Consider the following 144,179-nt stretch of genomic DNA (forward strand, 5'->3'; position numbering starts at 1 on the left):
CTTGTCACACTCTGGTTATCATTACCCCTATCGCTAACCTGCACTTTTGCCTTCTCCTGTCTCTTTGACTTTTTAAATTTCCCCCCACCCCCCATTATTTAGTTTAAAACCCTATCTACAGCCCTAGTTATTCGATTCGCCAGGACATTGGTTCCAGCATGGTTCAAGTGAAGTCTGTCCCGATGGAACAGCTCCCTCTTATCCCAGTACTGGTGCCAGTACCCCAAAAATTGAAACCCATTTCTCCCACACCAATCTTTGAGCCACACGTTCATCTCTCTGATCCTATTTACCCGATTCAAGTTTGCTCCAGGCTCAGGTAGTAATCCAGGGATTATTACCTTTGTGGTTCTGTTTATTAATTTAGTCCCTAGCTGCTTATACTCCCTCAGCAGAACCTCTTTCTTTGTCCTACCTTTGTCTTTGGTACCTACGTGGACCACAACAACTGGATCTTCCCCCTAGCCTCCAAGTTCCTCTCCAGCCCAGAGGAGATGTCCTTAACCCTGGCACCGGGAGCCTTCGGGACTCATGCAGAGAACAGTATCTACCCCCGCTAACTACACTGTCCCTTACCACTACCACATTTCTTTTTACTCTCCCAACTTGAATGGCCCCCTGTACCACAGTGCTGTGGTCAGTTTGCTCATCCTCCCTGCAGTCCCTGCTCTCGTCCACACAGGGAATAAGAGCCTCGAACCTGTTGGACTTGAGCAAGGGCTGAGGCTCCTCCATCACTCCATCCTGAGTCCCCATACCTTCCTCAATCGTAGTCACACCTTTCTGTCCCTGACCCAGATCGAATTTGAATTATTTAACTTAAGGGGTGTGACTCTCTGCTGGAACACAACGTCCAGGTAACTCTTCCCCCTCCCTGATGTGTCACAGTGTTTGAAGCTTGGACACGAGCTCATCAACACGGAGCCGAAGTTCCTCGAGCTGCAGACACTTACTGCAGATTTGGTCGTGGTGGACCTCAATGGGGTCCACCAGCTCCCACATGTTGCAGCAGTGGCACATAGCCTGCCCTGCCATCGCGAATATATTTTATTTAATTAATTAAGTTTTGAAGTTACTAATGTTTAATTTTAATCCCGGCTCTTAATTTAAATCAATGCCCAAGAAAAAGAGAGACATACTGACCAACCAGTCACTTCCCTGCTTTCCTGTGACATCACACTTTGATTTCTTTGTACTTCTCTCTCACTCACAGGTTGGTTGGAACTGTTTTGCCTCTGGTCGCTCCTCTCGCTGGGCCCTGCTGCTCTCGCGCTGTCGGCGCTGGCTCCCTTTGTGCCCTAGAAAGACATATATAGACAGTTTCTTAAAGGATAACAGGATAAGAGGTTATGGGGAGCGGGCAGGGAAGTGGAGCTGAGTCCATGATCAGATCAGCCATGATCGTATTAAATGACGGAGCAGGCTCGAGGGGCCGTATGGCCTACTCCTGCTCCTATTTCTTATGTTCCTTATGTTCTTATAGGACAGCATAACAATTTTAATGAGCAAGATCTAGAATAAGGAAGATGTTTCAAAGGTTCCTCTTAAATTTGACTCAGTCTAACCAGGTGATCGTGGATGTCAACCAAGATAAAGGGGTAGAATTGACAGGATTAAAGAAACAAAAGTTTTTCCTTGTGAAGTTTATTCTGAAAGGTGAGAGGTATTACATAAAAACTGATTTACATGAAAGATATAGTTGTGAGTCTTTAATGGACACAACTTCAGAATAACTTCAATTACAAGGAGCACGTTTGAAAAATTGGTCAAGACTATTGATCAATTCCCAAAAGCCCACATGGAAAAGTTTGGATTAAAGCTAAAATAGACAACATGTCCTTCCCTCACTCTGTGTATGTCACAGATACGTATCACAGAGATGAATTCTTGACAGGTAATGATTTGTTACAATGACTCTCCCCAGCAATGGATTGTTTCCATAAAGTCCTGTGGTATCGTGTTATACCATATGGTAAATATCTTCAAGATCATGTCAGAAACTCACGAGAAAAGGGTACAAACCTGTTTTATAGAACGAGAAGTTTCAACGTTGGAAATAAACATTGTTCACGCCATAGCGACTGCTGTTCTAATGCTAGGAGAATCAGAAATGATAGAAACTTGGAGAGATGGAACTAATTTTGTTCCTATATCAAAGGGAAGAGTTGTTAAGAGTGAGCTGGGACCCAAAAGGTTAAAGATTTTCACTTCAGAAGCAAGTGTTTCTAATTGTTTAAAAGGACAGGAATCAATAAACAATGACTGTGAGCTCCTGATTCAAGTAGAATCCTGCCAAAAAGAGGTGGGTCAAAGTCAGTGATTGCTATTGCCTCTGTGCATGGTTTGAGCGCCTAACTGCAAGAAAATGAGAATTTTAAAAGAGATTGTGCAGGAGGACGGAACGTGATCAATGGGCCGATGGGATGGAATTGAGACCTGTGCAAGAGTAGAATATGAAACTTAAGAGTACACAGCTCCAGTTGAAGAGCTGGTATCAGCACAGGTGTGATAGGTTAGAAACATAGAAAATTGGTGCAGGAGTAGGCCATTCGGCCCTTCGAGCCTGCACCACCATTCAATAAGATCATGGCTGATCATTCCCTCAGTACCCCTTTCCTGCTTTCTCTCCATACTCCTTGATCCCCTTAGCCGTAAGGGCCATATCTAACTCCCTCTTGAATATATCCAATGAACTGGCATCAACAACTTTCTGCGGTAGGGAATTCCACAGGTTAACAACTCTCTGAGTGAAGAAGTTTCTCCTCATCTCAGTCCTAAATGGCCTACCCCTTATCCTAAGACTGTGTCTCCTGGTTCTGGACTTCCCCAGCATCGGGAACATTCTACCCGCATCTAACATGTCCCATCCCGTTAGAATCTTATATGTTTCTATGAGAGCCCCTCTCACCCTTCTAAACTCCAATGTATAAAGGCCCAGTTGATCCAGTCTCTCCTCATATGTCAGTCCTGCCATCCCGGGAATCAGTCTGGTGAACCTTGGCTGCATTCCCTCAATAGCAAGAACATCCTTCCTCAAATTAGGAGACCAAAACTAAACACAATATTCCAATATTCCACCAAGACCCTGAACAACTGCAGTAAGACCTCCCTGCTCCTATTCTCAAATCCCCTAGCTATGAAGGCCAACATACCATTTGCCTTCTTCATTGCCTGCTGCACCTGTATGCCAACTTTCAATGACTGATGAACCGTGACACCCAGGTCTCGTTGCACCTCCCCTTTTCCTAATCTGCTGCCATTAGATAATATTCTGTCTTCGCGTTTTTGCCCCCAAAGTGGATCACCTCACATTTATCCACATTATACTGCATCTGCCATACATTTGCCCACTCACCTAACCTGTCCAAGTCACCCTGCAGCCTCCTACCATCCCCCTCACAGCTCACACCGCCACCCAGTTTAGTGTCATCTGCAATCTTGGAGATATTACACTCAATTCCTGTCATGTATCTCACACTACTGTATATCACTGTATCTTACCATGCTCTACATGACTGTAACTAGATATGACCTGCAACCACAAACATACTTTACCACCAGGGGTGCATTTGCAGGAGACACTGCACACTTGTCCCACACAGGTATATAAAGGCAGGTCTCAGGCAAGTGTGGCACTCGAGAGCTGTGAAATAAAGGTGCAGGTCCAGAGTGACCTTGACTTCAGCATGTGGCTCGTGTAAGTCTGTACTGCAGGGTCAGGACTTTACAGTGGCGATGAGTTACGGGATCACATAATCCACAGAATGGCGACCAACAACTCAGATGAGAAATACAATGCTGGAGACAATTGGGAGGACTTTATCGAAAGGCTCTAGCAAAGCTTTGTAACAAAAGACTGGTTGGGCGATGATACGGCAGACAAGAGAAGGGCCCAGCTCTTGACCAGCTGTGGCTCGAAAACATACGCCTTAATGAAGGACGTGCTGGCACCCGAGAAACCAACAAGCAAGTTGTTTGAGGAGTTGAGCACACTAGTGAGAGACCACCTGAAGCCAGCGAGCAGCCTACACATGGCCAGACACTGGTTCTACAACTACTGATGCTGTGGGGCCAGAGCATACCCGACTTTGTGGCGGAACTTCGGAGGCTGGCTGGTTTATGTGAGTTCTCCGATGAACTAAGGAGTGAAGTACTGAGAGACTTTTTTATTGAAGGAATAGGCCACGCAGGCATATTCCGAAAGCTTATAGAGACCAAGACCTTGACCCTAGAGGCAGCAGCACTGGTTGCACAGACATTCTTGGCAGGAGAAGAAGAAACAAGGTTGATCTATAGTGCGGGTACGACAACTAATGAAACATCGGAACAAGGGGTTCACAGTGTGAAACAAGCCGCTGCCCCCACACACAGACAAAGGCAGGAGAGCAGGCCTTCAACAGCAGGCAGTGGCGCCAGACGCCATCAAGGGCCACATGATGGCTAGTTTATGTGAGTTCTCCGATGAACTAACTCCATCAAAGTTCACACCTCATCAACCCACAATGCGAGCAATCAACTACAGACTGAGAGAAGCTCAAGAGAGATCAGCCAGGTGCAGCTCATCCTTCGTAAACAATGGAAGCGGTCTGTGCTGGAGATGTGGGGGAAGGCACTCATCAAGGGGGTGTCAATTTCAGCATGTTGTTTGCAGAAACTGCAACTATACAGGGCATCTGGCTCGCATGTGCAGAAAAACAGCAGCTCGGCTGGTATACGAATCGGAAGGGTCGGAAAGCGGACCAGAAGACGGTGGGGACAGTGCCCGGGACGCCGAGGTACAGCGGGTCAACACGATCAATGTCCACTGTTCTTACAACATGACGCCTCCAATAATGATGAGGGTCCTACACAACGGGATACCCGTCAACATGGAACTGGACACGGGAGCTAGTCAATCTCTCATGAGCGTCCAACAATTTGAACAGCTGTGGCCGCACAAAAGCAACAGACCAAAACTCACAAGGATCGATACCAAACTAAGAACCTATACCAAAGAAATCGTCCCAGTCCTTGGCAGCGCCATGCTCTCAGTCACACACAAAGGGAAGGTGAACCGACTTCCCCTATGGATTGTCCCCGGAGATCTCCCAGCACTGTTGGGGAGAAGCTGGCTGGCAAAACTAAATTGGAAACGGGATGATGTTCACGCCATGTCGTCAGAGGAATGGACCTCCTGCTCAACATTTCGAAGTCGTTTTGAACATCTCTTTCAGCCAGGTGTGGGCACCTTCAAAGGGACTAAAGTTAAAATCTACATCACACAGGATACCATCACAAGGCTAGAGCTGTGCATTATGTGATGAGGGAAAAGATTGAACACGAACTGGACCGACTTCTGCGGGAAGGCTTTATCTCACCCATGGAATTTAGCGACTGGGCAAGTCCCATCGTCCCCGTCATGAAGCCTGATGGATCCGTACGAATCTGTGGGGATTACAAATCTACCATAAACAGAGTCTCCCTACAGGACCAATACCCGCTGCCCAGAGCGGAGGACCTATTTGCCACGTTGGCTGGAGGAAAACCTTTCTCGAAACTAGATCTCACATCTGCGTATATGACGCAAGAACTGACCAAAGAGTCGAAGCTACTCACCACCATCAACACACATTGAAGCCTTTTTATGTACAATCGATGCCCATTCGGCATCAGGTCGGCAGCTGCTATATTCCAGCACAACATGGAGAGTCTGCTCAAGTCCATCCCGGGGACAGTTGTGTTTCAAGATGACATACTCATCACGGGCAGGGACACCGACTCCCATCTCCGCAATTTGGAGGAAGTACTAAGTCGATTGGATCGGGTAGGCCTAAGAGTTAAGAAATCCAAGTGTCTGTTTCTCGTGCCCGAGGTTGAAGTTTTGGGCAGAAGGATTGCCGCTGATGGAATCTGCCCAACAGAATCCAAAACCGAAGCAATTCGTCTGGCACCCAGGCCCTGGAATGTCTCAGAACTGCGCGCCTTTCTCGGGCTACTCAATTACTTTGGGAACATTATGCAGAACTTGAGCACGCTGCTGGAGCCTCTCCACGTGCTAATCAGAAAGGGGTGCGATTGGTTTTGGGGGGACGCCCAAGAACGCGCCTTCAATAAGACACGCAACCTTCTATGTTCCAACAGTGTTTTAGCCTATTTTGACACAGGTAACAAGCTAGTTCTTACATGTGATGCGTCAGCGTATGGGGTCGGGTGCATTTTACAGCATGTCAACGATGTGGGTAAATTACAACCCATTGCTTATGCCTCCAGGTCACTTTCGCGGGCGGAGCGTGGGTACGGTATGGTGGAGAAGGAGGCGCTCGCGTGCACCGATACCTTTTCGGGGCCAAGTTCGCGTTAGAAACCGACCACAAACCCCTCACGTCCCTGCTATCCGAGTGCAAGGCAATAAACGCCAACGCCTCGGCGCGAATTCAGCGGTGGGCACTCATGCAGGCGTCTTACGACTACACAAAGGCACAGACCAGGCACAGACAACTGTGCTGACACGCTTAGCAGGCTACCCCTGGCGACCACGGAAGGGTCCGATGAACAGGACTGTGAGATGGTCATGGCAATCAATGCCTTTGAATCCACAGGTTCGCCCATGACTGCTCGCCAAATCAGAGCCTGGACGACCAGCGACCCCCGTTATCCTCAGTCAAAAGATATGTTTTAACTGGTGACTGGGCAGAGGCTCGTGATGCCTGCCCCAAGGAGATCAAACCTTTCCACAGGCGCATACATGAACTATCACTACAGGCAGACTGCCTGATGTGGGGCAGCCGAGTAGTTATGCCCTTGCGAGGCAGAGAGGCGTTTGTCCGAGAGCTCCACTGCGAGCACCCGGGGATCGTCCTTATGAAGGCCATAGCCAGATCTCACGTCTGGTGGCCTGGCATTGATGCGGACTTGGAGCTCTGCGTCGGCGGTGCACCATTTGTGCCCAATTCAGTAATGCCCCCAGGGAGGCCCACCTAAGTCCCTGGCCCTGGCCCACCAAACCGTGGTCGCGGGTGAATGTAGACTATGCGGGCCCATTCATGGGCAAATTGTTCCTCATAGTCGTCGATGCATTTTCAAAGTGAATCGAGTGCACCATTTTAAACTCGAGCACCACCACCACCACTGTGGAGAGCCTTGGAACTATGTTTGCAATGCACAGAATTCCTGACATATTGGTCAGTGACAATGGTCCGTGTTTCACCAGCGCAGAATTCCAAGATTTTATAGTTGACCATGACATAAATCATGTTAAGACGGCACCGTTCAATCCGGCCTCCAATGGCCAGGCGGAGCGAGCAGTGCAAATCGTTAAACAAGGCATGCTAAAAATCCAAGGTCCCACGCTGCAGAGCAGCCTGTCGCGGCTGCTGCTGGCGTACAGATCTCGTCCGCATTCGTTGACTGGAGTTCCCCCCGCGCAACTATTGATGAAACAGACCTTAAAGACTCAGTTCTCGTTAACCCTCCCAGACATGCATGAAATTGTTGAGGCAAAGCGCCAGAAGCTAACTGAGTACCATGACTGAAATTCGAGGGGGAGGTGGAATGAGATAGGGGACAAAGTGTTTGTGCTAAACTATGGCAGGGATCCCAAATGGCTTGCAGGGACAGTAATAGGCAAGGAAGGAAACAGGCTACTGGTTGTACAAATGGACAATGGCCAAACCTGCCGGAAGCATGTAGACCAAGTAAAAAGTAGATTCACCAACAGCACTGAAGAACCAGAGGCAGACTACAATGTGGAACTCACACCACACCTGGTGGACAGACACAGGGAACAACCTGAGGAAAGGGCAGTCTCAACAGACAGCCCAGGCGAGATACCAGCAATCATACTGAACGAAACAGACAGCCCAGGCGAGATACCAGCAATCACACCGAAAGAAAAACAGGCACTAACGCAAACAACTGAACCACAACTAAGACGCTCCACGCGAGAGCGTAGACCACCTGAGAGAATGAATCTATAAAGACAATACGACCTTGGGGGAGGTTGATGTCATGTATCTCACACTACCGTATATAACTGTATCTTACCATGCTAAACATGACTGTAACTAGATATGACCTGTAACCACAAGCATACTTTATCACCAGGGGTGCACTTGCAGGAGACACTGCATACCTGTCCCACACAGGTATATAAAGGCAGGTCTCAGGCAAGTGAGGCACTCGAGGGCTGTGAAATAACGGTGCAGGTCCAGAATGACCTTGACTTCAGCATGTGCCTCGTGTAAGTCTGTACTGCAGGGTCAGGACTTTACAATTCCTTCATCCAAATCATTGATGTATATAGTAAACAGCTGGGGTCCCAGCACTGAGCCCTGCGGCACTCCACTTGTCACTGCCTGCCATTTTGAAAAGGACCCGTTTATCCCGACTCTCTGCTTCCTGTCTGCCAACCAGTTCTCTATTGATGTCAGTATATTACCCCCAATACCATGTGCTTTGATTTTGCACACCAATCTTTTGTGTGGGACCTTGTCAAAAGCCTTTTGAAAGTCCAAATACACCACATCCACTGGTTCTCCCTTGTTCACTTTACGAGTTACATCCTCAAAAAATTCCAGAAGATTTGTCAAGCATGATTTCCCCTTCATAAATTCATGCTGACTTAGACCGATCCTGTCACAGCTTTCCAAATGCGCTGCTATTTTATCCTTAATAATTGATTCCAACATTTTCCCCACTACTAATGTCAGGCTAACCAATCTATAATTACCCACTTTCTCTCTCCTTTCTTTTTTAAAAAGTGGTGTGACATTAGCCACCCTCCAGTCCATAGGAACTGATCCAGAGTTGCTAATCTGTTGGAAAATGATCACAAATGCATCCATTATTTCTAGGGCCACTTCCTTAAGTACTCTGGAATGCAGACTATCAGGCCCCGGGAATTTCTCAGCCTTCAATCCCATCAATTTCCCTAACACAATTTCCCGCCTAATAAGGATTTGCTTCAGTTCCTCCTCCTCACTAGACCCTCGGTCCCCTGGTATTTCCGGAAGGTTATTTGCGTCTTCCTTCGTGAAGACAGAACCGAAGTATTTGTTCAATTGGTCTGCCATTTCTTTGTTCCCCATTATAAATTTACCTGAATCTGTCTGCAAGGGACCTACATTTGTCTTCACTCATCTTTTTCTCTTCACATATCTATAGAAGCTTTTGCAGTCAGTTTTTATGTTCCCGGCAAGCTTCCTTTCGTACTCTATTTTCCCCCTCTTAATTAAACGCTTAGTCTTCCTTTGCTGAATTCTAAATTTCTCCCAGTCCTCAGGTTTGATGCTTTTTCTGCCCAAATTATATGCCTCTTCCTTGGCTTTAACACTATCCTTAATTTCCCTTGTTAGCCATGGTTGAGCCACCTTCCCCGTTTTATTTTTATTCGAGACAGGGATGTACAATTGCTGAAGTTCATCCATGTGATCTTTAAATATTTGCCATTGCTTATCCACCGTCAACCCTTTAAGTATCCTTTGCCAGTCTATTCTAGTCAATTCACGCCTCATACTGTCGAAGTTACCTTTCCTTAAGTTCAGGACCCTAGTTTCTGAATTAACTGTGTCACTCTCCATCTCAATAAAGAATTCTACCATATTCTGGTCACTCTTCCCCAAGGGGCCTCGCACAACAAGATTGCTAATTAGTCTCTTCTCATTACACATCATCCAGTCTAGGATGGCCAGCTCCCTAGTTGGTTCCTCGACATATTGGTCTCGAAAACCATTTCTAATACACTCCAGGAAATCCTCCTCCACCGCATTGCTACCAGTTTGGTTAGCCCAATCAATATGTAGATTAAAAGTCCCCCATGATAACTGCTGTACCTTTATTGCATGCATCCCTAATTTCTTGTTTGATGCTGTCCCCAACCTTACTACTACTGTTTGGTGGTCTGTACACAACTCCCAGTAGTGTTTTCTGCCCCTTGGTATTCCGTAGCTCCACCCATACCGATTCCACATCATCCAAGCTAATGTCCTTTCTTACTATTGCATTAATTTCCTCTTTAACCAGCAATGCCACCCCGCCTCCTTTTCCTTTCTGTCTATCCTTCCTAAATGTTGAGTACCCCTGGATGTTGAGTTCCCAGCCTTGGTCACCCTGGAGCCATGCCTTCGTGAATGGCTTCCTTCCTTGCTGCAATTTTGATACAAATTTTAACATATCAGAACTCTGCACTGTCTCATCCTCCCTGAATGTCAGCCTAGCTCATTTGTAGTATTCGCACCTCTGAGTCAGAAAGTTGTGGGTTCAATCCCCACTCCAAGACTGAAACACATAATCTGGGCTGATAGTTCAGTGATGCATATGCATATAAAAGCAAAATGCTGCAGATGCTGGAATCTGAAATAAAAACAGAGAATGCTGGAAATCTCAGCGGGTCTGTGGAGAGAAAAACAAAGTATCGTTTCGGGTCGACGACCCTTCATCAGAACTGCGGAACGTTCGAAAAGAGCACATTCTTAAGCATTGAAAGGGGGAGGGGAAGTAAGAACAAAAGGGAAGATCTGTGATAGGGTCGAAGGCAGGAGAGATTAGAGAGACAAAAGGGATGATGGGCCAAATTGAAGTTAGAAAAAGGTTAAACTGGATAGAGTGTGAATGGCAGAGTAATGACCAGCTGCCATTAGAGACAAAGAGAAAACATATAGGTGTTGTTGCTTGGATGAGACCTTAAACTGAGGCCGTGTCTGCCCTCTTATGGGATCGCATGGCACATTATATAGAAAAGCAGGGGTGTTTTCCCGGTGTGCTGGTTGACATTTGCCCTCAATCACTGCCAGTAAAAACAGATTATCTGATCATTTATCTCATTGCGGAACCTTGCTGTGTGCAAATTGGCTGCCACGTTTCCTTCATGAAATTGAAAAGAGTTCCCTTTACAAAATGAAAATGTTGGAAATACTCAACAGGATTATCAGGGAGGGTCATTTTGACCTTGGGCAATGGTGTAAAACAGGTCATCTCGGATATTTACAATGTCATGTGTTTAGTGGAATTCTAACCCCCAAATTACTTCACCTGAATCCACACTTGGATTGTTTGCTGGCTGTTTACAAAAAAAAAAACACAAAAAACCCCCCAAAAAAGGGCAGTTGAAAAGTAGCTGGAGTGTTCCCCAGATTAGGGGGCACTTGATTTAATGTGAATTATGTTTTACTCCAAAAGAGTTGCTGGCTGTTTACAGTTATTTTCTCACTTAAGTTTGCTCTTTTACGTATTCTGAGCTTATTCATCTTCCACCAGGTGGCAGGGCATTTTACCAATAGCTCTTAAGGAGCCAGCCTAGTTCATATGTACAGGCTAAATACTGGACTGCCTCATTGTTCGTTCTTTGAATGTAGTTTGGATAGCTACATTTATTTTAAATTGAGAAGTCTACAGATCTTAAGTCCAACAAGTTGATAACTAATTGCCAGAAGATGCAGAGGGGATAGTTTTACATGTCCAGTTGGTTGCCTGAATTTCTGATTCGCAGTGCTGGCAGTTGCATGAAATTATCCCCATAAACAGCAATGTGCATCTCCTAGACAAATAAAACATCAGCTAGATACAGAATGGAATTCCTTCTGCTCTCTCCCAACAAACTGACTCAACTCCCAACCTCCGAAATGTATTGCTTCATGCACCGGCACTCTGTTTCCCACAGTAGCTGCTTCTGTGACGAGACTGTGTGATTTGCCCTGATTGAGAATCTGTGCTGCAGTCCTGCCAACTGTGAACTAGACTGAAACTGACCAAATGTATTTCGTTTCCCCGATGGGTATTAAGCGCCTTTCAACTAATTTATTTAAGTCCCGAATGGATTGTGGATACTCCCAGCAGATGCTCTTCATTACCAGTCAGGCACTATTTAAATTCTAATCATGTTAATAATTCATAAAGGAATTGCATAATGCTGTTTCCTTTACTTTCATTTTGTATGAATTATTCATTTTTGGTGTGCAGCAATGCATTAAACTGTCCAGCTTATTCTAATATGGGGCCCCTGCTTTTCCCAAGAGCAAGGCAAACCAAAAAGATAAATGTATATATAATGTATATATTAATGACTTGTACTTGGGTATACAGGGCATACTTTCAAAGTTTACAGATGACACGAAACTCAGAAATGTAGTAAACAGTGAGAATAATAGCAACAGACCTCAGGAGGACGTAGACTGGTAAAATGGGCAGGCACACGGCAGATGAAATTTAATGCAGAGAACTGTGAAGTGATGCATTTTGGTGGGAAGAATGAGAAGAGGCAATTTTAACTAAATTCTTCTTCGGCAGTCCCTCAGAGTCGAGGATGACTTAATCAACTAAATGGTACAATTTTAAAGGTGGTGCAGGAACAGAGAGATCTGGGGATTCACATACACAAATCTTTGACTGTGGCAGAACAAGTTGAAAAGACTGTTAATCAAAACCATACGGAATCCTGGGCTTTGTAAACAGAGGCATAGAGTACAAAAACAAAGAAGTTACACTAAACCTTTATAAACATTGGTCCTGTCATACCACCTTTGAAACTGACCACAATTTTGGAATTTGACCCAAAGGAATTAAGTGTAATTGGGGTTTTAACAGCGTATTGACTGCTAAGCATGTGTTAAGGGTCTGGAAAATGAATTGTAATTTTGTGCAGTATGAAATTTGTCCATTTTAATCAAAATTAACATTTTTAAGAACATTTTCAAAAATGTTTTTAAGTTTGTGCATCTTTATTTCCGGTTTACCTTTTCCCCATGTGAGAACCCCAATCTTTCTTTTGCTCTCTTTAACTATTTTTAAAAGTTAGAAATTTAAGGAGTTACCCACTTCCTTGTTCGCTATCTGTGAGAATTCTGCCTTTTGATTGGCTGCTTAGACAGCCTGTTGATATCACAGCACTTCGCACAAGGGGATTCCCATTAACTTCCGTTGATTTGAATTGAAGGTTGGAAAACCCAAAGTACTCGACACAGGGATTACTTGTACGGAGCCTACTTCAGGGCCAGCAGCAAACACCTTCGTTTCACTGCTGACCGCAAATTCCAGACACTGATTATAAGGCCCAGCTGAAGTTTTGTGCCCAATTCGAGCACCACACTTTAGGAAGGATGTCAAGGCCTTTGAGAGGGTGCAGAGGAGATTTACTAGAATGGTACCAGGGACTTTATGTGGGGAGACTGGAGAAGCTAGGATTGTTCTCCTTCGAGCAGAGATGGTTAAAGGGAGATTTAACAGAGGTTTTCAAATTTCTGACGAGTTTTAATAGAGTAAGCAAGGAGAAACAGTTTCCACTGGCAATAAAGTTGGTAACCAGAGGACACAGATTTAAGATAATTGATCAAAAAACCAGAGGGTAGATGAGGAGAATCTTTTTCACGCAGCGAGTTGTTATGATCTGGAATGCACTGCCTGAAAGGGTGGTGGATGCAGATTCAATAGTAACTTTCAAAAAGGAATTCAATATATACTTGAAGGAAACATTTGTAAGGTCCTGGAGAAAACAGCAGGAGAGCGGGACTCACTGGGTAGCACTTTCAGAGAACCAGCACAGACACAATTGGCCAAATGTCCTCCTACTGTGCTGTAGGATTTAAAGAAAGAAAGAATGAGGAAGGAAATAGTAGCAGTGAGAGGGAAGGCATGATAGGAGTGAAGGAGAATGGTAGCAGTCAAAGGGGAGGAGAATGATAGTAGTGAGAAGGAAGGGGGATGATAGGTGTTATGTCTTGGATAAAGAATCAGACTAGATACTGTAAGCTCGAAGTAAGTGTGACCGTAGGTAGTCCTTTATTGCAGATCTCAGAGTGCCTCTCCAGCCTGTGAGGCCTCCTTATATACAGGTGCTCCCAAGGGATGGTGGGATCCCTTGGGACTCCAGGGGATAAGCCCTCTGGTGATTAGACATGGTAATTACAGGTTTACATACATAACAATAGGAGTGGGGGGGCATATAACACTGAGCGGGGAGGGGAATGTAGCAGTGAGGGGAAGGGGGTAAAGAAATTTATGACAATAGTTTGAAGTGGAAAGGAATGGTAATATAGAGGAGAGAGAATGTGAGAAGTGGCGATTTGGTGAAGGGTGGATGTGTGTCAGCATTATCTGAGAGGAAGTGGAGAGGGGTGATTGTCAGTTTGAACTGGGGGAGTGGGGGGAATGTGTCAGCATTATTCAGGAAGCTGAAGGAAGAATGGTGACTTGAATTAAAGGAATGGAAGAAAAGTTGGGCTTGAGGGGTGAAGAGGCCTTGTTGAATTCAGAAAGAGAAAGAGTGCTAGTATGAAGTGGAATTGATGAAGAATATGCTTCAGTGAAAGAGGGGAGTTGGATAGAATGCAGTGGGGCCAAAATTCACCGTCCCCGAAGGGGCGGGCGACCGATAAAATCGCTGGGCCTGATGATTTTCCCTCCCCAAGCCATATTCAGCTCGGGTGGGATTTGAGCGGTGTGCACTTCCGCCGGAAATGGCACGGTGAAGCCACTGTAAAGGAGACATTCCAGCGGAGAGCTCTGCAGCGTGCGGGCCGCTGGAAAACGGCAAGGACCAGGATTTTCAGCTGCAAAAAGGTAAGACTTTTCCCGGCAGTGCCCCCGCGAGGTATTTGAGTTGGTGCTCGAACGGGACATCGCTGGAGTGTTGCCGCGATCGGGGCCCTTTGGGAGGGAAATAGTTTTATTCATTTTAGTATTTTTATTTAAGATTACAGCATCCACTGTATTTATCTTTTAATAGTTGTATTAATTGTTTTGGCTCCATTCAACCTGCTGAGTGCTGCTCAGAGGTTTACACATACTCTTGTACAACTTTCAAGTCTAACTTTTTAGTGGAGTCCTGTGGGCTGCAGAGACCTGTTTGGCAGGGTTCACCGACGATGGGAGGAGTGTTGGGAGGGCGACGCCTGGTATACCTGCTCAGAATAGGGCGGCACACAGGAGAAGGCATCGCCGTCAGCACTGTGCAGACAGGCAGCGGGCAAGGGATACAGCAGCCATGATTCGTACATTCTGTGCCAGACCAGTGTGCCCACCGTCTTCACCGGCCCGAATCAGGATTACGGTTGGCTGCTTGGGGACAAGGGATATCCCCTGTACACTTGGCTGCTCACTCCACTGCGGAACCCCAGGATAGCGCCAGAACATGCATACAATGATGCTCATTGTGCCACCAGGTGCATCATCGAGCAGTGCATAGGCAGAGGTTCCGGTGCCTGGACCGCTCTGGTGGCACCTTGCAGTACTCTCCTCAATGGGTCTCCATCATCATCGTGGTCTGCTACATGCTGCACAACCTGGCTATCAGGAGGGGACAGCGCTGGAGGTCGAGCCAGCAGTACCACCTGAGGAGGAGGAGGAGGAGGAGGAGGTGGCGCAGGAGGAGGAGGAGGATCCCTGTCGCCCCAGAGCTAGGAGGCATCGACCCATCGCCACCCTGGAAGGGCCGGGTGCAGACTGGCCAGCACCCTCCAGGGAGAGTGCGTCCTCACATATATAGAGGTACCTCACACCTCCCCTGCAATCTCCCTCCATGCATTATGTACTGGCGGTCTGCCAGGTCTCCCCACATCGGGAAACAGTATTCTTCTTCTGTCCTCCACACCGTCCATCAGTGTCTCCAGCTCCATATCACTGAACCTGTTGACTCTCCTTGCACCTCTTACACCAGCCATCCTTCCAAACTCCTTCCCCCCTCAGGGCCTTGCTGTAAACCCTGGCCTTTAAAAAGGCCAGGGAGTAGCTGGCTCGTTAGAAACCCTTACCTGCATGCTGCATTTCTCAGTGGTGATAACGCTCAAATTAAGACAGCTACACCACTGAAAAATCCACTTTGGAATGGTTCATTAGCGCTGAACCCATTTGTTCACTTTTGGAGCTAAATATTGGGTGGCCTCGCCACGAAAAAATGTTGGCGCTAATGGCCATAAAAAGGTGGGGGGGAGGGCACCAGCTTTCCAGCAGTACTGAATTTCAGGCCCAGTGTCTCTGTGAACCAAGTCCAGAATGGGTAGAGTATCTTTATGGACTGGGACAGTAGGGGTGTTGGTCGTGGCACAGTGACTATTGACGTAACTTTTGAAAAATTAATAGTCTGGTTAGCCTGTTCCAAATCCAAATGTTATTTTGTTTTTCCTTTTTTTGTAAGATTAAAAATCTATTGATTGTGAAAGAAAGAACTTGCATATATATACAGCACCTTTCACAGCTTCAGGACGCCCTAAAGTGCATCATAACCAATCAATTACTTTTGAAGTGTAGTCACTATTTTGTAACAACCAATTTGCACACAGCAAGGTCCCACAAACAGCAATGAGATAAATGACCAGATAATCTGTTTTAGTGATATTGGTTCAGGGATAAATGTTGGCCAGGATTCCAGGTGAATTTCCCTTCATTTGTGCCATGCATTTTTGTATTTCAACTGGAGAAGGTAGACAGGACCTTAGTTTAACACCTCGACCGAAAGACAGCACCTCTGACAGTGCAGCACTCCTTCAATATGGTACTGGAATGGCAGCCTAGATGATGTGCTCAAGTGATGGTGTGGGACTTGCACTCTCAACCTTCTGGCTCAGAAAGTGAGTTCTACCACTGAGCCAAAACTTTGTGAAGATAGGAACAGGAGTAGGGGTCATTTAACCCCTCAAGCCTGTTCCGTCATTCAATTAGATCATGGTTGATCTGTACCTCAACCCCATTTACGTAATTTTGCTCCATATCCCTTGACAACCTTACCTATCTCAGTCTTGAAAATTTTAATTGGTCCAGCATCCATAGACTTCCAGATTTCCACTACCCTTTGACATTTCAGTCATGAATGACCTAACCAACTTGAAAGCCAGCGACGTTGAAATGGCACCTGATGGAAACGGAGCAACCTCAGGGCAGTAAATGGACTCTGCGTAATCGTAACTCTATCCACGCACCATTATCATTGGGTAATGGGGGTTAAAATAGAGGCCTTAATGTACAAAGCCTGTGTAATTACATGTTTTCACATGTCAGGACCATTCTTGAGTTGTCAGCTTTTGTGAGCTTCAGGAAAATGCATTGAGAATAAGGGCCATGCCCATCCAACCAACTTGCATATAGCAGGTCATGGCAGGCATTCAAGGGAAATGGTGGATTTTGGGGAGGAGAATTCCAGTACAATTTTTAGGGGGTAAATATGAGGCTGTAGGCCTTCCCAACTCAATTAGTACCCTCAACACACCCCAAAATGGGAGTACTTCCAAGCAAATTTCAACCATATAAGTCAATTACACAAGGTTACAAATGGCTTTCTAGACCACTTCAGATGGCTGTCCAGAGCCAAGCATGCTGCAGCTTAATATTCCAAGTTGTAATGTCTTTAAAAATTACTGGGTAGTAGTCAATAAAGGAATAATAAAGGAGGAGGAGGAGTGCAATATTGCGAAAGGGCAATATTACAGCAGTTGAAGGAAAGAATATTGGTAAGGGTGAGCAGGCAGTTGAAATACTCTGGGTAGAATGAAGAAACAACGAAGGACGAAAGACTCTGGTTGGAGTTATCTATGAGAGCAGTGATGTAGTGGCAGAGTGCATAAATATGGAGACTAGAGAAGAATGTAGTAAATACACAGCAGCTATATTGGGAGATCGTGGGGCTAAATTGGATAACCCCTGACAATGGGCATGGGGATCGTGATGTGCAACTAACCCACTCCCATTGATTGCACTACAGCTAGCACACTAACAGCACTAACCTCACTGTTCATCAGCTGCACGCTTCAGCAGGGTGCACAAAGTTGTAACTTGGCAGCATTGCTTAAATCCAGCCTGCACCTCTTAAACAGGAGGTGCATTTTTGCTGGAGCAGATGATGCCAGTCATTCAGGAAGTGAATCTGACCTGGGAAACAGTGAAGAATGGCACGACATGGAAAAGAATGGGCTACAAGCTTTTCGGATGCAGCACTGGAGGTCTTGGTGGAGGAGGGGGAAAGTAGGAGAGACCTGGGATGTGAGAAGGAGGCCAGGAGGCCCAACGAAGACACATGCTCAAAAAGCAGTGGAAGCAGATCTTGGTGGAGGAGGTGGAGAGGAGGAAAGATGTGCTCAATCCACTGGGAGGCAGGAGACAAACTTTGAAAAGGCAGTGCGAGCAGAAGGCAATGGCAGTCAATGGCAGGAGTCAAGCCTCAAGGACTTGGATGCAGTGCCGCAAGAAGTTTAATGAGCTCACATGAATGGTCACGGTCATTGTATGCATCTTCAAATGTCATATCCTACCAACTGCACCACTAGCCCAGCCACTGCTCAATTCACCATACCCCCATCACTGAGCTACCAACAATCTCTAGCAATCAGGACTCATACCTAACATTCATAGCTTCACCTCACCCTCACACACTTAACACTGCTGCAAGCCTCACAGCTTGCTCGCATTACCAGCTATTCAACCATGACAGCCACATCACTAAACAGATTGCACGACACTCACTGACACACTTACCTTTCCCTTGCAGGCATGGTGGCGCACAACTGGAACAGGAGCTAAAAGGAGGGGGACAAAGGCACCTGCATATCCTAACCCCCATGGAGGAGACAGTGCTGGCCCACTCCAGAGACTTGAGCACATAAATCTAGGCTAGCACTCCAGTGCAGTGCTGAGGGAGTGCTACAATGTCGGAGATGCTGTCTTTCAGATGAGACATTAAACTGAGGCCCTATCTGCTCTCTCAGGTGGATGTAAAAGCTCTCATGGCATTATTTCAAAGAAGAGCAGAGGAGTTATCCCCAATGTCCAAGCCAATATTTATCCCTCAATCAAAAGAACAAAACAGATTATCTAGTCATTATCACATTGCCTTTTGTGGGAGCTTGCTGTGCATAAATTGGCAACCGCATTTCCCACATTACAATAGTGACTACACTCCAAAAGTATTTAATTGGCTGTAAAGTGCTTTGAGATGTCTGGTGGTCATGAAGGGCGCTGTACAAATTCAATTCTTTCTTTTCTTTTTATTATTGTAAGAGCCATTGCTGAGACCGTGACCATCGGCTGGGCTGAAACAATTGAAGCTGATGGTATCATCATTGTAATATAGAGCTCCACCTAGTAGACTACTGCTCCATCTAGTGGACTACTGTGGTAATGCAACTGCTGATGGCAATACAATAAAAGTCACATGATGTATTGGAGCCATCTTATAAAGTGTATTTGTTAGTGATCTCGTAAGAATATAACACATTTGACGATGTAGGATGGGAATTCTGGATTCCGTAGCTGAACTCTTTGTTGGTGAATGATCCTGCCACCCAACAGAGTGACTGTGAGAGGTTCTTTGTTTTGCAGCACAGCTAAAAATGCAAGGTAAATTTCAAGCACACTAGGCTGAACTAACAGAGTCCAGATTTCCACACCTATGGGAATAATAAGGTGCTTGGGTGACTTCCAGCATGACTGGGAGTGTATATGGAGCGGCTAGAAATGTTTTTCACTGCAAATAGTATCGACGAAGTCCCCGATGATTAAAACCATAACCGGGTGGTGTTTGAAAGAAAACGGGCTATTTTCTTGACTGAAGCAGGCCCCGAGGTGTATGAAAGCCTGAAAAATGTGCTTGTTCCCATCAAACCAAAGAACACGCCACTGACGGAGCTTCTAACCAAGTTAGAACAGCACTACAGTCCTGAGCCCATAGAAATTGTTGAAAGTTATCATTTCGGAATACGAGATCAATTAACTGACGAGAGTATCAGAGTACATTGCTGCCATTCACTGTCATTTCGGAAACTTTCAGGACCAAACATTGCAGGACCGCTTTGTTTGTGGGATGAAAAATGAAGCAATCAGTTTGTCAGACAGCTATATCAATGGATATTGCTGAGCAATACCCCCGATAATTTTGCGCCATTTCCAGTCATCAGACAACTGAGGTGAATCACCTGCAGGTTAAAAGTAAAAGGCAGTTGGGCCCCAAGGCCTTAATAACTGGCCACGGCAACAATGAATTGAAGTCGTGCTATTGGTACCTGGGACAATACATTGCTCAAAGTTGTCCATATGTGAAGGCTGGGCTGGATTTTCGGGTCATTTGCACTCTGGGTTTCTCCGGGTTCTGACCCTCCGCAGCAAGAAATGGGGCAGTGAGGTCATTTGCATCCGGCCGCGATCCTCCGGTCAGGTTTTGCCGCGGCACTTAGAGGCACCGTCGGGAAGAGCTGTTCCAGGTGTGCAATGCCTCTCGTTGCGACACCGGAAGTAGTTTCGACTCGCACCCGACCTGTACAGCCCAAAGCGCGCCCCGCGATGACCGCCACGGAAAACAGAGCGGTCCAGCCCTGCCGGCGGCCGTGAGGTGGATAAACTGCAAAACAGGCAAGTTCCAGTGTTTATTCTTTTATTTTTTTGTAGCGATTTGTGGGCAATGTTTTTGGAATGTTTTTGTCATTTTTGTTTACCCCTCCCAAGGCCTCTCTTGGAGCGGGTTCCCGGCCCCGCACTTCAATTGGCGAGGTTCCCAGTTTTGTGCCACGAAAGTCGTACAATGCCTCCCTTTGCACTGTACCCCTGGTGCAGGGCCCAGATGGCAAAAATTTCTGCACATGGCGCAGACGTTACCCAGGCAGTAACTTTCCCGCTCCACTTCCGTTTTCGCCCCGAAAATGGCAAAGCCGAAAATCCAGCCCTGTTTCTTCTGCAAGAAAACTGGGCATCTTGCAAAGGCATGCCGACTGAAGAATAAACCGGTGTTCAATGCTAGAAGTATAAATCGCCAGAGACTACATAGCATTGAAGAGAAGCAACAGGATTAGGAGGTTCTAAAGATACACATCATCAGGAGCACAAGTATCGTCATCCAAGTAGACGGTGCATGTACCAGGATACCAATGGAAATCAACACTGGTGTATCCGTGAGCGTCGTATCGGAATCGCTATATCTCGACAAGTTGAGTGATTTTCCACTGAAGTAGTCGAAGATAGAGCTGCGAGGCTACTCAGGTCCTACTACAGGAATTTTCTCTCCTATCACTGCACTGGTGAAATACAAGAATCAGTTTCAGAGCTTGCCTATCTTAGTAGTGTCAGGAGACAAGCCTGCCTTAATATGTAGAAATTGGTTGGGATCACTGAAGGATTGGAATGAGATTTTTCATGTTGAAACAAGATTTGCATCGAACAGTATCTGAAGGTGTTCTGTGAAACAGGCAGTCTGATCCTAGGCTTCAAAGCGAGTGTCAGAGTGTAGAAAGATGCTAGACCAGTTTACTGCAAGCCACATCCCATACCATATGCACTCAAGGAGAAAGTTGAGCAAGAACTCAAAAGACTAGAAACTGAGAATATTATCCCCAAGCTAGATCTAAGTAATGTTGATCACAGTAACAAGGATACTATATCCAGGTTGTCATCCCCATCACATGTTACACCAAATAGGGAAGAAGTGTTCTATTTTTCATACATTGATGAACAGCTGAAGAGATTGGTAGAGCAACCAAATGTGACCCTATTATGTCAAAGATGTATGATTACATAGCAAATGGATGGCCAAACCTGGTATCAGAGAATGATATTCATCCACACTTCGTTCACAGGAATGAATTATCAGTCGATAAAGATTGTATTATGTGGGGTGCAAGAGTAGTTATTCCAAATAAGTTCAGATCCAAATTGTCAGGAGATTTTCATGACCAGCATCTGGGAATGTGCTTGACCAAGAGTTTTGCACACAGTTACTTATGGTAGCCAGGTCTAGATAAAGATATAGAGTACATCGTTAGTCAGTGTACATCATGTCAATCGATAAGCAAGCAACCACCATCAGTACCGTTACAGCCATGGAAATGGCCTCCCAGGTGTGGCAAAGGTTACATGTAGATTTTGCTGAACTCGAAGGACAACAATTGTTCATTGTGATTGATAGCCATTCGAAGTGGATAGAGGTGTTTCCAATGCGGAAAATAACAACAAGTAAAACACTAGACAACTTGCGAAGATTGTTTTCTTCATATGGCCTCCCAGAAGAAATTTTGTTCAGAAGAATTTGCAAAGTTCATAAGCAGAAATGGTGTGAATCATACCAAGGTTCCACCCTACCACTCTGCTTCAAATGGTGCAGCAGAGCGCACAGTACAAATTGTAAAACATGCTCTCATCAAGCAATTGTTAGATCCAAATCCAAAGAAATGACAGTTGTCGTTGGATCACAAATTGGCAAATTTTCTATTTACTTATCGTAATACTCTTCATACAACTATTAGTAGAACACCAGCAGTTGTTTTTCAAATGACAACCATGAACCAGGTTGTTGTTGTTAACACCGAACTTGGCATAGTCAGTAGAAGAGAAACAATTAAGATAGAAAGAGAATCACGATAGAGGTAGAATAAGAGAGAGAAGTCTGAAATTGAATCAGAAGGTTAGAATGAAGAACCATCACCATAAATGGTTAAAGTAATTATCAGGAAGAGTATTGAAGATATGTGGTCCTCGCACATATTTGGTCAAGATGTTTGATCATGGAAAGGTTAGATTTGTTCACTTTGATCATATCTTACCTACAGATGTGAAAGGAGTTGAAAGTTGGAATGATTCAATTATTTTTGATTTAGTCAAGTCGTCTTGTTACAAGTAGAGTACCAGTAGAAAATCCTACATCAGATATACTAGAAACAAGTTCAAGAGAAAGTCAGAAAATAAGTCTGAGTCTGAGTCAGGCAGACAAACAGTCTGGAGTTGTAGAGAGTCCAAATGTAAATCAAGGGTTACCCTTGGAGAAAAACTCTCCTCAGGATCAGCTTAGAATGAGTCTAAGTTCTCAACCAAGTTTGGAAAGTTCCATTCAAGAGCGAATGTATCCTATTCGAAACAGAAAACCAATGGTTAAGTTTGATTTGTAAATATGGCAAAATATGTCTGGCGGCTAGAATTTCCAAACAACCTGCCAGCGTCCGATTGCCGCCCAAAATAACGCTAAGATTCCCAATATTATCGCCAGCGGAAAATTCCCCCCAAAAAAGAAAAAAATCCACCCAGCGAAAAAAATGGGCGTTGAACCCGGATTCTCAGCAAAAAAATGGAATCTTGGGCCGATTAGGCGGTTCTTAAAAAAACATGGGCAATAATTAATAACTTTACTAAAAATTTACACCGAGGCTGCGGGTTGGGCCTAGGAGGAGAAAAACACAAAAAATATTTTTTCAAAAAACATAAAATAGAAAATTTTATAAACATTCTCAGGACCCTTTTCACTTAAATCACTACAAGAGAATTTTAAAATCATCAGTAAAAAAACAATTACCCACCTTTTTCTTGCAGGGCTACTTACCTACCGTCCAGCTCCGCTGATTCTCGTGGCCGATTTTTTTTCAACTTACCTACGGGTCACCGCTGAGCCAAACATCGCTCCAGGGCGGTCTATGGATGGTGCACGCCGGCGGTTCGCTCCCCAGCAGTACTTCGAAACCATGGGTGGAACTCAGCTAGGGAGTTTTTCGCCGACCCGGTTCTCGCCCAAAACAACCAATACCACCAAGAAACCGGGCAGTGAATCACTGGAAATTTTAGCCCCATATCTTTTGTTGTGTATAACCATGCAAATTATGTATGATGATTATTTTGTTATGATTATTTCTTCATTAAGGAGAGAGAAGTGTAATATAGAGCTCCACGTAGTGGACTACTGCTCCAACTAGTGGGCCACTGTGGTAATGCAACTGCTGTCATAAATACAATAAAAGTCACATGATGTATTGGAGCCACCTTATGAAGTATGTTTGTTCGTGATGTCATAAGAATATATCACAATCATACTTCTCACATCCCTCTTCCTCCTCATTCCACAATTTCTTCTGATTTACAAACTGCAGATTGCGTAAGCATGTACCTCATAATTTCCCCCCTTCTCCTCATCACAACCTTACTCTTGTGCCTTTCTCCTTTCAGATACCCAAGAAGTGCAACCTGGCCAGGCAGTGGAGGAACAGCAAGGAGAGAGTGATGATGAAGATACAGTACCGTTTATTGATTTCACACTCGCAGCCATCAGCTCAGGTTCTGACATCGCACGCATCTTAGAGGATAAATTAGAGGCAGGATCTGCACATGGTGAGACACCGTGCATGAGTGGTCTGCAGCCAAGGCAGGGGGAAAGGTGCCAGCTCACCAGAGAGCGAGGTCACATATGGGTTCTGCTGCAGAGAACTCAGATGAAGACTTGGATGGGGCAGGCTACAGAAGAAGGCTGATGGGAATGCACAATGAAATGCTTGATGCATCGGGAAGCCTGACAAAAAGCCCATGTGCAATATCAATGTGCATGGACAAGTCCGGCACCAACTTGGCACAGGGCTTTGAGCAGAGCTGAAAGTGGTAGCACACTTTTGGACCCAGCCATGATGCAGTGTCTGATGGGCGATGTCGCAGCTTTCATTGCAGCACAGGCAGTAGCCATCCAATGCCTGAGTGTTGCAGTGGAAGCTCATACAAGGTCAGCTTGCTGCCATCATGGCTGTGTATTCCAGTGTTCAAAAGGGCTTGCGGGATGTCACAGCAATCCAACAATCTGACCTCCAACAGATGGCTAGGAATGCTGAGGCGCGTCCTGAGGGAGTGGCCGTGGCTCCATGGAGCATGAACCTGCTGTCGTCTCTCAGGATGACAGCATTTGTCCTCCCATCACTGCCACTCCGCCAGTGCCCTACTTGTTGTCTGTCAGCCAACCAGCCCAGACTGCTGCTGCCCATACCAAGATGTCTATAAGTTGACTGCAAAATCTGGGCCGATATATTGTAGAACTGACAAGGGAACTGGATTTTGTAACAAGTAACGAGCCCGATTTATTTAATATTGTTGACAATACGGGAGCACCTTACAATGTTTTAAAATTAAATAAGCCTGACTTTGAAGGAATGAGGCGTAGGTTGAACACGTTAAACTGGCTAAGTTATTCACGGTTAAACCTACAGAAAAACAGTGGGAGGAACTCAAAGACTCATTTAGTAGTATATATACCCCATAAGAGCAAAAGTTCCACTTGTACAGTCAAGCAACCATGTTCAACATATGAGGTAAGACAGAGTATAAAACTAAAGAAAATGGTTTACACAAATGCCAAGACAAGTGGTAATCCAGCAGACTGGGAGAAATATAAAAAAAACAACAAAAGAAAACAAAAAAACTATCAAGAGCTGCAAAAAGAGAATATAAAGATAACTTGCAAGTAATATAAAGGCTAATAGTAAAAGTTGTGATAAATATATTCTGAGTAAGAGGGGCCAAAATCACACCCGGCAGAAATAGGGAGTACTTACCGAGTTTCAGCTGTTTTCACCACCGCAATGGATGCAGTGGCATCTTGCGCGAAATTCAGCTCTTTGTCTTTCTTTTTCCAGAGAGGAGGAAGTCGCTCATAATGGGGGAGCAAGTGGGGACGGGCGCAGTATCCGCTGCTGTTATTTATCATGCTGGTGCGTCACCACGTCTCTCCCCTTCACTTACAGTGGAGGGCCGCTGCGAGTTCTGCGATTAGTTTAATTAGGTCCACTGGGCCACCAGGGAGGGTTTTGTCCAGGCCAGTGCCCTGGCACCCATGAGGGGGTGCCAGGCTGCATGTTGGTGGCCCGGACCAACCCGGGAGCATAATTGTCGGGCCAACTTGACAGTTGGTCGATAAAAATAAAAGATAGCAGCTGCGGCAGTGAGCCCTCCCCTTTAATGGTGGCCGCACCACCATTTTGCAGACATTGCAAGCACAGTGCACCGACAGAAAAAACTGTCAGAGGCACTGAGCAGCGGGCCGAAGACGTTTCCAGGTAAATTTTGCCACGGGGCGGGAGATCGGCGTGCAGTGCCACTTTGATGTCACACTTAGGAGGGTTCGGCAGCAGCGGGGCACAAGAGGGAACGCCAGAAAAACCACTGGGGAGAATTTCGCGAGCGGCGACCATTCGACAAAAAGTCGGCAGCCATGCGACATCACCATGTGTCCGCCGCTTTCCAGCGGTAACAGGCGTTATCGGGAGGCTGAATTTCAACCCCAGAGTGGCTGAGGGAGATGTGGGCCCAGTAAAGACAGACGCAGTGTTGCTGGCATTCATTGCCATCCCGAGGTTGCCCTTGTGAAGGTGGTGGTGAGCCGCATTCTTCATCCGCTGCAGTCCATGTTTCAAGAAGGCAGCTCACCACCACCTGATACTGTAATAGACAGCAAGGTAATGGCAACATCAGTTGACATTGAAATAGACAGCAAGGTAATGGCAGATTTATTAAACAAGTACTATGTTTACATTTTCATATTCAATGAAAAGGATAAAGGAGTTTGTTGCTGAGGCCAACAAAAGGCACAGCAGGGAGTCCGGGTAGCAGCGTTGTTGGAGGCGGAGCGGCAGAGTCGGGAGTTTGTTGCTGAGGCGGAGCTGGTGCAGTTGCAGCAGGGGTAGAAGGCAAAAATTAAGTAGAAAGAAATCGAAAGGTGACGTCACAGCCAAGGGGGTAAGTGATTGGTAAGTAGCTTTTCTTTTTTTTTCTCTATCAGTAAGTAACATTTAGCATTGTTGTTGCCAATTAAAGTGTATCTAAGGGTTAAGTCATGGCAGGAGAGCTCGGTCACGTGTTATGCTCCTCCTGTACTACGTGGGAAGTCAGGACGCTTCCGGTGTCCCTGAAGACTACGTGTGCGGGAAGTGTATCCGCCTCCAGATCCTGACGGACCGCGTTGCGGAACTGCAGCTGCAGGTAGATTCACTCTGGAGCATCCACGATGCTGAGAATGATGTGAATAGCACGTTTAGCGAGTTGGTCTTACCGCAGGTAAAGGGTACACAGCCAGATAGGGAATGGAAGACCAACAGGAAGAGTAGTGCAAGGAAGGTAGTGCAGGGATCCCCTGCGGTCATCCCCCTGCAAAACAGATACTCCACTTTGGGTACTGTTGAGGGGGATGACTCATCAGTGGGGAGCAGCAGCAGCCAAGTTCATGGCACCATGGCTGGCTCTGCTGCACAGGAGGGCAGGAAAACGAGTGGGAGAGCGATAGTGATAGGGGATTCGATTGTAAGGGGAATAGATAGGCATTTCTGCGGCCGCAACCGAGACTCCAGGATGGTATGTTGCCTCCCTGGTGCAAGGGTCAAGGATGTCTCAGAGCGGGTGCAGGACATTCTGAAAAGGGAGGGTGAACAGCCAGTTGTGGTGCATATAGGTACCAACGATATAGGTAAAAAAACGGGATGAGGTCCTACGTGACGAATTTAAGGAGCTAGGAGTTAAATTAAAAAGTAGGACCTCAAAAGTAGTAATCTCAGGATTGCTAACAGTGCCACGTGCTAGTCTGAATAGGAATTGCAGGATAGCTCAGATGAATACGTGGCTTGAGGAGTGGTGCAGCAGGGAGGGATTCAAATTCCTGGGGCATTGGAACCGGTTCTGGGGGAGGTGGGACCAGTACAAACTGGACGGTCTGCACCTGGGCAGGATCGGAACCAATGTCCTCGGGGGAGTGTTTGCTAGTGCTTTTGGGGAGGAGTTGAACTAATGTGGCAGGGGGATGGGAACCTATGCAGGGAGACAGAGGGAAATAAATTGGAGTCAGAAGCAAAAGATAGAAAGGAGAATAGTAAAAGTGGAGGGCAGAGAAACCTAAGGCAAAAAACAAAAAGGGCCACATTACAGCAAAATTCTAAAGCGGCAAAGTGTGTTAAAAAGACAAGCCTGAAGGCTCTGTGCCTCAATGTGAGGCGTATTCGGAATAAGGTGGACGAATTAACTGCGCAGATAGTAGTTAACGGATATGATGTAATTGGCATCACAGAGACATGGCTCCAGGGTGACCAAGGCTGGGAACTCAACATCCAAGGGTATTCAGCATTTAGGAAGGATAGACAGAAAGGAAAAGGAGGCGGGGTGGCGTTGCTGGTTAAAGAGGAAATTAATGCAATAGTAAGGAGGGACATTAGCCTGGATGATGTAGAATCATTATGGGTGGAGCTACGGAATACCAAGGGGCAGAAAACGCCAGTGGGAGATGTGTACAGACCAGCAAACAGTAGTAGTGAGGTTGGGGACAGCATCAAACAAGAAATTAGGGATGTGTGCAATAAAGGTACAGCAGTTATCATGGGCGACTTTAATCTACATATTGATTGGGCTAACCAAACTGAGAGTGACACAGTTAATTCAGAAACTAGGGTCCTGAACTTAAGGAAAGGTAACTTCGACAGTATGAGGCGTGAATTGGCTAGAATAGACTGGCAAAGGAAACTTAAACGGTTGACGGTGGATAAGCAATGGCAAATATTTAAAGATCACATGGATGAACTTCAGCAATTGTACATCCCTATCTGGAGTAAAAATAAAACGGGGAAGGTGGCTCAACCATGGCTAACAAGGGAAATTAAGGATAGTGTTAAAGCAAAGGAAGAGGCATATAATTTGGCTAGAAAAAGCATCAAACCTGAGGACTGGGAGAAATTTAGAATTCAACAGAGGAAGACTAAGCGTTTAATTAAGAGGGGGAAAATAGAGTACGAAAGGAAGCTTGCCGGGAACAAAAAAACTGACTGCAAAAGCTTCTATAAATATGTGAAGAGAAAAAGATTAGTGAAGACAAACGTAGGTCCCTTGCAGGCGGATTCAGGTGAATTTACAATGAGGAACAAAGAAATGGCAGACCAATTGAACAAATACTTCGGTTCTGTCTTCACGAAGGAAGACACAAATAATCTTCCGAATGTACGAGGGGACAGTAGGTCCATTGAGAAGGAGGAACTGAAGGATATCCTTATCAGGCAGGAAATTGTGTCAGGGAAATTGATGGGATTGAAGGTCGATAAATCCACGGGGCCTGATAGTCTGCATCCCAGAGTACTTAAGGAAGTGGCCATGGAAATAGTGGATGCATTGGTGATCATTTTCCAACAGTCTATTGACTCTGGATCAGTTCCAATGGACTGGAGATTAGCTAATGTAACACCACTTTTTAAAAAAGGAGGGAGAGAGAAAACGGGTAATTATAGACCGATTAGCCTGACATCGGTAGTGGGGAAAATGTTGGAATCAATCATTAAGGATGAAATAGCAGCGCATTTGGAAAGCAGTGACAGGATTGGACCAAGTCAGCATGAATTTATGAAAGGGAAATCATGCTTGACGAATCTTCTGGAATTTTTTGAGGATGTAACTAGCAGAGGGGACAAGGGAGAACCAGTGGATGAGGTGTATTTGGACTTTCAAAAGGCTTTTGACAAGATCCCGCACAAGAGATTGGTGTGCAAAACCAAAGCGCATGGTATTGGGGGTAATGTACTGATGTGGATAGAGAACTGGTTGGCAGAGAGGAAGCAGAGAGTCGGAATAAATGGGTCCTTTTCAGAATGGTAGGCAATGACTAGTGGAGTGCTGCAGGGCCCAGTGCTGGGACCCCAGCTCTTTACAATATACATTAACGATTTAGATGAAGGAATGAAGTGTAATATCTCCAAGTTTGCAGATGATACTAAACTGGGTGGCGGTGTGAGCTGTCAGGAGGACGCTAAGAGGCTGCAGGGTGACTTGGACAGGTTAGGTGAGTGGGCAAATGCATGGCAGATGCAGTATAATGTGGATAAATGTGAGGTTATCGATTTTGGGGGCAAAAACACAAAGGCAGAATATTGTCTGAATGGCGGCAGATTAGGAAAAGGGGAGGTGCAACGAGACCTGGGTGTCATGGTACATCAGTCACTGAAAGTGGGCATGCAGGTACAGTAGGCAAATTGTATGTTGGCCTTCATAGCTAGAGGATTTGAGTATCGGAGCAGGGAGGTCTTACTGCAGTTGTACAGGGCCTTAGTGAGGCCTTACCTGGAATATTGTGTTCAGTTTTGGTCTCCTAATCTGAGGAAGGACGTTCTTGCTATTGAGGAGTGCAGTGAAGGTTCTCCAGACTGATTCTAGGGATGGCTGGGCTGTCATATGAGGAGAGACTGGATCAACTGGAGTTTAGAAGGATGAGAGGGGATCTCATAGAAACGTATAAGATTCTGATGGGACTGGGCAGGTTAGATGCGGGAACAATGTTCCCGATGTTGGGGAAGTCCAGAACCTGGGGACATAGTCTTTGGATAAGGGGTAGGCCATTTCCGACTGAGATAAGGAGAAATTTCTTCACTCAGAGAGTTGTTAATCTTTGGAATTCCCTGCCGCAGAAAGTTGTTGAGGCCAGTTCATTGGATATATTCAAGAGGGAGTTAGATATAGTCCTTACGGCTCAGAGGATCAAGAGGTATGGAGAGAAAGCAGGAAAAGGGTACTGAGGTGAATGATCAGCCATGATCTTATTGAATGGTGGTGCAGGCTCGAAGGGCCGAATGGCCTACTCCTGCACCTATTTTCTATGTTTCTATGTTTCTATAACAGTGGTAAAAGAGTACCTAAGATAAGTCAAGGAAAGGAACTTTTTGAATTCAATATAAGTAACAAAATGGTAATGGAGAAAATAATGGGCCAAAATAGATAAAACCCCAGGACCTGATAGCTCCCGCTCCCAGGAATGAAAGTAAATAGGTGGGGGAATTGCAGAACCAGAGGCGACGTGAGGAAAAACGGTTTTACATAACAAGTGGTTAGGATCTGGAATGCACTGCCTGATAGGCTGGTGGATACAGATTCAATAGTAGCTTTCAAAAGGGAATTGAATAAATACTTGAAGGAGAAAAATTACAGGGATGTGGGGAAAGAGAGAGGGAGTGGGACTTACTAACTGGATTATTCTTCGAAAGAACCAGCACAGACTTGATGGGGCCGAATGGCCCCCTTCTGTGCTATGCTATTCTATAATTCTATGATTCAGGAATTGTGCTATTAGATTGGAAATTTGCTAATGTCGCTCCATTATTTAAGAAGGGTGGGAGAGATAAACCAGGTAACTACTAGTCTGTCAGTTTAAAGTCAGTTGTGGAGAAGCTACTAGAATCTGTCTTTAGGAATAGAGTGACTGAGGACTTGAACAAATTTTCAACATTGCTTTGTAAAGGTAAAGTCATGTCTGGCTAATTTAGTTGAATTTATTGAGGAGATCACGAATAAAGTAGATAATAGCATGTCTATGAATGTTATGGACTTCCAGAAGGCATTCAATAAGGTTCCACACAAGAGATTATTCGCACAAATGAGAGTGCATGGAATTGGAGATAATAGGCTGGAAATTAGGTTGATGGTTTTTTTGAGGCGTTAACGTTGGGCGATGGATCAATTTGGCGCCGGAAAATGCATTGCGTCGGCAGCCAAAATATTCATCAGCTGTGCCCTGACAGTGGAGTGGAGCGTGAAGGGAAACGTTCCATACTTAGCTTAGGGTACGAGGCCAGGTGAGCAACTGAATATCCGTTGCTAAAGAGCCGGCTTCGTAGTGCCCTAAGAAAAGCCTCCCTGCAACAACAAAAAAATCAGAACAAAAAATATGCCCTCTATATTACTCACCCCAAATAAACTTAAACCACAAAAAGAAAAAAAACAATCACACTAACCTCATGCAGTCATTCCTTCCCTCACCATCGCCAGGACAGCTCTGCACGCCAGCTTTCTCTGGCGGGGTCACTACGGGGCGCTACGGGTTCAGCGCAAAACAAATGTTGAAAGCGGGTCGATACCGGGGGCGTTGTACACCAGTGCGACACTCCTGGGCGGTACTCCTCGGTGCCGCCGATACCGGCACACTGCAATTGCCAAGTGGCACGAATGCGGGCGCTCGCGGCTGCCAAACCTTTACTGCCCCTATTCCAACCTGCCGCCAATGCACCCACTTCCGGTTTTAACAGAGACGGGATGGGGCGGGACCCGGCGGGCAGCCAAACCACTCACAGGAGACGGGTCTCCCATTTCAATATTATAATGAGTTAACCACCATTTCAAAGTTAACTCTGGCTGGTCGATTTTCAAGGGCCTCGGGGAACACTTTACACTTACCTCCTGGATCCAGCGTCTCTGCCTCACCCAACCCTGATAGAGTATTCAAACAGGCTCATTTAGACAGGCTGTGAAAATTCACAGACAACAAGTCAGAGATGCTACATGCATTTCAGCCACATTGCGTTAAGTCACCAATCAACTTGACATTTTCGGACCTTGGGTAGCGAGCCAATAAAACGTTAAAAGACTTTCAATTGAGCCAGTAAGGTCAAAGAAGGTAAGTTCTTTTCTGTAAATTGATCCAGGCATAAATACAGCCATTTTGACCATGTGGTTTCAGTAAGACAAAGAAACTGGCAATCAGCCAGCAGTTTGTTGCTCTCTGCCGAGATTAAAAAGTTAAAACTACCATCGGAGTTCGTATTTCATTGGAAATGAAGAGATCTAACAATTTTGGTGCTGCGAGCAGGGTCGCTGAGGAAAGAAACTGAATTTTGGACATCGGATCTATATCTTGAGATAAGGAATCCTCTTTTTTAAAAAAAAGTCCTCGGTCAAAAGTCTAAATTCGCCTCTCCTTCTACGCGATTCCGAAAGCCTCCGGTTTGCGAACCCGCCGGTTGGTAGTCGGCTCGAGGTCCCATAGACATCTAAACTTCGGCGGTGTGTTAGTTAATTAATCACCGACCTATTGATCAGCTAGCAGGCCTACGACTCGAGACCTCAGTAAAGAACCCTAGTAAAGAAATGGCAGCAGGAGACAAGAACAAAGAATTGCCTACAACTGTTAAAGGTGGGCAGGCACCACCTGGAGTTTCGGTAGATTTAATTCTCGAACAGTTGAAAGAATACATAGAGCAATAATTCAACTTATCTAAAACCTGTATTAAGATCGAACAAAAGTACGGAACCTCCAAAGGACAATGATCCTTGGATGAGATTAAAAGGGTCTGGGGAAAAACGACCTGTATGAAAAATAAAGAGTGAACTAGATGGTCCCTAGCGGTTATGGGCCAGATCCGAAACTGGAATGAAATTATAATGCGTTCCCAACATGATCGAGAACTGACCAGTACAAAGGATCAATTGCAAGCAGTTTGTGCACAGCTGCGACAGAAAAAGCTTGAACTTGAAAAGCTGGAAGCGGAAGTTAAAGATCTTAAAGGTGAAATTAAAGAATGGAAAAAATCATTAGGTCAAGAGACAGTAATAGGAAAAGGAAAATGTATTGATCAATTCCCAGGGTACCCATGTTTGGATAAATTAAAAGCGCAAACCCGAAGACACGACCGAGGAATAGATACGGTTTCTGAATCCTCCGACAATACAGTGTCGGAGGATGATGAAGAATTAGGGGTGCGCTTTGCCCCGTTTAAAAAAAGACAAGTTGTAGTCAAATCAGAAGAGACTGCGGATGAGGACGGAACCAAAAAAACAAAGAGAAGGGGGAGTAAAAACGTGGGACCAATTGGACCGCTTAAGAAATATATATCAACTTCATTCCTGGGACGGAGTGCAAATTTTGACCATAATGGTGCCAAAAACACAGGGAAGAAAATTGCATGACAAGGTAGATGAAGCTTTGCGGCAGAATGAGCAAGAATTAGACGCAGGATGGGAGACGATTAAACACTGGCTGCAAGCCTTCAGTCCAGCTAAGACAGACTGGGGAAAAATTGCAGCCTGCCAACAGAAAGGAACAGAGGAGGTCCTGGAGTATGACGAGCGGTTTAGATGCACGTGGCTAGAACATTCGGGTATGAATCATACGGATGAGGAAATGGATGAACAAGTGTTTGGACCCCTGAAAGCAGCTTTCGTGGCAGGTCTAAAGCCAGAACTGTCCAAAATGCTTAAGGTAGTGTTACCGGACTGGGAAGGTAGAGGAACTACCTTTGCAGCATTGGTGGATCGATGTAACCAATTAGATCGGGATATGGGAGCTAAAGTCCGAGCTGTACAGGCTATGGGATGGAAATCCCAGGATTCCGATAAACAGTCATTCGGAAAATTACCCGGAAAATGTCATTATTGTGGGAAAGAAGGTCACTGGGCCAAGACGTGCAGGGCAAAACAGAAAGGTCATGGCTGGGGAAGAGGACGCAGCCAGGGATACAATTCAGCCAACAAGCCAGGCTTGTCACAAGATAACGACCTCATAGAAGCATTTAAGCGACTGACAATACAACAACAGAAGGAGTTACTTGGGATAGCAAAAAACGATTAGAGCTCACCCTGGCCCCCCTCCTCGCACTAATACAACAGAGGGGAGATGGGCTATATATAACTGTGAGGGTGGGCGATAAGGATGTGGACTGTCTTTTCGACACAGGGGCAGAATTAACATGCTTACCCCTACAATATGGAGACTTTTTGCCGTTGGATGGTAGGGCACGTACAGCCTATGGAGTTGGGGGCCATAAAATGGAAATTAAAAGGTTAATCCTGCAACTATGCACCCGATGTCAGAATCGAGGGAGCAAGAGGGGGGAGAATGTGAAGAGCATGACTGCGTGGATCGATGTAACCAATTAGATCGGGATATGGGAGCTAAAGTCCGAGCTGTACAGGCTATGGGATGGAAATCCCAGGATTCCGATAAACAGTCATTCGGAAAATTACCCGGAAAATGTCATTATTGTGGGAAAGAAGGTCACTGGGCCAAGACGTGCAGGGCAAAACAGAAAGGTCGTGGCTGGGGAAGAGGACGCAGCCAGGGATACAATTCAGCCAACAAGCCAGGCTTGTCACAAGGTAATGACCTCATAGAAGCATTTAAGCGACTGACAATACAACAACAGAAGGAGTTACTTGAGATAGCAAAAAACGATTAGAGCCCACCCTGGCCCCCCTCCTCACACTAATACAACAGAGAGGAGATGGGATATATATAACTGTGAGGGTGGGTGATAAGGATGTGGACTGTCTTTTAGACACAGGGGCGGAATTAACATGCTTACCCCAACAATATGTAGACGATATCCTGCTAGCTTCAAACACGGAAGAACAGCATGAACAAGATTTACGAGCTTTGCTGGATCACCTTCGTCTGAAAGGACATAAAGCCAGCATCAACAAAGCACAAATACCCCAAGAAGAGGTTGTATACCTGGGACAAAAGATTTCACAAGGAAAGAGAGAACTTACCCAGGATAGAACTGCAGCCATTCGGGCTGCTAAAAAACCCACCACTATTCAGGAACTAAGGTCTTTTTTGGGATTGTGTAACTTTAACAGAAATTGGATTGACTCCTTCACACAGCTTGCTCAGCCACTGAATGATATTTTAAAGGGGAAACGTGCCTCTAAAGAAGCTATCACCCTCACTAAAGAACAGCAAGAGGCCTTCCTGAGTTTGAAAAAGGCTTTGTGTTCGGCACCGGCTCAGGGAATCCCCGACAGTGGTAAGCCATTTACTCTGTTTGTTCATGAGAAAGAAGGATATATGACAGCTATACTGACACAAGAACATGGGGATCGGCAAAGACCTATTGGTTATTATTCGGCAAAACTGGATGCGGTAGCCCTCGGATGGGGAAGTTGCCTAAGGGCCATGGAAGCTATATGTCGAGCGGCAATGATCACTGCGGGTCTAGTCCTCGACCAAAAGCTGATGGTCAAGTGTCCCCACACCGTACACGCTTTGCTGTCTATGAATAGAATGTCTCAGGTGACAGCAGCAAGATGGACCCGCCGAACAGCAGTTTTGGAAGCTCCTAATCTCCATATCGTCCAGGCCAGCCCGGTTAATCCCGCAACTATGCTCCCGATGTTAGAATCGAGGGAGCAAGAAGGGAGAGAATGTGAAGAGCATGACTGCGTGGAGATTTTAAAAGAAACAGAAGAAGCAGCCTTAGCAGCAGAGGAGCCTCTGCACAACCCAGACCTCATCCTGTTTACAGATGGTTCCTCCTTTGTTGACAATGGTACCAGAAAAGCAGGATGGGCAGTTACAACCTTATATGAGGTAGTGGCAAAAGGATGTTTACCCTCAGGAACGTCAGCACAACAGGCCGAGTTACGGGACCTGTCAGAAGCATGTCAAATAGCAGAAGGACAGACAGCTAATGTCTACACAGATTCGCGTTATGCTTTTGGAGTCGCTCACGACTTTGGTATGTTATGGCGGAAAAGAGGATTCCTCACTGCTGCTGGTACACCTATCCGAAATGGAAAAGAAGTCTGAGACTTACTGGAGGCCATACAATTACCTCAGGAAGTGTCCATCCTGAAGTGTAAGGCCCATACCAAGGAAAATACCACAGAAGCATAGGGAAATGCCCTAGCCGACCAGGCAGCTAAAGATGCCGCCTCACAGGGAGTTCCTCCAGAAGAACCAACACAGATGTGCAGATTGAAAGCACTCAGGACTCTGACACGAGACCTTCAAACAATGCAAGGCGAGTGCTCCCGAGAAGAAAAATGGGCATGGATCGAGGCAGGAATAAAGCTATGCGAAGATGGTGTCTGGAGACAAAGAGTTACCGACAAGCCAGTTGCGCCACAAACGCTTATGACTTTTTTAGCCCAACAGATCCACTCGTGGGGACACTTGGCCTCACAACAGATGACGGCACGGTTCCAGAAAAGCTGGTGGGGTCAGGGATTTAAAAAACATGCCCAGCTGGTAACAGACCGCTGTGTGGTCTGCCAGAAAAATAATTCTGGACCCATCACGGTAATGCCCCAACTGAGGCCCCCTGCCCCTGTCGGACCATTCCAGCATCTGCAGGTTGATTATATATCTCTTCCTTCATGCCAAGGATACACTAACATTCTTGTCATGGTTGACAGATTCTCTAGATGGGTAGAAGCTGTCCCAACTAAAAGAGCCACAGCCAATCACACTGCAAAGGTCTTGTGTAAGGATTACATTCCCCGATGGGGAGTCCCGAGTAGCATTGACTCAGATCAGGGAACACACTTCACAGGTGCTGTCTGCCAAGAAGTCTGTAGGTTACTGAACATTACGTGGGATTTACACTGTCCTTATCATCCACAATCATCAGGACAAGTAGAACGAATGAATCGAACTCTGAAACAACGGCTTGCCAAATATCACCAAGAAGGAACACCATGGCCCCAGGCACTACCAATAGTGCTATGTAGCATTAGGGCAACCCCGAACAGAACTACAGGTCTAAGCCCATTTGAAATTATAACAGGAAGACCCATGTCGCTGCCAGGAACTATCGATTTACGGAAAGCTGATGTTCACTTAATGAGTGACACTTTGTTATCATACTGTCAGAATTTAACCAATGCTATTAGTTCTGTTTCCCGACAAGTATCGGCAGCTTGGGGTAATCCACCCGAAGGAGGACACGACATCATCCCGGGAGTCTGGGTGTGTGTGGAAAAAGTTGCATAAAGAACCTTTGGGTGCCAAGTGGGAGGGACCTTATCAAGTGTTATTGACCACCCAGGCAGCTGTTAAAGTCCAAGGAAAGAAAGCCTGGATCCACGCTTCACACGTTAAACGAGCACCCGTAACTGAAGCTGAAATCTAATAAGGACAATTACATTTTGCGAAAATGTTTAAATTTACTGTAGTATTGATTGTAGGTATTCTAGGCATAGGCCTACTTCTCACTAGCCAACCCTCTGCACCAAAGGGAAATAGTAGGGTAGCAAGGGAATTACATGTAAATACCTTTTACTTTTATATTGCTTGTTTATGTTATGCTTAAGGAAAGGTGGTTTACTGGTTGAATTAAGATATTGATTTGGATTAAATTGGAATAAGGTTAATTAACCTACTAAAACCAGACTTCCATTGTGGCCACGATGGAACTCAGGTTGGTGTAAATTTGTGTGGAAGCTACTAGTCTGGACATGTGGCGAAACACATCAACAAATTTTAGAAGGAAACTCTATTAACATGTATGAAATTATTTTGTAGAATGTTTAACCAGTGATACCTGAAGTTTTATGATTCAGCTTGTGAAAGAATCAAAGGGGGGATTGATAGAGTATTCAACCAGGCTCATTTAGACAGGCTGTGAAAATTCACAGACAACAAGTCAGAGATGCTACATGCATTTCAGCCACATTGCGTTAAGTCATCAATCAACTTGACATTTTCGGACCTTGGGTAGCGAGCCAATAAAACGTTAAAAGACTTTCAATTGAGCCAATAAGGTCAAAGAAGGCGAGTTCTTTTCTGTAAATTGATCCAGGCATAAATACAGCCATTTTGACCATGTGGTTTCAGTAAGACAAAGAAACTGGCAATCAGCCAGCAGTTTGTTGCTCTCTGCCGAGATTAAAAAGTTAAAACTACCATCAGAGTTCGTATTTCATTGGAAATTAAGAGATCTAACAAACCCCATGATCATAGACCCACCAAGAGGCCTCCATTCCCTGATTAGATGAGGCTTCCAATCCCACATGAGGCCTACGATCCCGCCGCCCACCCCCACAAAGCCTCCAATCGCTTTCCCGGACTCCCCTGTCCAGCCTCAATGCTCTTCCGGCCCCGATCCTTCCCCCTGGTCCGATGCTTGAGCCCCGATCTTTCACTCCCCACCCCCCAGTCTCCTTGCATGCTCTGAAATATTTGCACAGCCCTCTTGATCACCTATCCATCCCATCTCATGGTGAAAGACAGCATCAATGCAGCTCTCCTTCTGTAATGCACTGAAGCATCAGCCTAGATTTTGTGCTCAAATCTCTGGAGCGGTTGGTGCATTAACAACTTGTTGACTCAGAAGCAAGAGTGCTACCAACTGATCCAAAGCTGACACCTACGAACCACTGACTTGAGGTCTACTTCCTCTTTATAATCATGTGCAGGAGCTTCACAGGCAGGCTATATTTTTCCAGGAGGGATGCAGGCTGTGCAGAGTGCTTAAGATGGCTGACCTCTCGGTAACAACAGACTAAATAGATTCATCGAATGATACAACACCAGAAAGGGTCTATTATGCCCATCTTGCCTGTGCCGGCTCTGTGAAGAGCTATCCCACTCCACTGCTTTTTTCCCATAGTCCTGAAAATGTTTCTACTTCAAGTATTTTCCAATTCCCTTTTGAAAGTTATTATTGAATCTGCTTCCAACACCCTTTCAGGCAGTGCATCAAAACTCACTGCCAAAAAGTTTTCCTGATATCCCCTTTGTTTCTTTTTCCAATTACCTTAAATCTCTCTCACCCACACACACCCCCTTCCCCATTCAAGGCATTGGCATCCCTCCTGCATACTGGATGCAATGGCGGGATTTTTAACCTTGAGGAGTATTGTGTTCCTAACACAGATGATACTGCACACAGGGAGGTTAAGGTAACAGTGACCTCAGTCTTTATTAAGACACTCCAGAGTGAGGAACAGGCTTTAGGGGACAGCTTATATACAGTGCTCCCAAGGAATGCTGGGATCCCTTGGGACTTCAGGGGATGCGCTCCCTGGTGGCGGAACATGGGAGTGCATGCTTTACAGATACACAACATCACTCCCCCCGAAAATCAAAGTGAAAACTATTTACAAGGTGAGGCGGTCGGGAGCCTTTCTTTCCCTGGAGGACCTCCTCAGTACAAATGTCTGTTCTGGTATGTTGGCTGTGCCCTCGCTGGGCTGGTGTGTTGTTGGCGCTGCAGAACTGCTGGGTGAGCCTGGCCTTGCTGGGCTGTTGGGCGTGATGGGTTCGATTTCCTGGTCCGGGGTGATGTCGTTGATCCTTTGGGTGTGTGTTGTGGACTCGAAAAAGGTGGTGTCTGCTGTGGGTTGTTCAGGGCAGTCTGTGAACCGCAGCCTCATTTGGTCCAGGTGCTTTCTGCAAATTTATCCATTGTTTAGTTTGATTACAAACATCCTACTCCCTTCTTTAGCTATCACCATGCCCGCGATCCACTTGGGACCATGTCCATAGTTTAGCACATACACATGGTCATTCAGATCAATTTCCCGTGACACAGTGGCGACACCATCGTTTACATTTTGTTGCTGACGCCTGCTCTCTACCTGATCATGCAGGTTGGGGTGAACAAGCGAGAGTTTGGTTTTAAGTGTCCTTTTCATGAGTAGCTCAGCCAGGGGCATCCCTGTGAGTGAGTGGGGTCTTGTGTGGTAGCTGAGCAGTACTTGGGACAGGCGGGTTTGGAGTGAGCCTCCTGTGACTCGTTTAAGGCTCTGTTTGATGGTTTGTACTGTCCGCTCTGCCTGCCCATTGGAGGCCGGTTTAAACGAGGCCGAGGTGACATGTTTGATCCCATTGCGGGTCATGAATTCTTTAAATTCGGCACTGGTGAAACATGGCCCGTTGTCACTGACCAGTATGTCAGGCAGGCCGTGGGCGGCAAACATGGCCCTCAGGCTTTCAATGGTGGCGGTGGCAATGCTTCCCGACATTATTTCACATTCGATCCATTTTGAAAAAGCATCCACCACCACCAGGAACATCTTACCGAGAAAAGGGACCGCATAGTCAACATGGATCCTCGACCATGGTCTGGAGGGCCAGGACCACGCCTCTCTGGACGCGTTGCTCAACTGAGCACACATGCTGCATTGCCGTACACAGGACTCTAAACCAGAGTCGATACCGGGCCACCACACGTGGGATCTGGCTAACGCTTTCATCATTACTATACCTGGGTGTGTGCTGTGGAGATCCGAGACGAACATCTCCCTGCCCTTTTTGGGTAACACTACGCGGTTACCCCACAACAGGCAGTCTGCCTGAATGGACAGCTCGTGCTTTCACCACTGGAACGGCTTGATTAGCTCTTGCATTTTAACAGGGATGCTGGCCCAGCTCCCATGCAGTGCACAGTTTTGTACTAGGGACAGCAGAGGATCTTGGCTGGTCCAAGTCCTAATCTGGCGGGCCGTGACAGGTGATTTATCATTTTCAAACACTTCCATGACCATCAACAAGTCTGCGGGCTGCGCCACCATCAACAAGTTTGCAGGCTACGCCATTTCCACCTCCGTGGTGGGCAATGGTAGCTGACTGAGGGCATCTGCACAGTTCTCGGTGCCTGGCCTGTGGTGGATGGTATAGTTATACGCTGATAGCGCGAGTGCCCACCTTTGTATGCGGGCTGAGGCATTAGTATTTATCCCCTTGTTTTCAGTGAACAGGGATATGAGGGGCTTGTGATCGGTATCCAGCTCAAATTTGAGGCCAAACAGGTACTGATGCATTTTCTTTACCCCGAACACACACGCTAATGCCTTTTTCTCAATCATTCTGTCGGCGCTCTCGGCCTTGGACAAGCTCCTGGAGGCATAGGCGACAGGTTGCAACTTCCCCACAAAGTTAGCTTGTTGTAATACACACCTGACTCCGTACGATGACGCGTCACATGCTAGCACAAGTCTTTTACACGGGTTATACAATACAAGCAGCTTGTTGGAGCATAAAATGTTTCTGGCTTTCTCAAAAGCAATTACTTGGTTTTTTTCCCCATACCCAGTTTTCACCTTTACGCAATAACACATGTAGGGGCTCTAAAAGGGTGCTTAACCCCGGTAGGAAGTTACCAAAATAGTTGAAGAGTCCCAGGAACGACCGCAGCTCCGTGACGTTCTGTGGCCTGGGCGCGTTCCTGATAGCCTCTGCCTTGGCGTCTGTGGGCCGAATGCCTTCCGCCGTGATCTTTCTACCCAAAAACTCCGCTTCTGTTGCCATGAAGACGCTTTTGAACCTCTTCAGCCGCAGCCCTACGCGATCCAGTTGCTGGAGGATCTTCTCCAGGTTTTGTAGGTGCTCGACAGTGTCCTGACTCATGACCAATATGTCGTCCTGAAAAACCACCGTGCGTGGTACTGACTTGAGTTGGCTCTCCATGTTTCGCTGGAAGATCGCTGCAGCCGACCGAATTCCAAACTGGCATCTGTTGTAGATGAACAGTCCCTTGTGCGTTTTGATTTAGGTGAGGCCCTTCGAAGACTCCTCCAGCTCCTGCGTCATGTAGGCCGAAGTTAGGTTGAGCTTGCTGAACGTCTTGCCTCCTGCCAGCGTCGCAAATAGGTCGTCTGCCTTAGGTAGCGGGTATTGGTCTTGTAGCGAGAAACGATTAATAGTTACTTTATAGCCACAAATCCTGACCGTGCCATCACTTTTGAGTACTGGAACAATCGGGCTGGCCCACTCGCTGAATTCCACTGGGGAGATGATGCCCTCGCGTTGCAGCCTGTCCAGCTCTATTTCCACTCTCTCCCTCATCATATGAGGCACCGCTCGCGCCTTGTGGTGAATGGGTCATGCCTCTGGGACCAAGTGGATCCGCACCTTCGCATTAAAAAAGTTTCCAATGCCTGGCTCAAAAAGAGAAGGAAATTTGTTTAGAATCTGGGTACATGAGGTCTCATCAACATGTGATAGCGCTCGGATGTTATCCCAGTTCCAGCGGGTCTTGCCCAGCCAGCTCCTTCCAGCAGTGTGGGCCCATCGCCCGGGACAATCCAGAGTGGCAGTTCATGCACCGTGCCCTCATAGGTGACCTTGATCATGGCGCTGCCCAGGATAGTGATGAGCTCTTTCAGTTTCGTTCTCAGTTTCGTGTGGATGGGGCTCAGTGCTGGTCTAATTGCCCTGTTGCACCACAGTCTCTCAAACATCTTTTTACTTATGATGGATTGGCTAGCACCAGTATCCAGTTCCATGGCTATGGGTAAACTATTCAATTTTACATTTAGCATTATAGGTGGACATTTCATTGAAAATGTGTGCACCCCGTGTACTTCAGCATCTGCCTCCTCTCTCTGAGGCTCGAAATTCTTTGATCCACCATGGAACAATCTTCCTCTGCCACGTGGTGGTTAGCAGGTTTTGCAGAGCTTGCAGTTCGTCTGCAAGCTCGTTGGAGGTGCCCCATTGTTCCACAGCTCTTGCAAACATACCCTTTGAAGCGGCATGAATAGAAGCCTCCACAATGCCAACAAGGTGTGAATTGCCTTGCATTTATCCTTTGTTGCGGACTCTGAGTCATCTGGGTCACCTGAGGCCTGCTGGCAGTTGCAGACTCATGGTTTCTGCCCTATACATTTGTGCTCACAAACACAGTTCCAGTTAATTTATGAACATTGTTTGCACTTGAGTGCTGAGAGATTTGTTTGGTGTTATCACTGGTGGACATAAACGCCTGTGCTATCGCAATGGCCTTACTGAGGGTCAGTGTCTCTACAGTCAAAAGTTTTCTTAGGATGGTCTCGTGGCCAATGCCGAGTATAAAAAAGTCTCTGAGCATCTGCTCCAGGTAGCCATCAAACTCACATTGTCCTGCAAGTTGCCTTTGCTCGGCGACGTAACTCGCCACTTCCTGACCTTCAGATCGCTGGCACGTGTAGAACCGAGACCTCGCCATCAGCACGCTCTCCTTCGGGTTAAGATGCTCCCGAACCAGTGTACACAGCTCCTCATATGACTTATCTGTGGGTTTCACCGAAGCCAGAAGATTCTTCATGAGGCTGTAGGTCGGTGCCCCGCAGACCATGAGGACGACCGCTCTCCTTTTTGCAGTGCTTCCTTCTCCGTCCAGCTCGTTGGCTACAAAGTACTGGTCTAGCCGTTCGACATAGGCTTTCCAGTCCTCACCCTCCGAGAACTTCTCCAGGATGCCCACAGTTTGCTGCATCTTTGCGTTGGATTCGTATACTCGTCACCAGTTATTTTGTTCCTAACACAGATGAGACTGCACACAGGGAGGTTAAAGTATCTGTGACCTCAGTCTTTATTAAGACACTCCAGAGTGAGGAACAGGCCTTAGGGGCCGGCTTATATACAGTGCTCCCAAGGGATGCTGAGATCCCTTGGGACTTCAGGGGATGCGCTCCCTGGTGGCGGAACATGGGAGTGCATACTTTACAGATACACAACAGGAGCATGTGGGTTTAGGTGCAGGTGTAAAATTGGAGAGAAAAGACATGAATTAGTATTGGCAAGGTAAGGTTGTGCAACTTAGCATTATGAAGTTGATCATATTTCGCTCGCTGTTGAAATCAAGTCAACATCATGTCGCCTCTGGTTCTTTTGCCAACATCTTAAACCTGTGCCATCTGGTTACCAAACACTTCTGTCACTGCAAATGGTTTCCTCTTATTTACTTCATCAAAACCCTTCATGTTGTTTGAACACCTCTATCAGTTCTCCCTTTAACCTTCTCTGCTCTAAGGAGAACGACCCCAGTTTGTAGAATCTCTCCATGTAACTGAAGTCTTTCAACCCTGGTGCCATTCTAGTAAATCTCTTCTACATCCTCTCTAAGCCTTGGCATCCTTCCTCGAGTGTGGTACCCAGAATTGGCCACAGTACTGTAGCTGTGGCCTAACCAGTGTTCTGTAAAGGTTTAACATAATCTCGTTGTTTTTGTACTCTATGGGTTGCATTTTCGGTACTCTGCTGCCCCTGTTAGCGCTGCAGAGGGACGGCAATGGTGGCGGTAGGCACTTCCGGACGGGCGACCAGCTTCCAGCACCCCGCTGGGACATTCGGTGCCGGTTTTGAGGGGGCATGGAGCACTACCGCCCGGAAGTAGCGAACTGGTGTGCAATGCCCCTGGTTGCAACACAGACTCGATATTTGGCTGCCGTCCAATTCTTCACGCTCCATAGGGCGCCCTGCTGGGAACGCCTGTAAAAGTTGGCGTTCCAAGCTGTACCGGCCGCAGTGAGGTAAATAATATCGACCTCAGGTAAGTCTGATTGGTTTTAGTTTTGCAATTTATGTTGTGGTGGCGTGAGTAATGTATTGGAAATGTTTTTGGTGGTTTTTTTTTCAGGTTTTGTTTTCCTCCGAGTTCTCACTTATGGCTTTCCGAGGCCGGCTGTTTAGCTCAGGATGTTTGCTTGCTCAGCCGGCCTAGCACCCTAAAAGAGGTGTGCAACGACTCCCTTAGCATTCCACTCCAAACTTGAGATCCAGCTGATTAATTTTTGCGGCGACAGACGCAATCCATTTGCCAACGCAAAATTTACCTCTCCGCCCGGAACAATGCCACAACAGAGACGCAACCGATACCTCTATTTACAAAGCCAAGGTTCCCATCTGCATTTTAAAAGCCTTCGCAACATCTTCAAAGATTTATGTACAAACACTCCTGGGCCTCTCTGTTCCAGATCCCCCTTGAAAGTTGCACCATTTAGTTTATATTGTCTCCCCTCATTCTTCCTACCAAAATGTATCACTTCACACTTCTCTGCATTAAATTTCGTCTGCCACGTGTCTGCCCATTCCATCAGCCTGTCGATGTCCTCCTGAGTCGATTACTAACCTCTTCATTGTTTACTACATTTCAGAGTTTTGTGTCAACTGCAAACCTTGAAATGATGTCCTGAATATCCAAATCCAGGTCATTAATATATATCAAAAAGAGCAGTGGTTCCAACACTGACCCCTGGGAAACAGCATTTTATACATCTCTCCAGTCTGAAAAACTACCGTTCACCGTTACTCTCTGCTTTCTGTCCCTCAGCCAATTTCGTATGCACACTGCCACTGCCCCTTTAATCCCATAGCTTTCAATTTTGCTTCCAAGTCTATTATATGGTACTTTATCAACACCTTTTGAAAGTTTATGTACACAACATCAACCATTACCCTCACCCACTCTCTCCGTTACTTTAGCAAAGGACTCAATCAAGTTTGTCAAACATGATTTGCCTTTAAAAAATCCATGCTGACTTTCATTTATTAACCCATTTTTTCCAGGTGTCAATTTAATTTTGTCCCAGATTAATGGGCTAGAATTTTCTACCAGATTGCTCCGGCCCAAATCTTAGCGGTATTCCGGCGGTTGCATCTTTCGAACCGCCAGAAAACCACTAAGGCGCGCGCGCCTGCGATTTTTATGTGATGATTGTTGGCAGTGGCGGTACTCAGCAGTAGTGGACCGGAGCGGGCGGTGGCAAAGTCCCTCAGGGTTGGCAATCTGCAGACCCCTAGCAACGACCATTTTTTTTCTTTCTGCGCATGCGCGGGCATTCTCCTGCGATTTTGGGGTCAGAGTTGACCCTGCGTATGCGCAGAAAAGAGAGAGAGGGGATTGTTGAGTGGTGAGGTGGAGATTGTTGTCTGCAGAGCGAGAGAGAGAGCAGTTTTTTGAAAGTATTTTGAAAGGATTGGAAGCATTATTATAATTCATAATACATAATATTATAATACATAATAATACTACAAGATTAATAATAATAATAAGAAGAAATAATAATTAATTAATAAATATAAATATAAATAATAAATAATTAATATGCAAAGACAAGATTTGGAAGTGGAGAGGAAGGTCGGTGGGTGGTGGGCCATGTGATTTGTGAAAAAGCCCAGGAATCGTTAGTGCACAAAATGGCGGCTCATTGGGAGCAATTGACACGGGGTGGGTGAGAAAACATAGAACATAAGAATTAGGAACAGGAGTAGGCCATCTAGCCCCTCGAGCGTGCTCCGCCATTCAACAAGATCATGGCTGATCTGGCCGTGGACTCAGCTCCACTTACCCGCCCTTTCCCCATAACCCTTAATTCCCTTATTGGTTAAAAATCTATCTATCTGTGATTTGAATACATTCAATGAGCTAGCCTCAACTGCTTCCTTAGGCAGAGAATTCCACAGATTCACAACCCTCTGGGAGAAGAAATTCATTCTCAACTCGGTTTTAAATTGGCTCCCCTGTATTTTGAGGCTGTGCCCCCTAGTTCTAGTCTCCCCAACCAGTGGAAACAACTTCCCTGCCTCTATCTTGTCTATCCCTTTCATTATTTTAAAAGTTTCTATAAGATCACCCCCTCATCCTTCTAAACTCCAAGGAGTAAAGACCCAGTCTACTCAATCTATCATCATAAGGTAACCCCCTCATCTCCGGAATCAGCCAAGTGAATCGTCTCTGTACCCCCTCCAAAGCTAGTATATCCTTCCGTAAGTAAGGTGACCAAAACTGCATGCAGTACTCCAGGTGCGGCCTCACCAATACCCTATACAGTTGCAGCAGGACCTCCCTGCTTTTGTACTCCATCCCTCTTGCAATGAAGGCCAACATTCCATTCGCCTTCCTGATTACCTGCTGCACCTGCAAACTAACTTTTTGGGATTCATGCACAAGGACCCCCAGGTCCCTCTGCACTGCAGCATGTTGTAATTTCTCCTCATTCAAATAATATTCCCTTTTACTGTTTTTTTTTCCAAGGTGGATGACCTCACATTTTCCGACATTGTATTCCATCTGCCAAACCTTAGCCCATTCACTTAACCTATCTAAATCTCTTTGCAGCCTCTCTGTGTCCTGTACACAACCCGCTTTCCCACTAATCTTTGTGTCATCTGCAAATTTTGTTACACTACACTCTGTCCCCTCTTCCAGGTCATCTATGTATATTGTAAACAGTTGTGGTCCCAGCACCGATCCCTCTGGCATACCGCTAACCACCGATTTCCAACCCGAAAAGGACCCATTTATCCCGACTCTCTGCTTTCTGTTCGCCAGCCAATTCTCTATCCATGCTAATACATTTCCTCTGACTCCGCGTACCTTTATCTTCTGCAGTAACCTTTTCTGTGGCACCTTATCGAATGCCTTTTGGAAATCTAAATACACCACATCCATCGGTACACCTCTATCTTGTACCATATGTGTACCAGAGGCTATGGCGAGAGATCGCTGAAGCGGTGTCGTCCATCGCGCCTAAGATGCGGGGGCCGAACCAGTGCCGCAAACGGTGAAATGACATCATTGGGTCGACGAGAGTAAGTAATAACTTTTATCATGCATTGACTAATTACTCTTAAGTCGTGCCACATTTTATTATGTTGTAAAGCTTGGTGTCATTTTTTATTTCCCATCATCGATCTCATTGTGTTAGTCCTCTGTATTTTCATGTGTTCATCATGCAGCATTTGCGTCCTAATGGAACTTAAATGGTGCACTTGTTGATGAAAGGATTGGGAATGTTTACCTATATATGTATATGCGTGTTCCATAATGGTAGCTGTGAAATTAGTTTACACATATTTTTTTGTCACCTTTGCACAATAGGATGGTGCTCCGTAAAACAGGCAGAGATCTGCCGAAGAGGATTGAATTGATGGACCTCGAAGAACGCTCTGCAGCCCGACAGGAGCGTATGATCACACTGCTATGTGTGTTGATGCTGAACCGGTTCTCACGGAGGGTATGTCTGCATAATCCCTGGGTTGTACTACAGTCATGTAATTCAATGTTATGTCAATATAAAGGTAATATAACGCTGGGAGCATAAAGGGCTAGATTTTCCATTATTTTTGCATGCACAATGCCCACTTAATGTCCATTTTAACGCTGAAATGAGATGTAATGCCCAGATATTGCCCATTTAGCCAAAAAATGTAAACTGACGCCCATTTCTCGAACACTTATCGCCGAGCATTACTTTCGGCACGTAATTAACGACGAGATTCAATAATACCAACCACCCACTTCTTTTTGTCGTAAAGATCACATTTGCCGATACTAGCCCCCAGTATATCGCCCAGCATCACTTTCAGCACCTTGCACCCATCTCGCCCACAATATCGCTCGCCAAAAACACCGCTCTGAAAAAGTTGAACTGTTCTGAACTAATCCCAGCGGTGTGGACACTATTTTATAAATCGCAGATTGCTTCATTGAACAGGCTGGTTCAACTTCAGGGGAGTTTGGATTTACTCTGGAGTTCTTCTCAGGTGATGTGACCATCTGAACAGACATCTTTTCATACTGTGGATGATTGGGTTTTACTATAGGTGTGCTAGAGGGGAAATTTATTGCTCGTGAACAATCGGCATTACACTTTTATTGGAATGGGGCCAGCTATTTCTCAGCCTGCATCGATTATAACACAGATGCTGCAGAGTGCAAATGGCACAACGTCTAATCCACAGCATTATGTGTCCAATCTGACTGATGAGGAGGTCCAGACCATACACCCCCCGCACTTACAGGGAGAAGCGGTCTTACCTTGACTTATCCGAGAATATCTGCCTTCGGAGACTGCAATTCCACAAAGTGATTATCAGTGAGATATGCCAGCTCATCAGGCAGATCTGAAGCCTGCCAGAACCTTCAGAACCATCGAGGTCAAAGTCACCGCGGCACTGTCGTTCTATGTGTCCGGTTCATTTCAGGCCTCCGCGGTCCACATTTCCCCTATGTCTCAGATATTGCAACATTAGACAGGTCAGCTTCCCTATGACCATGGAGGCTCAGACTGACAGGGCTCGAGCATTCTAACAAATTCCTAAGTTCCCCAAGGTGCGGGGAGCAATACAGTATACGCACATCGCCATGCAGGCACCTTCTCAGGACCCAGAGGTTTTTTTGCAACAGAAAAGGATTTCATCCCCTGAAGGTCCAACTATTTGTCGACCACATAATTCTGGTAGTGAATGCCAAATATCCGGGCAGTTTCAATGAGGCTTACATCCTGCGTGAGAGCGCTGTACTGTATCTGACATGTTTACTAGTCAACCACAAGGACAATGCTAGATGCTTGGTGGCAAACGATATGGCCTAGCCACCTGGCTGATGACCCCCCTGCGTGACACCCACACCGAGGCCGAGACGCGATACAATGAGAGCGACAGAGCCACACGCAATGTGGTCCAGAAAACAACAACTGTGCTTAAGCAACGCTTTAGATGCCTGGAGCACTCAGGAAGGGAGCAACAATACAACCCTGATCAGGCAGCTCAATTCGTGGTCGTGTGCTCCATGCGGAACAACCTGACTATCAGGGGACAAGAATTGCTAGAAGGGACTGATGGTACAGCTCAGGAGAGAGAGGAAGAGGAGGATGAGGGGCTGGACCATGACCTCGGGCCAGACAATCAGGCTGACTATGCAACCATGACCACGCCCCCCTCCAGACCACAGGAAAGGGCCCGTGGTGACTACATAGCTGCAAGACTCTTACGTCAGCAGCTCAGAAATGAGCGATTGCCTGAAACATAGTAACAGAAACATAGAAAATAGGTGCAGGAGTAGGCTATTCGGCCGTTCGAGCCTGCACCATCATTCAATATGATCATGGCTGACCATTCACCTCAGTATCCCTTTCCTGCTTTCTCTCCATACCCCTTGATCCCTTTAGCCATAAGGGCCATATCTAACTCCCTCTTGAATATATCTAACGAACTGGCACCAACTGAACACAGTTGCGGTAGAGAATTCCACAGGTTAACAACTCTCTGAGTGAAGAAGTTTCTCCTCCTCTCAGTCCTAAATGGCTCATCCCTTATCCTTCGACTGTGTCCCCTAGTTCTGGACTTCCCCAACATCGGGAAAATTCTTCCTGCCTCAAACCTGTCCAGTCCCGTCAGAAATGTATATGTTTCTATGAGAGCCCCTCGCATCCTTCTAAACTCCAGTGAATAAAGGCCCAGTCAATCCATTCTCTCCTCATAAGTTAGTCCAGCCATCCCGGGAATCAGTCTGGTGAACCTTCGCTGCACTCCCTCAATAGCAAGAACGTCCTTCCTCAGATTAGGAGACCAAAACTGAACACAATATTCCAGGTGAGGCCTCACCAAGGCCCTGTACAACTGCAGCAAGACCTCCCTGCTCCAATACTCAAAACCCCTTGCTATGAAGGCCAACATATAATTTGCCTTCTTCACCGCCTGCTGTACCTGCATGCCAACTTTCAATGACTGATGCACCATGACACCCTGATCTCGTTGCACCTCCCCTTTTCCTAATCTGCCACCATTCAGATAATATTCTGCCTTCGTGTTTTTGCCCCCAAAGTGGATAACCTCACATTTATCCACATTATACTGCATCTGCCATGCATTTGCCCACTCACCTAACCTGTCCAAGTCACATGCAACCTCTTAGCATCCTCCTCACAGCTCACACCGCCACCCAGTTTAGTGTTATCTGAAAACTTGGAGATATTACACTCAATTCCTTCATCTAAATCATTAAGGTACATTGTAAATAGCTGGGGTCCCAGCACTGAGCCCTGCGGCACCCCACTAGTCACTGCCTGCTATAATGAAAAGGACCCGTTTATCCCGACTCTCTGCTTCCTGTCTGCCAACCAGTTCTCTATCCACGTCAGTATATTATCCCCAATACCATGTGCTTTAATTTTGCACACCAATCTCTTGTGTGGGACCTTGTCAAAAGCCTTTTGAAAGTCCAAATACACTACATTCACTGGTTCTCCCTTGTCCACTCTACTAGTTACATCCTCAAAAAATTCCAGAAGATGTGTCAAGCATGATTTCCCTTTCATAAATCCATGTTGACTTGGACCGATCCTGTCACTGCTTACCAAATGCACTGTTATTTAGAAACATAGAAATATAGAAACATAGAAAATAGGTGCAGGAGTAGGCCATTCGGCCCTTCAAGCCTGCACCACCATTCAAGAAGATCATGGCTGATCATTCCCTCAGTACCCCTTTCCTGCTTTCTCTCCATACCCCTTGATCCCCTTAGCCATAAGGGCCATATCTAACTCCCTCTTGAATATATCCAGTGAACTGGCATCAACAACTCTCTGCGGCAGGAAATTCCACAGGTTAACAACTCTCTAAGTGAAGAAGTTTCTTCTCATCTCAGTCCTAAATGGTCTACCCCTTATCCTAAGACTGTGTCCCCTGGTTCTGGACTTACCCAACAACAGGAACATTCTACCCACATCTAACCTGTCTCATCCCGTCAGAATTTTATATGTTTCTATGAAATACTCTCTCATCCTCCTAAACTCCAATGTATAAAGGCCCAGTTGATCCAGTCTCTCCTCATATGTCAGTCCAGCCATCCCGGGAATCAGTCTGGTGAACTTTCACGGCACTCCCTTAATAGCAAGAACGTCCTTCCTCAGATTAGGAGACCAAAACTGAACACAATATTCCAGGTGTGGCCTCACCAAGGCCCTGTACAACTGAAGTAAGACCCCCAGTTTAATAATTGATTAATCTTTAATAATCTTTAATAATTGATTAATCTTTAATAATTGATTCCAACATTTTCCCCACTACTGATGTCAGGCTAACCGGTCTATAATTACCTGTTTTCTCTCTCCTTCCTTTTTTAAAAAGTGATGTTACATTAGCTACCCTCCAGTGGGAGAGCTATAGTGATAGGGGACTCTATTGTAAGGGGAATAGATAGGAGTTTCTGCGGCCGCAACCGATACTCCAGGATGGTATGTTGCCTCCCTGATGCAAGGGTCAAGGATGTCTCAGAGCGGCTGCAGAGCATTCTGGAGAGGGAGGGTGAACAGCCAGTTGTCGTGGTACATGTAGGTACCAACGATATAGGTAAGAAGCGGGACGAGGTCCTACAAGCTGAATTTAGGGAGCTAGGAGTTAAATTAAAAAGTAGGACCTCAAAGGTAGTAATCTCTGGATTGCTACCAGTGCCATGTGCTAATCAGAGTAGAGGGAGCAGGATAGTTAGAATAAATACGTGGCTTGAGCAGTGGTGCAAGAGGGAGGGATTCAAATTCCTGGGACATTGGAACCAGTTCTGGGGAAGTGGGACCTGTACAAAAGGGACGGTCTGCACTTGGGCAGGACTGGAACTAATGTCCGAGGGGTAACATTTGCTAATGCAGTTCAGGAGTGTTTAAACTAATATGGCAGGAGGATGGGAACCTATGCAGCGAGATAGGGCGAAGTAATATGGAGTCAGAAACAGATGGTAGAAAGGTAAAAAACAATAGTGGAAGGCTGGAAGGCCGAGTAAACAAAGGCAAGAAACAAAAAGGGCCACACTACATCATAATTCTAAAAGGACAAAGGGTGTTAAAAAAAACAAGCCTGAAGGCTTTGTGCCTTAATGCAAGGAGTATCCGTAATAAGGTGGATGCATTAACTGTGTAAATAGATGTTAACAGATATGATGTGATTGGGATTACAGAGACGTGGCTCGAGGATGATCAGGGCTGGAAACTCAACATCCATGGGTATTCAACATTCAGGAAGGATAGAATAAAAGGAAAAGGAGGTGGGGTAGCATTGCTGGTTAAAGAGGAGATTAATGCAATAGTTAGGAAAGACATTAGCTTGGAATCTATATGGGTAGAATGCAGAGCACCAAAGGGCAAAAAACGTTAGTGGGAGTTGTGTACAGACCTCCAAACAGTAGTAGTGATGTTGGGGAGGGCATCAAACAGGAAATTAGGGGTGCAGGCAATAAAGGTGCAGCAGTTATCATGGGTGCTTTAATATGCATATAGATTGGGCTAACCAAACTGGAAGCAATACGGAGGAGGAGGATTTCCTGGAGTGCATAGGGATGGTTTTCTAGACCAATATGTTGAGGAACCAACTAGGGGGGAGGCCATCTTAGACTGGGTGTTGTGTAATGAGAGAGGATTAATTAGCAATCTCGTTGTGCGAGGCCCCTTGGGAAAGAGTGACCATAATATGGTGGAATTCTACATTAGGATGGAGAATGAAACAGTTAATTCAGAGACCATGGTCCAGCTCTTAAAGAAGGGTAACTTTGAAGATATGAGGCGTGAATTGGCTAGGATAGATTGGCGAATGATACTTAAGGGGTTGACTGTGGATAGGCAATGGCAGACATTTAGAGACCACATGGATGAACTACAACAACTGTACATCCCTGTCTGGCGTAAAAATAAAAAAGGGAAGGTGGCTCAACCGTGGCTATCAAGGGAAATCAGGGATAGTATTAAAGCCAAGGAAGTGGCATACAAATTGGCCAGAAATAGCAGTGAACCCGGGGACTGGGAGAAATTTAGAACTCAGCAGAGGACGACAAAGGTTTTCATTAGGGCAGGGAAAATAGAGTACGAGAGGAAGCTTGCAGGGAACATTAAGACGGACTGCAAAAGTTTCTATAGATATGTAAAGAGAAAAAGATTAGTAAAGACAAACATAGGTCCCCTGCAGTCAGAATCAGGGGAAGTCATAACGGGGAACAAAGAAATGGCAGACCAATTGAACAAGTACTTTGGTTCGGTATTCACTAAGGAGGACACAAACAACCTTCCGGATATAAAAGAGGTCAGAGGGTCTAGTAAGAAGGAGGAACTGAGGGAAATCCTTATTAGTCGGGAAATTGTGTTGGGGAAATTGATGGGATTGAAGGCCGATAAATCCCCAGGGCCTGATGGACTGCATCCCAGAGGATTTAAGGAGGTGGCCTTGGAAATAGTGGATGCATTGACAGTCATTTTCCAACATTCCATTGACTCTGGATCAGTTCCTATGGAGTGGAGGGTAGCCAATGTAACCCCAATTTAAAAAAAAGGAGGGAGAGAGAAAACAGGGAATTATAGACCGGTCAGCCTGACATCGGTAGTGGGTAAAATGATGGAATCAATTATTAAGGATGTCATAGCAGCGCATTTGGAAAGAGGTGACATGATAGGTCCAAGTCAGCATGGATTTGTGAAAGGGAAATCATGCTTGACAAATCTTCTGGAATTTTTTGAGGATGTTTCCAGTCGAGTGGACAAGGGAGAACCAGTTGATGTGATGTATTTGGACTTTCAGAAGGCTTTCGACAAGGTCCCACACAAGAGATTAATGTGCAAAGTTAAAGCACATGGGATTGGGGGTAGTGTGCTGATGTGGATTGAGAACTGGTTAGCAGACAGGAAGCAAAGAGTAGGAGTAAATGGGTACTTTTCAGAATGGCAGGCAGTGACTAGTGGGGTACCGCAAGGTTCTGTGCTGGGACCCCAGCTGTTTACATTGTACATTAATGATTTAGACGAGGGGATTAAATGTAGTATCTCCAAAATTGCAGATGACACTAAATTGGGTGGCAGTGTGAGCTGCGAGGAGGATGCTATGAGGCTGCAGAGTGACTTGGATAGGTTAGGTGAGTAGGCAAATGCATGGCAGATAAAGTATAATGTGGATAAATGTGAGGTTATTCACTTTGGTGGAAAAAACAGAGAGACAGACTATTATCTGAATGGTGACAGATTAGGAAAAGGGGAGGTGCAACAAGACCTGGGTGTCATGGTACATCAGTCATTGAAGGTTGGCATGCAGGTACAGCAGGCGGTTAAGAAAGCAAATGGCATGTTGGCCTTCATAGTGAGGGGATTTGAGTACAGGGGCAGCGAGGTGTTGCTACAATTGTACAGGGCCTTGGTGAGGCCACACCTGGAGTATTGTGTACAGTTTTGGTCTCTTAACTTGAGAAAGGACATTCTTGCTATTGAGGGAGTGCAGCGAAGGTTCACCAGACTGATTCCCGGGATGGCGGGACTGACATATCAAGAAAGACTGGATCAACTGGGCTTGTATTCAGTGGAGTTCAGAAGAATGAGAGGGGATCTCATAGAAACGTTTAAAATTCTGACGGGTTTCGACAGGTTAAATGCAGAAAGAATGTTCCCAATGTTGGGGAAGTCCAGAACCAGGGGTCACAGTCTGAGGATAAGGGGTAAGCCATTTAAGACCAAGATGAGGAGAAACTTCTTCACCCAGTGAGTGGTGAACCTGTGGAATTCTCTACCACAGAAAGTTGTTGAGGCCAATTCACTAAATATATTCAAAAAGGAGTTAGATGTAGTCCTTACTACTAGGGGGATCAAGGGGTATGGCGAGAAAGCAGGAATGGGGTACTGAAGTTGCATATTCAGCCATGAACTCATTGAATGGCGGTGCAGGCTCGAAGGGCCGAATGGCCTACTCCTGCACCTATTATCTATATTTCTATGTTTCTATGTCCATAGGAACTGATCCAGAGTTGAAAGAACATTGCTGTTATTGACAAAGCTGACACACTGCTGTGTGTGCAGCTCAGACATCAATGGCGGGCATCATGTTGGTGCCAGTTAAAGTTTAATTTGATTCAAGTTAAGTGTAATTATACCCTTTCATGTTAAGGAATGTGTAATGGTCCAGCTATCTGAGACAATGTGCAACAAGGTTATGTTGAATAAAAAACATTTAATACGACCATTGGTCTGAAATCACAAGTATCACGGGAAAAAGCACCCCACCCCCACCCCACTTTTTAGAATATTGACATCAATCAAATGGTCAGCATGTCCAGCAACACAGAATACAAATGCAAAGAATGAGGCTGGCCCCCTTCCCCCATATCTTACAACAAATTGCATACACCGAGATGGAGATATAACAAAGCCATCACCTGCAGACATGCACCTCACTTTCCTTCCCCCCAACCCTTCTTCTCTCCATCTCTACTCCTTCCACTCCTCACTCCACGCTGCCTGGCCGAGGAGCTCCTCAGGTGGTGCCTCATTGGGGGGGATGAAGGCAGAGCCGGTGGTCGCACAGATCCGGGAGCGGGGGGTACCGAGGTGGCAACGTTAGCGGATGCAGAAGCAGGATCCTGCTCCTCCCTCTCATGTGTCGTTGGCATTGGGGGTGTGGAGCCTAGGGGTGCAGTGCCTTTGCTCCAGGACCACAGGGAGGCCTGTGCCATCATCTCCAGGGCCTCCACCATCGGCGATACATATTCTGTCATGGTGCCAGATGTTGTGTATGGAGAAAGAGTCAGACTGAACACTGAGAGCTCAAAGTAAAGTGTGACCATCGTCTTTTATTGCAGGTCTCCAGAGTGCCTCTCCAACCTGTGAAGCCTCCTTAAATACCTGTGCTCCCGAGGGATTATGGGATCCCTTGGGACTCCAGGGAATGAGCCCTCTGGTGGCTGTACCAAGTAAATACAAGTATACATATATAACAACACTCCCCCGCCAAAGTCAATAGTGTAACTATTTACAATGTGAGTCGATCTGGGGCCCTTCTTGCTTTGGTTGATCGTCTCAGTGTGAAAGCTTCATGGTCAACCGTGGTGCCGGTTGCCACTGATGTGTATGTTGGGGGATCAAAAAAGGTAGGGTCCAAGGTGGGTTGCTCAGAATAGTCCGTGAATCTGAGTTTGATTTTGTCCAAGTGTTTCCGGTGAATGAGTCCATTTGAAAGTTTGACCCGAAACACCCTGCTCCCCTCTTTGGCCACGACAGTGCCGGGAAGCCACTTGGGACCTTGTCCATAATTTAATACAAATACAGGATTATTGACTTCAATCTCTTGTGATACATTTGCGCTATCATGGTATGCACTTTGTTGAAACTGCCTGCTCTCTAGCTGTTCATGTAGATCAGGGTGAACTATCGAGAGCCTTGTCTTAAGTGCTCTTTTCATGAGCAGTTCACAGGTGGGGTCCCAGTGAGTGAGAGGGGTCTCATGCGGTAGGTAAGCAAGACTCGGGATAGGTGAGTCTGCAGTGAGCCTTCAGTTACCCTCTTCAAGCCTTGCTTGATGGTTTGCACTGCTCTCTCTGCCTGACCATTGGACGCTGGTTTAAACGGGGCAGATGTGACATGTTTGATCCCGTTACGGGTCATGAATTCTTTGAACTCAGCACTGGTAAAACATGGGCTGTTGTCGCTCACCAGGACACCGGATAGGCCGTGTGTGACAAACATGGCCCGCAGGCTTTCAGTGGTGGCAGCGGATGTGCTCGCCAACATTATCTCATGTTCAATCCATTTGGAGTACGTGTCTACAACCACAAGGAACATTTTACCCAAGAATGGGCCTGCATAGTCGCCGTGTACCCTAGACCAGGGTTTGGAGGGCCAAGACCATAAACTTAGCGGCGCCTCCCTGGGTACATTGCTTAACTGCGAGCATGTATTACATCTGTGAACGCAGGACTCTAAGTCCGCATCGATACCGGGCCACCACACGTGGGATCTGGCTATTGCTTTCATCATTACGACGCCTGGGTGGGTACTGTGGACGTCATTGATGAAGGTGTCTCTGCCCTTCTTGGGGACCACTACTCAATTGCCCCACAGAAGACAGTCTGCCTGTATAGGCATTTCATCTTTGCACCGCTGGAACGGCTTTATCTCTTCCTGCATTTCCACTGGGACACTGGACCAGCTCCCATGAAGCATACAGCTTTTGACTAGAGATAATAAGGGGTCCTGGCTTGTCCAGGTTTTGATTTGCCAGGCAGTGACTGGTGATTGCTCACTCTCAAATGCTTCCAGAACCATGGCTAGATCTGTTGGCTCCGCCATTTCCAGCCCTGTGATGGGCAATGGCAGCCTACTGAGAGCATCGGCGCAGTTTTCTGTGCCTGGTCTGTGGCGGATGGCACAGTTGTATGCGGACAACGTGAGCGCCTATCTTTGGATGTGGGTCGATGCATTGGTATTTATCCCTTTACTGTCGGAGAACAGGGATATAAGTGGCTTATGGTCAGTTTCCAATTCGAATTTTAGCCCAAACAGGTACTGATGCATTTTCTTTACCCCATAGACACACGCTAACACTTCTTTCTCAATCATGCTGTAGGCTCTCTCAGCCTTCGACAGACTCCTGGATGCATAAGCAACCGGTTGCAGTTTCCCGAAATCATTAGCTTGCTGCAATACACACCCGATGCCATATTTCGATGCATCACATGCTAGTACCAAATGCTTACTTGGATCATACAACACAGGCAATTTGTTTGAGCATAACAATTTTCTCGCTTTTACAAAGGCATTTTCTTGGCTTTTGCCCCAAACCCATTCGCCCCCTTTTTGTAGTAAGACATGTAGTGGTTCTAGCAGGGTGCTGAGACCCGGTAAGAAGTTACCAAAGTAGTTCAGGAGTCCCAGAAACGACCGTAGCTCCGTCACGTTCTGTGGCCTCGGTGCATTCTCGATTGCCTCCGTCTTCGCGTTGGTGGGCCTGATGCCGTCCGCCGCAATCCTCCTTCCCAGGAACTCCATTTCAGGCGCCAGGAAAACGCACTTCAAGCATTTTAACCTGAGCCCCATGCAGTTGAGTCGACTAAGAACCTCCTCCAGGTTCTGCAGATGCTCGATTGTGCTCCGACCTGTGACCAAGATGTCGTCCTGCAAGACCACGGTGTGCGGGACCGACTTCAGTAAGCTTTCTTTGTTTCTCTGGAATATCACCGCCGCCAATCGGATTCCAAACGGGCATCTGTTATAACCAAAAAGACCTTTGTGCGTGTTGATGCAGGTGAGGGCCTTCGATGATTCCTCCAGTTCCTGCGTCATGTAGGCTGAGGTCAGATCCAGCTTCGTGAACGTCTTTCCTCCCGCCAGCATTGCAAAGAGGTCGCCGGCCTTTGGTCGTGGGTATTGGTCCTGCAGGGAGAAACGATTGATAGTTACTTTGTAATTGCCACAGATTCTGACGGTGCCATCTCCCTTGAGGATTGGGACGATAGGACTGGCCCACCCGTTGAACTCGATCGGGGAAATTATGCCCTCTCTTTGCAGCCAGTCTAGCTCGATCTCTACCCTTTCTCTCATCATGGACAGTACTGCTCTCGCCTTGTGATGGATGGGTCACGCCCCCGGAATTAGTGGATCTGCACTTTTGCTACTTGGAATTTCCCGATGCCTGGTTCAAACAGCGAAGGAAATTTGTTTAAGACCTGGGCACACGATGTGTCGTCAGCGGGCGATTGCGTTCGGATGTCGTCCCAGTTCCAGCGTATCTTTCCCAGCCAGCTCCTGCTGAGCAGCGTGGAACCATTGTCCGGTACCACCCAGAGTGGTAGCTTGAGCACCGTTTCATTGTAAGAGACCTTTACGGTAGCACTGCCGATTACAGGAATCAGTTCTTTCATGCAAGTTCTTAGTTTCGTGCGAACTGGAGTTAAGACTGGCCTTGAGGCCTTGGTGCACCACAAACTTTCGAAAGTCTTTTTGCCCATGATGGACTGGCTCGCACCCGTGTCCAACTCCATTGACACTGGGAGTCCATTTAGTCCAACATCCAGCATTATCGGGGACAATTCGTGGTGAATGTATGCACCCCATGTACCTCTGCCTCCTCGATCTGAGGCTCTGGTTTGTCGTGATCCTCCGTGGATCTGCCCTTCTCTGCAACATGCTGGTTTGCAGGTTTAACAGGCTTTGCAGCTCGCCTGCTCACTCTTTGGAGGTGTCCCATTGTTCCACAGCCCTTGCAAACATACTCTTTGAATCGGCATGAAAGGAAATGATGATCACCCCCGCAGCGCCAGCAAAGTGTTAATGGCCTTGCATTCATCACCCTTGATGGTGGACTCTGAGACATCTGCGGGCATGTAGCTGCAGGTATGTGTGACCTGCCCGGTACGCTACGATTCGAAAACAACATCACTTTGTTCACAGTACTTGTAGCACCACTTGTGTGCTGAGAGATTTGCTTAGTATTGTCACTGGTGGCAATGAACGCCTGGGCTATCGCTATGGCCATACTCAAGGTTGGGGTCTCTGCAGTCAAAAGTTTGCGAAAGTATGGTTTTGTGGTCAATGCCAAGTACGAAAAAGTCTCTAAGCATGTGCTCCAAATGTCCTTCAAATTCGCAATGTCCTGCAAGGCGTCTTAGCTCGGCGACATAACTCGCCAATTCCTGGCCTTCAGACCTTTTGTCGGTGTAGAACCGGTACCTCGCCATCAGAACGCTTTCCTTCGGGTTCAAATGCTCTCGGACCAGTGTGCACAAATCATCATACGATTTCTCCGTGGGTTTCGTTGGAGTGAACAGATTCTTCATGAGGCTATACGTTGGTGCCCCACAGGCGGTGAGGAGGATCGCCCTTTGTTTGTCAGCACTCTCTTCCCCATCTAGCTCGTTGGCCACAAAGTATTGGTCGAGTCGCTTCACAAAAGTTTCCCAATCATCTCCCTCCGAAAATTTCTCCAGGAAGCCCACTGTTCTCTGCATCTTTGGTTTCGTTATCTGTATCTCGTCGCCAGTTGTTGTGTATGGAGAAAGATTCAGATTGAACACTGTGAGCTCAAAGTAAAGTGTGAACCTAGTCTTTTATTGCAGGTCTCCAGAGTACCTCTCCAACCTGTGAAGCCTCCTCAAATACCTGTGCTCCCAAGGGATTATGGGATCCCTTGGGACTCCAGTGGATGAGCCCTCTGGTGGCTGTATAGAGTAAATACAAGTATACATATATAACACCGGAGATGGTGGCCAGCTGTCGGGATATGTCCCTCAGTGCCTCTATGATCCGGTCACCTATGTCAACAGTCCTTGTGTACAACTGTACCATCTCTCCGCTCTCATCTTCCACTCGTGAAGCAGACCTACCGCGTCCACGAAACCTCCGCGGGGTCGGCGCCATCCTGGGGACACCTGGGGTTGCTCTGTGGCAAGGTGCTTGGGCTCGGTACCTCCAGAGTGGAGGTGGGAATGGCCGGAGGAGGACTAGATGGCCTTGGGGTGGAATGCCTTCTGGCGCCTGGCGATGCAGGCTCCTCAAAGTCGGCGCTCCCATCCATGGAGAACAGACCCAGCTGATTGATGGGCGAGAATCGCAGCTCCCCAGCAGCAGATGTAGGATCGTCCGGTGAGTCCGGCCCTGCACCCCCACCTTCTGGCCTTTGTGGTCTTGCCTTGGGACACGCTGCTGGCTGAGCTGCAAAACACAAATGAGGTTATTAGAGGAGAAGTGGGTGCTGGGGTGACAAGGTGAGTCCAGCGCTACACACTTCATATGCACAACAAAAGCACCACCGCTATCAAAATCATCCCAGACATCACATTTCATGACCATCAACACATTCTGCATTGCAATGATTCCCATGAGGCCAGCATTATTTATAGGACACTTTTAGAAATCATCTATCATATATAATTGTTCGGATATGAGTGGGTGTGGTATCACGCAATGGTGTATACTTTACTCACGTGGCATCACTTCAGGGTCTGAAGCTGCCTGCGTGGCTGTCCGGCAGTTGCTCCCCATTACAGACAGCACCCGCTCCTCAATGTCAGTGATGTCGCTGATGACTGGTGGCCCCCCCACCCGTTCGTCTCTGCTCGGACCTATTCCTCGATAGTTTCTTCTGTAAAAAGTAACAGGACGACATAGCATGAGATAATTGCATGATATCATTGCTAGGTACTGTCACAGAGACTGATACAACACATAACCGACAGATGTAATTATTACTATGATAATGATCATTCTTTACCTAAAGACGTGCACCATGTCCGCAGGCTTTGAGTACAACATTCCTGGTGAAAGTGAAAGACCTCACATCTGATGATAGTCACTAATGACTCTTACAAATCAAATTATATAATACATAAGTACATGTAAATAAATGTAATACTTACTCTTGCGGATCCAACAAGGTCGTTCCATCGCTTACGGCATTGGTTGCCCTCACGCACCTTGTTGGTCGTCGACGAGACCACCTCTGCTATCTCAGCCCATATCCTCTGGTAGGCCTTTAGAGTGGGCTTCCCACGCCCTCCCTGTGTCAAATCACCCTAGTGTGACTCGACCTCCTGCATGAGGGAGGCATTCGCCTCGTCCGAGAACCTCCTGGCTCTTTTGCGCCCTCCAAATGCTCCTCTCCCACCTCACTGCTCTCGCCAGCATCAGGTGTCAGTCTCCACAGCGTGCTGTGTCGCCTCCTCAACTCCCTCCATTATAGGCACCAAATTTGGGAAAATATCTGACTGAGAACAGCTAAGTTTTTTGGCACAATTTGCTATAAAACTCGAAACTCTCCCTCCTTCCTCCCAAAGCAGCGACACCACACCCACACACGCCTTCACTCCCTCTCAGCTCCCTCTCTCTCTGTCTCCTCTTAGGCGCATGTAATGATGATCCTTGACCTCCTGAATCGCAGGAATCGAGCGTTGCCATGCCGTTGCTAAGGACGGTGACACTTTATGGCAGAAGGTCAGAGAGATTTAACTCTAATGCCCATTTCAGATTGCTCGCGGTAATGCCCATTTTGTAAAATGGAAAGTAGGAGGTTTGAAAGTTGGCGACAAGCCAGCGATCGGAAAACCCATGTTTACATCCCACGCCGGAAATAACGCCCATTATTGGGCGATCTGCACAAAAGTGTATAATTTAGCCCAAAATGTTGTTAGTTCTGACATGAATTTTTGGTTGATCACACTCTGCCACTTGGAAAGCAACACAATGTTTGGGACTCAAGTTTTGGTATGTCATGTAGTTTCTGTCTACTCTGCTTATGATAGTTTCATGTAATGATTCTCGGTAAATTCCAGCCTGCTTAGGCTGGCTTTAATTGCTTCTGGCCTCTCACAATTTTGCACTCCCTGCTCAAACATGCAGCTATTCAAATGCACGCTTAGTGCTGCACGAAGTTGGTGTGCTGCCTGCATTGGAAGCAACGGGCGCAGATTAATGCTGCATTGCATTTCCTGCACCTGTTTTTGGGCCCTGTTCAATTTAGTCCACAGTGATCAAGCAAGTTCTCTTGTACACATTTCAGAAATTCCTTCTCCTCTTTACCCTTTACACCGTTAGTTTCCATCTATAGTAGAATAATTGAAGTCCCCAGTATCATTACTCTAAAGGTCTTGGATCTTTCTGCAATTTTCATGCAAGTTTGCTCCTCTGTCTCCTTCCACTATTTAGTGGCCAATAGTACACATCCAGCAGCACATAGCTCCTCAATTGTTCTTTAATTCTAACCAAATAGATTCTGTTTTTGAACCCTCAAGTACATCATCCCTTTCTAGTGCTGCAACAGTATCTTTGCCACCTCACCCTCTCCTTCTCCCTTCCTATCTTTCTTCATTACACTGTAGCCAAGAATATTGAGTGCCCATTTCTCCCTTTGTTTGAATCAGATCCAAAGCCGATAGTAGTGGTGGACAGTTTGCAATTGCCATTTTATCATAATTTCATGTGGTTACTTGTGTCTGCAGTCCACCAACCTTATTTAACACGCTCCATGCCTTTTCACACATGCATTCCAAACCATCATAGTCTGTCTTGCAATTCCCCCCTGTCTGATCCCTCCTATTTCTGAACTATTGTTTATTCAAAAGCTATTTGTCTCTCATAGTCCGCTGTGCACCTAATGCTTCATTCTGGTGCCCCTCCTCCTGCCAAATTAGTTTAAACCCTCCCTCACAGCACTAGTTTACCCACGAGGTCATTTGTTCCAGTCCTGCTGTGGTGCAGTCTGTCCATTTGTACAGCTCCCCCCTTCCTGAGAACTGGTCCCAAAGTCCTAGCTTTCTGAACCCCACTCTCCTGCACCATTTTTCCAGCCACACATTACTTTGCCTTATCTTACTGCTCCAATACTCATTAGCATGTGGCTCTTGAAGTGATCCAGAGATTACTACCTTAAGCTCCTGTTCTTTAACTTCCTCCCTAGATCCAAAAACTCCTTATGTAGGACCTCAAACTTTTTCCTACCTATGCCATTGCTTCTATCATGGACCACAACTTCTGGCTGATCCTCTTTGCCCCGCAAAATGTCCTTTACCCTGGTATCAGGGAGGCAACACACATGTCGTCTCGCGTTTATCGAATCCCTTATGACCACTGCATTTCCACACTTTGCTATGCCCCCCTGTGCAATCATTTGCCCCATGGTTGCCATGGATGGTAACTTCGATGGTATGAGACATGAATTGGCTAGGATAGACTGGCGAATGATACTTAGCGGGTTCATGATGGATAGTCAATGGCAGACATTTACAGATCACATGGATGAACTTCAACAATTGTACATCCCTGTCTGGAGTAAAAATAAAACAGGGAAGGTGGCTCAACCGTGGCTAACAAGGGAAATTAGGGATAGTGTTAAATCCAAGGAAGAGGCATATAAATTGGCCAGAAAAAGCAGCAAACCTGAGGACTGGGAGAAATTTAGAAATCAGCAGAGGAGGACAAAGGGTTTAATTAGGAGGGAGAAAATAGAGTGTGAGAGTAAGCTTGCAGGGAACATAAAAACTGACTGCTAAAGATTCTATAGATATGTGAAGAGTAAAAGATTAGTGAAGACAAATGTAGGTCCCTTGCAGTCAGAATCAGGTGAATTTATAATGCGGAACAAAGAAATGGCAGACCAATTGAACAAATACTTTGGTTCTGTCTTCACTAAGGAAGATATAAATAACTTTCCGGAAATACTAGGGGACCGAGGGTCTAGCGAGAAGGAGGAACTGAAGGAAATCCTTAATAGTCAGGAAATTGTGTTAGGGAAATTGATGGGATTGAAGACCGCTAAATCCCCGTGGCCTGATAGTCTGCATCCCAGAGTACTTAAGGAAATGGCCCTAGAAATAGTGGATGCATTGGTGGTCATTTTCCAACATTCTATAGACTCTGGATAGTTCCTATGAATTGGAGGGTAGCTAATGTAACCCCACTTTTTAAAAAAGGAGGGAGAGAGAAAACAGGGAATTAAAGACCGGTTAGCCTGACATCAGTAGTGGTAAAATGTTGGAATCAATTTATTAAAGATGTAATAGCAGTGCATTTGGAAAACAGTGACAAGATTGGTCCAAGTCAGCATGGATTTATGAAAGGGAAATCATGCATGACAAATCTACTAGAATTTTTTGAGGATGTAACTAGTAGAGTGGACAAGTGAGAACCAGTGGATGTGGTGTATTTGTACTTTCAAAAGGCTTTTGACAAGGTCCCACACAAGAGATTTGTGTGCAAAATTAAAGCACATGGTATTGGGGGTAATGTATTGATGTGGATAAGGAACTGGTTCGCAGACAGAAAGCAAAGAGTAGGAATAAATGGATCCTTTTCAGAATGGCAGGCAGTGACTAGTGGGGTACCGTAAGGTTCCGTGCTGGGACCCCAGCTATATACAATATACATTAATGATTTAGACAAAGGAATTGAATGTAATATCTCCAAGTTTGCAGATGACACTAAGCTGGGTGGCAGTGTGAGCTGTGAGGAGGATGCTAAAAGGCTGCAGGGTCACTTGGACAGGTTAGGTGAGTGGGCAAATGCATGGAAGATGCAGTATAATGTAGATAAATGTGAGGTTATCCACTTTGGTGGCAAAAACAGAAAGGCAGAACATTATCTGAATGGTGACAGATTAGGAAAATGGGAGGTGCAACAAGACCTGAGTGTCGTGATACATCAGTCATTGAAAGTTGGTATGCAGGTACAGCAGGCAGTGAAGACGACAAATGGCATGTTAGCCTTTATAGCGAGAGGATTTGAGTATAGGAGCAGGAGGTCTTACTGCAGTTGTACCTTGAATATTGTGTACAGTTCTGGTCTCCTAATCTAAGGAAGGACATTCTTGCCATTGAGGGAGTGCAGTGAAAGTTCACCAGACTGATTTCCGGGATGGCAGGACTGACATATAAAGAAAGATTGGATTGACTAGGCTTATATTCACTGGAATTTAGAAGAATGAGAGGGGATCTCATAGAAACATATAAAATTTTGACGGGATTGGACAGGTTAGATGCAGGAAGAATGTTCCCGATGTTGGGGAAGTCCAGAACCAGGGGTCACAGTCTAAGGATAAGGGATAAGCTATTTAGGACCGAGATGAGGAGAAACTTCTTCAGAGAATTGTGATCCTGTGGCATTCTCTACCACAGAGAGTTGTTGATGCCAGTTCATTGGATATATTCAAGAGGGAGTTAGATATGGCCCTTACGGCTAAAGAGATCAAGTGGTATGGCGAGAAAGCAGGAATGGGGTACTGAAGTTGAATGATCAGCCATGATCATATTGAATGGTGGTGGAGGCTCGAAGGGCCGAATGGCCTACTGCACCTATTTTCTAACTGTCTATGTTTCTATGGGCTCTAGACTGCACTCCCCTGAGGTGTCGTCACCCTCACTGGTATTCAACACTGAAAACCTAGTAGTTAATGTAGCAGGGACTTCCACTCTCCCTTGATTTGTGAGCTCATTTCTTCCACGTAGGTAGTTTAGTTTTTATCCAGGCACCTCTTGAGATTTATGTGGCTGTTTTGTGACTTACATGGACTTTGTTGATTCTAATGGACTGTCAGTGATGGTGTAACTGCTTGGCATTCACCACAACAACCAGATGGAAAATTTGGCTTCAACCCTACCTTTTTAAACTTGATTAAGTGCAGTTTCTTTTCTTACAATATTAATAAAAATTGGCCATAGAACAAGGCAACAGATCTAATAAAAGTAGACATTCTTACACAAATAAAATTCAGCCTGCTTGTACTTATTTCCAAGCTGTTACATAATAGTATTTTAATGGGAATTTAAGTATAATGGGTATGAGTTTTCACTGTGGCTGCAATTGGCTATACGGGCGCAAATAGCGCACAAAATTACGCAGGTTTTGAAAAACTCTGCTGAGGTTGGGTCCTCAACTATTTATAATCTATATTAATGACTGGGATGAAAGGACCGAGAGAAATGGACCCAAGTTTGCTGATGATGCAAAGATGGGTAGGAAAGCAAACTCATTGGAATTTTCGGCAAATGCAAAATCAGCCAGGAACCAGTGCAATCGGGCTGTGTATTAAAACATCATTTTGAAAACTTAATTTTGCTTTAAATATTACTCCTTGATATATTTAAGATTGGCATCAAAGTACAGTTTTACTAGAACAACTGAAAATGGATTTATCACAAAAAATAAGTATTTTAAATTCGCAAGCTGTGTGTAACCCAATTTTAAATCACAGAAAATAACTTAAAAAAAATATACAAAACTAGTTTCTAGGGGTGGGGGGTAATATATTACCATGGATAGAGGATTGGCTAACTAACAGAAAACAGAGAGTCGGGATAAATGGGTCATTTTCCAGTTGGCAAACAGTAACTAGTGGGGTGCCACAGAGATTGTGCTGGGACCTCAACTATTTACAATCTATACTAATGACTTGGATGAAGGGACCGAGTGTAATGTAGCCAAGTTTGCTGATGATACAAAGATGGGTGGGAAAGCAAATTGTGAGGAGGACACAACAAATCTGCAAAGGGATATAGATAATCTAAATGAGTGGGCAAAAATTTGGCAGATGGAAAAGGTTGATTCCAGAGATGAGGGGGTTGAATTATGAATGTAGGTTGAGTAGTTTGGGCTTATACTCATTGGAGTTTAGAAGAATGAGAGCTGATCTTATTGAAACATATAAGATAATGAGGGGGCTCGACAGGATGGATGCAGAGAGGATATTTCCACTCATAGGGCAAACTAAAACTAGGGGACATAGTCTCAGAATAAGGGGCCGCCCATTTAAAACTGAGCTGAGGAAGAATTTCTTTTCTCAGAGGGTTGTAAATCTATGGAATTCTCTGCCCCAGAGCAGAGGGGTCATTGAATATATTTAAGGTGGAGATAGACAGATTTTTGAGCGATAAGGGGACAAAGGCTTACGGGAAGTGGGCAGGGAAGTGGAGTTGAGTCCATGATCAGATCAGCCACGATCTTATTAAATGGCAGAGCAGGCCTACTCCTGCTCTTATTTCTTATGTTCTTATGTTCTTATATTGGGGTACAGTAGTCAGTTACTCAACGATTTTTTTAAGATTACATTTAAATGCTATTAAAACATGTCTATTAATGCCTTTGCACTCAAAAGAATCAGCTTAAATTTTGATGCCTCCTCGAAGGCCTACAAACGAGTGTAATTAGCGGAAACTCCCAATGGTGACTAATTCATTCTGGGCCGTGGCCAGTTTTATGGGCGGGGCGTAAAATTCCATGATCTTTTGCACTTGTTATGTTGATTTGAGGTAGAATTGTGCTGAACAGACCAGCAGAACTGAATGTTTGCCATAGAATTACCTGTACATAGAAAATACAACATGGAAACAGGCTGTTCAACCCAACAAATCCATATTGGTGTTTATCCCCCACACAAGCAATAGTCCTTATCCTGTATGTCCACCGTGTTCCCATGTCTCTCTATCTCTAGTGCCTTCACCCGCCTATCTAACAACAGCAACAACTTGTATTTCTATAGCGTCTTTAATGTAGTAAAACATCCCAAGGTGCTTCACAGCAGCGTTATCAAACAAAATGTAAAAGTTAGCCACATAAGGAGATATTATGATAGATGAACAAAAGTTTGGTCAAAGGGAAAGGTTCTAAGGAGCGTCTTAAAGGAGGTGAGAGAGAGGCAGAGAGACAAAGAGATTTAGGGCGGGAATGCCAAAGCCCAGTTCCTTGGCAGATAAGGCCTGGCCACCAATGCTGCGCGATTAAAATCAAAGATGTGCAAGAGGCCAGAATTGGAGGAGTGCACAGATCTCGGAAGGTTGTTGCGGAGTTGGAGCTGAGGGTGGATTCACTCTGGAGCATCCACGATGCTGAGAATGACGTGAGTATCACGTGTAGCGAGTTGGTCTTACCGCAGGAGAAGGGTCCATAGCCAGCGAGGGAATGAAAGACCAGCAGGAAGAGTAGTGCAAGGAAGGTAGTGCAGGGGTCCCCTGTGGTCATCCCACTGCAAAACAGATACACTGCTTTGAGTGCTGTTGAGGGGGATGACTCATCAGGAGAGGGCAGCAGCAGCCAAGTTCATGGCACCGTGGCTGGCTCTGTTGCACAGGAGGGCAGGAAAAAGAGTGGGCGAGCAATAGTGATAGGGGATTCAATTGTAAGGGGAATAGATAGGCGTTTCTGCGGCCGCAACCGAGACTCCAGGATGGTATGTTGCCTCCCTGGTGCAAGGATCAAGGATGTCTCGGAGCGGGTGCAGGACATTCTAAAAAGGGAGGGAGAACAGCCAGTTGTCGTGGTGCACGTTGGTACCAATGACATAGGTAAAAAAAGGGATGAGGTCCTACGAAATGAATTTAAGGAGCTAGGAGCTAAATTAAAAAGTAGGACCTCAAAAGTAGTAATCTCGGGATTGCTACCAGTGCCACGTGCTAGTCAGAGTAGGAATCACAGGATAGCTCAGATGAATACGTGGCTTGAGCAATGGTGCAGCAGGGAGGGATTCAAATTCCTGGGGCATTGGAACCGGTTCTGGGGGAGGTGGGACCAGTACAATCCAGACGGTCTGCACCTGGGCAGAATCGGAACCAATGTCCTCGGGGGAGTGTTTGCTAGTGCTGTTGGGGAGGAGTTAAACTAATATGGCAGGGGGATGGGAACCAATGCAGGGAGATAGAGAGAAACAAAAAGGAGGCAAAAACAAAAGACAGAAAGGAGATGAGGAAAAGTGGAGGGCAGAGAAACCCAAGGCAAAGAACAAAAAGGGCCATTGTACAGCAAAATTCTAAAAGGACAGAGGGTGTTAAAAAAACAAGCCTGAAGGCTTTGTGTCTTAATGCAAGGAGTATCCGCAATAAGGTGGATGAATTAACTGTGCAAATAGATGTTAACAAATATGATGTGATTGGGATTACGGAGACGTGGCTCCAGGATGATCAGGGCTGGGAACTCAACATCCAGGGGTATTCAACATTCAGGAAGGATAGAATAAAAGGAAAAGGAGGTGGGGTAGCATTGCTGGTTAAGGAGGAGATTAAGGCAATAGTTAGGAAGGACATTAGCTTGGATGATGTGGAATCTATATGGGTAGAGCTGCAGAACACCAAAGGGCAAAAAACGTTAGTGGGAGTTGTGTACAGACCTCCAAACAGTAGTAGTGATGTTGGGGAGGGCATCAAACATGAAATTAGGGGTGCGTGCAATAAAGGTGCAGCAGTTATAATGGGTGACTTTAATATGCACTTAGATTGGGCTAACCAAACTGGAAGCAATATGGTGGAGGAGGATTTCCTGGAGTGCATAAGGGATGGTTTTTTAGACCAATATGTCGAGGAACCAACTAGGGGGGAGGCCATCTTAGACTGGGTGTTGTGTAATGAGAGAGGATTAATTAGCAATCTCGTTGTGCGAGGCCCCTTGGGGAAGAGTGACCATAATATGGTGGAATTCTGCATTGGGATGGAGAATGAAACAGTTAATTCAGAGACCATGGTCCAGAACTTAAAGAAGGCTAACTTTGAAGGTATGAGGCGTGAATTGGCTGGGATGGATTGGCGAATGATACTTAAGGGGTTGACTGTGGATGGGCAATGGCAGACATTTAGAGACCGCATGGATGAACTACAACAATTGTACATTCCTGTCTGGCATAAAAATAAAAAAGGGAAGGTGGCTCAACCGTGGCTATCAAGGGAAATCAGGGATAGTATTAAAGCCAAGGAAGTGGCATACAAATTGGCCAGAAATAGCAGCGAACCTGGGGACTGGGAGAAATTTAGAACTCAGCAGAGGAGGACAAAGGGTTTGATTAGGGCAGGGAAAATGGAGTATGAGAAGAATCTTGCAGGGAACATTAAGACGGATTGCAAAAGTTTCTATAGGTATGTAAAGAGAAAAAGGTTAGTAAAGACAAACGTAGGTCCCCTGCAGTCAGAATCAGGGGAAGTCATAACGGGGAACAAAGAAATGGCGGACCAATTGAACAAGTACTTTGGTTCGGTATTCACGAAGGAGGACACGAACAACCTTCCGGTTATAAAAGGGGTCGGGGGGTCTAGTAAGGAGGAGGAACTGAGGGAAATCCTTATTAGCCGGGAAATTGTGTTGCGGAAATTGATGGGATTGAAGGCCGATAAATCCCCAGGGCCTGATGGACTGCATCCCAGAGTACTTAAGGAGGTGGCCTTGGAAATAGTGGATGCGTTGACAGTCATTTTCCAACATTCCATTGACTCTGGATCAGTTCCTATGGAGTGGAGGGCAGCCAATGTAACCCCACTTTTTAAAAAAGGAGCGAGAGAGAAAACAGGGAATTATAGACCGGTCAGCCTGACATCGGTGGTGGGTAAAATGATGGAATCAATTATTAAGGATGTCATAGCAGTGCATTTGGAAAGAGGTGACATGATAGGTCCAAGTCAGCATGGATTTGTGAAAGGGAAATCATGCTTGACGAATCTTCTGGAATTTTTTGAGGATGTTTCCAGTAGAGTGGATAAGGGAGAACCAGTTGATGTGGTATATTTGGACTTTCAGAAGGCGTTCGACAAGGTCCCACACAAGAGATTGATGTGCAAAGTTAAAGCACATGGGATTGGGGGTAGTGTACTGACATGGATTGAGAACTGGTTGTCAGACAGGAAGCAAAGAGTAGGAGTAAATGGGTACTTTTCAGAATGGCAGGCAGTGACTAGTGGGGTACCGCAAGGTTCTGTGCTGGGGCCCCAGCTGTTTACACTGTACATTAATGATTTAGATGAGGGGATTAAATGTAGTATCTCCAAATTTGCGGATGACACTAAGTTGGGTGGCAGTGTGAGCTGCGAGGAGGATGCTGTGAGGCTGCAGAGCGACTTGGATAGGTTAGGTGAGTGGGCAAATGCATGGCAGATGAAGTATAATGTGGATAATTGTGAGGTTATCCACTTTGGTGGTAAAAACAGAGAGACAGACTATTATCTGAATGGTGACAGATTAGGAAAAGGGGAGGTGCAAAGAGACCTAGGTGTCATGGTACATCAGTCATTGAAGGTTGGCATGCAGGTGCAGCAGGCGGTTAAGAAAGCAAATGGCATGTTGGCCTTCATAGCAAGGGGATTTGAGTACAGGGGCAGGGAGGTGTTGCTACAGTTGTACAGGGCATTGGTGAGGCCACACCTGGAGTATTGTGTACAGTTTTGGTCTCCTAACCTGAGGAAGGACATTCTTGCTATTGAGGGAGTGCAGCGAAGGTTCACCAGACTGATTCCCGGGATGGCGGGACTGACCTATCAAGAAAGACTGGATCAACTGGGCTTGTATTCACTGGAGTTCAGAAGAATGAGAGGGGACCTCATAGAAACATTTAAAATTCTGACGGGGTTAGACAGGTTAGATGCAGGAAGAATGTTCCCAATGTTGGGGAAGTCCAGAACCAGAGGTCACAGTCTAAGGATAAGGGGTAAGCCATTTAGGACCGAGATGCGGAGGAACTTCTTCACCCAGAGAGTGGTGAACCTGTGGAATTCTCTACCACAGAAAGTTGTTGAGGCCAATTCACTAAATATATTCAAAAAGGAGTTAGATGAGGTCCTTACTACTAGGGGGATCAAGGGGTATGGCGAGAAAGCAGGAATGGGGTACTGAAGTTGAATGTTCAGCCATGAACTCATTGAATGGCGGTGCAGGCTAGAAGGGCCGAATGGCCTACTCCTGCACCTATTTTCTATGTTTCTATGTTTCTATGTTTAGAGAGGAAAGAGAAGTTGGAGATTGGATGGCAGTGTGCAAGGACAGAGGGGTCAATGGTTGGCTATTTTGAGGAGAGGAGTGAAGATGTCAGATTTGAAGGGGATGAAGACAATAGCTATGGAGAGTGAACCATTAACAATATCAGTTAACTAATTCTTAAATGATGACATGGTCTCTGCTTCAATTACTAACTCTTTGTAGTGCATTCCACTTAATGCCAATAAATAATAAAAAATATGGGGGCCGAAATTGCCCTGTTCTGTGCCTCCCATTAACGCTTTCGGGGGGCGCTAACGTGGCGCAAAACTGTTTATGCCCAGGGGAGTGGGGGTGCTATCAGCTCCCGCGAAATTGCATGGGAGTTAGCGGAGGTGCTGACACAGTAGCGCTGCGCCCCACCGGTAGCACCCCAGTCCGCCGTGCAACTGGAAATGATGTCATCGCCGTGTGTAGCGACCCCTTTCCACCCCATGGCGGTACTTGGCCAGCACCCTGCAACGCTGCCGCAAGCAGTGTCAGCACCAACCTGGTGGGTCGTAAATGAGGTCGACATCCACTTGCAGAGTGGAAGTTAAAGGGGAGGTGCGCTACGCCGCGCGCCGCCATTTTACTTTTTGGCCGACTCACCCATCGTCCCATCTTGAGTGTCCGTGGCGTGGTCCGGGCCGCCATCGTGCAGCTTGGCACTCCGTTTGGATGCTGGTCTGCGACCTCAGCACCACACCATCCTGGTGGCCCGCTGGAGGCTATCAGTGGCCATGCAGATTGCACAGCGGACCTCCCCTTTAACGGAAAGCGAGGGGCATTGAAACGCATCAACGCTACGCGAACAGCTGTGTAGCGCTGCCGAACCCACCCCAGCAGGAAGTACAGCGCATGACATTGCGCTCCACTTCCTGTGAGGGGCGATAACTGCAAATTCGCAGCCGTGGTGGGAATGCCATGCGGGATGCAGGAAGTCCAGCCCTGACTCGGTTACCGCCCCCAAACGGGGCGTTGGGGAGTTTCACCGCCATATTTTTTTTAATAAAAAGATATTTAAAGAAAGCAGCTATCAGGAGATTTGGCACTCAGCTGTCACCTTGAGCATGGCTTGTCTTATTGCAGAGATACTCGTGATCAGGTTCAGCAGATTCCACCGTGTCCTATTTGTGCAGAGTTAGAGGCAGACAATGCTACACATTTACTATATTCTCTTTGTACATGTTCATATATATATCCAAGATGGATTTTCGCTCTTTATTCTCCACTTGCACCCCACCCAATGTTCCCCCCTCCTACCCTGGAGTCATTCTGGTTACGCAGACACTGTTGCCATCACCTAATTGGCCGTACCAGCCATCTTGGTAGTGGAGCCAATGCATGGCCTTGTTTCAGTTGTGGGGAGGCGGGGTCATGTGCGGGCGCCAGCACCTGCCCTGAGATGCCCAAGTCCCTTCTCAGTGTTGAAAAGCAAAGGAATCTTCCACAGAAGGATGATCGGTCCCTTACTGAATTGATTTGCTTCCTCTTCAGAAAGTTTGAGGTGATTCAAAATGTCTCATTGGGACTTGCACCAACTTTCAGCTAACAAGAGTTTTGCTCAGGCTTTATAAGAAGGTACTGGGTGTAATTCTCCGTATAGTCATCAGACACTGCCCTGACCTGGGGAGGGAGGGTCGAACAGAAGATTTGACAATGGCTTCTCTGCCAGTAAATTAATCTTGGAAAAGAAATAGGATAGAATACCTGCGGAATAGAGATCTACCCCAAATTACGACCATTGGCACTGATGCGCCTGCTCGCGACCCTTGATGCAGGAGTGCCTAATCTAACCATTCTTTGCCCTGATCCAAGACGGAAATTCAGCCCCATCAGACAGAGTAAAATAGCATTTGAAATATTTAAGGGTCAATTCCGTACTTCCAACTCGTATGACCGAACAACTTTCCTGGGCCAAATCACCAAGAGGTACATTAGCGGCTGCACAAAGGTAACTCAGGATGTTGTGCTCTTCCAGTGATTATCTAAGCCTCAGTTCAGTAGCACAGATGTAGTTGTTAATTCCTTGTGGGAGAGTAATGAGCACAAATCACCATGCTCGCACATTGTGACAGTGTCAAACAAGGATTGATTACTTTGGTGTCCTCTGAGTAATAATAATATGAGCTGGGACTTAAATAACTCAGAACGCTTGTGATTTACTCTCCCAATTTGACTTGTGCTGCCATCTCATTGCGCATTTTTCTATAATTAAATCAGATAGCTTACTTGGTAATACTGTCTCAGTTGAAATTAGAAAATAATTACTTTGTCTAAAATATTTCCCTTACCGCCTTTTTAAAACTGCACTAATGTGTTATCATTTTTATCAACTCTCCCGCACAAAAATCCAACTGAGAGAGATGTGGAAATTGGGCTGAGGTAATAGTACCTGGGAGGGTGAAAAAGATGACAGTATGTTTGAATCATGTCTGGGTTTCCTTGCTATACATTACAATGCTAGCAGTGGAAAACCCAGAAGGTTTTAGAATTACCTTATGAATATATTACGAAAACATATTGTCCAAGAAGCAATTCCAGCAAGTTATGTTTAAGTTGCAAAGGCAAATCTTTCTGAAGTGGAGCAGAGAATGTTAAAGGGGAGACCTAACTGAGAGCCTGTAAATTCTGAAGGGTTTTGTGGTGTAAATAGTGATGGATCGTTTCCACTGGTGAGCGAGATGGTGATGAGGCATTCATTTAAGATAATCACAAAAAGAATAAAGGTGAGGTTAGGAAAAATGCCTTTACATAAAAGGGGGTTAGAATATGGAATTTTCAGCCACAAAACAATTGTTGAAGCAGAGTCCATCAATTCTTTTAAAACAGAATTTGATAATTGCTCAAAAAAACAGAATATTAAAGGTATGTGGCGAGAACAAGAGAGTTGGATTAGATTTGTTGGGATATTAAAGGGTATAAGGAGTGAATAACAGAGTGAGATTAGTTGAGATATTAAAGGGCATGGGGAGTGAGTAGGAAAGTGGTAAGGCTTGACAAATCTTCTAGAATTTTTTGAGGATGTAATTAGTAGAGCGGACAAGGGCGAACCAGTGGATGTGGTGTATTTGGAATTTCAAAAGGCTTTTGACAAGGTCCCACACAAGAGATTGGTGTGCAAAATTAAAGCACATGGTATTGGGGGTAATGTATTGACGTGGATAAGGAACCGGTTGGCAGACAGGAAGCAAAGAGTAGGAATAAACCGGTCCTTTTCAGAATGGAAGGCAGTGACCAATGGGGTGCCGCAGGGTTCAGTGCTGGGACCCCAGCTATTTACAATATACATAATGATTTAGATGAAGGAATTGAATGTAATATCTCCAAGTTTGCAGCTGACACTAAGCTGGGTGGCGGTGTGAGCTGTGAGGAGGATGCTAAGACACTGCAAGGTGACTTGGACAGGTTAGGTGAGTGGGCAAATGTATGGCAGATGCAGTATAATGTGGATAAATGTGAGATTATCCACTTTGGTGGCAAAAACAGGAAGACAGAATATTATCTGAATGGTGACAGATTAGGAAAAGGGGAGGTGCAACGCGTCCTGGGTGTCATGGTACATCAGTCATTGAAGTTTGGCATGCAGGTACAGCAGGTGGTGAAGAAGGCAAATGGCATGTTGGCCTTCATAGCTAGCGGATTTGAGTATAGGAGCAGGGAGGTCTTACTGCAGTTGTACAAAGCCTTGGTGAGGCCAACCTGGAATATTGTGCTCAGTTTTGGTCTCCTAATCTGAGGAAGGACGTTCTTGCTATTGAGGGAGTACAGCGAAGGTTCACCAGATTGATTCCCGGGATGACAGGACTGACATATGAGGAGAGACTGGATCAACTGTATCCACTGGAGTTTAGAAGAATGAGAGGGAATCTCATAGAAACATATAAAATTCTGACGGGATTGGACAGGTTAGAGGCAGGAAGAATGTTCTCGATACTGGGGAGTTCCAGAACCAGGGGTCACAGTCTAAGAATAAGGGATAAGCCATTTAGGACCGAGATGAGGAGAAACTTCTTCACTCAGAAAGTGGTTTAACCTGTGGAATTCTCTACCGCAGAAAGTTGTTGAGGCCAGTTCGTTAGATATATTCAAGAGGGAGTTAGATATGGCCCTTACGGCTAAAGGGATCAAGGGGTATGGAGAGAAAGCAGGAAAGGGGTACTGAGGTTGAATGATCAGCCATGATCTTATTGAATGGCGGTGCAGGCTCGGAGTGCTGAATGGCCTGCTCCTGCACCTATTTTCTATGTTTCTATGTAATAGACTGGGTGGGATATTAAAGGGCATGGGGAGTGAGTAGGAATAGAATAAGTGGAATATTAAAGGATCTGGTGAGTGAGTAGGAGAATAGGATTAGACTGGGTAAAATATTAAAATATATGGGTCGTGAGCAGGAGAGTAGTATTCAATTTGGCTCATTTGGCTAAAATCAATCAGTACAGAGCTGATGGCACTAAACATTCTATGATTCTTTTCCTCTTGGTTGATGCAAGTTATTCTCTAATCACAGCGTGTTATACATCCAGAGTCTGTGTGTGATGTATGCATGTTACTGCTCATTCTAATGTGTGTCAGGCAATATTCTTCATGGTTTGGAGTAAAAGAGCAGAGAAGTCAAAAACATCTGTGGCGAAACAGTACAAGCCTTGTTTTCACTCTGCACTGCATGATGTCTTTGCTGAAGATGACATAAATATGAAAGGTGGAATTAGGAAACAAATATTTGTTCTGCATATATTTTCCTCAATTTGTGGTTCCCTAAATTTCTGAATTACTGATATAAACTGTCAAATGTCTTTGCTTTCTTTGTCTTGACTATCATTGATCATTATGCAATGTCTCCTATTCCGAAGGTAGGGCACTCACACTGGGGTACAACTCCATGAGCACTTTGTCTAACCCTCCATTTTTCATACAAGAGCAATTGTCAGTGGGTTGTTCAGCAGTAAAAGATGCCACAAAGGAGTCTGCTGTCAGTGCGTGTGTACTTTCCAATAAAAGTCAGTTATTAACAATCTGAAGAAGGAAGCAGGTCTTGATTTTAACCGTTTCCGAGCTCAGGAAGACCAAGGCTAACTGTAGGGTCCATCACCCCAACACACTGCTGCCCTGGTTTAGATTAGCACAGACCAGGCCTAAACCTGGGGCCTTCCTGATCAGTATCACTGAGTATCACACCACACGGTGCATTTACCACTGAGTCATTTGGAGCAGTTCTTTGCATTATTTTAAATAGTCTTACATCCTTAGTTCTTTCCTAGAATTATAGAATCAAAGAGTGACACAGCACAAAAGGAGCTCACTTGGCCCATTGTGCTTGTGCTGGTTCTTTTGTAGAGCTATCCAAATAGTCCCCAGCTCTTTCCCCATAGTCCTGCATTTTTTCCCCTTCAAGTATTTAGCCAATTCACTTTTGAAAGTTACAATTGAATCTGCATCCACCAGTCCTTCAGGCAGTGCATTCCCGATCACAAAGACTCACTGTGTAAAAAACATTCGTTCTATGTCCTCTGGTTACTGACCCTTCTGCCACTGGAAACAGTTTCTCATTATTTACTCCATCAACGTCATTCATGGCTTTGAACACCTCTGTCAAATCTCCGCTTAACCTTCTCTGCTCTAAGAAGAACAACTCCAGCTTCTCCAGTCTCTTCATAGAAAGTCTGTAACCCCTGGTACCATTCTAGTAACTCTCTTCTGCATCTTCCCTGAGGTGTTGACATCCTTCCTAACGTTTGGTGTCCAGAATTGAACTCAAGACTCCAGTTTAGGCCTAACAAGTGCTTTATATAGGTTTCGCAAACTTGCTTGCTTTTGTACCCTAAGGGCTAAAAATTCAGGAGCTTTACGCCACCCGTTACCGGCAGCTCCTCTTTCGCTAGCTGGTGGTGGGTCCTGCGGCATCCTCCATTTTCCCAGGCTTGGCAGCACTGCCGTTAAGAAATATCGTCCTGCAGATTTAAATGAGGGGGCGATGATATCAGCCGGCACGCAACATCGATTTAACGTCACCTGAGCAAACTTCGACCCTAGTGCTGAGTTCACCACTGGGTCCTAAGCTCGCCATGAAAACCCAGCGTTCAGTAGATTCACAGACACGCTGTCAGCACCACTGAAAGGAACACACACATCTTTCAGGTAAGTTTGCATTTAAGCTTTTGGACTGCGATTTTTTGATTTTATTGAAGTAGTGGCTTGCTGCAACAGATGTTAAAAATTTTTAAAGTGTGTAGGTAGTGCTGCTGGCCTTGGATGGTAAAGGAAGGCCTCTGAGAAGACAGAAATGCTGCAAATACTCAGCAGGTCAGGCAACATCAGTGGAGAGAGTATTTGCAGCATTTTATGCTGTCATTTCAGATTTACAGCATCCGCTCGCAGAGCGAAGGGGAAGACGTAAAAGAGGAAGAAACAGAAGAGGAAGAAGCCGAAGAGAAGAAAACAGAAGAGGAGTAAGACAAAGAGGAGGAAACAGAAGAGGAAGACACAGAAGAAGAGAAAGCAGAAGGAAGGATGCTACTCAGACAGCCCCATTCTGGCCAGGATATCCCGGATGGAATCATCCGCCTGCGATCCCAGTGACCGCAACCCCAATTTCTCTTTCAACAATTTTCACCCACCTTACCTTCCCTCTGTTACTGACTATCACAACATCGTCTTGGCTTTGATGTTGAAATAAAACTTTCCAATCCAACTTTATACACCTAACCATCCAATAAGGTCAGAAAGGGAGTAGATCAGAAACTTGTTGTGGGGGGTCAGGAACTCAGGGGGTAGGTCAGGAACTTGGAGGGGGGAGAAGGTTGGAACTTATTGGGGAGATTAGAAACATGTTGGGGCAGAGGGGGGCAGAGAAAGTCCTAACCCACGAGGGTGAGCCCTGTCTGTTCTCTGAAAGAAATACTGTGGGCCCTGTCTGGAGCCTGGTGGTCAGAATGAATAGAGCAAGTTACACATTACAACTCTTTTAAAGGAGACAAAATAAAACATTTAAATCAAGTGCTCTCCAATCTGGGGGCCACTTCAAACATTTTCAAAGGCCCTTTTTCGTTTTTTGGGGGTTTTGTTTTGTATTTTTGTAGTTTTTTTTTGTGTTTTCTTTTGGGCACTAAAACCATAATTTACAAGTGCCCCCTATAAAAGGGGAGGGGGACACTAAAACCGGCAATTAAAACAAATTAAACTTTAAAACATATAAAATCAAATTAAAATTTGGTTGCCGGGGGTAATAATGCACTCCAGTCCCTCCGGTGCCGACCTCTAGTTACACATTACAAAAATGCTTCACCACTCAGGCAGGCAGATTTTAATTACACATTCCAGACAAACTGCTGGGTGTGTCTTGTCATCCAAGGGAACCAATCAGAACTTTGGAGTTGCAAATACTAACTGTCATTTAGACATGTTAACCATAAGTTCCTTGCTTTTTACTCTGTTGGGTTGAACTTTAGTACCGCTCTGTTTGGAGACGGCAACAGCCATGAGGCAGGAGTTCCTGCAGCAGATGCACGAGCTATATTGGGCTTACAGCCCCTAAGAGGAACTACAGCGCAAAATCTCGCTCTGCAGTTCCTGTCGAGGGCGGGACGGGGGTGCAAAGGGATATGAAGTTGCCAGCACTAAGCGGTGGGACGTGTAGCGCTAGCAGGTAAATAGATCCCTCCCCGCCCATTAAAGGGGAGGGCCAAGCTGCCGACTCTGCGGGCGGACAACGGGGCCATCGTTGGACCACCAGGGAACGGGGTGCTGTGGCAGCAGCCCGGCACATAAGCAGAGTGCCAAGCTGTAAGATCGTGGCACAGGCCCCCGATCTACAATCAAGAAGGCTATGTTTTTATTACTGCCTCACCTCCCCTTTAATTTTCGCCCCGCGAGCGGCCTACAATCCGGTACATGCCCCGCAAAGCTGTCCTGGGCATCGCCACGGCAGCTTCTCGGAGCGCTAACCAATTTTCGCTCTGGGGCGAAAGCGGGTCATTGCGCATGGTGATGACATCGTCATTGCCAGCGCAGCAGCCCGGGCGCTACCAGTTACCACCGCCGCTAAACTCATGCGGAATTTCGTGGGAGTCAGTAGTGGCGCCACGCCCATGCGGAAAGTTCTTTACGGCCTGTTAGCTGGGGGCGCTAATGGGAGGCGCAAACAACACGCATTTTTCCCCTAAGGCTCTATTTATAAAGACAACGATCCTGTATGTTTTTTCAGCAGCCTTACCAACTTGTCCTGTCACCTTCAAAGATTTGTGTCTGTTAACTCCCACCCCTTCCTGCACCCCTTCAAAATTGTACCATTTAATTTATATTGCCTCTCCTCATTTTTCCTTCCATAATGCATCACTTCACACTTCTCTGCATTGTAATAGTTTTTATTGCTCAATTTAAAGCTGAATTTTTTGTATATATAGTTTAACACTAAGTGATACAACTTTAGCCAGGTGCGAAAGTTTCCTCCCTCTCACAAAATTCGCTTTAGCGGTCCCGGAAGGAAGTGGAGCACTTAATCAAGCCTTCCACTTCCTTCTTGGAGCGCTAACAGGGTGCACACTTCAGCAGCGCTACATACTGGGCCGTGCAGCCCTGCCACATGCTAAGGGCCCTTTGCTCCTTTAAAGGGAAGGGCCATCGCTGCAGGCTCTACAATTAAAAAAGCACCTACCCAACCACCAAGGGAGCAGGGGAGCCTCTGGGGGTGCTAATGGGAGGCGCAAATGCAGCGAATTTCTCGGCCAAGGATCTGTCTCATTACAATAGGAACACTCAGCCTGTGCTTCCAACAAGGAGAAATAATTAGACAGAACGTCAACATAGAAACAGGCTGCAGCCCAACTACTCTGTGTTGGTGTTTATCCTCCACACGAGCAGTCACCTAATCTCATGTTCACCCTGTTCCCAGATGCCTCTATTCTCCTTTCCTTCAACCATCTATCCAACCAATTCTATGTGTTGATATGATCTGCACTTGTTTAACTAAGGGAAACCCCAGAAAACTCAGAAGAGCCCAGGGGCAGGACAACAATACCTGACAAAAAGGATTTTTGCTGCCACTCCCTCTTCACTGAGCTTGCAGAATTTTGACTCCCCAAGCGCAGTGAACACTGATATCTATCCTCAACCAAAAGCAAAATACTGCAGACGCTGGAAATTTGAAATAAAAACCATAAATGCTGGAAATACTCAGCAGGTCAGGCATCATCTGTGGAGAGAGAGACAGACTTAACGTTTCAGGTCGATGACATTTCATCAGAACTGGAAGATGTTAAGAGATTTAACAGTTTATAAGCAAGAATGGAGCCATGGAAAAATGGAATGACAAAACGCAGATTTGCTGAACACCTCGGTTCAGTCCACAAGCGTGACGTGACCCCGAGCTTCCGGTCACTTGCCATTTTAATTCTCCATCCCGCTCCCTCTCTCACCTCTCCATCCTCCACCTCCTACACTGTTCCAATGAAGCTCAACAGACGTTTGAGGAACAGCACCTCAACTTTTGATTAGACACTTTACAGCCTTCAGGACAAAAATTTCAGATCATAACTGTTATGTATGCAACCTTATGTAACCAGCATTCTACCGCCATCAGAGGGCGTATCTGTTGGAGTCCCAAGGGATCTCACCATCCCTTGAGAGCACTGTATATAAGCAGGCCACCCGTGCTGTACCAACACTCTGGAGTTAGAATAAAGAGACTAAGGTTACACTTACTCACATCTACAGTACTCAATCACATTACTTTATTCTGGACTAAACAACTGGCGACGAGATAACGAACAATCGCACAAAAATGCAGAGAACTGTTGGTATCCTGGAGAAATTATCAGAAGGGGATGATTGAGAGGCCTTCGTGGAGCGACTCGATCAATACTTCGTGGCCAATGAGCTGGAAGGGAATGAGAATGCTGCCAAACGAAGGGCGGTCCTCCTCACTGTCTGCGGGTCAACAACCTATGGCCTCATGAAGAATCTTCTTGCTCCGGTGAAACCAATAACCAAATCGTATGAACAACTGTGTACGCTGGTCCGGGAGCAGCTAAATCCGAAGGAGAGCGTTCTGATGGCAAGGTATCGATTTTATACATGTCAACGGTCTGAAGGCCAGGAAGTGGCGAGCTACGTCACCGAACTAAGGCGCCTTGCAGGATATTGCGAATTTGATGGATTTCTGGAGCAAATGCTAAGAGACTTTTTTGTGCTTGACATTGGCCATGAGGTTATCCTTCGCAAACTATTCACTGTTGAAACACCGAACCTGAGCAAAGCCATAACGATAGCCCAGGCATTTATGCCCACCAGCGATAAAACCAAACAAATTTCGCAGCATAAAGATGTTTCGGCAAGTACTATACACAAAGTGACGTTGTTTTCAGGCAGGAATGCATATGGTAGAATGTACGCGCCTACAGCTGCACGACTTCAGATGACCCAGAGTCCGCCATCAAGCGTGAATGCGAGGCAGTTAACACCTTGTTGCGGAGGTGATCATCGAGCCCACCAATGCCACTTCAAACACAATGTGTGCAAAGGCTGTGGAACAATGGGACACCTCCAGCGAATGTGCAGACGAGCTGTAAACCCTGCAAACCACCACGTTGCAGAGGGAGACCGATCCATGGTGGATCAAACTGAACTAGAGACTCGAACCAACGAGGCAGAAGTGTACGGGGTACACACCTTCACCACAAAATGTCCACCGATCATGTTAAACGTTGAACTGAACGGAATTCCAGTATCCATGGAATTGGACACGGGTGCGAGTCAGTCTATCATGAGCAAAAAGGCCTTCGAGAGACTGTGGTGCAACAAGGCACAAAGACCCAAGCTGAGCCCTATTCATACCAAGCTGAGAACTTACACAAAAGAGCTGGTCCCTGTAATTGGCAGTGCAGCAGTAAAGGTCCCCTATGATGGAGCGGTGCATGAACTCCCACTATGGATTGTACTGGGAGATGGCCGAACACTGTTCAGCAGAAGCTGGCTGGGAAAAATCTGCTGGAACTGGGACAACATCCGAGCACTTTCGTCCGTCGACGACGTCTCATGTGCCCAGGTTTTGAGCAAGTTCCTGTCGTTGTTTGAGCGAGGCATCAGAAATTTCTCGGGTAGAAGGTGCAGATCCACTTGATTCCCGGTACACGACCCATCCACCACAAGGCACGGGCGGTGCCATATATGATGCGAGAGAAAGTGGAGATCAAGCTAGACAGGCTGCAACGAGAGAGCATCATCGAGCCAGTGGAGTTCAACGAGTGGGCCAGTCTGATTGTTCCGGTTCTCAAGGACGTTGGCATGGTCAGAATTTGCGGGGACGATAAAGTAATGATTAACCGTTTTTCGCTGCAGGACCAGGACCCGCTACCCAAGGAAGACGAGCTATTTGCGACGTTGGCACGAGGGAAGACGTTCACCAAGTTGGACCTGACCTCGGCCTACATGACGCAGGAGCTGGCGGAATCTTCGAAAGGCCTCACCTGCATCAACACGTACAAAGGTCTGTTCATCTACAATAGATGCCCGTTTGGGATTCGATCGGCCACGGCCATTTTTCAAAGGAATATGGAGAGTCTGCTAAAGTCGGTTCTGCGCACAGTGGTTTTCCAGGACGACATATTGATCACAGGTCGGGACACCATTGAACACTTGCAGAACCTGGAAGAGGTTCTAAGTCGGCTTGATTGTGTGGGACTCAGGTTGAAATGCTCGAAGTGTGTTTTTCTGGTACCAGAGGTCGAGTTCTTAGGGAGAAGAATCGCGGCAGACGGCATTAGACCCACTGACGCCAAGACGGAGGCCAACAAGAACGCGCTGACACCACAGAACGTGACTGCGTTCATTGCTGGGACTCCTCAATTATTTTGGTAATATCCTACCCGGGTTACGCACCTTGCTGGACCCCTACACGTGCTGCTACGCAAAGGAGATGTCTGAGTAAGGGGGAAATCACAGGATACAGCTTTTGAGAAAGCCAGAAATCTGTTATGTTCCAACAAACTGCTTGTCCTGTATAATCTTTGTAAACGTTTAGTGCTAGCTTGCGACGCGTCTTCGTACGGGGTCGGGTGTGTGTTACAACAAGCAAACAAATCAGAGACATTGCAACTGGTCGCTTATGCATCCAGGAGTTTGTTCAAGGCCAAAAAGGCCTACAAGATAATTGAAAAGAAGCTCTGGCATGCATTTATGGGCTAAAAAAATGCATCACTATCTGTTTGGGCTCAAGTTCGAGTTAGAAACTGACCATAAGCTGCTCATATCGCTATTCTCAGAGAGCAAAGTATCAATACCAATGCCTCAGCTCACGCTGTCTGCATATAACTATGTAATTCGCCACAGGCCAGGCACAGAGAACTGCGCTGATGCTCTCAGTCGGCTACCATTGCCCACCACTGGGCTGGAAATGGCACAGCCTGCAGACTGGCTCTTGGTGATGGATGCATTTGAAAATGAAAAGTTACCTGTTACGGCGTGCCAGATCAGGACCTGGACCAGCCAGGACCCTTTACTGTCCCTTGTAAATAACTGTGTCCTCCATGGGAGCTGGTCCAGCGTCCCAGCGGAGATGTGTGAAGAGATCAAGCCGTTCTAGCGGCGCAAAGACGAAATGTCCATACAGGCGGACTGTCTTTTGCGGGGTAATCGCGTGGTTTTGCCCAAGAAAGGCAAGGAAACGCTTCTACGCGACCTACACAGTACCCACCCAGGCTTAGTAATGATGAAAGCTATAGCCAGATCCCATGTGTGGTGGCCCGGCATCGACTCAGATTTGGAGTCTTGCGTGTGCCATTGCAACACTTGCTCTCAACTGAGCAATGCACCCAGGGAGGCACCACTAAGTTTGTGGTCATGGCCCTCCAAACCGTGGTCTAGGATCCATGTTGACTTCACTGGCCTGTTTCTAGGCGAAATGTTCTTGATTGTTGTGGATGCTTATTCAAAATGGATTGAGTGTGTAATAATGTCTGTAAGCACGTTCACTGCCACCATCGAAAACCATGTTTGCCACGCACGGCCTGCCTGATGACCTTGTCAACGACAACGGGCCATGCTTCACCAGCGCTGAATTCAAAGAATTCATGACCCGCAATGGGATCAAGCATGTCACATCTGCCCCGTTCAAGCCCGCATCCAACGGCCAGGCAGAACGGGCAGTCCCAACCATCAAACAAAGCTTGAAACGTGTGTCGGAAGGCTCTCTGCAGACCCGCCTGTCCCGAGTCCTGCTCAACTACCGCACCAGACCCCACTCGCTCACCGGGGTTTCCCCTGCCGAGCTGCTCATGAAAAAGACGCTCAAAATAAGGCTCTCTCTCGTCCACTCTGATCGTCATGATCACGTCAAGGGCAGGCGGCATCAACAAAGCATGTACCACGATCGTGCAAATTTGTCACATGATATTGAAGTCAATGACCCTGTATTTGTACTCAACTATGGACATGATCCCAAAAGGCTTGCTGGCACTGTCATAGCCAAACAAGGGAGTAGGGTGTTTCAGGTCAAACTCGCAAATGGACTAACTTGCAGAAAGCATTTGGACCAAACCAAACTGTGACTCACAGACAGCCACGAGCAACCTGAAGAGGACACCACCAACTTCGACCCTCCGACACACACACAAGTGGCAACCGACATCATGGTTGACCACGAAGCTGAACTCATCATCCCCAGCAGCCCAGCAAGGCCAGCTACGCAGCAGCTCAGTGAAGAACCAACCAACTCACCTGCACTTGCATTTGTACCGAGACGATCGACCAGGGAGCGAAAAGCCCCAGATCGTCTCACCCTGTAAATAAGTGTACTATTGACTTTGGGAGGGAGTGATGTTATGTATGCAACCCTATGTAACCAGCATTCTACTGCCACCAGAGGGCGTATCTGTTGGAGTCCCAAGGGATCCCAGCATCCCTTGAGAGCACTGTATATAAGCAGGCCTTCCATGCTGTACCAACACTCTGGAGTTAGAAAAAAGAAACTAAGGTCACACTTACTCACGTCTACAGTACTCAATCACATTAGTTTATTCTGGACATAATGATAACCACCTCTCCTGTTTATTCGGACAGCAAATGCTGGTAATGGTTTTGCTGTGGTCAATTACAGCTCCATCTTTTGTTTCTTTACTTGTCCTATTCCCACCCTCTTTGACCTTGCACCATCATCCCTTTTGTCATTTAATTACTCCTGCCCTCCACCCTATTACAGACCTTCCCTATTGTTCTTTTCGCACCGATCCCTTTTTTTCCCTGACTCTGTTCTTGCTTATAAACTGTTAAACCTCTAACTTCTCCCAGTTCCGACAGAAGGTCATCGATCTGAAATATTAACTCTGTTTCTCTCTCCACAGATGCTGCCCGATCTGTTGAGTAATTCCAGCACTTTCTGTTGTTATTACTGATATTTACTCAACAGCCTCAGAATTTGTACTTACTATAACTGTTATTGTACCTAGGTGGCTTTCTGAAGGTGCTTATGTTTCTTATACCCCTCATCATGTGTGTAGGCAGGGATAGGAGATGCAGCATTCATCCCGTCTGCAATATCTTAATGTTGGTCAAAAATGACTAGCACCATAACAACCAATGGTGAAAGGGTCCTGTCAGTAAAACAAGCTGTGTGTGTGGAATTCTAATCACCACTGTGCCATTTACCTAAACAGCTGCTACTTAGTGCAGCGGAATGGCTGGTAAACCACTCAGTGTGAAACCCACATAATCACAGGCAACTCGTGATTGGCCAGATTTCATTAGAACTCTTGATGAGAAACTTGGGAGATTTCACGTCAAAGAATTTTAGCAATATTAAAACTGAAAAAACTAAACAAAAACAGAAAACATTTCTGAAGGTGTAATTATTCAAAATAGCTGATGGGCTGTGAGCATCACCTGTAAGACCAGCATTAATTGCCCATCCCTTATTGCTATTCAGAGGGTGCCTTCTTGAACCACTGCAGTCCTTAAGTGAACTTACTCCCACAGCACTGACTTTGTCAACAGCTGTTTGACACGACTGAGCAGCTTGCTACACCATTTCAGAGGGCAGTGGATCTGGAGTCACATATAGGCCAGAACCAGGTAAGGACAGCAGGTTTCACCTTCCCTTAAGGACATTAGTGAACCAGTTGGGGTTTTACAACAATCCAGTAGTTCTATGGTCACCATTACTGATACTAGCTTTTTATTACAGATTTATTTTTAATGGAATTTAAATTCCCCAGCTGCCATGGTGGGATTTGAACTCACATCTCTGGATTTTTAGTCTAGGCCTTTGGATTAACTCATCCAGTGACATACCATTATGCTACCTTACCCATACTGCTGCAACTTAAAGTAACGTTGTATTAGCAGGGAAGTGATCTTGTTTTCGATGTTTTCAAAGCCTGAATTTCAAAACCCAGCATCCACCAGGTTGTATGGTACTTTGGGAGTATCAAAAAGCATTCAAAAGAAATGGATGACGTAGATTGAATCATTTACCCACGGGATTCCAAACTCAGATTACTCATTCAGCCTCTCAGCCACAGGTGATGTGTTGCCAACAAATGATCAGAGCGGCTGGGAGAGATTTAAAACCCGCGCAAAAAAATTCAGGCACCAAAAATCTGCAACCATTCCAGCAGATCTTTATGTCTCTGTGACTGATTCAAGCAGGAGAGAGAAATATGCAGGCAGCTGGCTGAACACATTAGGTTTGTTGCACCTGATGTACAGTTACAGAGTATCTGAAACACTGTTAAACATTAAGCCTGGGGAAGGCCATGTTGAGGCACCAATAATGAATAGTGCTCGAGGTGCTATTCAAGAAAAGGCATTTTCTTCCCAGCACAATGGAAAATGTGATCAAGGTTTGCAACTCCGAAAGATGGATTGAAACCAAAATAATTAGTTCAACACTCATTGGTCATGCCAAGTAGATTTTACCAAAATGCTGATCAATCCATCGCTCACTGTCATTCTGATATCCAGCAATATTTCAAAGCTATAGCTGGCAGCAGAATTACACAAACATATTTGCTCCCTTCAGTACATCAGTCAACACATGAATGCTTGCTGAATGATGGCCTGATTTGGCTCAACGCCATAAAAGTACTGAGAGGCTAACTTGTTTGATTGTGGAAAACATGAGGGGAGCTTAAAACAGTGGGAGCTCGCTCTGTACCAAAGCTGTAAAATTTGTAATTCAGTGGAGAAATCAGTCACAGTGTTGGAAAAAAAGCATTGGCTGCATTTAAAGTCAAATTGCCCAGAATTGCGTAAGCACATCCATCTCCAAAATACATTTACTCGGTTCAAGGAGGCTATTGTGAAGATCATCAGCTGAGATGCCATGGGTGACAAACACACACATGGCAAGACATTCTAGTATGTAATGCTGCTGTGTATGTCTGTGTGTGAAGGAACAAATGAGTCCGGCACAGACACGATGGGTCAAATGGCCGTAAATTTCTATGATTTTAATTTCTATGAAAGAATAAATAATGAAACACAATGATGCTAGCAGTGAGCTTGGGGTAGGCCTCCAATGCCATCCTCATAGAAACATAGAAACATAGAAAATAGTACAGGAGTAGGCCATTTGGCCCTTCGAGCCTGCACCATCATTCAATAAGATCATGGCTGATCATTCACCTTAGTACCCCTTTCCTGCTTTCTCTCCATACTCCTTGATCCCTTTAGCTGTAATGGCCATATCTAACTCCCTCTTGAATATATCCAATGATCTGGCATCAACAACTCTCTGCGGTAGGGAATTCCACAGGTTAACAGCTCTCTGGGTGAAAAAGTTTCTCCTCATCTCAGTCCTAAATAGCTTACCCCTTAGCCTTAGACTGTCTCCCCTGGTTCTGGACTTCCCCAACATCGGGAACATTCTTCCTGCATCTAACCTGTCCAGTCCCGTCAGAATTTTATATGTTTCCATGAGATCCCCTCTCATCCTTCTAAACTCCAGTGACTACAGGCCCAGTCGATCCAGTCTTTCCTCATATGTCCTGCCATCCCAGGAATCAGTCTGGTGAACCTTCGCTGTACTTCCTCAAAAGCAAGAACGTCTTTCCTCATATTAGGAGACCAAAACTGAACACAATATTCCAGGTGAGGCCTCACCAAGGCCCTGTACAACTGCAGTAAGACCTCCCTGCTCCTATACTCAAATCCCCTAGCTATGAAGGCCAACATACCATTTGTCTTCTTCACCGCCTGCTGTAACTGCATGCCAACGTTCGATGACTGATGTACCATGATACCCAGGTTTCGTTGCACTTCCCCTTTTCCTAATCTGCCGCCATTCAGATAATATTCTGCCTTTGTGTTTTTGCCCGTAAAGTGGATAACCTCACATTTATCCACATTATACTGCATCTGCCATGCATTTGCCCATTCACCTAACCTGTCCAAGTCACCCTGCAGCCTCTTAGCGCCCTCCTCACAGCTCACACCGCCACCCAGCTTAGTGTCATCTGCAAGGAAACTTGGAGATATTACACTCAATTACTTCATCTAAATCATTAATGTATATTGTAAATAGCTGGGGTCCCAGCACTGAGCCCCGCAGCACCCCACTAGTCACTGCCTGCCATTCTGAAAAGGACCCTTTTATCCCGATTCTCTGCTTCCTGTCTGCCAATCAGTTCTCTATCCACGTCAGTACATTACCCCCAATACCATGTGCTTTAATTTTGCACACCAATCTCTTGTGTGGGAACTTTTGAAAGCCCAAATACACCACATCCACTAGTTCGCCCTTGTCCACTCTACTAGTTACATCCTCAAAAAATTCTGGAAGATTTGTCAAGCATGATTTCCCTTTCATAAATTCATGCTGACTTGGACCGATCCTGTCACTGCTTTCCAAATGCGCTGCTATTTCATCTTTAATAATTGATTCCAACATTTTCCCCACTACTGATGTCAGGCTAACCAGTCTATAATTACCCATTTTCTCTCTCCTTCCTTTTTTAAAAAGTGGTGTTACATTAGCTACCCTCCAGTCCTTAGGAACTGATCCCGAGTCAATAGACTGTTGGAAAATGATCACCAATGCATCCACTATTTCTCGGGCCACTTCCTTAAGTACTCTCGGATGCAGACTATCAGGCTCCGGGGATTTATCGGCCTTCAATCCCATCAATTTCCCGAACACAATTTCCCGCCTAATAAGGATTTCCTTCAGTTCCTCCTTCTCACTAGACCTTCTGTCCCCTAGTATTTCTGGAAGGTTATTTGTGTCTTCCTTCGTGAAGACAGAACCAAAGGTATTTGCTCAACTGGTTTGTCATTTCTTTGTTCCCCATTATAAATTCACCTGAATCTGACTGCAAGGGACCTACGTTTGTCTTCACTAATCTTTTTCTCTTCACATATCTATAGAAGCTTTTGCAGTTTTGATGTTCCCAGCAAGCTTCCTCTCATACACTATTTTCCTCCTCCTAATTAAACACTTTGTCCTCCTCTGCTGATTTCTAAATTTCCATATTATGGTCACTCTTTCCCAAGGGGCCTCGCACAACAAGATTGCTAATTAGTCCTTTCTCATTACACATCACCCAGTCTAGAATGGCCAGCCATCTAGTTGGTTACTCGACATATTGATCTCGAAAACCATCCCTAAAACACTCCAGGAAATCCTCCTCCACCGTATTGCTACCAGTTTGGTTAGCCCAATCTATATGTAGATTAAAGTCCCCCATGATAATTGCTGTACCTTTATTGCACGTATCCCTAATTTCTTGTTTGATGCTGTCCCCCAACCTTTGGTGGTCTGTACACAACTCTGCCCTTTGGTATTCCGCAGCTCCACCCATACAGATTCCACATCATCCAAGCTAATGTCCTTCCTTACTATTGCATTAATTTCCTCTTTAACCAGCAACGCCACCCCACTGCCTTTTTCTTTCTGTCTATCCTTCCTGAATATTGAATACCCCTGGATGTTGAGTTCCCAGCCTTGGTCACCCTGGAGCCATGTCTCCATGATGCCAATTATATCATATTCATTAATTGCTGACTGCGCAGTCAATATGTTCACCTCATTACAAATACTCGTCGCATTGAGGCACAGAGCCTTCAGGCTTGTCTTTTTAACACACTTTGTCCCTTTAGAATTTAGCTGTAATGTGGCCCTTTTTGATTTTTGCCTTGGGTTTCTCTGCCCTCCTCTTTTACTTTTCTTCTTTCTATCTTTTGCTTCTGCCCCCATTCTACTTCCCTCTGTCTTCCTGCATAGATTCCCATCCCCCTGCCATTAAGTTTAACCCCTCCCCAACATCACTAGCAAACACTCCCCCGAGGACATTGGTTCTGGTCCTGCCCACCCTCTCTATTGCCATCATGCCCAGCCACCCTCTCTATTGCCATCATGCCCAGAATCTCCAGGGTCCTCTCCTTGGAGTCAGCAATTGGGGGCCACTCTAGTCTCCATGCACTGCTGCTTATTATGTGTAACCTTCTCCTACAAGCAGAGAAAGGGCAATATGCATTAGCAAGATGAATCGGACAAAGGGTTTTGTCTCATCCTAGTACACAGATCAGCACCGATCTAATGTGAGTCTATGAACATGCTGCATGCAAGTGCCTCATGTTGCCATTCTGATAGGTGCCTCTAGTTTGTCACAAGTACTGGGCCACAGGGTAAAATTCTCACCAGCCATGCATTCATCTGCTCTACCCTCCTATTTCCATACTCACTTGAACGTGGCACTAGGAGTAATCCGGAGGTTACTACCTTTGAGGTCCTGCTTTTTAATTTCTTTCCTAACTCCCTAAAATTTCCCCGCAGGACCTCTTTCTACCACCATGGACCATGACCTCTGGCTGTTCACTCTCCCCCCTCAGAATGTTCTGCAGCCGCTTCATGACATCCTTGGCCCTGGCACCAGGGAGGCAATATACCATCCTGGAGTCGTGTCTGGAGTCGCAGAAACGCCTGTCTGCTCCCCTAACTATTGAATCCCCTATCACTATTGCTCTTCCACTCTTCTTCCTCCCTTCCTGTAGAGCTGAGCCACACATGGTGCCATGGACTTGGCTCTGGCTGTACTCACCAGAGGAATCTTTGCCCTCACTAGTACTCAGAACAGAATACTGGTTGGAGAGCAAGATGCACTCAGGGGACTCCTGTACGATCAGCTTGGTCCTCCTGTTCTGTCTGGCGGTCACCCATTCCCTCTCTGCCTGTGCAATCCTTATCTGTGAGGTAACCACCTCCTGAAACATGCTATTCACGAAGCTCTCAGCCTCAGTGATGCCAGCTGCTGCTCAAGCTCCGAAACTCGGAGCCCAAACTCCTCCAGCTGATGACATTTTCTGCACATGTGGTTGTCCAGGACACAAGAAGCATGGCACAGGACATGCTCTTAACTGGACTGAGCTGCCCTGCCATGTCTTTATTTATTCGATTAACAACTAACTTTACAGAAACCTAAGACTACGATGTATCTAATTCAAGTTATTAATATAAAATAGTATTAGAGTTACTAATTTAATATAGTATTAACATTTGCGACTTTAATATAGTCTTAAGAGTTACCAATCTTGAAGTTTCTACTTTATTACTAACCAACTAGTCAACCCCGGTGAAATAAATGGTGTGACCTTTACCAACCAATCAGTTACCAGCTATCCTGTGATGTCACTGCTTGTGTTTTTTTTCGAATCGCCACTCAGCTCCCTTGATATTGCTGCCACTGCGGCTCCCACTCAGGCCTGCGCTCTTTTCTGGGCCTTCTCCTCCTCTCCCTTTATATTCTTGCCGCTGCTGGTATATCCGCTCAGGTCCGCGCTCTCCATTACAATCCCAGCCATCTGCCAAATATGTTCGGGAGAGGCCACACAGAATATGTCTCTGAAGTTCTGCTGGAAGGGCCCCTGAAATGATCATCCATGTGTTTGCAGACATGAGGTGACATGTGTGATACCACGAGTCAACTACGCGAGGATCTACTTCCACATCTGCATGCTTTAGTTTCCTTGTACTCTGACAGGTGTGTGAATGGTCACCAGTTTCCCTGTGCTCTGGGACAGGTGTGTGAATGGTCACCAGTTTCCCTGTGCTCTGGGACAGGTGTGTGAATGGTCACCAGTTTCCTTGTGCTCTGGGACAGGTGTGTGAATGGTCACCAGTTTCCCTGTGCTCTGGGACAGGTGTGTGAATGGTCACCAGTTTCCCTGTGCTCTGGGACAGGTGTGTGAATGGTCACCAGTTTTCCTGTGCTCTGGGACAGGTGTGTGAATGGTCACCAGTTGCCTTGTGCTCTGGGACAGGTTTGTGAATGGTGGCTAATTTCCTTGTACTCAGGGACAGGTGTGTGAATGGTCACCAGTTTCCTTGTGCTTTGGGTCAGGTGTGTGTGAATGGTCACCAGTTTCCTTGTGCTTTGGGACAGGTGTGTGAATGGCCACCAGTTCCCTTGTGCTCTGGGACAAGTCTGTGAATGGTTATCAGTTTCCTTGTGCTCCGGGACATGTGTGTGACTGGTCACCAGTTTCCTTGTGCTCTGTGACAGGAGTGTGAATGGGCACCAGTTTCCTTGTGCTCTGGGACAGGTCTGTGAATGGTCACCAGTTTCCTTGTGCTCTGGGACAGGTTTGCGAATGGTGGCTAATTTCCTTGTGCTCTGGGACAGGTGTGTGAATGGTGGCTAGTTTCCTTGTGCTCTGGGACAGGTGTGTGAATGGTCACCAATTTCCCTGTATTCAGTGGCATGTGTGTGAATGGTCACCAGTTTCCTTTTGCTCTGGGACAGGTGTGCGAATGGCCACCAGTTCCCTTGTGCTCTGGGACAGGTCTGTGAATGGTTGTCAGTTTCCTTGTGCTCTGGGACAGGTGTGTGAATGGGCACCAGTTTCCTTGTGCTCTGGGACAGGTCTGTGAAAGGACAGCAGTTTCCTTGTGCTCTGGGACAGGTTTGCGAATGGTGGCTAATTTCCTTGTGCTCTGGGACAGGTGTGTGAATGGTCATCAGTTTCCTTCTGCTCTGGGACAGGTTTGCGAATGGTGGCTAATTTCCTTGTGCTCTGGGACAGGTGTGTGAATGGTCACCAGTTTCCTTGTGCTTTGGGACAGGTGTGTGAATGGCCACCAGTTCCCTTGTGCTCTGGGACAGGTCTGTGAATGGTTGTCAGTTTCCTTGTGTTCTGGGACATGTGTGTGAATGGTCACCAGTTTCCTTGTGCTCTGGGACAGGTGTGTGAATGGGCACCAGTTTCCTTGTGCTCTGGGACAGGTCTGTGAAAGGACAGCAGTTTCCTTGTGCTCTGGGACAGGTTTGCGAATGGTGGCTAATTTCCTTGTGCTCTGGGACAGGTGTGTGAATGGTCATCAGTTTCCTTCTGCTCTGGGACAGGTTTGTGAATGGTGGCTAATTTCCTTGTGCTCTGGGACAGCTGTGTTAATGGTCACCAGTTGCCTTGTGCTCTGGGACAAGTGTGTGAATGGTCACCGGTTTCCTTGTGCTCTGGGACAGGAGTGTGAATGGTGGCTAGTTTCCTTGTGCTCTGGGACATGTGTGTGAATGGTCACCAGTTTCCTTGTGTTCTGGGACAGGTTTGTGAATGGTGGCTAATTTCCTTGTGCTCTGGGACAGATATGTGAATGGTCACCAGTTTCCTTGTGCCGTGGGACAGGTGTGTGAATGGTCACCAGTTTCCTTGTGCCTTGGGACAGGTGTGTGAATGGTCACCAGTTTCCTTGTGCTCTGGGACAGGTGTGTGAATGGTGGCTAGGTTCCTTGTGCTCTGGGACAGGTGTGTGAATGGTCACCAGTTTCCTTGTGCTGTGGAACAGGTGTGTGAATGGTCACCAATTTCCCTGTATTCAGTGGCAGGTGTGCGAATCGTTACCAGTTTCCTTTTACTTTCGGACAGGTGTGTGAATGGTGGCTAGTTTCCTTGTACTCTGGGACAGGTGTGTGAATGGTCACCAGTTTCCCAGCTCTGGGACAGGTGTGTGAATTATCACCAGTTTTGTTGTGCTCTGGGACAGGTGTGTGAATGGTCACCAGTTTCCTTATGCTCTGGGACAGGTGTGTGAATGGTAGCTAGTTTCCTTGTGCTCTGGGACAGGTGTGTGAATGGTCACCAATTTCCTTTTGCTCTGGGACAGGTGTGTGAATGGTCACCAGTTTCCTTGTGCTCTGGGACAGGTGTGTGAATGGTCACCAGTTCCCTTGTGCTCTGCGACAGGTGTGTGAATGGCCACCAGTTTCCTTGTGCTCTGGGTGAGGTGTGTGAATGGTGGCCACTTTCCTTGTGCTCTGGGACAAGTGTGTGAATGATCACCAGTTTCCTTGTGCTCTGGGACAGGTGTGTGAGAGGTCACCAGTTTCCTTGTGCTCTGGGACAGGTGTGTGAATGGTCACCAGTTTCCTTGTACTGTGGGACAGGTGTGTGAATGGTCACCAGTTTCCTTATGCTCTGGGACAGGTTTGTGAATGGTGGCTCATTTCCTTTTGCTCTGGGACAGGTTTGTGAATGGTCACATGTTTCCTTGTGCTTTGGGACAGGTGTATGAATGGTGGCTAGTTTCCTTGTGCTCAAGGACAAGTGTGAGAATGGTCACCAGTTTCCTTGTGCTGTGGGACAGGTGTGTGAATGGTGGCTCGTTTCCTTGTGCTCTGGGACAGGTGTGTGAATGGTCACCAGTTTCCTTGTGCTTTGGGACAGGTGTGTGAATGGTGGCTAGTTTCCTTGTGCACTTGGACAGATGTGTGAATGGTTACCAATTTCCCTGTATTCAGTGGCAGGTGTGTGAATGGTCACCAATTTAACTGTGCTCTGGGACAGGTGTTTGAATGGCTACCAGTTTCCTTGTGCTCTGGGACAGGTGTGTGAATGGTCACCAGTTTCCCTGTGCTCTGGGACAGGTGTGTGAATCATCACCAGTTTTGTTGTGCTCTGGGACAGGTGTGTGAATGGTCACCAGTTTCCTCATGCTCTGGGACAGGTGTGAGAATGGTGGCTAGTTTCCTTGTGCTCTGGGACAGGTGTGTGAATGGTCACCAATTTCCTTGTGCTCTGGGACAGGTGTGTGAGTGGTCACCAGTTTCATTGTGCTCTGGGACAGGTATGTGAATGGTCACCAGTTTCCTTGTGCTCTGGGACAGGTTTGTGAATGGTCACCAGTTTCCTTGTGCTCTGGGACAGGTGTGTGAATGGTGGTTAGTGTCCTTGTGCTCAAGGACAGATGTGTGAATGGTCAACAGTTTCCTTGTGCTCTGGGACAGGTGTGTGAATGGTGGCTAGTTTCCTTGTGCTCTGGGACAGGTGTGTGAATGGTCACCAGTTTCCTTGAGCTGTTTAATAGGTGTGTGAATGGTCACCAGTTTCCTTGTGCACTGGGACAGGTGTGTGAATGGTCACCAATTTCCTTGTGCTCTGGGACAGGTGTGTGAATGGTGGCTAGTATCCTTGTGCTCTTGGACAGGTGTGTGAATGGTCACCAGTTTCCTTGAGCTGTGGAACAGGTGTGTGAATGGTCACCAATTTCCCTGTATTCAGTGGCAGGTGTGTGAATGTTAACCAGTTTCCTTGTGTTCTGGGACAGGTGTGTGAATGGTCACCAGTTGCCTTGTGCTCTGGGACAGGTGTGTGAGTGGTCACCAGTTTCCTTGTGCTCTGGGACAGGTTTGCGAAAGGTGGCTAAATTCCTTGTGCTCTGGGACAGGTGTGTGAATGGTGGCTAGTTTCCTTGTGCTCTGGGACAGGTGTGTGAATGGTCACCAGTTTACTTGTGCTGTGGAACAGGTGTGTGAATGGTCACCAATTTCCCTGTATTCAGTGGCAGGTGTGCGAATCGTCACCAGTTTCCTTTTGCTTTGGGACAGGTGTGTGAATGGTGGCTAGTTTCCCTGTGCTCTGGGACAGGTTTGTGAATCATCACAAGTTTTGTTGTGCTCTGGGACAGGTATGTGAATGGTCACCAGTTTCCTTATGCTCTGGGACAGGTGTGTGAATGGTGGCTAGTTTCCTTGTGCTCTGGGACAGGTGTGAGAATGGTCACCAGTTTCCTTTTGTACTGGGACAGGTGTGTGAATGGTCACCAGTTTCCTTGTGCTCTGGGACAGGTGTGTGAATGGTCACCAGTTCCCTAGTGCTCTGCGACAGGTGTGTGAATGGCCACCAGTTTCCTTGTGCTCTGGGAGAGGTGTGTGAATGGTGGCCACTTTCCTTGTGCTCTGGGACAAGTGTGTGAATGGTCACCAGTTTCCTTGTGCTCTGGGACAGGTGTGTGAATGGTCACCAGTTTCCTTGTGCTGTGGGACAGGTGTGTGAATGGTGGCTAGTTTCCTTGTGCTCTGGGACAGGTGTGTGAATGGTCACCAGTTTCCTTGTGCTTTGGGACAGGTTTGTGAATGGTGGCTAGTTTCCTTGTGCACTTGGACAGGTGTGTGAATGGTTACCAATTTCCCTGTATTCAGTGGCAGGTGTGTGAATGGTCACCAATTTAACTGTGCTCTGGGACAGGTGTTTGAATGACTACCAGTTTCCTTGTGCTCTGGGACAGGTGTGTGAATGGTCACCAGTTTCCCTGTGCTCTGGGACAGGTGTGTGAATCATCACCAGTTTTGTTGTGCTCTGGGACAGGTGTGTGGATGGTCACCAGTTTCCTTATGCTCTGGGACAGGTGTGTGAATGGTCACCAGTTTCCTTATGCTCTGGGACAAGTGTGTGAATGATCACCAGTTTCCTTGTGCTCTGGGACAGGTGTGTGAGTGGTCACCAGTTTCCTTGTGCTCTGGGACAGGTGTGTGAATGGTCACCAGTTTCCTTATGCTCTGGGACAAGTGTGTGAATGATCACCAGTTTCCTTGTGCTCTGGGACAGGTGTGTGAGTGGTCACCAGTTTCCTTGTGCTCTGGGACAGGTGTGTGAATGGTCACCAGTTTCCTTGTGCTCTGGGACAGGTGTGTGAATGGTCACCAGTTTCCTTATGCTCTGGGACAGGTTTGTGAATGGTGGCTAATTTCCTTTTGCTCTGGGACAGGTGTGTGAATGGTCACCTGTTTCCTTGTGCTTTGGGACAGGTGTATGAATGATGGCTAGTTTCCTTGTGCTCAAGGACAGGTGTGAGAATGGTCACCAGTTTCCTTGTGCTGTGGGACAGGTGTGTGAATGGTGGCTAGTTTCCTTGTGCTCTGGGACAGGTGTGTGAATGGTCACCAGTTTCCTTGTGCTCTGGGAGAGGTGTGTGAATGGTGGCTAGTTTCCTTGTGCACTTGGACAGGTGTGTGAATGGTTACCAATTTCCCTGTATTCAGTGGCAGGTGTGTGAATGGTCACCAATTTAACTGTGCTCTGGGACAGGTGTTTGAATGGCTACCAGTTTCCTTGTGCTCTGGGACAGGTGTGTGAATGGTCACCAGTTTCCCTGTGCTCTGGGACAGGTGTGTGAATGGTGGCTAGTTTCCTTCTGCACTTGGACAGATGTGTGAATGGTTACCAATTTCCCTGTATTCAGTGGCAGGTGTGTGAATGGTCACCAATTTAACTGTGCTCTGGGACAGGTGTTTGAACGGCTACCAGTTTCCTTGTGCTCTGGGACAGGTGTGTGAATGGTCACCAGTTTCCCTGTGCTCTGGGACAGGTGTGTGAATCATCACCAGTTTTGTTGTGCTCTGGGACAGGTGTGTGAATGGTCACCAGTTCCCTCATGCTCTGGGACAGGTGTGAGAATGGTGGCGAGTTTCCTTGTGCTCTGGGACAGGTGTGTGAATGGTCACCAATTTCCTTGTGCTCTGGGACAGGTGTGTGAGTGGTCACCAGTTTCATTTTGCTCTGGGACAGGTATGTGAATGGTCACCAGTTTCCTTGTGCTCTGGGACAGGTTTGTGAATGGTCACCAGTTTCCTTGTGCTCTGGGACAGGTGTGTGAATGGTGGTTAGTGTCCTTGTGCTCAAGGACAGATGTGTGAATGGTCAACAGTTTCCTTGTGCTCTGGGACAGGTGTGTGAATGGTGGCTAGTTTCCTTGTGCTCTGGGACAGGTGTGTGAATGGTCACCAGTTTCCTTGAGCTGTTTAATAGGTGTGTGAATGGTCACCAGTTTCCTTGTGCACTGGGACAGGTGTGTGAATGGTCACCAATTTCCTTGTGCTCTGGGACAGGTGTGTGAATGGTGGCTAGTATCCTTGTGCTCTTGGACAGGTGTGTGAATGGTCACCAGTTTCCTTGCGCTTTTGGACAGGTGTGTGAATGGTGGCTAGTTTCCTTGTGCTCAAGGACAGGTGTGTGAATGGTCACCAGTTTCCTTGAGCTGTGGAACAGGTGTGTGAATGGTCACCAATTTCCCTGTATTCAGTGGCATGTGTGTGAATGTTAACCAGTTTCCTTGTGTTCTGGGACAGGTGTGTGAATGGTCACCAGTTGCCTTGTGCTCTGGGACAGGTGTGTGAGTGGTCACCAGTTTCCTTGTGCTCTGGGACAGGTTTGCGAAAGGTGGCTAATTTCCTTGTGCTCTGGGACAGGTGTGTGAATGGTGGCTAGTTTCCTTGTGCTCTGGGACAGGTGTGTGAATGGTCACCAGTTAACTTGTGCTGTGGAACAGGTGTGTGAATGGTCACCAATTTCCTTTTGCTTTGGGACAGGTGTGTGAATGGTGGCTAGTTTCCCTGTGCTCTGGGACAGGTGTGTGAATCATCACCAGTTTTGTTGTGCTCTGGGACAGGTGTGTGAATGGTCACCAGTTTCCTTATGCTCTGGGACAGGTGTGTGAATGGTGGCTAGTTTCCTTGTGCTCTGGGACAGGTGTGTGAATGGTCCCCAGTTTCCTTTTGCTCTGGGACAGGTGTGTGAATGGTCACCAGTTTCCTTGTGCTCTGGGACAGGTGTGTGAATGGTCACCAGTTCCCTAGTGCTCTGCGACAGGTGTGTGAATGGCCACCAGTTTCCTTGTGCTCTGGGAGAGGTGTGTGAATGGTGGCCACTTTCCTTGTGCTCTGGGACAAGTGTGTGAATGATCACCAGTTTCCTTGTGCTCTGGGACAGGTGTGTGAATGGTCACCAGTTTCCTTGTGCTGTGGGACAGGTGTGTGAATGGTGGCTAGTTTCCTTGTGCTCTGGGACAGGTGTGTGAATGGTCACCAGTTTCCTTGTGCTTTGGGACAGGTGTGTGAATGGTGGCTAGTTTCCTTGTGCACTTGGACAGGTGTGTGAATGGTTACCAATTTCCCTGTATTCAGTGGCAGGTGTGTGAATGGTCACCAATTTAACTGTGCTCTGGGACAGGTGTTTGAATGGCTACCAGTTTCCTTGTGCTCTGGGACAGGTGTGTGAATGGTCACCAGTTTCCCTGTGCTCTGGGACAGGTGTGTGAATCATCACCAGTTTTGTTGTGCTCTGGGACAGGTGTGTGGATGGTCACCAGTTTCCTTATGCTCTGGGACAGGTGTGTGAATGGTGGCTAGTTTCCTTGTGCTCTGGGACAGGTGTGTGAATGGTCACCAATTTCCTTTTGCTCTGGGACAGGTGTGTGAATGGACACCAGTTTCCTTGTGCTCTGCGACAGGTGTGTGAATGGTCACCAGTTCCCTTGTGCTCTGCGACAGGTGTGTGAATGGCCACCAGTTTCCTTGTGCTCTGGGAGAGGTGTGTGAATGGTGACCACTTTCCTTGTGCTCTGGGACAAGTGTGTGAATGATCTACAGTTTCCTTGTGCTCTGGGACAGGTGTGTGAGTGGTCACCAGTTTCCTTGTGCTCTGGGACAGGTCTGTGAATGGTCACCAGTTTCCTTGTGCTCTGGGACAGGTGTGTGAATGGTCACCAGTTTCCTTATGCTCTGGGACAGGTTTGTGAATGGTGGCTAATTTCCTTTTGCTCTGGGACAGGTGTGTGAATGGTCACCTGTTTCCTTGTGCTTTGGGACAGGTGTATGAATGGTGGCTAGTTTCCTTGTGCTCAAGGACAGGTGTGAGAATGGTCACCAGTTTCCTTGTGCTGTGGGACAGGTGTGTGAATGGTGGCTAGTTTCCTTGTGCTCTGGGACAGGTGTGTGAATGGTCACCAGTTTCCTTGTGCTTTGGGACAGGTGTGTGAATGGTGGCTAGTTTCCTTGTGAACTTGGACAGGTGTGTGAATGGTTACCAATTTCCCTGTATTCAGTGGCAGGTGTGTGAATGGTCACCAATTTAACTGTGCTCTGGGACAGGTGTTTGAATGGCTACCAGTTTCCTTATGCTCTGGGACAGGTGTGTGAATGGTCACCAGTTTCCCTGTGCTCTGGGACAGGTGTGTGAATCATCACCAGTTTGGTTGTGCTCTGGGACAGGTGTGTGGATGGTCACCAGTTTCCTTATGCTCTGGGACAGGTGTGTGAATGGTGGCTAGTTTCCTTGTGCTCTGGGACAGGTGTGTGAATGGTCACCAGTTTCCTTTCGCTCTGGGACAGGTGTGTGAATGGTCACCAGTTTCCTTGTGCTCTGGGACAGGTGTGTGAATGGTCACCAGTTCCCTAGTGCTCTGCGACAGGTGTGTGAATGGCCACCAGTTTCCTTGTGCTCTGGGAGAGGTGTGTGAATGGTGGCCACTTTCCTTGTGCTCTGGGACAAGTGTGTGAATGGTCACCAGTTTCCTTGTGCTCTGGGACAGGTGTGTGAATGGTCACCAGTTTCCTTGTGCTGTGGGACAGGTGTGTGAATGGTGGCTAGTTTCCTTGTGCTCTGGGACAGGTGTGTGAATGGTCACCAGTTTCCTTGTGCTTTGGGACAGGTGTGTGAATGGTGGCTAGTTTCCTTGTGCACTTGGACAGGTGTGTGAATGGTTACCAATTTCCCTGTATTCAGTGGCAGGTGTGTGAATGGTCACCAATTTAACTGTGCTCTGGGACAGGTGTTTGAATGGCTACCAGTTTCCTTGTGCTCTGGGACAGGTGTGTGAATGGTCACCAGTTTCCCTGTGCTCTGGGACAGGTGTGTGAATCATCACCAGTTTTGTTGTGCTCTGGGACAGGTGTGTGGATGGTCACCAGTTTCCTTATGCTCTGGGACAGGTGTGTGAATGGTGGCTAGTTTCCTTGTGCTCTGCGACAGGTGTATGAATGATCACCAGTTTCCTTGTGCTCTGGGACAGGTGTGTGAGTGGTCACCAGTTTCCTTGTGCTCTGGGACAGGTCTGTGAATGGTCACCAGTTTCCTTGTGCTCTGGGACAGGTGTGTGAATGGTCACCAGTTTCCTTATGCTTTGGGACAGGTTTGTGAATGGTGGCTAATTTCCTTTTGCTCTGGGACAGGTGTGTGAATGGTCACCTGTTTCCTTGTGCTTTGGGACAGGTGTATGAATGGTGGCTAGTTTCCTTGTGCTCAAGGACAGGTGTGAGAATGGTCACCAGTTTCCTTGTGCTGTGGGACAGGTGTGTGAATGGTGGCTAGTTTCCTTGTGCTCTGGGACAGGTGTGTGAATGGTCACCAGTTTCCTTGTGCTTTGGGACAGGTGTGTGAATGGGCACCAGTTTCGCTGTATTCAGTGGCAGTTGTGTGAATGGTCACCAATTTCCATGTGCTCTGGGACAGGTGTGTGAATGGCCACCGGTTTCCTTGTGCTCTGGGACAGATGTGTGAATGGTGACCAGTTTCCTTGTGCTCTGGGACAGGTGTATGAATGGTCACCAGTTTCCTTGTGCTCTGGGACAGGTGTGTGAATGGGCACCAGTTTCCTTGTGCTCTGGGACAGGTATGTGAATGGTCACCAGTTTCCTTGTGCTCTGGGACAGGTTTGCGAATGGTGCCTAATTTCCTTGTGCTCTGGGACAGGTGTGTGAATGGTCATCAGTTTCCTTCTGCTCTGGGACAGGTTTGTGAATGGTGGCTAATTTCCTTGTGCTCTGGGACAGGTATGTGAATGGTCACCAGTTTCCTTGTGCTTTGGGACAGGTGTATGAATGGTCAACAGTTTCGATGTGCTCTGGGACATGTGTGTGAATGGTCACCAGTTTCCTTGTGCTGTGGAACAGCTGTGTGAATGGTCACCAATTTCCCTGTATTCAGTGGTAGTTGTGTGAATCGTCACCTGTTTCCTTTAGCTTTGGGATAGGTGTGTGAATGGTGGCTAGTTTCCTTGTACTCTGGGACAGGTGTGTGAATGATCACCAGTTTCCCTGTGCTCTGGGACAGGTGTGTGAAACGTCAGCAGTTGTGTTGTGCTCTGGGACAGGTGTGTGAATGGTCACCAGTTTCCTTATGCTCTGGGACAGGTGTGTGAATGGTGGCTAGTTTCCTTGTGCTCTGGGACAGGTGTGTGAATGGTCACCAATTTCCTTTTGCTCTGGGACAGGTGTGTGAATGGTCACCAGTTTCCTTGTGTTCTGGGACAGGTGTGTGAATGGTCACCAGTTCCCTTGTGCTCTGCGACAGGTGTGTGAATGGTCACCAGTTTCCTTGTGCTCTGGGACAGGCGTGTGAATGGTGGCCACTTTCCTTGTGCTCTGGGACAGGTGTGTGAATGATCACCAGTTTCCTTTTGCTCTGGGACAGGTGTGTGAATGGTCACCAGTTTCCTTGTGCTGTGGGACATGTGTGTGAATGGTCACCAGTTTCCTTGCGCTCTGGGACAGGTGTGTGAATGGTCACCAGTTCCCTTCTGCTTTGGAACAGGTGTGTGAATGGTCACCAGTTTCCTTGTGCTCTGGGACAGGTGTGTGAATGGTCACCAGTTTCCTTGTGCTCTGGGACAGGTGTGTGAATGGTGGCTAGTTTCCTTGTGCTCAAGGACAGGTGTGTGAATGGTCACCATTTTCCTTGTGCTCTGGGACAGGTGTGTGAATGGTGGCTAGTTTCCTTGTGCTCTGGGACAGGTGTGTGAATGGTCACCAGTTTCCTTGAGCTGTGGAACAGGTGTGTGAATGGTCACCAATTTCCCTGTATTCAGTGGCAGGTGTGTGAATGGTCACCAGTTTCCTTGTGCTCTGGGACAGGTGTGTGATATGCCACCAGTTTCTTTGTGCTCTGGGACAGGTGTGTGAATGGTTACCAGTTTCCTTTTTCTCTAGGTCAGGTGTGTGAATGGTCACCAGTTTCCTTGTGCTCTGGGACAGGTGTGTGAATGGGCACCAGTTTCATTGTGCTCTGGGACAGTTATGTGAATGGTCACCAGTTTCCTTGTGCTCTGGGACAGGTTTGCGAATGGTGGCTAATTTCCTTGTGCTCTGGGACAGGTGTGTGAATGGTCATCAGTTTCCTTCTGCTCTGGGACAGGTTTGCGAATGGTGGCAAATTTCCTTGTGCTCTGGTCAGGTGTGTTAATGGTCACCAGTTGCCTTGTGCTCTGGGACAGGTGTGTGAATGGTCACCAGTTTCCTTGTGTTCTGGGACAGGTTTGTGAATGGTGGCTAATTTCCTTGTGCTCAAGGACAGGTGTGTGAATGGTGGCTAGTTTCCATGTGCTCTGGGAGAGGTGTGTGAATAGTCACCAGTTTCCTTCTGCTTTGGGACAGGTGTGTGAATGGTGGCTAGTTTCCTTGTGCTCAAGGACAGGTGTGTGAATGGTCACCATTTTCCTTGTGCTCTGGGACAGGTGTGTGAATAGTCACCAGTTTCCTTATGCTTTGGGACAGGTGTGTGAATGCTGGCTAGTTTCCTTGTGCTCAAGGACAGGTGTGTGAATGGTCACCATTTTCCTTGTGCTCTGGGACAGGTGTGTGAATGGTGGCTAGTTTCCTTGTGCTCTGGGACAGGTGTGTGAATGGTCACCAGTTTCCTTGAGCTGTGGAACAGGTGTGTGAATGGTCACCAATTTCCCTGTATTCAGTGGCAGGTGTGTGAATGGTCACCAGTTTCCTTGTGCTCTGGGACAGGTGTGTGAATGGCCACCAGTTTCTTTGTGCTCTGGGACAGGTGTGTGAATGGTTACCAGTTTCCTTTTTCTCTGGGTCAGGTGTGTGAATGGTCACCAGTTTCCTTGTGCTCTGGGACAGGTGTGTGAATGGGCACCAGTTTCATTGTGCTCTGGGACAGTTATGTGAATGGTCACCAGTTTCCTTGTGCTCTGGGACAGGTTTGCGAATGGTGGCTAATTTCCTTGTGCTCTGGGACAGGTGTGTGAATGGTGGCTAGTTTCCTTGTGCTCTGGGACAGGTGTGTGAATGGTCACCAGTTTACTTGTGCTGTGGAACAGGTGTGTGAATGGTCACCAATTTCCCTGTATTCAGTGGCAGGTGTGCGAATCGTCACCAGTTTCCTTTTGCTTTGGGACAGGTGTGTGAATGGTGGCTAGTTTCCCTGTGCTCTGGGACAGGTGTGTGAATCATCACCAGTTTTGTTGTGCTCTGGGACAGGTGTGTGAATGGTCACCAGTTTCCTTATGCTCTGGGACAGGTGTGTGAATGGTGGCTGGTTTCCTTGTGCTCTGGGACAGGTGTGTGAATGGTCACCAGTTTCCTTTTGCTCTGGGACAGGTGTGTGAATGGTCACCAGTTTCCTTGTGCTCTGGGACAGGTGTGTGAATGGTCACCAGTTCCCTAGTGCTCTGCGACAGGTGTGTGAATGGCCACCAGTTTCCTTGTGCTCTGGGAGAGGTGTGTGAATGGTGGCCACTTTCCTTGTGCTCTGGGACAAGTGTGTGAATGGTCACCAGTTTCCTTGTGCTCTGGGACAGGTGTGTGAATGGTCACCAGTTTCCTTATGCTCTGGGACAGGTTTGTGAATGGTGGCTAATTTCCTTTTGCTCTGGGACAGGTGTGTGAATGGTCACATGTTTCCGTGTGCTTTGGGACAGGTGTATGAATGGTGGCTAGTTTCCTTGTGCTCAAGGACAGGTGTGAGAATGGTCACCAGTTTCCTTGTGCTGTGGGACAGGTGTGTGAATGGTGGCTAGTTTCCTTGTGCTCTGGGACAGGTGTGTGAATGGTCACCAGTTTCCTTGTGCTTTGGGACAGGTGTGTGAATGGTGGCTAGTTTCCTTGTGCACTTGGACAGGTGTGTGAATGGTTACCAATTTCCCTGTATTCAGTGGCAGGTGTGTGAATGGTCACCAATTTAACTGTGCTCTGGGACAGGTGTTTGAATGGCTACCAGTTTCCTTGTGCTCTGGGACAGGTGTGTGAATGGTCACCAGTTTCCCTGTGCTCTGGGACAGGTGTGTGAATCATCACCAGTTTTGTTGTGCTCTGGGACAGGTGTGTGGATGGTCACCAGTTTCCTTATGCTCTGGGACAGGTGTGTGAATGGTGGCTAGTTTCCTTATGCTCTGGGACAGGTGTGTGAATGGTCACCAATTTCCTTTTGCTCTGGGACAGGTGTGTGAATGGACACCAGTTTCCTTGTGCTCTGGGACAGGTGTGTGAATGGTCACCAGTTCCCTTGTGCTCTGCGACAGGTGTGTGAATGGCCACCAGTTTCCTTGTGCTCTGGGAGAGGTGTGTGAATGGTGGCCACTTTCCTTGTGCTCTGGGACAAGTGTGTGAATGATCACCAGTTTCCTTGTGCTCTGGGACAGGTGTGTGAGTGGTCACCAGTTTCCTTGTGCTCTGGGACAGGTCTGTGAATGGTCACCAGTTTCCTTGTGCTCTGGGACAGGTGTGTGAATGGTCACCAGTTTCCTTATGCTCTGGGACAGGTTTGTGAATGGTGGCTAATTTCCTTTTGCTCTGGGACAGGTGTGTGAATGGTCACCTGTTTCCTTGTGCTTTGGGACAGGTGTATGAATGGTGTCTAGTTTCCTTGTGCTCAAGGACAGGTGTGAGAATGGTCACCAGTTTCCTTGTGCTGTGGGACAGGTGTGTGAATGGTGGCTAGTTTCCTTGTGCTCTGGGACAGGTGTGTGAATGGTCACCAGTTTCCATGTGCTTTGGGACAGGTGTGTGAATGGTGGCTAGTTTCCTTGTGCACTTGGACAGGTGTGTGAATGGTTACCAATTTCCCTGTATTCAGTGGCAGGTGTGTGAATGGTCACCAATTTAACTGTGCTCTGGGACAGGTGTTTGAATGGCTACCAATTTCCTTGTGCTCTGGGACAGGTGTGTGAATGGCCACCAGTTTCCTTGTGCTGTGGAACAGGTGTGTGAATGGTCACCAATTTCCCTGTATTCAGTGGCAGGTGTGCGAATCGTCACCAGTTTCCTTTTGCTTTGGGACAGGTGTGTGAATGGTGGCTAGTCTCCTTGTACTCTGGGACAGGTGTGTGAATGGTCACCAGTTTCCCTGTGCTCTGGGACAGGTGTGTGCATCGTCACCAGTTTTGTTGTGCTCTGGGACAGGTGTGTGAATGGTCACCAGTTTCCTTATGCTCTGGGACAGGTGTGTGAATGGTGGCTAGTTTCCTTGTGCTCTGGGACAGGTGTGTGAATGGTCACCAATTTCCTTTTGCTCTGGGACAGGTGTGTGAATGGTCACCAGTTTCCTTGTGCTCTGGGAGAGGTGTGTGAATGGTGGCCACTTTCCTTGTGCTCTGGGACAAGTGTGTGAATGATCACCAGTTTCCTTGTGCTCTGGGACAGGTGTGTGAGTGTTCACCAATTTCCCTGTATTCAGTGGCAGGTGTGTGAATGGTCACCAATTTAACTGTGCTCTGGGACAGGTGTTTGAATGGCTACCAGTTTCCTTGTGCTCTGGGACAGGTGTGTGAATGGGCACCAGTTTCCCTGTATTCAGTGGCAGTTGTGTGAATGGTCACCAATTTCCCTGTGCTCTGGGACAGGTGTGTGAATGGCCATCAGTTTCCTTGTGCTCTTGGACAGGTGTGTGAATGGTTACCAGTTTCCTTGTGCTCTGGGACAGGTGTGTGAATGGGCACCAGTTTCGCTGTATTCAGTGGCAGTTGTGTGAATGGTCACCAATTTCCCTGTGCTCTGGGACAGGTGTGTGAATGGCCACCGGTTTCCTTGTGCTCTGGGACAGATGTGTGAATGGTGACCAGTTTCCTTGTGCTCTGGGGCAGGTGTATGAATGGTCACCAGTTTCCTTGTGCTCTGGGACAGGTGTGTGAATGGGCACCAGTTTCCTTGTGCTTTGGGACAGGTGTGTGAATGGTCAACAGTTTCCATGTGCTCTGGGACAGGTGTGTGAATGGTGGCTAGTTTCCTTGTACTCTGGGACAGGTGTGTGAATGATCACCAGTTTCCCTGTGCTCTGGGACAGGTGTGTGAATCGTCACCAGTTTTGTTGTGCTCTGGGACAGGTGTGTGAATGGTCACCAGTTTCCTTATGCTCTGGGACAGGTGTGTGAATGGTGGCTAGTTTCCTTGTGCTCTGGGACAGGTGTGTGAATGGTCACCAATTTCCTTTTGCTCTGGGACAGGTGTGTGAATGGTCACCAGTTTCCTTGTGTTCTGGGACAGGTGTGTGAATGGTCACCAGTTCCCTTGTGCTCTGCGACAGGTGTGTGAATGGTCACCAGTTTCCTTGTGCTCTGGGACAGGCATGTGAATGGTGGCCACTTTCCTTGTGCTCTGGGACAGGTGTGTGAATGATCACCAGTTTCCTTTTGCTCTGGGACAGGTGTGTGAATGGTCACCAGTTTCCTTGTGCTGTGGGACATGTGTGTGAATGGTCACCAGTTTCCTTGTGCTCTGGGACAGGTGTGTGAATGGTCACCAGTTCCCTTCTGCTTTGGAACAGGTGTGTGAATGGTCACCAGTTTCCTTGTGCTCTGGGACAGGTGTGTGAATGGTCACCAGTTTGCTTGTGCTCTGGGACAGGTGTGTGAATAGTCACCAGTTTCCTTATGCTTTGGGACAGGTGTGTGAATGGTGGCTAGTTTCCTTGTGCTCTGGGACAGGTGTGTGAATGGTCACCAGTTTCCATGTGCTTTGGGACAGGTGTGTGAATGGTGGCTAGTTTCCTTGTGCACTTGGACAGGTGTGTGAATGGTTACCAATTTCCCTGTATTCAGTGGCAGGTGTGTGAATGGTCACCAATTTAACTGTGCTCTGGGACAGGTGTTTGAATGGCTACCAATTTTCTTGTGCTCTGGGACAGGTGTGTGAATGGTCACCAATTTCCCTGTATTCAGTGGCAGGTGTGCGAATCGTCACCAGTTTCCTTTTGCTTTGGGACAGGTGTGTGAATGGTGGCTAGTCTCCTTGTACTCTGGGACAGGTGTGTGAATGGTCACCAGTTTCCCTGTGCTCTGGGACAGGTGTGTGCATCGTCACCAGTTTTGTTGTGCTCTGGGACAGGTGTGTGAATGGTCACCAGTTTCCTTATGCTCTGGGACAGGTGTGTGAATGGTGGCTAGTTTCCTTGTGCTCTGGGACAGGTGTGTGAATGGTCACCAATTTCCTTTTGCTCTGGGACAGGTGTGTGAATGGTCACCAGTTTCCTTGTGCTCTGGGAGAGGTGTGTGAATGGTGGCCACTTTCCTTGTGCTCTGGGACAAGTGTGTGAATGATCACCAGTTTCCTTGTGCTCTGGGACAGGTGTGTGAGTGGTCACCAATTTCCCTGTATTCAGTGGCAGGTGTGTGAATGGTCACCAATTTAACTGTGCTCTGGGACAGGTGTTTGAATGGCTACCAGTTTCCTTGTGCTCTGGGACAGGTGTGTGAATGGGCACCAGTTTCCCTGTATTCAGTGGCAGGTGTGTGAATGGTCACCAATTTAACTGTGCTCTTGGACAGGTGTTTGAATGGTCACCAATTTCCCTGTGCTCTGGGACAGGTGTGTGAATGGCCATCAGTTTCCTTGTGCTCTTGGACAGGTGTGTGAATGGTTACCAGTTTCCTTGTGCTCTGGGACAGGTGTGTGAATGGGCACCAGTTTCGCTGTATTCAGTGGCAGTTGTGTGAATGGTCACCAATTTCCCTGTGCTCTGGGACAGGTGTGTGAATGGCCACCGGTTTCCTTGTGCTCTGGGACAGATGTGTGAATGGTGACCAGTTTCCTTGTGCTCTGGGACAGGTGTATGAATGGTCACCAGTTTCCTTGTGCTCTGGGACAGGTGTGTGAATGGTGGCTAGTTTCCTTGTGCTCAAGAACAGGTGTGAGAATGGACACCAGTTTCCTTGTGCTCTGGGACAGGTGTGTGAATGGTGGCTAGTTTCCTTGTACTCTGGGACAGGTGTGTGAATGATCACCAGTTTCCCTGTGCTCTGGGACAGGTGTGTGAATCGTCACCAGTTTTGTTGTGCTCTGGGACAGGTGTGTGAATGGTCACCAGTTTCCTTATGCTCTGGGACAGGTGTGTGAATGGTGGCTAGTTTCCTTGTGCTCTGGGACAGGTGTGTGAATGGTCACCAATTTCCTTTTGCTCTGGGACAGGTGTGTGAATGGTCACCAGTTTCCTTGTGTTCTGGGACAGGTGTGTGAATGGTCACCAGTTCCCTTGTGCTCTGCGACAGGTGTGTGAATGGTCACCAGTTTCCTTGTGCTCTGGGACAGGCGTGTGAATGGTGGCCACTTTCCTTGTGCTCTGGGACAGGTGTGTGAATGATCACCAGTTTCCTTTTGCTCTGGGACAGGTGTGTGAATGGTCACCAGTTTCCTTGTGCTGTGGGACATGTGTGTGAATGGTCACCAGTTTCCTTGTGCTCTGGGACAGGTGTGTGAATGGTCACCAGTTCCCTTCTGCTTTGGAACAGGTGTGTGAATGGTCACCAGTTTCCTTGTGCTCTGGGACAGGTGTGTGAATGGTCACCAGTTTCCTTGTGCTCTGGGACAGGTGTGTGAATAGTCACCAGTTTCCTTATGCTTTGGGACAGGTGTGTGAATGGTGGCTAGTTTCCTTGTGCTCTGGGACAGGTGTGTGAATGGTCACCAGTTTCCATGTGCTTTGGGACAGGTGTGTGAATGGTGGCTAGTTTCCTTGTGCACTTGGACAGGTGTGTGAATGGTTACCAATTTCCCTGTATTCAGTGGCAGGTGTGTGAATGGTCACCAATTTAACTGTGCTCTGGGACAGGTGTTTGAATGGCTACCAATTTCCTTGTGCTCTGGGACAGGTGTGTGAATGGTCACCAGTTTCCTTGTGCTGTGGAACAGGTGTGTGAATGGTCACCAATTTCCCTGTATTCAGTGGCAGGTGTGCGAATCGTCACCAGTTTCCTTTTGCTTTGGGACAGGTGTGTGAATGGTGGCTAGTCTCCTTGTACTCTGGGACAGGTGTGTGAATGGTCACCAGTTTCCCTGTGCTCTGGGACAGGTGTGTGCATCGTCACCAGTTTTGTTGTGCTCTGGGACAGGTGTGTGAATGGTCACCAGTTTCCTTATGCTCTGGGACAGGTGTGTGAATGGTGGCTAGTTTCCTTGTGCTCTGGGACAGGTGTGTGAATGGTCACCAATTTCCTTTTGCTCTGGGACAGGTGTGTGAATGGTCACCAGTTTCCTTGTGCTCTGGGAGAGGTGTGTGAATGGTGGCCACTTTCCTTGTGCTCTGGGACAAGTGTGTGAATGATCACCAGTTTCCTTGTGCTCTGGGACAGGTGTGTGAGTGGTCACCAATTTCCCTGTATTCAGTGGCAGGTGTGTGAATGGTCACCAATTTAACTGTGCTCTGGGACAGGTGTTTGAATGGCTACCAGTTTCCTTGTGCTCTGGGACAGGTGTGTGAATGGGCACCAGTTTCCCTGTATTCAGTGGCAGTTGTGTGAATGGTCACCAATTTCCCTGTGCTCTGGGACAGGTGTGTGAATGGCCATCAGTTTCCTTGTGCTCTTGGACAGGTGTGTGAATGGTTACCAGTTTCCTTGTGCTCTGGGACAGGTGTGTGAATGGGCACCAGTTTCGCTGTATTCAGTGGCAGTTGTGTGAATGGTCACCAATTTCCCTGTGCTCTGGGACAGGTGTGTGAATGGCCACCGGTTTCCTTGTCCTCTGGGACAGATGTGTGAATGGTGACCAGTTTCCTTGTGCTCTGGGACAGGTGTATGAATGGTCACCAGTTTCCTTGTGCTCTGGGACAGGTGTGTGAATGGGCACCAGTTTCCTTGTGCTCTGGGACAGGTATGTGAATGGTCACCAGTTTCCTTGTGCTCTGGGACAGGTTTGCGAATGGTGCCTAATTTCCTTGTGCTCTGGGACAGGTGTGTGAATGGTCATCAGTTTCCTTCTGCTCTGGGACAGGTTTGTGAATGGTGGCTAATTTCCTTGTGCTCTGGGACAGGTATGTGAATGGTCACCAGTTTCCTTGTGCTTTGGGACAGGTGTGTGAATGGTCAACAGTTTCCATGTGCTCTGGGACAGGTGTGTGAATGGTGGCTAGTTTCCTTGTACTCTGGGACAGGTGTGTGAATGATCACCAGTTTCCCTGTGCTCTGGGACAGGTGTGTGAATCGTCACCAGTTTTGTTGTGCTCTGGGACAGGTGTGTGAATGGTCACCAGTTTCCTTATGCTCTGGGACAGGTGTGTGAATGGTGGCTAGTTTCCTTGTGCTCTGGGACAGGTGTGTGAATGGTCACCAATTTCCTTTTGCTCTGGGACAGGTGTGTGAATGGTCACCAGTTTCCTTGTGTTCTGGGACAGGTGTGTGAATGGTCACCAGTTCCCTTGTGCTCTGCGACAGGTGTGTGAATGGTCACCAGTTTCCTTGTGCTCTGGGACAGGCGTGTGAATGGTGGCCACTTTCCTTGTGCTCTGGGACAGGTGTGTGAATGATCACCAGTTTCCTTTTGCTCTGGGACAGGTGTGTGAATGGTCACCAGTTTCCTTGTGCTGTGGGACATGTGTGTGAATGGTCACCAGTTTCCTTGTGCTCTGGGACAGGTGTGTGAATGGTCACCAGTTCCCTTCTGCTTTGGAACAGGTGTGTGAATGGTCACCAGTTTCCTTGTGCTCTGGGACAGGTGTGTGAATGGTCACCAGTTTCCTTGTGCTCTGGGACAGGTGTGTGAATAGTCACCAGTTTCCTTATGCTTTGGGACAGGTGTGTGAATGGTGGCTAGTTTCCTTGTGCTCAAGGACAGGTGTGTGAATGGTCACCATTTTCCTTGTGCTCTGGGACAGGTGTGTGAATGGTGGCTAGTTTCCTTGTGCTCTGGGACAGGTGTGTGAATGGTCACCAATTTCCTTTTGCTCTGGGACAGGTGTGTGAATGGTCACCAGTTTCCTTATGCTCTGGGACAGGTGTGTGAATGGTGGCTAGTTTCCTTGTGCTCTGGGACAGGTGTGTGAATGGTCACCAATTTCCTTTTGCTCTGGGACAGGTGTGTGAATGGTCACCAGTTTCCTTGTGCTCTGGGAGAGGTGTGTGAATGGTGGCCACTTTCCTTGTGCTCTGGGACAAGTGTGTGAATGATCACCAGTTTCCTTGTGCTCTGGGACAGGTGTGTGAGTGGTCACCAATTTCCCTGTATTCAGTGGCAGGTGTGTGAATGGTCACCAATTTAACTGTGCTCTGGGACAGGTGTTTGAATGGCTACCAGTTTCCTTGTGCTCTGGGACAGGTGTGTGAATGGGCACCAGTTTCCCTGTATTCAGTGGCAGTTGTGTGAATGGTCACCAATTTCCCTGTGCTCTGGGACAGGTGTGTGAATGGCCATCAGTTTCCTTGTGCTCTTGGACAGGTGTGTGAATGGTTACCAGTTTCCTTGTGCTCTGGGACAGGTGTGTGAATGGGCACCAGTTTCGCTGTATTCAGTGGCAGTTGTGTGAATGGTCACCAATTTCCCTGTGCTCTGGGACAGGTGTGTGAATGGCCACCGGTTTCCTTGTGCTCTGGGACAGATGTGTGAATGGTGACCAGTTTCCTTGTGCTCTGGGACAGGTGTATGAATGGTCACCAGTTTCCTTGTGCTCTGGGACAGGTGTGTGAATGGGCACCAGTTTCCTTGTGCTCTGGGACAGGTATGTGAATGGTCACCAGTTTCCTTGTGCTCTGGGACAGGTTTGCGAATGGTGCCTAATTTCCTTGTGCTCTGGGACAGGTGTGTGAATGGTCATCAGTTTCCTTCTGCTCTGGGACAGGTTTGTGAATGGTGGCTAATTTCCTTGTGCTCTGGGACAGGTATGTGAATGGTCACCAGTTTCCTTGTGCTTTGGGACAGGTGTGTGAATGGTCAACAGTTTCCCTGTGCTCTGGGACAGGTGTGTGAATCGTCACCAGTTTTGTTGTGCTCTGGGACAGGTGTGTGAATGGTCACCAGTTTCTTTATGCTCTGGGACAGGTGTGTGAATGGTGGCTAGTTTCCTTGTGCTCTGGGACAGGTGTGTGAATGGTCACCAATTTCCTTTTGCTCTGGGACAGGTGTGTGAATGATCACCAGTTTCCTTTTGCTCTGGGACAGGTGTGTGAATGGTCACCAGTTTCCTTGTGCTGTGGGACATGTGTGTGAATGGTCACCAGTTTCCTTGTGCTCTGGGACAGGTGTGTGAATGGTCACCAGTTCCCTTCTGCTTTGGAACAGGTGTGTGAATGGTCACCAGTTTCCTTGTGCTCTGGGACAGGTGTGTGAATGGTCACCAGTTTCCTTGTGCTCTGGGACAGGTGTGTGAATAGTCACCAGTTTCCTTATGCTTTGGGACAGGTGTGTGAATGGTGGCTAGTTTCCTTGTGCTCAAGGACAGGTGTGTGAATGGTCACCATTTTCCTTGTGCTCTGGGACAGGTGTGTGAATGGTGGCTAGTTTCCTTGTGCTCTGGGACAGGTGTGTGAATGGTCACCAATTTCCTTTTGCTCTGGGACAGGTGTGTGAATGGTCACCAGTTTCCTTATGCTCTGGGACAGGTGTGTGAATGGTGGCTAGTTTCCTTGTGCTCTGGGACAGGTGTGTGAATGGTCACCAATTTCCTTTTGCTCTGGGACAGGTGTGTGAATGGTCACCAGTTTCCTTGTGCTCTGGGAGAGGTGTGTGAATGGTGGCCACTTTCCTTGTGCTCTGGGACAAGTGTGTGAATGATCACCAGTTTCCTTGTGCTCTGGGACAGGTGTGTGAGTGGTCACCAATTTCCCTGTATTCAGTGGCAGGTGTGTGAATGGTCACCAATTTAACTGTGCTCTGGGACAGGTGTTTGAATGGCTACCAGTTTCCTTGTGCTCTGGGACAGGTGTGTGAATGGGCACCAGTTTCCCTGTATTCAGTGGCAGTTGTGTGAATGGTCACCAATTTCCCTGTGCTCTGGGACAGGTGTGTGAATGGCCATCAGTTTCCTTGTGCTCTTGGACAGGTGTGTGAATGGTTACCAGTTTCCTTGTGCTCTGGGACAGGTGTGTGAATGGGCACCAGTTTCGCTGTATTCAGTGGCAGTTGTGTGAATGGTCACCAATTTCCCTGTGCTCTGGGACAGGTTTGTGAATGGCCACCGGTTTCCTTGTGCTCTGGGACAGATGTGTGAATGGTGACCAGTTTCCTTGTGCTCTGGGACAGGTGTATGAATGGTCACCAGTTTCCTTGTGCTCTGGGACAGGTGTGTGAATGGGCACCAGTTTCCTTGTGCTCTGGGACAGGTATGTGAATGGTCACCAGTTTCCTTGTGCTCTGGGACAGGTTTGCGAATGGTGCCTAATTTCCTTGTGCTCTGGGACAGGTGTGTGAATGGTCATCAGTTTCCTTCTGCTCTGGGACAGGTTTGTGAATGGTGGCTAATTTCCTTGTGCTCTGGGACAGGTATGTGAATGGTCACCAGTTTCCTTGTGCTTTGGGACAGGTGTGTGAATGGTCAACAGTTTCCATGTGCTCTGGGACAGGTGTGTGAATGGTGGCTAGTTTCCTTGTACTCTGGGACAGGTGTGTGAATGATCACCAGTTTCCCTGTGCTCTGGGACAGGTGTGTGAATCGTCACCAGTTTTGTTGTGCTCTGGGACAGGTGTGTGAATGGTCACCAGTTTCCTTATGCTCTGGGACAGGTGTGTGAATGGTGGCTAGTTTCCTTGTGCTCTGGGACAGGTGTGTGAATGGTCACCAATTTCCTTTTGCTCTGGGACAGGTGTGTGAATGGTCACCAGTTTCCTTGTGTTCTGGGACAGGTGTGTGAATGGTCACCAGTTTCCTTGTGCTCTGGGACAGGCGTGTGAATGGTGGCCACTTTCCTTGTGCTCTGGGACAGGTGTGTGAATGATCACCAGTTTCCTTTTGCTCTGGGACAGGTGTGTGAATGGTCACCAGTTTCCTTGTGCTGTGGGACATGTGTGTGAATGGTCAGCAGTTTCCTTGTGCTCTGGGACAGGTGTGTGAATGGTCACCAGTTCCCTTCTGCTTTGGAACAGGTGTGTGAATGGTCACCAGTTTCCTTGTGCTCTGGGACAGGTGTGTGAATGGTCACCAGTTTCCTTGTGCTCTGGGACAGGTGTGTGAATAGTCACCAGTTTCCTTATGCTTTGGGACAGGTGTGTGAATGGTGGCTAGTTTCCTTGTGCTCAAGGACAGGTGTGTGAATGGTCACCATTTTCCTTGTGCTCTGGGACAGGTGTGTGAATGGTGGCTAGTTTCCTTGTGCTCTGGGACAGGTGTGTGAATGGTCACCAATTTCCTTTTGCTCTGGGACAGGTGTGTGAATGGTCACCAGTTTCCTTATGCTCTGGGACAGGTGTGTGAATGGTGGCTAGTTTCCTTGTGCTCTGGGACAGGTGTGTGAATGGTCACCAATTTCCTTTTGCTCTGCGACAGGTGTGTGAATGGTCACCAGTTTCCTTGTGCTCTGGGACAGGCGTGTGAATGGTGGCCACTTTCCTTGTGCTCTGGGACAGGTGTGTGAATGATCACCAGTTTCCTTTTGCTCTGGGACAGGTGTGTGAATGGTCACCAGTTTCCTTGTGCTGTGGGACATGTGTGTGAATGGTCACCAGTTTCCTTGTGCTCTGGGACAGGTGTGTGAATGGTCACCAGTTCCCTTCTGCTTTGGAACAGGTGTGTGAATGGTCACCAGTTTCCTTGTGCTCTGGGACAGGTGTGTGAATGGTCACCAGTTTCCTTGTGCTCTGGGACAGGTGTGTGAATAGTCACCAGTTTCCTTATGCTTTGGGACAGGTGTGTGAATGGTGGCTAGTTTCCTTGTGCTCTGGGACAGGTGTGTGAATGGTCACCAGTTTCCATGTGCTTTGGGACAGGTGTGTGAATGGTGGCTAGTTTCCTTGTGCACTTGGACAGGTGTGTGAATGGTTACCAATTTCCCTGTATTCAGTGGCAGGTGTGTGAATGGTCACCAATTTAACTGTGCTCTGGGACAGGTGTTTGAATGGCTACCAATTTCCTTGTGCTCTGGGACAGGTGTGTGAATGGTCACCAGTTTCCTTGTGCTGTGGAACAGGTGTGTGAATGGTCACCAATTTCCCTGTATTCAGTGGCAGGTGTGCGAATCGTCACCAGTTTCCTTTTGCTTTGGGACAGGTGTGTGAATGGTGGCTAGTCTCCTTGTACTCTGGGACAGGTGTGTGAATGGTCACCAGTTTCCCTGTGCTCTGGGACAGGTGTGTGCATCGTCACCAGTTTTGTTGTGCTCTGGGACAGGTGTGTGAATGGTCACCAGTTTCCTTATGCTCTGGGACAGGTGTGTGAATGGTGGCTAGTTTCCTTGTGCTCTGGGACAGGTGTGTGAATGGTCACCAATTTCCTTTTGCTCTGGGACAGGTGTGTGAATGGTCACCAGTTTCCTTGTGCTCTGGGAGAGGTGTGTGAATGGTGGCCACTTTCCTTGTGCTCTGGGACAAGTGTGTGAATGATCACCAGTTTCCTTGTGCTCTGGGACAGGTGTGTGAGTGGTCACCAATTTCCCTGTATTCAGTGGCAGGTGTGTGAATGGTCACCAATTTAACTGTGCTCTGGGACAGGTGTTTGAATGGCTACCAGTTTCCTTGTGCTCTGGGACAGGTGTGTGAATGGGCACCAGTTTCCCTGTATTCAGTGGCAGTTGTGTGAATGGTCACCAATTTCCCTGTGCTCTGGGACAGGTGTGTGAATGGCCATCAGTTTCCTTGTGCTCTTGGACAGGTGTGTGAATGGTTACCAGTTTCCTTGTGCTCTGGGACAGGTGTGTGAATGGGCACCAGTTTCGCTGTATTCAGTGGCAGTTGTGTGAATGGTCACCAATTTCCCTGTGCTCTGGGACAGGTGTGTGAATGGCCACCGGTTTCCTTGTCCTCTGGGACAGATGTGTGAATGGTGACCAGTTTCCTTGTGCTCTGGGACAGGTGTATGAATGGTCACCAGTTTCCTTGTGCTCTGGGACAGGTGTGTGAATGGGCACCAGTTTCCTTGTGCTCTGGGACAGGTATGTGAATGGTCACCAGTTTCCTTGTGCTCTGGGACAGGTTTGCGAATGGTGCCTAATTTCCTTGTGCTCTGGGACAGGTGTGTGAATGGTCATCAGTTTCCTTCTGCTCTGGGACAGGTTTGTGAATGGTGGCTAATTTCCTTGTGCTCTGGGACAGGTATGTGAATGGTCACCAGTTTCCTTGTGCTTTGGGACAGGTGTGTGAATGGTCAACAGTTTCCATGTGCTCTGGGACAGGTGTGTGAATGGTGGCTAGTTTCCTTGTACTCTGGGACAGGTGTGTGAATGATCACCAGTTTCCCTGTGCTCTGGGACAGGTGTGTGAATCGTCACCAGTTTTGTTGTGCTCTGGGACAGGTGTGTGAATGGTCACCAGTTTCCTTATGCTCTGGGACAGGTGTGTGAATGGTGGCTAGTTTCCTTGTGCTCTGGGACAGGTGTGTGAATGGTCACCAATTTCCTTTTGCTCTGGGACAGGTGTGTGAATGGTCACCAGTTTCCTTGTGTTCTGGGACAGGTGTGTGAATGGTCACCAGTTCCCTTGTGCTCTGCGACAGGTGTGTGAATGGTCACCAGTTTCCTTGTGCTCTGGGACAGGCGTGTGAATGGTGGCCACTTTCCTTGTGCTCTGGGACAGGTGTGTGAATGATCACCAGTTTCCTTTTGCTCTGGGACAGGTGTGTGAATGGTCACCAGTTTCCTTGTGCTGTGGGACATGTGTGTGAATGGTCACCAGTTTCCTTGTGCTCTGGGACAGGTGTGTGAATGGTCACCAGTTCCCTTCTGCTTTGGAACAGGTGTGTGAATGGTCACCAGTTTCCTTGTGCTCTGGGACAGGTGTGTGAATGGTCACCAGTTTCCTTGTGCTCTGGGACAGGTGTGTGAATAGTCACCAGTTTCCTTATGCTTTGGAACAGGTGTGTGAATGGTGGCTAGTTTCCTTGTGCTCAAGGACAGGTGTGTGAATGGTCACCATTTTCCTTGTGCTCTGGGACAGGTGTGTGAATGGTGGCTAGTTTCCTTGTGCTCTGGGACAGGTGTGTGAATGGTCACCAATTTCCTTTTGCTCTGGGACAGGTGTGTGAATGGTCACCAGTTTCCTTATGCTCTGGGACAGGTGTGTGAATGGTGGCTAGTTTCCTTGTGCTCTGGGACAGGTGTGTGAATGGTCACCAATTTCCTTTTGCTCTGGGACAGGTGTGTGAATGGTCACCAGTTTCCTTGTGCTCTGGGAGAGGTGTGTGAATGGTGGCCACTTTCCTTGTGCTCTGGGACAAGTGTGTGAATGATCACCAGTTTCCTTGTGCTCTGGGACAGGTGTGTGAGTGGTCACCAATTTCCCTGTATTCAGTGGCAGGTGTGTGAATGGTCACCAATTTAACTGTGCTCTGGGACAGGTGTTTGAATGGCTACCAGTTTCCTTGTGCTCTGGGACAGGTGTGTGAATGGGCACCAGTTTCCCTGTATTCAGTGGCAGTTGTGTGAATGGTCACCAATTTCCCTGTGCTCTGGGACAGGTGTGTGAATGGCCATCAGTTTCCTTGTGCTCTTGGACAGGTGTGTGAATGGTTACCAGTTTCCTTGTGCTCTGGGACAGGTGTGTGAATGGGCACCAGTTTCGCTGTATTCAGTGGCAGTTGTGTGAATGGTCACCAATTTCCCTGTGCTCTGGGACAGGTGTGTGAATGGCCACCGGTTTCCTTGTGCTCTGGGACAGATGTGTGAATGGTGACCAGTTTCCTTGTGCTCTGGGACAGGTGTATGAATGGTCACCAGTTTCCTTGTGCTCTGGGACAGGTGTGTGAATGGGCACCAGTTTCCTTGTGCTCTGGGACAGGTATGTGAATGGTCACCAGTTTCCTTGTGCTCTGGGACAGGTTTGCGAATGGTGCCTAATTTCCTTGTGCTCTGGGACAGGTGTGTGAATGGTCATCAGTTTCCTTCTGCTCTGGGACAGGTTTGTGAATGGTGGCTAATTTCCTTGTGCTCTGGGACAGGTATGTGAATGGTCACCAGTTTCCTTGTGCTTTGGGACAGGTGTGTGAATGGTCAACAGTTTCCCTGTGCTCTGGGACAGGTGTGTGAATCGTCACCAGTTTTGTTGTGCTCTGGGACAGGTGTGTGAATGGTCACCAGTTTCTTTATGCTCTGGGACAGGTGTGTGAATGGTGGCTAGTTTCCTTGTGCTCTGGGACAGGTGTGTGAATGGTCACCAATTTCCTTTTGCTCTGGGACAGGTGTGTGAATGATCACCAGTTTCCTTTTGCTCTGGGACAGGTGTGTGAATGGTCACCAGTTTCCTTGTGCTGTGGGACATGTGTGTGAATGGTCACCAGTTTCCTTGTGCTCTGGGACAGGTGTGTGAATGGTCACCAGTTCCCTTCTGCTTTGGAACAGGTGTGTGAATGGTCACCAGTTTCCTTGTGCTCTGGGACAGGTGTGTGAATGGTCACCAGTTTCCTTGTGCTCTGGGACAGGTGTGTGAATAGTCACCAGTTTCCTTATGCTTTGGGACAGGTGTGTGAATGGTGGCTAGTTTCCTTGTGCTCAAGGACAGGTGTGTGAATGGTCACCATTTTCCTTGTGCTCTGGGACAGGTGTGTGAATGGTGGCTAGTTTCCTTGTGCTCTGGGACAGGTGTGTGAATGGTCACCAATTTCCTTTTGCTCTGGGACAGGTGTGTGAATGGTCACCAGTTTCCTTATGCTCTGGGACAGGTGTGTGAATGGTGGCTAGTTTCCTTGTGCTCTGGGACAGGTGTGTGAATGGTCACCAATTTCCTTTTGCTCTGGGACAGGTGTGTGAATGGTCACCAGTTTCCTTGTGCTCTGGGAGAGGTGTGTGAATGGTGGCCACTTTCCTTGTGCTCTGGGACAAGTGTGTGAATGATCACCAGTTTCCTTGTGCTCTGGGACAGGTGTGTGAGTGGTCACCAATTTCCCTGTATTCAGTGGCAGGTGTGTGAATGGTCACCAATTTAACTGTGCTCTGGGACAGGTGTTTGAATGGCTACCAGTTTCCTTGTGCTCTGGGACAGGTGTGTGAATGGGCACCAGTTTCCCTGTATTCAGTGGCAGTTGTGTGAATGGTCACCAATTTCCCTGTGCTCTGGGACAGGTGTGTGAATGGCCATCAGTTTCCTTGTGCTCTTGGACAGGTGTGTGAATGGTTACCAGTTTCCTTGTGCTCTGGGACAGGTGTGTGAATGGGCACCAGTTTCGCTGTATTCAGTGGCAGTTGTGTGAATGGTCACCAATTTCCCTGTGCTCTGGGACAGGTGTGTGAATGGCCACCGGTTTCCTTGTGCTCTGGGACAGATGTGTGAATGGTGACCAGTTTCCTTGTGCTCTGGGACAGGTGTATGAATGGTCACCAGTTTCCTTGTGCTCTGGGACAGGTGTGTGAATGGGCACCAGTTTCCTTGTGCTCTGGGACAGGTATGTGAATGGTCACCAGTTTCCTTGTGCTCTGGGACAGGTTTGCGAATGGTGCCTAATTTCCTTGTGCTCTGGGACAGGTGTGTGAATGGTCATCAGTTTCCTTCTGCTCTGGGACAGGTTTGTGAATGGTGGCTAATTTCCTTGTGCTCTGGGACAGGTATGTGAATGGTCACCAGTTTCCTTGTGCTTTGGGACAGGTGTGTGAATGGTCAACAGTTTCCATGTGCTCTGGGACAGGTGTGTGAATGGTGGCTAGTTTCCTTGTACTCTGGGACAGGTGTGTGAATGATCACCAGTTTCCCTGTGCTCTGGGACAGGTGTGTGAATCGTCACCAGTTTTGTTGTGCTCTGGGACAGGTGTGTGAATGGTCACCAGTTTCCTTATGCTCTGGGACAGGTGTGTGAATGGTGGCTAGTTTCCTTGTGCTCTGGGACAGGTGTGTGAATGGTCACCAATTTCCTTTTGCTCTGGGACAGGTGTGTGAATGGTCACCAGTTTCCTTGTGTTCTGGGACAGGTGTGTGAATGGTCACCAGTTTCCTTGTGCTCTGGGACAGGCGTGTGAATGGTGGCCACTTTCCTTGTGCTCTGGGACAGGTGTGTGAATGATCACCAGTTTCCTTTTGCTCTGGGACAGGTGTGTGAATGGTCACCAGTTTCCTTGTGCTGTGGGACATGTGTGTGAATGGTCACCAGTTTCCTTGTGCTCTGGGACAGGTGTGTGAATGGTCACCAGTTCCCTTCTGCTTTGGAACAGGTGTGTGAATGGTCACCAGTTTCCTTGTGCTCTGGGACAGGTGTGTGAATGGTCACCAGTTTCCTTGTGCTCTGGGACAGGTGTGTGAATAGTCACCAGTTTCCTTATGCTTTGGGACAGGTGTGTGAATGGTGGCTAGTTTCCTTGTGCTCAAGGACAGGTGTGTGAATGGTCACCATTTTCCTTGTGCTCTGGGACAGGTGTGTGAATGGTGGCTAGTTTCCTTGTGCTCTGGGACAGGTGTGTGAATGGTCACCAATTTCCTTTTGCTCTGGGACAGGTGTGTGAATGGTCACCAGTTTCCTTATGCTCTGGGACAGGTGTGTGAATGGTGGCTAGTTTCCTTGTGCTCTGGGACAGGTGTGTGAATGGTCACCAATTTCCTTTTGCTCTGGGACAGGTGTGTGAATGGTCACCAGTTTCCTTGTGCTCTGGGAGAGGTGTGTGAATGGTGGCCACTTTCCTTGTGCTCTGGGACAAGTGTGTGAATGATCACCAGTTTCCTTGTGCTCTGGGACAGGTGTGTGAGTGGTCACCAATTTCCATGTATTCAGTGGCAGGTGTGTGAATGGTCACCAATTTAACTGTGCTCTGGGACAGGTGTTTGAATGGCTACCAGTTTCCTTGTGCTCTGGGACAGGTGTGTGAATGGGCACCAGTTTCCCTGTATTCAGTGGCAGTTGTGTGAATGGTCACCAATTTCCCTGTGCTCTGGGACAGGTGTGTGAATGGCCATCAGTTTCCTTGTGCTCTTGGACAGGTGTGTGAATGGTTACCAGTTTCCTTGTGCTCTGGGACAGGTGTGTGAATGGGCACCAGTTTCGCTGTATTCAGTGGCAGTTGTGTGAATGGTCACCAATTTCCCTGTGCTCTGGGACAGGTGTGTGAATGGCCACCGGTTTCCTTGTGCTCTGGGACAGATGTGTGAATGGTGACCAGTTTCCTTGTGCTCTGGGACAGGTGTATGAATGGTCACCAGTTTCCTTGTGCTCTGGGACAGGTGTGTGAATGGGCACCAGTTTCCTTGTGCTCTGGGACAGGTATGTGAATGGTCACCAGTTTCCTTGTGCTCTGGGACAGGTTTGCGAATGGTGCCTAATTTCCTTGTGCTCTGGGACAGGTGTGTGAATGGTCATCAGTTTCCTTCTGCTCTGGGACAGGTTTGTGAATGGTGGCTAATTTCCTTGTGCTCTGGGACAGGTATGTGAATGGTCACCAGTTTCCTTGTGCTTTGGGACAGGTGTGTGAATGGTCAACAGTTTCCATGTGCTCTGGGACAGGTGTGTGAATGGTGGCTAGTTTCCTTGTACTCTGGGACAGGTGTGTGAATGATCACCAGTTTCCCTGTGCTCTGGGACAGGTGTGTGAATCGTCACCAGTTTTGTTGTGCTCTGGGACAGGTGTGTGAATGGTCACCAGTTTCCTTATGCTCTGGGACAGGTGTGTGAATGGTGGCTAGTTTCCTTGTGCTCTGGGACAGGTGTCTGAATGGTCACCAATTTCCTTTTGCTCTGGGACAGGTGTGTGAATGGTCACCAGTTTCCTTGTGTTCTGGGACAGGTGTGTGAATGGTCACCAGTTCCCTTGTGCTCTGCGACAGGTGTGTGAATGGTCACCAGTTTCCTTGTGCTCTGGGACAGGCGTGTGAATGGTGGCCACTTTCCTTGTGCTCTGGGACAGGTGTGTGAATGATCACCAGTTTCCTTTTGCTCTGGGACAGGTGTGTGAATGGTCACCAGTTTCCTTGTGCTGTGGGACATGTGTGTGAATGGTCACCAGTTTCCTTGTGCTCTGGGACAGGTGTGTGAATGGTCACCAGTTCCCTTCTGCTTTGGAACAGGTGTGTGAATGGTCACCAGTTTCCTTGTGCTCTGGGACAGGTGTGTGAATGGTCACCAGTTTCCTTGTGCTCTGGGACAGGTGTGTGAATAGTCACCAGTTTCCTTATGCTTTGGGACAGGTGTGTGAATGGTGGCTAGTTTCCTTGTGCTCAAGGACAGGTGTGTGAATGGTCACCATTTTCCTTGTGCTCTGGGACAGGTGTGTGAATGGTGGCTAGTTTCCTTGTGCTCTGGGACAGGTGTGTGAATGGTCACCAATTTCCTTTTGCTCTGGGACAGGTGTGTGAATGGTCACCAGTTTCCTTATGCTCTGGGACAGGTGTGTGAATGGTGGCTAGTTTCCTTGTGCTCTGGGACAGGTGTGTGAATGGTCACCAATTTCCTTTTGCTCTGGGACAGGTGTGTGAATGGTCACCAGTTTCCTTGTGCTCTGGGACAGGTGTGTGAATGGTGGCTAGTTTCCTTGTACTCTGGGACAGGTGTGTGAATGATCACCAGTTTCCCTGTGCTCTGGGACAGGTGTGTGAATCGTCACCAGTTTTGTTGTGCTCTGGGACAGGTGTGTGAATGGTCACCAGTTTCCTTATGCTCTGGGACAGGTGTGTGAATGGTGGCTAGTTTCCTTGTGCTCTGGGACAGGTGTCTGAATGGTCACCAATTTCCTTTTGCTCTGGGACAGGTGTGTGAATGGTCACCAGTTTCCTTGTGTTCTGGGACAGGTGTGTGAATGGTCACCAGTTCCCTTGTGCTCTGCGACAGGTGTGTGAATGGTCACCAGTTTCCTTGTGCTCTGGGACAGGCGTGTGAATGGTGGCCACTTTCCTTGTGCTCTGGGACAGGTGTGTGAATGATCACCAGTTTCCTTTTGCTCTGGGACAGGTGTGTGAATGGTCACCAGTTTCCTTGTGCTGTGGGACATGTGTGTGAATGGTCACCAGTTTCCTTGTGCTCTGGGACAGGTGTGTGAATGGTCACCAGTTCCCTTCTGCTTTGGAACAGGTGTGTGAATGGTCACCAGTTTCCTTGTGCTCTGGGACAGGTGTGTGAATGGTCACCAGTTTCCTTGTGCTCTGGGACAGGTGTGTGAATAGTCACCAGTTTCCTTATGCTCTGGGACAGGTGTGTGAATGGTGGCTAGTTTCCTTGTGCTCTGGGACAGGTGTGTGAATGGTCACCAATTTCCTTTTGCTCTGGGACAGGTGTGTGAATGGTCACCAGTTTCCTTGTGCTCTGGGACAGGTGTGTGAATGGTGGCTAGTTTCCTTGTACTCTGGGACAGGTGTGTGAATGATCACCAGTTTCCCTGTGCTCTGGGACAGGTGTGTGAATCGTCACCAGTTTTGTTGTGCTCTGGGACAGGTGTGTGAATGGTCACCAGTTTCCTTATGCTCTGGGACAGGTGTGTGAATGGTGGCTAGTTTCCTTGTGCTCTGGGACAGGTGTCTGAATGGTCACCAATTTCCTTTTGCTCTGGGACAGGTGTGTGAATGGTCACCAGTTTCCTTGTGTTCTGGGACAGGTGTGTGAATGGTCACCAGTTCCCTTGTGCTCTGCGACAGGTGTGTGAATGGTCACCAGTTTCCTTGTGCTCTGGGACAGGCGTGTGAATGGTGGCCACTTTCCTTGTGCTCTGGGACAGGTGTGTGAATGATCACCAGTTTCCTTTTGCTCTGGGACAGGTGTGTGAATGGTCACCAGTTTCCTTGTGCTGTGGGACATGTGTGTGAATGGTCACCAGTTTCCTTGTGCTCTGGGACAGGTGTGTGAATGGTCACCAGTTCCCTTCTGCTTTGGAACAGGTGTGTGAATGGTCACCAGTTTCCTTGTGCTCTGGGACAGGTGTGTGAATGGTCACCAGTTTCCTTGTGCTCTGGGACAGGTGTGTGAATAGTCACCAGTTTCCTTATGCTTTGGGACAGGTGTGTGAATGGTGGCTAGTTTCCTTGTGCTCAAGGACAGGTGTGTGAATGGTCACCATTTTCCTTGTGCTCTGGGACAGGTGTGTGAATGGTGGCTAGTTTCCTTGTGCTCTGGGACAGGTGTGTGAATGGTCACCAATTTCCTTTTGCTCTGGGACAGGTGTGTGAATGGTCACCAGTTTCCTTATGCTCTGGGACAGGTGTGTGAATGGTGGCTAGTTTCCTTGTGCTCTGGGACAGGTGTGTGAATGGTCACCAATTTCCTTTTGCTCTGGGACAGGTGTGTGAATGGTCACCAGTTTCCTTGTGCTCTGGGAGAGGTGTGTGAATGGTGGCCACTTTCCTTGTGCTCTGGGACAAGTGTGTGAATGATCACCAGTTTCCTTGTGCTCTGGGACAGGTGTGTGAGTGGTCACCAATTTCCCTGTATTCAGTGGCAGGTGTGTGAATGGTCACCAATTTAACTGTGCTCTGGGACAGGTGTTTGAATGGCTACCAGTTTCCTTGTGCTCTGGGACAGGTGTGTGAATGGGCACCAGTTTCCCTGTATTCAGTGGCAGTTGTGTGAATGGTCACCAATTTCCCTGTGCTCTGGGACAGGTGTGTGAATGGCCATCAGTTTCCTTGTGCTCTTGGACAGGTGTGTGAATGGTTACCAGTTTCCTTGTGCTCTGGGACAGGTGTGTGAATGGGCACCAGTTTCGCTGTATTCAGTGGCAGTTGTGTGAATGGTCACCAATTTCCCTGTGCTCTGGGACAGGTGTGTGAATGGCCACCGGTTTCCTTGTGCTCTGGGACAGATGTGTGAATGGTGACCAGTTTCCTTGTGCTCTGGGACAGGTGTATGAATGGTCACCAGTTTCCTTGTGCTCTGGGACAGGTGTGTGAATGGGCACCAGTTTCCTTGTGCTCTGGGACAGGTATGTGAATGGTCACCAGTTTCCTTGTGCTCTGGGACAGGTTTGCGAATGGTGCCTAATTTCCTTGTGCTCTGGGACAGGTGTGTGAATGGTCATCAGTTTCCTTCTGCTCTGGGACAGGTTTGTGAATGGTGGCTAATTTCCTTGTGCTCTGGGACAGGTATGTGAATGGTCACCAGTTTCCTTGTGCTTTGGGACAGGTGTGTGAATGGTCAACAGTTTCCATGTGCTCTGGGACAGGTGTGTGAATGGTGGCTAGTTTCCTTGTACTCTGGGACAGGTGTGTGAATGATCACCAGTTTCCCTGTGCTCTGGGACAGGTGTGTGAATCGTCACCAGTTTTGTTGTGCTCTGGGACAGGTGTGTGAATGGTCACCAGTTTCCTTATGCTCTGGGACAGGTGTGTGAATGGTGGCTAGTTTCCTTGTGCTCTGGGACAGGTGTGTGAATGGTCACCAATTTCCTTTTGCTCTGGGACAGGTGTGTGAATGGTCACCAGTTTCCTTGTGTTCTGGGACAGGTGTGTGAATGGTCAGCAGTTCCCTTGTGCTCTGCGACAGGTGTGTGAATGGTCACCAGTTTCCTTGTGCTCTGGGACAGGCGTGTGAATGGTGGCCACTTTCCTTGTGCTCTGGGACAGGTGTGTGAATGATCACCAGTTTCCTTTTGCTCTGGCACAGGTGTGTGAATGGTCACCAGTTTCCTTGTGCTGTGGGACATGTGTGTGAATGGTCACCAGTTTCCTTGTGCTCTGGGACAGGTGTGTGAATGGTCACCAGTTCCCTTCTGCTTTGGAACAGGTGTGTGAATGGTCACGAGTTTCCTTGTGCTCTGGGACAGGTGTGTGAATGGTCACCAGTTTCCTTGTGCTCTGGGACAGGTGTGTGAATAGTCACCAGTTTCCTTATGCTTTGGGACAGGTGTGTGAATGGTGGCTAGTTTCCTTGTGCTCAAGGACAGGTGTGTGAATGGTCACCATTTTCCTTGTGCTCTGAGACAGGTGTGTGAATGGTGGCTAGTTTCCTTGTGCTCTGGGACAGGTGTGTGAATGGTCACCAGTTTCCTTGAGCTGTGGAACAAGTGTGTGAATGGTCACCAATTTCCCTGTATTCAGTGGCAGGTGTGTGAATGGTCACCAGTTTCCTTGTGCTCTGGGACAGGTGTGTGAATGGCCACCAGTTTCCTTGTGCTCTGTGACAGGTGTGTGAATGGTTACCAGTTACCTTTTTCTCTGGGTCAGGTGTGTGAATGGTCACCAGTTTCCTTGTGCTCTGGGACAGGTGTGTGAATGGGCACCAGTTTCATTGTGCTCTGGGACAGTTATGTGAATGGTCACCAGTTTCCTTTTGCTCTGGGACAGGTTTGCGAATGGTGGCTAATTTCCTTGTGCTCTGGGTCAGGTGTGTGAATGGTCACCAGTTTCCTTGTGTTCTGGGACAGGTTTGTGAATGGTGGCTAATTTCCTTGTGCTCTGGGACAGGAGTGTGAATGGTGGCTAGTTTCCATGTGCTCTGGGACAGGTGTGTGAATGATCACCAGTTTCCTTGTGCTCTGGGACAGTTGTGTGAGTGGTCACCAGTTTCCTTGTGCTCTGGGACAGGTGTGTGAATGGTCACCAGTTTCCTTGTGCTCTGGGACAGGTGTGTGAGTGGTCACCAGTTTCCTTGTGCTCTGGGACAGGTATGTGAATGGTCACCAGTTTCCTTGTGCTCTGGGACAGGTGTGTGAATGGTCACCAGTTTCCTTGTGCTCTGGGACAGCTGTGTGAGTGGTCACCAGTTTCCTTGTGCTCTGGGACAGGTATGTGAATGGTCACCAGTTTCCTTGTGCTCTGGGACAGCTTTGTGAATGGTCACCAGTTTCCTTGTGCTCTGGAACAGGTGTGTGAATGGTGGTTAGTTTCCTTGTGCTCAAGGACAGATGTGTGAATGGTCACCAGTTTCCTTGTGCTCTGGGACAGGTGTGTGAATGGTGGCTAGTTTCCTTGTGCTCTGGGACAGGTGTGTGAATGGTCACCAGTTTCCTTGAGCTGTTTAACAGGTGTGTGAATGGTCACTAGTTTCCTTGTGCTCTGGGACAGGTGTGTGAATGGTCACCAATTTCCTTGTGCTCTGGGACAGGTGTGTGAATGGTGGCTAGTTTCCTTGTGCTCTTGCACAAGTGTGTGAATGGTCACCAGTTTCCTTGCGCTTTGGGAAAGGTGTGTGAATGGTGGCTAGTTTCGTTGTGCTCAAGGACAGTTGTGTGAATGGTCACCAGTTTCCTTGAGCTGTGGAACAGGTGTGTGAATGGTCACCAATTTCCCTGTATTCAGTGGCAGCTGAGTGAATGGTCACCAGTTTCCTTGTGCACTGGGACAGGTATGTGAATGGTCACCAGTTGCCTTGTGCTCTGGGACAGGTGTGTGAATGGTCACCAGTTTCCTTGTGTTCTGGGACAGGTTTGTGAATGGTGGCTACTTTCCTTGTGCTCTGGGACAAGAGTGTGAATGGTGGCTAGTTTCCTTGTGCTCTGGGACATGTGTGTGAATGGTCACCAGTTTCCTTGTGCTTTGGGACAGGTGTGTGAATGGTCACCAGTTTCCTTGTGCTCTGGGACATGTGTGTGAATGGTCACCAGTTTCCTTGTGCTCTGGGACAGGAGTGTGAATGGGCACCAGTTTCCTTGTGCTCTGGGACAGGTCTGTGAATGGTCACCAGTTTCCTTGTGCTCTGGGACAGGTTTGCGAATGGTGGCTAATTTCCTTGTGCTCTGGGACAGGTGTGTGAATGGTCATCAGTTTCCTTCTGCTCTGGGACAGGTTTGCGAATGGTGGCTAATTCACTTGTACTCTGGGACAGATGTGTGAATGGTCACCAGTTGCCTTGTGCTCTGGGACAGGTGTGTGAATGGTCACCAGTTTCCTTGTGCTCTGGGACAGGAGTGTGAATGGTGGCTAGTTTCCTTTTGCTCTGGGACATGTGTGTGAATGGTCACCAGCTTCCTTGTGTTCTGGGAGAGGTTTGTGAATGGTGGCTAATTTCCTTGTGCTCTGGGACAGATATTTGAATGGTCACCAGTTTCCTTGTGCTTTGGGACAGGTGTGTGAATGGTCACCAGTTTCCTTGTGCTCTGGGACAGGTGTGTGAATGGTGGCTAGTTTCCTTGTGCTCTGGGACAGGTGTGTGAATGGTCACCAGTTTCCTTGAGCTGTGGAACAGGTGTGTGAATGGTCACCAATTTCCCTGTATTCAGTGGCAGGTGTGTGAATGGTCACCAGTTTCCCTGTGCTCTGGGACAGGTCTGTGAATGGCCACCAGTTCCCTTGTGCTCTGGGACAGGAGTGTGAATGGGCACCAGTTTCCTTGTGCTCTGGGACAGGTCTGTGAATGGTCACCAGTTTCCTTGTGCTCTGGGACAGGTTTGCGAATGGTGGCTAATTTCCTTGTGCTCTGGGACAGGTGTGTGAATGGTCATCAGTTTCCTTCTGCTCTGGGACAGGTTTGCGAATGGTGGCTAATTCACTTGTACTCTGGGACAGATGTGTGAATGGTCACCAGTTGCCTTGTGCTCTGGGACAGGTGTGTGAATGGTCACCAGTTTCCTTGTGCTCTGGGACAGGAGTGTGAATGGTGGCTAGTTTCCTTTTGCTCTGGGACATGTGTGTGAATGGTCACCAGCTTCCTTGTGTTCTGGGAGAGGTTTGTGAATGGTGGCTAATTTCCTTGTGCTCTGGGACAGATATTTGAATGGTCACCAGTTTCCTTGTGCTTTGGGACAGGTGTGTGAATGGTCACCAGTTTCCTTGTGCTCTGGGACAGGTGTGTGAATGGTGGCTAGTTTCCTTGTGCTCTGGGACAGGTGTGTGAATGGTCACCAGTTTCCTTGAGCTGTGGAACAGGTGTGTGAATGGTCACCAATTTCCCTGTATTCAGTGGCAGGTGTGTGAATGGTCACCAGTTTCCCTGTGCTCTGGGACAGGTCTGTGAATGGCCACCAGTTCCCTTGTGCTCTGGGACTGGTCTGTGAATGGGCACCAGTTTCCTTGTGCTCTGGGACAGGTATGTGAATGGTCACCAGTTTCCTTGTGCTCTGGGACAGGTTTGCGAATGGTGGCTAATTTCCTGGTGCTCTGGGACAGGTGTGTGAATGGTCATCAGTTTCCTTCTGCTCTGGGATAGGTTTGCGAATGGTGGCTAATTTCCTTGTGCTCTGGGACAGGTGTGTGAATGGTCACCAGTTGCCTTGTGCTCTGGGACAGGTGTGTGAATGGTCACCGGTTTCCTTGTGCTCTGGGACAGGAGTGTGAATGGTGGCTAGTTTCTTGTGCTCTGGGACATGTGTGTGAATGGTAACCAGTTTCCTTGTGTTCTGGGACAGGTTTGTGAATGGTGGCTAATTTCCTTGTGCTCTGGGACAGATATGTGAATGGTCACCAGTTTCCTTGTGCTTTGGGACAGGTGTGTGAATGGTCACCAGTTTCCTTGTGCTCTGGGACAGGAGTGTGAATGGTGGCTAGTTTCCTTGTGCTCTGGGACAGGTGTGTGAATGGTCACCAGTTTCCCTGTATTCAGTGGCAGGTGTGTGAATCGTCACCAGTTTCCTTTTGCTTTGGGACAGGTGTGTGAATGGTGGCTAGTCTCCTTGTACTCTGGGACAGGTGTGTCAATGGTCACCAGTTTCCCTGTGCTCTGGGACAGGTGTGTGAATGGTCACCAGTTTCCTTGTGCTCTGGGACAGGTGTGTGAATGGTCACCAGTTTCCCTGTGCTCTGGGACAGGTGTGTGAATGGTCACCAGTTTCCTTGTGCTCTGGGACAGCTGTGTAAGTGGTCACCAGTTTCCTTGTGCTCTGGGACAGGTATGTGAATGGTCACCAGTTTCCTTGTGCTCTGGGACAGGTGTGTGAATGGTCACCAGTTTCCTTGTGCTCTGGGACAGCTTTGTGAATGGTCACCAGTTTCCTTGTGCTCTGGAACAGGTGTGTGAATGGTGGTTAGTTTCCTTGTGCTCAAGGACAGATGTGTGAATGGTCACCAGTTTCCTTGTGCTCTGGGACAGGTGTGTGAATGGTCACCAGTTTCCTTGAGCTGTTTAACAGGTGTGTGAATGGTCACCAGTTTCCTTGTGCTCTGGGACAGGTGTGTGAATGGTCACCAATTTCCTTGTACTCTGGGACAGTTGTGTGAATGGTGGCTAGTTTCCTTGTGCTCTGGGACAGGTGTGTGAATGGTCACCAGTTTCCTTGTGCTTTGGGACAGGTATGTGAATGGTGGCTAGTTTCCTTGTGCTCAAGGACAGGTGTGTGAATGGTCACCAGTTTCCTTGAGCTGTGGAACAGGTGTGTGAATGGTCACCAATTTCCCTGTATTCAGTGGCAGGTGTGTGAATGGTCACCAGTTTCCTTGTGCTCTGGGACAGGTATGTGAATGGTCACCAGTTGCCTTGTGTTCTGGGACAGGTGTGTGAATGGTCACCAGTTTCCTTGTGTACTGGGACAGGTTTGTGAATGGTGGCTACTTTCCTTGTGCTCTGGGACAGGAGTGTGAATGGGCACCAGTTTCCTTGTGCTCTGGGACAGGTCTGTGAATGGTCACCAGTTTCCTTGTGCTCTGGGACAGGTTTGCGAATGGTGGCTAGTTTCCTTGTGCTCTGGGACATGTGTGTGAATGGTCACCAGTTTCCATGTGCTTTGGGACAGGTGTGTGAATGGTCACCAGTTTCCTTGTGCTTTGGGACAGGTGTGTGAATGGCCACCAGTTCCCTTGTGCTCTGGGACAAGTCTGTGAATACTTATCAGTTTCCTTGTGCTCTGGGACATGTGTGTGAATGGCCACCAGTTTCCTTGTGCTCTGGGACAGGAGTGTGAATGGGCACCAGTTTCCTTGTGCTCTGGGACAGGTCTGTGAATGGTCACCAGTTTCCTTGTGCTCTGGGACAGGTTTGCGAATGGTGGCTAATTTCCTTGTGCTCTGGGACAGGTGTGTGAATGGTCATCAGTTTCCTTCTGCTCTGGGACAGGTTTGCGAATGGTGGCTAATTTCCTTGTGCTCTGGGACAGGTGTGTGAATGGTCACCAGTTGCCTTGTGCTCTGGGACAGGTGTGTGAATGGTCACCAGTTTCCTTGTGCTCTGGGACAGGAGTGTGAATGGTGGCTAGTTTCCTTGTGCTCTGGGACATGTGTGCGAATGGTCACCAGCTTCCTTGTGTTCTGGGACAGGTTTGTGAATGGTGGCTAATTTTCTTGTGCTCTGGGACAGATATGTGAATGGTCACCAGTTTCCTTGTGCTTTGGGACAGGTGTGTGAATGGTCACCAGTTTCCTTGTGCTCTGGGACAGGTGTGTGAATGGTGGCTAGTTTCCTTGTGCTCTGGGACAGGTGTGTGAATGGTCACCAGTTTCCTTGAGCTGTGGAACAGGTGTGTGAATGGTCACCAATTTCCCTGTATTCAGTGGCAGGTGTGTGAATGGTCACCAGTTTCCTTGTGCTCTGGGACAGTTGTGTGAATGGCCACCAGTTTCCTTGTGCTCTGGGACAGGTTTGTGAATGGTTACCAGTTTCCTTTTTCTCTGGGACAGGTGTGTGAATGGTCACCATTTGCCTTGTGCTCTGGGACAGGTGCGTGAATGGTCACCAGTTTCCTTGTGTTCTGTGACAGGTTTGTGAATGGTGGCTAATTTCCTTGTGCTCTGGAACAGGAGTGTGAATGGTGGCTAGTTTCCTTGTGTTCTGGGACAGGTGTGTGAGTGGTCACCAGTTTCCTTGTGCTCTGGGGTAGGTGTGTGAATGGTCACCAGTTCCCTTGTGCTCTGGGACAGGTGTGTGAGTGGTCACCAGTTTCCTTGTGCTCTGGGACAGATATGTGAATGGTCACCAGTTTCCTTGTGCTGTGGAACAGGTGTGTGAATGGTCACCAATTTCCCTGTATTCTGTGGCAGGTGTGCGAATCGTCACCAGTTTCCTTTTGCTTTGGGACAGGTGTGTGAATGATCACCATTTTCCTTGTGCTCTGGGACAGGTGTGTGAATGGTGGCTAGTTTCCTTGTGCTCTGGGACAGGTGTGTGAATGGTCACCAGTTTCCTTGAGCTGTGGAACAGCTGTGTGAATGGTCACCAATTTCCCTGTATTCAGTGGCAGGTGTGTGAATGGTCACCAGTTTCCTTGTGCTCTGGGACAGTTGTGTGAATGGCCACCAGTTTCCTTGTGCTCTGGGACAGGTTTGTGAATGGTTACCAGTTTCCTTTTTCTCTGGGACAGGTGCGTGAATGGTCACCAGTTTCCTTGTGTTCTGTGACAGGTTTGTGAATGGTGGCTAATTTCCTTGTGCTCTGGAACAGGAGTGTGAATGGTGGCTAGTTTCCTTGTGTTCTGGGACAGGTGTGTGAGTGGTCACCAGTTTCCTTGTGCTCTGGGGTAGGTGTGTGAATGGTCACCAGTTCCCTTGTGCTCTGGGACAGGTGTGTGAGTGGTCACCAGTTTCCTTGTGCTCTGGGACAGATATGTGAATGGTCACCAGTTTCCTTGTGCTGTGGAACAGGTGTGTGAATGGTCACCAATTTCCCTGTATTCTGTGGCAGGTGTGCGAATCGTCACCAGTTTCCTTTTGCTTTGGGACAGGTGTGTGAATGATCACCATTTTCCTTGTGCTCTGGGACAGGTGTGTGAATGGTGGCTAGTTTCCTTGTGCTCTGGGACAGGTGTGTGAATGGTCACCAGTTTCCTTGTGCTCTGGGACAGGTGTGTGAAAGGCCACCAGTTTCCTTGTGCTCTGGGACAGGTGTGTGAATGGTTACCAGTTTCCTTTTTCTCTGGGACAGGTATGTGAATGGTCACCAGTTTCCTTGTGCTCTGGGACAGGTGTGTGAATGGGCACCAGTTTCATTGTGCTCTGGGACAGGTATGTGAATGGTCACCAGTTTCCTTGTGCTCTGGGACAGGTTTGCGAATGGTGGCTAATTTCCTTGTGCTCTGGGACAGGTGTGTGAATGGTCATCAGTTTCCTTCTGCTCTGGGACAGGTATGCGAATGGTGGCAAATTTCCTTGTGCTCTGGGACAGGTGTGTGAATGGTCACCAGTTGCCTTGTGCTCTGGGACAGGTGTGTGAATGGTCACCAGTTTCCTTGTGTTCTGGGACAGGTTTGTGAATGGTGGCTAATTTCCTTTTGCTCTGGGACAGGAGTGTGAATGGTGGCTAGTTTCCTTGTGCTCTGGAACAGGTGTGTGAATGATCACCAGTTTCCGTGTGCTCTGGGACAGGTGTGTGAGTGGTCACCAGTTTCCTTGTGCTCTGGGACAGGTGTGTGAGTGGTCACCAGTTTCCTTGTGCTCTGGACAGGTGTGTGAGTGGTCACCAGTTTCCTTGTGCTCTGGGACAGGTATGTGAATGGTCACCAGTTTCCTTGTGCTCTGGGACAGGTGTGTGAATGGTCACCAGTTTCCTTGTGCTCTGGGACAGGTGTGTGAATGGTCACCAGTTTCCTTGTGCTCTCGGACAGGTGAGTGAATGGTGGCTAGTTTCTTTGTGCTCTTGGACAGGTGTGTGAATGGTCACCAGTTTCCTTGTGCTCTGGGACAGGTGTGTGAATGGCCACCAGTTTGCTTGTGCTCTGGGACAGGTTTGCGAATGGTGGTTAATTTCCTTGTGCTCTGGGACAGGTGTGTGAATGGTCATCAGTTTCCTTCTGCTCTGGGACAGATTTGCGAATGGTGGCAAATTTCCTTGTGCTCTGGGACAGGTGTGTGAATGGTCACCAGTTTCCTTGTGCTCTGGGACAGGTGTGTGAATAGTCACCAGTTTCCTTGTGCTTTGGGACAGGTGTGTGAATGGCCACCAGTTCCCTTGTGCTCTGGGACATGTGTGTGAATGGCCACCAGTTTCCTTGTGCTCTGGGACAGCTGTGTGAATGGGCACCAGTTTCCTTGTGCTCTGGGACAGGTCTGTGAATGGACACCAGTTTCCTTGTTCTCTGGGACAGGTTTGCGAATGGTGGCTAATTTCCTTGTGCTCTGGGACAGGTGTGTGAATGGTCATCAGTTTCCTTCTGCTCTGGGACAGGTTTGCGAATGGTGGCTAATTACCTTGTGCTCTGGGACAGGTGTGTGAATGGTCACCAGTTGCCTTGTGCTCTGGGACAGGTGTGTGAATGGTCACCAGTTTCCTTGTGCTCTGGGACAGGAGTGTGAATGGTGGCTAGTTTCCTTGTGCTCTGGGACATGTGTGCGAATGGTCACCAGCTTCCTTGTGTTCTGGGACAGGTTTGTGAATGGTGGCTAATTTTCTTGTGCTCTGGGACAGATATGTGAATGGTCACCAGTTTCCTTGTGCTTTGGGACAGGTGTGTGAATGGTCACCAGTTTCCTTGTGCTCTGGGACAGGTGTGGGAATGGTGGCTAGTTTCCTTGTGCTCTGGGACAGGTGTGTGAATGGTCACCAGTTTCCTTGAGCTGTGGAACAGGTGTGTGAATGGTCACCAATTTCCCTGTATTCAGTGGCAGGTGTGTGAATGGTCACCAGTTTCCTTGTGCTCTGGGACAGTTGTGTGAATGGCCACCAGTTTCCTTGTGCTCTGGGACAGGTTTGTGAATGGTTACCAGTTTCCTTTTTCTCTGGGACAGGTGTGTGAATGGTCACCAGTTTCCTTGTGCTCTGGGACAGGTGTGGGAATGGTCACCATTTGCCTTGTGCTCTGGGACAGGTGCGTGAATGGTCACCAGTTTCCTTGTGTTCTGGGACAGGTTTGTGAATGGTGGCTAATTTCCTTGTGCTCTGGAACAGGAGTGTGAATGGTGGCTAGTTTCCTTGTGCTCTGGGACAGGTGTGTGAATGATCACCGGATTCCTTGTGCTCTGGGACAGGTGTGTGAGTGGTCACCAGTTTCCTTGTGCTCTGGGGTAGGTGTGTGAATGGTCACCAGTTCCCTTGTGCTCTGGGACAGGTGTGTGAGTGGTCACCAGTTTCCTTGTGCTCTGGGACAGGTATGTGAATGGTCACCAGTTTTCTTGTGCTGTGGAACAGGTGTGTGAATGGTCACCAATTTCCCTGTATTCTGTGGCAGGTGTGCGAATCGTCACCAGTTTCCTTTTGCTTTGGGACAGGTGTGTGAATGATCACCATTTTCCTTGTGCTCTGGGACAGGTGTGTGAATGGTGGCTAGTTTCCTTGTGCTCTGGTACAGGTGTGTGAATGGTCACCAGTTTCCTTGAGCTGTGGAACAGCTGTGTGAATGGTCACCAATTTCCCTGTATTCAGTGGCAGGTGTGTGAATGGTCACCAGTTTCCTTGTGCTCTGGGACAGGTGTGTGAAAGGCCACCAGTTTCCTTGTGCTCTGGGACAGGTGTGTGAATGGTTACCAGTTTCCTTTTTCTCTGGGACATGTATGTGAATGGTCACCAGTTTCCTTGTGCTCTGGGACAGGTGTGTGAATGGGCACCAGTTTCATTGTGCTCTGGGACAGGTATGTGAATGGTCACCAGTTTCCTTGTGCTCTGGGACAGGTTTGCGAATGGTGGCTAATTTCCTTGTGCTCTGAGACAGGTGTGAGAATGGTCATTAGTTTCCTTCTGCTCTGGGACAGGTTTGCGAATGGTGGCAAATTTTCTTGTGCTCTTGGACAGGTGTGTGAATGGTCACCAGTTGCCTTGTGCTCTGGGACAGGTGTGTGAATGGTCACCAGTTTCCTTGTGTTCTGGGACAGGTTTGTGAATGGTGGCTAATTTCCTTGTGCTCTGGGACAGGAGTGTGAATGGTGGCTAGTTTCCTTGTGCTCTGGGACAGGTGTGTGAATGATCACCAGTTTCCGTGTGCTCTGGGACAGGTGTGTGAGTGGTCACCAGTTTCCTTGTGCTCTGGGACAGGTGTGTGAGTGGTCACCAGTTTCCTTGTGCTCTGGGACAGGTGTGTGAGTGGTCACCAGTTTCCTTGTGCTCTGGGACAGGTATGTGAATGGTCACCAGTTTCCTTGTGCTCTGGGACAGGTGTGTGAATGGTCACCAGTTTCCTTGTGCTCTGGGACAGGTGTGTGAATGGTCACCAGTTTCCTTGTGCTCTCGGACAGGTGAGTGAATGGTGGCTAGTTTCTTTGTGCTCTTGGACAGGTGTGTGAATGGTCACCAGTTTCCTTGTGCTCTGGGACAGGTGTGTGAATGGCCACCAGTTTGCTTGTGCTCTGGGACAGGTTTGCGAATGGTGGTTAATTTCCTTGTGCTCTGGGACAGGTGTGTGAATGGTCATCAGTTTCCTTCTGCTCTGGGACAGATTTGCGAATGGTGGCAAATTTCCTTGTGCTCTGGGACAGGTGTGTGAATGGTCACCAGTTTCCTTGTGCTCTGGGACAGGTGTGTGAATAGTCACCAGTTTCCTTGTGCTTTGGGACAGGTGTGTGAATGGTGGCTAGTTTCCTTGTGCTCAAGGACAGGTGTGTGAATGGTCACCATTTTCCTTGTGCTCTGGGACAGGTTTGTGAATGGTGGCTAGTTTCCTTGTGCTCTGGGACAGCTGTGTGAATGGTCACCAGTTTGCTTGAGCTGTGGAACAGGTGTGTGAATGGTCACCAATTTCCCTGTATTCAGTGGCAGGTGTGTGAATGGTCACCAGTTTCCTTGTGCTCTGGGACAGGTGTGTGAATGGCCACCAGTTTCCTTGTGCTCTGGGACAGGTGTGTGCATGGTTACCAGTTTCCTTTTTCTCTGGGACAGGTGTGTGAATGGTCACCAGTTTCCTTGTGCTCTGGGACAGGTGTGTGAATGGTCAGCAGTTTCCTTGTGTTCTGGGACAGGTTTGTGAATGGTGGCTACTTTCCTTGTGCTCTGGGACAGGAGTGTGAATGGTGGCAAATTTCCTTGTGCTCTGGGACAGGTGTGTGAATGGTCACCAGTTGCCTTGTGCTCTGGGACAGGTTTGTTAATGCTGGCTAATTTCCTTGTGCTCTGGGACAGGTGTGTGAATGGTCACCAGTTTCCTTGTGCTTTGGGACAGGTGTGTGAATGGTCACCAGTTTCATTGTGCTTTGGGACAGGTGTGTGAATGGCCACCAGTTCCCTTGTGCTCTGGGACAAGTCTGTGAATGGTTATCAGTTTCCTTGTGCTCTGGGACATGTGTGTGAATGGTCACCAGTTTCCTTGTGCTCTGGGACAGGAGTGTGAATGGACACCTTTTCCTTGTGCTCTGGGACAGGTCTGTGAATGGTCACCAGTTTCCTTGTGCTCTGGGACAGGTTTGCGAATAGTGGCTAATTTCCTTGTGCTCTGGGACAGGTGTGTGAATGGTCATCAGTTTCCTTCAGCTCTTGGACAGATGTGTGAATGGTCACCAGTTGCCTTGTGCTGTGGGACAGGTGTGTGAATGGTCACCAGTTTCCTTGTGCTCTGGGACAGGAGTGTGAATGGTGGCTAGTTTCCTTTTGCTCTGGGACATGTGTGTGAATGGTCACCAGCTTCCTTGTGTTCTGGGACAGGTTTGTGAATGGTGGCTAATTTCCTTGTGCTCTGGGACAGATATGTGAATGGTCACCAGTTTCCTTGTGCTTTTGGACAGGTATGTGAATGGTCACCAGTTTCCTTGTGCTCTGGGACAGGTGTGTGAATGGTGGCTAGTTTCCTTCTGCTCTGGGACATGTGTGTGAATGGTCACCAGTTTCCTTGTGCTCTGGGACAGGTGTGTGAATGGTCACCAATTTCCCTGTATTCAGTGGCAGGTGTGTGAATGGTCACAAGTTTCCCTGTGCTCTGGGACAGGTGTGTGAATGGCCACTAGTTCCCTTGTGCTCTGGGACAGGTGTGTGAATGGGCACCAGTTTCCTTGTGCTCTGGGACAGGTATGTGAATGGTCACCAGTTTCCTTGTGCTCTGGGACAGGTTTGCGAATGGTGGCTAATTTCCTTGTGCTCTGGGACAGGTGTGTGAATGGTCATCAGTTTCCTTCTGCTCTGGGATAGTTTTGCGAATGGTGGCTAATTTCCTTGTGCTCTGGGACAGGAGTGTGAATCGTCACCAGTTGCCTTATGCTCTGGGACAGGTGTGTGAATGGTCACCGGTTTCCTTGTGCTCTGGGACAGGAGTGTGAATGGTGGCTAGTTTCCTTGTGCTCTGGGACATGTGTGTGAATGGTCACCAGTTTCCTTGTGTTCTGGGACAGGTTTGTGAATGGTCACCAGTTTCCTTGTGCTCTGGGACAGGTGTGTGAATGGTGGCTAGTTTCCTTGTGCTCTGGGACAGGTGTGTGAATGGTCACCAGTTTCCTTGTGCTGTGGAACAGGTGTGTGAATCGTCACCAGTTTTGTTTTGCTCTGGGACAAGTGTGTGAATGGTGGCTAGTCTCCTTGTGCTCTGGGACAGGTGTGTGAATGGTCACCAGTTTCCCTGTGCTCTGGGACAGGTGTGTGAATCGTCACCAGTTTTGTTTTGCTCTGGGACAAGTGTGTGAATGGTCACCAGTTTCCTTATGCTCTGGGACAGGTGTGTGAATGGTCACCAATTTCCTTTTGCTCTGGGACAGGTGTGTGAATGGTCACCAGTTTCCTTGTGCTCTGGGACAGGTGTGTGAATGGTCACCAGTTCGCTTGTGCTCTGTGACAGGTTTGTGAATGGCCACCAGTTTCCTTGTGCTCTGGGACCTCTGTGTGAATGGTCACCAGTTTCCTTTTGCTCTGGGACAGGTGTGTGAATGATCACCAGTTTCGTTGTGCTCTGGGACAGGTGTGTGAGTGGTCACCAGTTTCCTTGTGCTCTGGGACAGGTGTGTGAATGGTCACCAGTTTCCTTGTGCTCTGGGACAGGTGTGTGAATGGTCACCACTTTCCATATGCTCTGGGACAGGTTTGTGAAGGTTGCTAATTTCCTTGTGCTCTGAGACAGGTGTGTGAATGCTCACCTGTTTCCTTGTGCTTTGGGACAGGTGTATGAATGGTGGCTAGTTTCCTTGTGCTCAAGAACAGGTGTGAGAATGGACACCAGTTTCCTTGTGCTCTGGGACAGGTGTGTGAATGGTGGCTAGTTTCCTTGTGCTCTGGGACAGGTGTGTGAATGGTCACCAGTTTCCTTGTGCTTTGGGACAGGTGTGTGAATGGTGGCTAGTTTCCTTGTGCACTTGGAGAGTTGTGTGAATGGTTACCAGTTTCCTTGTGCTCTGGGACAGGTGTGTGAATGGTCACCAATTTCCCTGTATTCAGTGGCAGGTGTGTGAATGGTCACCAATTTAACTGTGCTCTGGGACAGGTGTGTGAATGGCCACCAGTTTCCTTGTGCTCTGGGACAGGTGTGTGAATGGTTACCAGTTTCCTTGTGCTCTGCGACAGGTGTGTGAATGGTCACCAATTTCCTTGTGCTCTGGGAGAGGTGTGTGAATGGGCACCAGTTTCCTTGTGCTCTGGGACAGGTATGTGAATGGACACCAGTTTCCTTGTGCTCTGGGACAGGATTGCGAATGGTGGCTAATTTCCTTGTGCTCTGGGACAGGTGTGTGAATGGTCATCAGTTTCCTTCTGCTCTGGGACAGGTTTGTGAATGGTGGCTAATTTCCTTGTGCTCTGGGACAGGTATGTGAACGGTCACCAGTTTCCTTGTGCTTTGGGACATGTGTGTGAATGGTCAACAGTTTCCTTGTGCTCTGGGACAGCTGTGTGAATGGTGGCTAGTTTCCTTGTGCTCTTGGACAGGTGTGTGAATGGTCACCAGTTTCCTTGTGCTTTGGGACAGGTGTGTGAATGGTCACCAGTTTCATTGTGCTTTGGGACAGGTGTGTGAATGGCCACCAGTTCCCTTGTGCTCTGGGACAAGTCTGTGAATGGTTATCAGTTTCCTTGTGCTCTGGGACATGTGTGTGAATGGTCACCAGTTTCCTTGTGCTCTGGGACAGGAGTGTGAATGGGCACCAGTTTCCTTGTGCTCTGGGACAGGTCTGTGAATGGTCACCAGTTTCCTTGTGCTCTGGGACAGGTTTGCGAATGGTGGCTAATTTCCTTGTGCTCTGGGACAGGTGTGTGAATGGTCATCAGTTTCCTTCTGCTCTGGGACAGGTTTGCGAATGGTGGCTAATTTCCTTCTGCTCTTGGACAGATGTGTGAATGGTCACCAGTTGCCTTGTGCTCTGGGACAGGTGTGTGAATGGTCACCAGTTTCCTTGTGCTCTGGGACAGGAGTGTGAATGGTGGCTAGTTTCCTTGTGCTCTGGGACATGTGTATGAATGGTCACCAGCTTCCTTGTGTTCTGGGACAGGTTTGTGAATGGTGGCTAATTTCCTTGTGCTCTGGGACAGATATGTGAATGGTCACCAGTTTCCTTGTGCTTTGGGACAGGTGTGTGAATGGTCACCAGTTTCCTTGTGCTCTGGGACAGGTGTGTGAATGGTGGCTAGTTTCCTTCTGCTCTGGGACATGTATGTGAATGGTCACCAGTTTCCTTGTGCTCTGGGACAGGTGTGTGAATGGTCACCAATTTCCCTGTATTCAGTGGCAGGTGTGTGAATGGTCACAAGTTTCCCTGTGCTCTGGGACAGGTGTGTGAATGGCCACCAGTTCCCTTGTGCTCTGGGACAGGTGTGTGAATGGGCACCAGTTTCCTTGTGCTCTGGGACAGGTATGTGAATGGTCACCAGTTTCCTTGTGCTCTGGGACAGGTTTGCGAATGGTGGCTAATTTCCTTGTGCTCTGGGACAGGTGTGTGAATGGTCATCAGTTTCCTTCTGCTCTGGGATAGGTTTGCGAATGGTGGCTAATTTCCTTGTGCCCTGGGACAGGTGTGTGAATGGTCATCAGTTTCCTTCTGCTCTGGGATAGGTTTGCGAATGGTGGCTAATTTCCTTGTGCTCTGGGACAGGAGTGTGAATCGTCACCAGTTTCCTTGTGCTCTGGGACAGGTGTGTGAATGGTCACCACTTTCCACATGCTCTGGGACAGGTTTGTGAAGGTTGCTAATTTCCTTGTGCTCTGAGACAGGTGTGTGAATGGTCACCTGTTTCCTTGTGCTTTGGGACAGGTGTATGAATGGTGGTTAGTTTCCTTGTGCTCAAGAACAGGTGTGAGAATGGACACCAGTTTCCTTATGCTCTGGGACAGGTGTGTGAATGGTGGCTAGTTTCCTTGTGCTCTGGGACAGGTGTGTGAATGGTCACCAGTTTCCTTGTGCTTTGGGACAGGTGTGTGAATGGTGGCTAGTTTCCTTGTGCACTTGGAGAGTTGTGTGAATGGTTACCAGTTTCCTTGTGCTCTGGGACAGGTGTGTGAATGGTCACCAATTTCCCTGTATTCAGTGGCAGGTGTGTGAATGGTCACCAATTTAACTGTGCTCTGGGACAGGTGTGTGAATGGCCACCAGTTTCCTTGTGCTCTGGGACAGGTGTGTGAATGGTTACCAGTTTCCTTGTGCTCTGCGACAGGTGTGTGAATGGTCACCAATTTCCTTGTGCTCTGGGAGTGGTGTGTGAATGGGCACCAGTTTCCTTGTGCTCTGGGACAGGTATGTGAATGGTCACCAGTTTCCTTGTGCTCTGGGACAGAATTGCGAATGGTGGCTAATTTCCTTGTGCTCTGGGACAGGTGTGTGAATGGTCATCAGTTTCCTTCTGCTCTGGGACAGGTTTGTGAATGGTGGCTAATTTCCTTGTGCTCTGGGACA

This window comes from Pristiophorus japonicus, chromosome 9, assembly GCF_044704955.1.
Source record: "Pristiophorus japonicus isolate sPriJap1 chromosome 9, sPriJap1.hap1, whole genome shotgun sequence".
NCBI classification, from domain to species: Eukaryota; Metazoa; Chordata; class Chondrichthyes; family Pristiophoridae; genus Pristiophorus; species Pristiophorus japonicus.